Source organism: Oryza sativa, chromosome 8 (genome assembly GCF_034140825.1).
Source record: "Oryza sativa Japonica Group chromosome 8, ASM3414082v1".
In the NCBI taxonomy this organism is placed as follows: Eukaryota; Viridiplantae; Streptophyta; class Magnoliopsida; order Poales; family Poaceae; genus Oryza; species Oryza sativa.
In genome coordinates, this window is record NC_089042.1 from 5,953,198 (window position 1) to 6,066,482 (window position 113,285).

At 41.4% G+C, this 113,285-nt stretch overlaps 4 protein-coding genes, 2 long non-coding RNA genes and 2 pseudogenes across 7 annotated transcripts; 6 read left to right on the top strand and 2 right to left on the bottom strand.

Annotated features, from left to right (window-relative positions):
- Window positions 1-33,008: 33,008 nt before the first annotated feature.
- Window positions 33,009-33,371, top strand: LOC136351367 (uncharacterized). The gene is made up of 3 exons (XR_010734418.1): window positions 33,009-33,059; window positions 33,162-33,260; window positions 33,340-33,371. It is a non-coding gene; the product is annotated as an uncharacterized lncRNA (long non-coding RNA).
- Window positions 33,372-37,112: 3,741 nt separating this feature from the next.
- On the bottom strand, window positions 37,113-37,730 carry LOC4344908 (uncharacterized). The gene is made up of 2 exons (XR_001548117.3): window positions 37,472-37,730; window positions 37,113-37,392 (listed from the first exon to the last, which is right to left on the bottom strand). It is a non-coding gene; the product is annotated as an uncharacterized lncRNA (long non-coding RNA).
- A 2,686-nt stretch (window positions 37,731-40,416) lies between these two features.
- LOC4344909 (probable LRR receptor-like serine/threonine-protein kinase At1g56130) lies at window positions 40,417-57,934 on the top strand. Its single transcript, XM_015794224.3, has 24 exons — window positions 40,417-40,643; window positions 48,956-49,145; window positions 49,436-49,507; window positions 50,083-50,154; window positions 50,283-50,354; window positions 50,576-50,647; window positions 50,740-50,811; window positions 51,305-51,376; window positions 51,538-51,609; window positions 51,698-51,769; window positions 51,861-51,935; window positions 52,075-52,146; window positions 52,245-52,310; window positions 52,492-52,560; window positions 52,693-52,737; window positions 52,818-52,882; window positions 52,972-53,351; window positions 53,479-53,680; window positions 53,775-53,939; window positions 54,186-54,304; window positions 56,374-56,590; window positions 56,683-56,914; window positions 57,002-57,152; window positions 57,223-57,934. The coding sequence occupies exons 1-24, from the start codon at window positions 40,457-40,459 to the stop codon at window positions 57,613-57,615; spliced, it is 3,204 nt and encodes a 1,067-aa protein (XP_015649710.1). The 5' UTR covers window positions 40,417-40,456; the 3' UTR covers window positions 57,616-57,934.
- LOC136351310 (uncharacterized) lies at window positions 42,771-44,402 on the top strand (annotated as a pseudogene).
- LOC136351401 (uncharacterized) lies at window positions 44,343-45,518 on the top strand (annotated as a pseudogene).
- Window positions 57,935-61,046: 3,112 nt separating the features above from the next.
- Window positions 61,047-66,041, bottom strand: LOC4344910 (disease resistance protein RGA5-like). Its single transcript, XM_015794234.3, has 4 exons — window positions 65,744-66,041; window positions 64,841-65,659; window positions 62,385-64,387; window positions 61,047-62,208 (listed from the first exon to the last, which is right to left on the bottom strand). Exons 2-4 carry the CDS (start codon window positions 65,635-65,637, stop codon window positions 62,204-62,206), a joined length of 2,805 nt encoding a protein of 934 aa, XP_015649720.1. The 5' UTR covers window positions 65,638-65,659; window positions 65,744-66,041; the 3' UTR covers window positions 61,047-62,203.
- Window positions 66,042-78,628: 12,587 nt separating this feature from the next.
- On the top strand, window positions 78,629-86,722 carry LOC4344912 (probable LRR receptor-like serine/threonine-protein kinase At1g56140). 2 transcript variants are annotated; one of them, XM_015794233.3, is made up of 24 exons: window positions 78,629-78,879; window positions 80,316-80,505; window positions 80,793-80,864; window positions 81,087-81,158; window positions 81,260-81,331; window positions 81,616-81,687; window positions 81,822-81,893; window positions 81,976-82,047; window positions 82,824-82,895; window positions 82,989-83,060; window positions 83,151-83,225; window positions 83,330-83,401; window positions 83,495-83,560; window positions 83,663-83,728; window positions 83,823-83,867; window positions 83,955-84,019; window positions 84,109-84,488; window positions 84,572-84,770; window positions 84,847-85,005; window positions 85,089-85,207; window positions 85,324-85,534; window positions 85,658-85,889; window positions 85,976-86,126; window positions 86,223-86,722. In XM_015794233.3, exons 1-24 carry the CDS (start codon window positions 78,753-78,755, stop codon window positions 86,583-86,585), a joined length of 3,096 nt encoding a protein of 1,031 aa, XP_015649719.1. In that variant the 5' UTR covers window positions 78,629-78,752; the 3' UTR covers window positions 86,586-86,722. The 2 variants fall into 2 exon arrangements, with proteins under 2 accessions (XP_015649719.1, XP_066159474.1); XM_066303377.1 differs by having other exon boundaries at window positions 83,823-84,019.
- Window positions 86,723-95,883: 9,161 nt separating this feature from the next.
- On the top strand, window positions 95,884-103,159 carry LOC4344913 (probable LRR receptor-like serine/threonine-protein kinase At1g56140). Its single transcript, XM_015794474.3, has 24 exons — window positions 95,884-96,187; window positions 97,394-97,583; window positions 97,833-97,904; window positions 98,148-98,216; window positions 98,321-98,392; window positions 98,572-98,643; window positions 98,755-98,826; window positions 98,909-98,980; window positions 99,249-99,320; window positions 99,408-99,479; window positions 99,584-99,658; window positions 99,767-99,838; window positions 99,933-99,998; window positions 100,072-100,137; window positions 100,244-100,288; window positions 100,372-100,436; window positions 100,534-100,913; window positions 101,004-101,202; window positions 101,283-101,441; window positions 101,523-101,641; window positions 101,773-101,983; window positions 102,091-102,322; window positions 102,404-102,554; window positions 102,649-103,159. Exons 1-24 carry the CDS (start codon window positions 96,037-96,039, stop codon window positions 103,006-103,008), a joined length of 3,114 nt encoding a protein of 1,037 aa, XP_015649960.1. The 5' UTR covers window positions 95,884-96,036; the 3' UTR covers window positions 103,009-103,159.
- Window positions 103,160-113,285: the final 10,126 nt, after the last annotated feature.

Consider the following 113,285-nt stretch of genomic DNA (forward strand, 5'->3'; position numbering starts at 1 on the left):
ATTTGATTAGAATAGGGGGACGAGAATCAGCGGTTGCCTTTATCCGAGGAATTTCTTCTTCGTCGCCGGCTAGTGGTCCTGATGTATTCCCAGACATTAGACAAGCGAATCGGAGTTATTCAGATTGGCATTGCTTGAGAAGATGGGTTACCTGAAGAAGTTTCTGGATGAGCGCGAGGTGATCCTTGCCCTTTATCTGATGATCCAGGTGTCGGGTCGTTATCAGCGTCCGGTTCTTGGGAAACATTAGCCTGAGTTTCAACCTCAGGGATTTCCTGGTCTAGCCCCGCTTCCGACTGGTTTCCAGTCGGGGGCTCCTGGCTGGCTGCGGTTTCTACTTCCGCCAACTGGTTTCCAGTCGGGGGTTGGTCGCTTGGGTTTACATTGTCAGTTGATGCTTGAGCGCCAGTCGGGTGGTCTTCAGGAGTCGGCCCAGCTTCTTTGGAGGAACTTGCTTTTGTATTAGCTGGATCGGAGTCCTTCCCGGATGGATCTATGTCAGACGGTTTCCTGCAAGTTTTTTTAGTCTTCAATATTATTTTTATGAGAGAAGCATGTCAAAGTGAAATGGTACCGAATGGTTTATACCTGGAGGATTTTCTGAACATTGGCATGGGGCGGCTAGACGTTTTCTTCTTCGGAGCAGCGTGCTTCGGCAATTTTTTGGGTGATCCCATATCCCCAAGTTTAGTGTTGTCATCGCCTTCGTCGTCGCTCAGCACAAGCTTTCTTTTGTGAGAATCTGCTTGCCCAGTCGGATTGGGAGCTTTGGATTGGGAGTCTGACCTGATTTTTGGTCCCCCACTCCCTTGGATTGTCTGACGACGGGGAGATCGGCGTTGAGCAATTGGGGGGTCAGACTTCATTAAAGCAAATTCCTAAATAAAATGCTTTCCACGGTCAATTCATTCAACAAGAAGATAAAATCATATTTTGAGGAAAGTTGAAGAACTTTAGCACATACCGGTGGAGGGGGGTTGAATGCATTATATGGCACAACTGGCAGCAGATGTAAATAGCTGACGACGATAGCGTTTGAGAAGATCTTGTACATCCTCTCCTTCATGATCTTAAAGTCCAGGGAATCTAGATCTTCGCGATTTGGATCATGCTTTCCATCGAACTCAAAAGCTGTACGGGATCTTTCCTTGATTGGAGCTAGTCAGCTCTTGATGAAGTGCCGAGTGATTTGCACTCCCTGCAAACCTTGCTCCTTGAGCTTCAGCATGCGTTCCATTAGCTCTAGAGCTTGGGCGGCTTCATCTCCCATGGGCAGTGAGTTCCAAGTATCTTGGTATACTGGGGGAAGGCAGGAGTACTAAGGAAGAGCAGGCTCAGGATTTTGGACATAGAACCAGTTGGCATGCCATCCTTTGTTTGAGGTCTTGAAGGGCATAGAAAAATATTTTTGGCTCAAGGTCCCTCTCAGTTGAAATCCAGCCCCTCCAACGACGCATGGTTTGCTCTTGTTTGGTTGGGGCTTGAGGAAGAAAATTTGGCGGAACAGAGCAAAATGAGGCCTAATGCCCAAGAAAGCTTCACAGACATGGACGAAATTGGCAATGTGGACTATGGAGTTTGGATTCAAATGATGCAAATTGATTCCATAGAAGTTCAAGATCCCACGGAAAAACATCGAAGTTGGAAGAGCAAATCCGCCATAAAAGAAGTGAGAAAAAACCACGACCTCATGTGTATCGGGGGTTGGGAAAGCTTCACCAAATGCTGGCCGCCACCCGATGATCTCCTTTGCCGGGAGAACGCCGTGCGCCACCATCTCCTTCAAGTTCTCCTCCGTCACGTCGGACGGCGCCCATTGGCTTTCAAAGCTTTCCTTTTCTTCCGTCATCGATTTGATCCGAATGAGCTGATTTGGTTCAAGGGATGGCTGGGGAGAGATGCGGAATCGAAGCGGTGGGATGCGTGGAGGATTTTTGTGGACTTTTGGAAGTGGATTGGGGCAGAATGGTGAACCCTAGTTTCGCCGGTGCAGTTTTGTACTGTAGCAAGGAATGGGGGAAATGGCGAGAGTTCCGGCGGGGAAGACGAAGTGTTGCTTAGACTTCGGGATTTTTGTTAAGGGTTTCGGGGTGCTAATGGGCCTAGGCCTGAACAGTACTTCAGCCCAATATTATTAACAGCATGGCCCGTTGTGCTCCTTGGGGACTTAGGCATTTTTGCTTTGGCAATTTATGCTCGCAATGGTGTGGCCCAATGCTGATAAAATCCTTTTTAATGCAGTTATATAATTCTTTGGAATTATTGCAATGCAAATTAAAAGGTACCTGGCAGAAAAGTGTTATACTATTTTTGTAAGCTTTTTTAGGCTGCAAAAGCTGTCTGGGTTGATTTGAGATGACTTGTTTTTTATAATGGTCATTCTCATGGCGAATTATATGCCTATTTTAAATTATGGTGAGAGTCATAGCCTAAGCTATTAGACTTAGTAATTACCATAATTTTTATACCACTTGATGAATCATCTTAAGAGTTTTTACTCGGATGCTTGTCAAATATGTTCATTTGTGAACCTTTTTTTAGAGTGTTATTCCACTCGGGTTATTTTTATTATAGCTAAAAAGCAGTCGGCAGAATGTCTTATTGGACGCCGCATATGTTTTTGCCATATGATGCTTGGTTATGAAATCATTTTTAGTTCTTGACTACATGTTTAGTTTTTTAACTAATCATATAGTCGGGGGCTACACCTAATTAGGTGCATCTATTCGATGCACCATATTTTTTATTTTTTCGCCCTTTACAGTCTTCGTCTTCACTACTCGGCAGGCCTGCGTAGGAAAAATTGAAGCACTCGGATTATTATTCTTGAGAGAGCTATTCGACTGCAAAGGTCTCGGGGGCTACTGTGGAGATTATGGATACCCCATATGTACACGGCGGTTATATTTAGACTGGATATAGGATACCGAATATAGATAGAATATCTTTATTGTATCTTGGGTTTGTTTCTTAACTTGTACGTCAAGGAAATACCCGTAGATTTAGTCGGTTACGATTGTATTTTATCTGTATTTTCGTATTCCGTTAGGGATATGAGTTATACCTTGTAATACGGACTCCTTCCCCTATATAAGGAGGGGTCCGAGTCCTTCTTGGGACACACAATTCTCTTTGAGATCATACATTCAATAATACACTCGGCGGATTCATCCCCGGACAAGAGTAGGGTATTACTTCTTGAATAAGAAGGCCTGAACCTGTATAAATCCTTTGTCTCCAAACCCATCCACTTTTCGAGCTTGATAGCCACCCCTTTTAGTATTGCCGAAATCTTGTTTTGACAATGATGATGGTTAACTCCACGATGCCGTTGTTTTATGGTTTGAGGGAAGCTGGGCTTTGCAGTTAGCAAAATTGTGCCTTGATCTTATTATTTCTTATTCGATAGGGTTGGAGAATGCTTCCGGTGTATCCTGATGCATCCTCCAAACAATATTTTTGAAATGATCGTGAGAAGTTGTGAAATAATTACAGAATGCTGACAGAACATAGATGTATGACTAGTCAAATTATATGGTCTATTTGTTGTAGGGAGAGACACCTAATATAATGACCTCTGTGTGGTATGATGTATATTTACGCATCTCTCTTTGGTGAGAAAAATGTAGCTGTAACATAAAAATTATGATTTTGTATATGTATTAGGAGTATCAAAGTCTTTATCACTCTAGCTATTACTTATTTGTTCTAAAACATACTACCTCATCTCAGAATATAAAGAGTTTTAGGTTTGATAGTGCACATTAAAAGTAGGTAGAATTAAATGGGAAAATGTTGTGATTGGTTGAGAAAAAAAAGTTGATGGAGAATTTGAATGGTGAAATAGTGTTATTAAGAAGGGGATATAGGTAGAGAAGTTGTTACTCCCTTTGGGTTGATAACTGTAGGATCGAATCACAAGAACTAAGCCAACCAGAGGGGGGGTGAATGGTTGGTATACCCAAAAACCGAAAACTTTTAGCGCAAATAAAAGTTACCCTCGAAATCGATGGATCGCGGTCTGACCGAAGTAGTTGCGCCAGTCTGACCGCCTGATGAACGTCGGTCTGACCGATGTAGATCGATCGGTCGAACCGCCGAAAACGCCTGTCGCCGACTCCTGTAGCCGCCGGTCTGACCGCCGTGTGCCCGCCGGTCGGACCGCCGCGATGCCGCCGGTCTGACTGCCGGTGCGCCGCCGGTTAGACCGCCGAAACCTGGTGAAACACAAATCGAAGAACTCTTAAAGTGGATGACGACTTTATTACTTCTCTCTGTGTTTACAAAGTGCACCAACAGCACTCCTTACGAAAATTTCGACTAAACTCGAAACCTTAACTCAAAACTCAACTCAATTGCTCTCTAAAGCGATACCGGGAAGCCTCACGCTCCCCCTCTATTTATACATGAGGTAGGCAGCCTAAAGCCACGAACCAAACTCATACTAGGAGTCCTAAACACCTTAGGAAACCCACTAATACAAGAAAGAAACTCTACATAACCAAACGTACCAAATTTGGACTCCTTCCAAATTCGACTCCGCATCCCATACGCACACAATTCCTCCATCGTATGCCATATGGAATCTCCATCAACCACGTGCATCAACTCTAGCCTAAGTATCCCGCATGATCTCTGACCACCACGAACGTCGTCTTATCCCCAAGCCGACTCCCGGTCCATCACCGCAAATACTCTCCCGAGACATCGAGTCACCTACACATGGAACAAACAAAGAAACCATATTCCGAGACCAAGCTATCTCCAACTTGACTCATTAGCAGCAAACAATAGTATTACATACGTATAGTATCCATCTAGAAGTCATAATCATGGAATAAACTCGGATATCCAAATAAACAACCCGAAACCGAAACCGACACAGTGTCGGCCGGTCAGACCGCAGGCTGCGCCGGTCTGACCGCGCATTACACGCCGGTCTGACCGGCTACCAGAGCCCGGTCTGACCGGTCCACATAAAATCACAGCAGTATCCTGTAAATTCACCTGTAGATCCAATCATCTCCAAAACCACTTCATGAATAAATTCCAAATAACAAAACCAATAATCTCCAATGCCCAATTGTTCATCACAGAATGATAATCAAAAACATCTTTGATTTTACATTCTCCCCCTTGATGAACACATTGGCAAACTCATAAAAATGTTTTGATATTTGGTGGTAAAAAGCACACTTCGTACAAATGTACACATCGTGCTCAAAAATCCAAAAGAAAACTTCTCCCCCTTTTGAAAAGAAAGAAATTCCCAATTGAACCAAAAACATGCTCTTCTCAACAACTCTCCAAAAATTCACCTTCAAAAATCCACATTACTTCTCCCCCTTTTGATAATGATTTCATCAAGCATAGGAATTATGTTCATTAATGTTCAAGAGCTTAGCATACATATAGCATATCAAGTCATGTGTTGCAATAAAAAGAAGATAAACCCATATATAACAAAACAAGTATGCATTAAAGTATAACCATGAACCAACGATTTTACAATTAAGCTTGAATCAACAATCAAAATTCATGATTTCATACGATTTATAATGCAACATCTTAACAAGCACATAGGTTGAAGAATAAACACTAAACACATATACCTATTGCATTTATCACTCTTTCTCAAATAACCTTTAGCACAAAATAACCAAGAGAATTTTTTGAACTTTTTCTTTTCTTGAGCCTTTTTGCTCATATTTTTCTCTTTTATTCCGGGTATGTCCCTGTCGTCAAGACTGTTTCCAGGGATTCGGTATTCATTTTTTTATATGTTTTATTCTCTTTTTCACAATGAGCAATTAAAGGTATTTGAAGAATAACAAGTCAATAAAGCATATATATAGAGCACTTATAAATCAAACCATATGCTAGCATCAACATTGCATATTTTCTTAATTCAAGTATAGAATTTAAGTGTCATGCATCATCTCCCTTAAAAGCAAAATCTAAATCTCATGAAAAGACTATAATACATATAAGCTATGCTAGAGACAAATAAACCTTCAAAATATTGCTAGCATGCACAAAAAAATACCATATGCATAAACAAAGCTCTCTTTTCTTAATTTTTTTCATTGTCATATTATTGCTTGATAAAACCATGAGGTACAAACTCCCCCTCAAACCATGCCAAAAGGATGAATTATGCCCAATTCACCACGAAGAAAAGCAAAGCGATTAGAATCCAAAGGTTTAGTGAAAATATCAGCAATTTGCAACTTTGTGTCCAAAAACTGCAACTCAACATCTCCTTTCTCAACATGATCCCTCAAAAAGTGAAAACGAATATCAATGTGCTTTGTGCGTGAGTGTTGAACAGGATTCTTAGCAATATTGATAGCACTAGTATTATCACAAAAGAGAGGTACTTTCTCAAAAGTAAGACCATAATCTTTCAAAGTAGATAAAAGCCAAAGAATCTGTGAACAACAACTAGCAGCAGCAACATATTCAGATTGAGCAGTTGATTGAGTAACACTAGATTGTTTCCTAGAAGACCATGCAATCAATGATGTACCAAGAAAATGACATGTTCCACTAGTACTTTTCCTACCAATTCTACAACCTCCAAAATCAGCATCTGAATATCCACTTAAGCATATAGAATATGAAGTAGAATACCAAATTCCAAACTCAAGTGTATGATTCAAATACCTCATTATTCGCTTGACCGCTTGACGATGTGAAGCACGAGGAGACGCTTGAAAACGTGCACACAAACACACAGCAAACTGTATGTCTGGCCTAGAAGCAGTTAGATACAACAAAGATCCAATCATACTTCTATACTCCTTTTGATCAACGGCTTCACCATCTTCATCAGGATCCAACACAGCTGTAGAACCAATTGGTGTTGAAATTGGCTTGTAATTCTCCATCTTGAACCGTCGCAAAAGATCATTTGTATACTTCGTTTGATGCACAAAGGTACCTTGAGGTGTTTGCTTAATTTGCAATCCCAAAAAGTACGATAACTCACCCATCATGCTCATCTCAAATTCCCTGCGCATAGTCTCAGCAAAATCTACTACCAAAGCGTGAGTCGAACAACCAAAGATAATATCATCCACATAAATCTGAACGAAAAGTTGATTATCACCATGCTTAAGAACAAAAAGCGTTTTGTCAACCTTTCCCATTGTAAAACCTTTCGCAAGCAAAAAGTTCTTAAGCCTATCATACCATGCCCTAGAAGCTTGTTTCAAACCATACAAAGCTTTAGACAATTTAAAAACATGGTTGGGAAAATCAAGATTTTCAAAACCTGGTGGTTGTTTGACATAAACTTCCTCCTGTATAAAACCATTTAGAAAATTACTTTTCACATCCATTTGATACAATTTAAAACCTTTTGAAGCAGCAAAAGCCAACAAAAGTCTAATTGCCTCAATTCTAGCAACAGGAGCAAAAGTTTCATCAAAATCCAAACCCTCAACTTGAGTAAAACCTTGAGCAACAAGTTTAGTTTTATTTCTCACAATCAAACCATCCTCATTTTGTTTATTTTTGAAAACCCACTTGGTTCCAATAACATTATGTCCAGAAGGTGGTTCAACTAAAGTCCAAACTTTGTTTCTCTCAAAATTTTCAAGTTCTTCATGCATGGCGTTAATCCACGATTCATCAGTTAATGCATGTGACACATCTTTGGGTTCAAAAGAAGTAACAAATGCAGAATTTGCACAAACATCATGAGTCGTTACCTTAGACCTTGTAGTCCGCTCACCTATATTACCAATAATTTGTTCTGGCGGATGTCGTCGTTGAATGTGCAAAGGAGCAGCAACTTCTGAAGTTGATCCAAGTTCTGTTTCAGTACTGGTCGAAGTTGAATTCTCTGGAGGACCATCTCGATCAGCATCAACAGTACCCGAACCCGATGACCCTGGCCGGTCTGACCGCACGTCATGCGCCGGTCTGACCGGAGGTGTGCCGGCAGTCTGATCGGCCTAGCGCCCGGTCTGACCGGTCGAGCCGACCTCGTCGTCGTCGTCGTAGTCGCTCTCGTCTTCAAAAATACGACCATCCTCCCCCTGAACCTGTGACAGTGTACCTGCAATATCGGGTCTAGTACCAGGACTAGTCTCATCAAAAGAAACTTCGCAAGTCTCAACAATTTTGTTAGTCCCTAAAATAAGTACACGATAGCCACGAGTGTGTGCGGGGTAACCAAGAAACAATCCATCGGTAGAGCGTGCCTCAAACTTATCCAAATTTCCAGATTTCAAGACAAAGCACTTGCAACCAAAAACACGCAAATGTGAAACTTTGGGTTGATGACCAAATCGAAGTTCATAAGAAGTTTTTCCAAGTTTAGATCGCAAGAAAACTCGATTTGAAATATAGCAAGCAGTGTTAATCGCCTCAGCCCAAAATTTTCTAGGAGTTTTGTATTCATCCAACATCGTTCTAGCCATCTCAACCAAAACACGATTTTTCCTTTCAACAACACCGTTTTGTTGAGGAACGCGAGGAGAAGAAAATTCATGTTCAAGACCTCTTTCGTTGCAAAATTGTTCAAATGAAGCATTTTTAAACTCTCCACCATTATCACTTTGAATTCTTTTCAAAGAACCAGGAAATTCAAACTCCAATCGAAGAAACAAACCACGAAAGTGTTGAAAGGCTTCGTCCTTAGTTGCCATAAAGAAAACCCAAGAGTATCGAGAAAAATCGTCAACAATAACCAACACATACCACTTTCCTCCAACAGATTTCACTCTAACTGGACCAACAGTGTCCATATGTAATAGCTGTCCCGGTGCATCCGTCATCACAGAAACAATAGGAGCATGTGAAGTAGAAACCATCTTAGCATGACGACACGGTGTACAAACCAAATCAAGATCTTTCTTAAGTTTAGGCAAACCACGAACAAGATCCAAACCACTTAACCTAGTGAGATGATCAAAACCAACATGTCCAAGTCTACGATGCCAAAACATCACATCTTTATCAAACTTAGCAACCAAACATGTTATCACAGGTGAAACAGAATTTTCAAAACCAGCTTTAAACACTATTCCATAGCGAGAAATATTCAACACAGAATCACCACGAGAATAAAAAACTTTACTTCCAGTTTTCTTAAAGTGAACTTCAAACTCTTCATCAACAATTTGTGAAACCGAAAGCAAATTGTACTTTAAATCCTTAACCAAAGCTACATTCTTCAATTCAAATTTTTCATTTACCTTAACCAAACATGTAGCGACAACGGCACTAGTAGAAGCATCAGCAAAGACAATTGATTCAGTCTTGGATGCCTTTTTGAGGGAGGAGAACCAATTTTTATCACCGGTCATGTGCCGCGAACAACCGGAATCCACGATCCACACGTTCTCCTTCCTTGCCACCAAAGTCGACACACAAGCAGATGTCGAAGCCTCAGTACTGGGGTTAGATGATAATAAAAATTTAGGAATCCAGTACTGAGACACACGACCAAAAGATCCAATAGGCATATATCCACGTGCAAAATCAATTTTAGAATTTTCAGAAAAATTCTTCCGAGGCCGGTCTGACCGAGGTACAGTGGCCAGTCTGACCGGGGGCCGGTCTGACCGCCTCTGTACCGCCGGTCTGACCGAGGCTGTTCAGCCGGTCTGACCGGTCGCCGGTCTGACCGGTCGCCGGTTTGACCGCGGGACCCACTGCGGTCTGACTAGTTTCCTCGAGGGAAAACCAGATTTTTGCCACTTTGATTTTGCAAAAGCAATCTCTCTCTCCTTTTTCTGTTTATGAGCTAATCTGAAACAAAAATCAACAATATGTCCATCTTTGCCAAAAAAGAACAAGTATATTTCTCACGTTGTTTAGACACATTGTTAGAACTAGAAGTTTTAGCAACACAAGCAGAAACAAGAGGTTTTGCATGCACAACATTGGATTTTGAAGAAGATGCATTCATGGTAGACATGATACCAGCAGATTTAAACACAGTTTTATTAGTATTAGGTTTAACCAAAATCTCACCTCTTCTAGCACTAACATCTAACACAACAGGAGGATGTCTAGAATTATAAGCATAAGGATCAAAACCTAAACCACGGTTATTTGTGCTATCCTTTGATTGATCCAAAATCAAATTGAGGTTCTTTTTACCATCAGAAAATCTTAGCAAAGAATTTTTCAAATAAGAAACCTCTTTTTCCAAATTAGCACAATTTTCACAATCTACCATGACACCTTTGCTTTTACGACATTTGGGGCAAGAAAGCACTTCATTGTTTTTCACAACATCTTCCATGTACTCAACACGACCTAAAGCATCTTTTAGTTTCATCTTATTCAAATTACATATTGAGCAATCCAAAACACCATAAGGTTGTTTTAACTTTTTAGCAGAAATCATATTAAACATCAAACTAGCATGAAAAGCAATTTGATATTTTTGCAACAACTTTTTAGTTAAGAACTACTCATCCAAAGTGCGTGTGTGCAAAGCAAAACTACAAGCAAGAGAAGATCTATTTTTCAAATCATGTGCAGCATTAACATCTCTAATTTTTGAAATCTCATTCATTAAAACCTCACAATTTTCACAATCATCATCATTAGGAATAAGAGATTTTAACCTATCAATTTCAGATTTAAGAGATTCAATGATAAATTCCTGTTTTTTATACATCTTCTCACACTTTTTATTTTTTGCACTCAAAATATTAATAGCTTCCTCAAAAGCACTCACCTCATTATCTTCATACTCTGTGTCAGATTCACCACGCGCCATGAAGCAAACATCAGAGACTTTCTTTCCCTTATCATCATCTCCACTTTCACCATCTACATCACTAGTGGCTCGAAAGCGGCACGAACTTGTTGAAAAGCCTTCCTAAGATTCTCCATCTTCCTCCCTTGGTTAAAACCCTTCGACTTGTAGTTGTTGGGCTTGTTGTTGTTGGTCTTCTCACCATCTTTGTCTTCTCTTTTGCCTCTCCCAAGCTTAGGACAATGCGAACGAAGATGATCAATTGAACCACACTCAAAGCAACGATTTGGACCACCTCTTTTCCTGTTCCTGGCATTATTCATAGCTCGAGCAATTCGGTTAGCAACCAAAGCCAAATCCTCATCCTCGATTTGTTCGAGTTGATCATCAGATGTGGCATTAAAAGCAGCAAGAAAAGAGGGCATAGATGAAGAAGCATCAACAACCAAAGAGGAAGAAGAAGAAACCAAAGCACTCGATTTAGAATCAACTTTGCGAGAGAGAACATTCATCTCATGAGTTTTCAATTTAGTATAAAGTGAATCCAAAGTCAAAGTAGACATATTAACAGACTCCTGAATAGATGTAACTTTCATCTCCCAAATAGACATGTCGAGACCATTCAAAAAGTGACGAGAAATCTCAGATTGTGGATAATTAGCATCATAAGAAGAATCAACAGATCTAAGATCACTCAAAATTTTATTAAATCTAGAAAGATAGTCATCCAAAGCCTCTCCAGATTTCATCTCAAATTTAATGTACTCCTTTTTAAAAAGATCTCGACGAAGCTCTTTAATGTTATTTGTTCCTTGATGAAAATTCTTCAAAGCATTCCAAATCTCATGAGCAGTTTCAAGATGTGCAACATGATCATAATCAGAATGAGAAATACCACTCAAAAGAAAATTGCGAGCTTTGCAATTTTGTTCAAAAGCAGTTTTTTCAGCAGCAGTATTAATAACTTCAGGAATCACATAAGCATGAGAAACTTTTCTCCAAATATCATAATCTTCAGCCATAATGTAAGATTGCATCCTACTACACCAATGAGAAAAATCCGTTCCATCGAAAATATGAGCCTTAGTTGAAAACCTAGCAGGAGTAGCAATGGCAAAAACTTTAGATAGATAAAAATCCAGAGAAGAAAACGAGGCTCTGATACCACTTGTAGGATCGAATCACAAGAACTAAGCCAACCAGAGGGGGGGTGAATGGTTGGTATACCCAAAAACCGAAAACTTTTAGCGGAAATAAAAGTTACCCTCGAAATCGATGGATCGCGGTCTGACCGAAGTAGTTGCGCCGGTCTGACCGCCTAATGAACGTCGGTCTGACCGATGTAGATCGATCGGTCGAACCGCCGAAAACGCCTGTCGTCGACTCCTGTAGCCGCCGGTCTGACCGCCGTGTGCCCGCCGGTCGGACCGCCACGATGCCGCCGGTCTGACCGCCGGTGCGCCGCCGGTTAGACCGTCGAAACCCGGTGAAACACAAATCGAAGAACTCTTAAAGTGGATGACGACTCTATTACTTCTCTCTGTGTTTACAAAGTGCACCAACAGCACTCCTTACAAAAATTTCGACTAAACTCGAAACCCTAACTCAAAACTCAACTCAATTGCTCTCTAAAGCGATACCGAGAAGCCTCACGCTCCCCCTCTATTTATACATGAGGTAGGCAGCCTAAAGCCACGAACCAAACTCATACTAGGAGTCCTAAACACCTTAGGAAACCCACTAGTACAAGAAAGAAACTTTACATAACCAAACGTACCAAATTTGGACTCCTTCCAAATTCGACTCCGCATCCCATACGCACACAATTCCTCCATCGTATGCCATATGGAATCTCCATCAACCACGTGCATCAACTCTAGCCTAAGTATCCCGCATGATCTCTGACCACCACGGACGTCGTCTTATCCCCAAGCCGACTCCCGGTCCATCACCGCAAATACTCTCCCGAGACATCGAGTCACCTACACATGGAACAAACAAAGAAACCATATTCCGAAACCAAGCTATCTCCAACTTGACTCATTAGCAGCAAACAATAGTATTACATACGTATAGTATCCATCTAGAAGTCATAATCATGGAATAAACTCGGATATCCAAATAAACAACCCGAAACCGAAACCGACACAGTGTCGGCCGGTCAGACCGCGGGCTGCACCGGTCTGACCGCGCATTACACGCCGGTCTGACCGGCTACCAGAGCCCAGTCTGACCGGTCCACATAAAATCACAGCAGTATCCTGTAAATTTACCTGTAAATCCAATCATCTCCAAAACCACTTCGTGAATAAATTCCAAATAACAAAACCAATAATCTCCAATGCCCAATTGTTCATCACAGAATAATAGTAAAAAACACCTTTGATTTTACAATAACCCTTATCGTTCTGGATAAGCTTAATGTTAAACTTTGAAATCTTTCATTATAAATAATTTCTAAAATATTTATCTTAAAAATACAGAGCTCATATGTATAGATTAATCTAAAAAAAATACTTCAACAAAATCATATATTTATTGATATGTTTATATATCTTTATGTCTATTATAAAAATTAGAGTAAATTGCATATTGGACCACCTTTTATTACCAAGCTTTCACTTTGAACTACCCCTTTACCTATGTTTTCAGTTTGGGCTAGTTAATATTTCCTTTTTGTTGCAGTCTAGACCACCCTCTCTCTTCATCTCCTTCACCCTGTCCTCTCCCAAACTCCAATCACCAAACTCCTCCATCTGTGGCAGGCTTCATGTTGGCAATGGCACTTAGCAGCAGCAGGTCTTGGTGAGTGAGGCACACTCATCTACTCACCACTCAGTGGTCAATTAGAGGAAGCGAAGTAAGGCAAGGTAGTGGCTCTTGGTGATGATAAAGGCAGCAGAGAGCAAGGGGCCAATAAAATTATTCTTTTGTTGTCTCCCCCTTGATGTTACCTTCGCTTGATTCCTCTCCTATTTCCATTCGAATTATTTCCGCAAATTTTCCACCAGACCGAGATCAGGCGCGCTGAGACATGTGCCAAAATCAAGATCATTGGACGAGCTATCCGGCTTTACCTCCATCTTCACCAGCCCTTGCTCGTGCTAAGCTGGTCCAACATCCCCATCACGATATCGGCAGCAATGCAGATAGAGCTCAAGCGTGTACAGTGCCGGCAACGTGCTCAAGCATGACTTCTACTTCTGATGCCCATAGTTGCAGGGGTGGGGAGGTCGGGATTCTCATGTGATTACCGTTAGTAGAGAGAAGAGAAAGAGAGGGGGAGCTAGAGGAAGAAGAAGCCTAAATTGAAACATTTTGGGAAAAATACCTGGTCCAAGGTGAAAAGCTTAGTTTATCCCCAGTCCAAGATGCAAGACTGGTTAAAAAGGTGTCTCAAAGTGCAATTCTCTACTACAAAATAAGAGAAATAAGAGGTGCTTCCATCGTCCGTCAAAAAAACCAGGCGAAAAAAACCGAGTTAAAAAACCGGACGAAAAAAAGAGTCCGATCCAAAAAAAACCTGGAGAAAAAAAAACGTCTGATCCAAAAAAAAAGGAGCGAAAAAAAACTGGCGAAAAAAAACCAAGGGAAAAAACCGGACGAAAAAAGAGTCCGATCCAAAAATTAAAAAAAAAGTCCGACTCTACCAATTCCCTGTCCGTCAAAAAATATAGCGAAAAAAAATTTAAAAAAAAGTCCGACTCCTACCGATTTGCTATAAGAAAGGGAAAAAAAAGTCCGACTCTAGATCAAATCAACCTTAAAAACGAAAAATAAAATTGTTATGCCAGATTGAAGATCTGTTTGCAAAAACGAAACCTACCGGTCGAGAGCATTCTATTTTTATATGATTTTAATTTTTGGATCTATACTTTTGCATTTGAGTCCATGTAATTTTTATATTTACATTTCAATCCCTATAAGTTTGAAATAAGATATTAAGGTCGTTTTTTATTAAAAAATAATAAAAGGGGAAGAATAAAGGCAGAAAGGTGCATAAAAAGAAAAAGAAAAACCGCACAATAAAAGAAAATAAAGAAAAAGAAAGAAAAACAACAACAACAACAAAAGTCCGTTTCTCCTAAGTGGCAAAAAAAACCGTAGATCCGTTTCCTATAAAAGGCAAAAAAAAAAAGTGGTGAAAAAAATGCTAGATCTGATTCCTTTAAAAAGGAAAAAATGGTCTGATTGCTATAAAGATGAAAAAAAATCCCAAAAAACATCTAAAAAAGTTCGTCCAATTCTCTAAGAAGAAAAAATGGTTCGTAAAAAATAAAAAGCTGGTTCGTATAAAATAAATAATGCGCGCGAGAAAGAAATGAAAAGGGCGAACCAAATTCCGATTTCTAATCAGTATATATCTCTTCGCTATGTCTAATCTAATCTAACTATTTAAAAAGAGAAAATGCACGACAATAAAAACGGTTCAAAGAAACGTATGAGAAAAGTTAGAAAAAAGCGCAAAAAAACACGCTAAAAAGGTTTTCCATCTTCCATAAAAAAATAAAAAAACGCGAGGAAAAAACTGTCAGAAAAAACACGCCATTTCTAAAAAATGGTTTGAAAAAACCGTGCAAGAAAAAACATCGTCTATTAAAAAACAAATCGCTCTGAAAAATCTGTCAGAAAAAAACGCTAAATTGATGGACGCTTGAGCCGGATAGGATCCATCGATTTTTTTTAAAAGAAAAACCGCGCGAGGGAAAAACGCTCCATTTCTAAAAAAATGGTTTAAAAAAACCGTGCAAGAAAAAAACATCATCTATTGAAAAACAAATCGCTCTGAAAAATCCGTCGAATAAACGCTAAATTGATGGACGCTTGAGCCGGATAGGATCCATCGATTTTTTTGTCATCTATTACACGGTTTTTATTTCGTCGTATATTCTCATGTATTGGAAAAAAACAAAAAAGAACATTCGAAAAAAAGAAGCAAAAAACGCACGAGAAAATAATTGTCAGAAAAAACATGCAAAAAAACACATGTGAAAAGAAAAGCAAAAAAGGGAGAAAAACATGGTTTTCGTCGTCAGTAAAAAAACAAAAAGAACATGCTAGGAAAAAACTGTTAGAAAGAAATGCGCCATTTTTTAAAAATGGTTTGAGAAAATCGCGCAAGAAAAAAAATTGTTTATAGAAAAACAAGTCGCTCGTTAAAATACAAACATTATCATTGACATGATTATGCATGAAAAATGTATATTATCATTAGAATTTTTCATCCGTTGTCAGCTGTGTTCGATTTCAACCTATTATAAAAAGAAAAAAGTACGAATTACACCCCTGAACTATCGAGGTTGACCGAATTACACCCCCGAACTCAAAAACCAGACATTCTACACCCTCAACTATTGAAACCGGGGAAATTACCCCCCTGAGCACTGTTTTAGGTGGTTTTGGGATAGACTTGCTGACGTGGCAGTCTAGTGAGCATTTTATTTTTTAAAAATAGTGGGACCCACATGTCATACACTCTTTCTCTCTTCCTCCATCTCTCTTTCTCTCTCTTCATCGGCCAGCAGCAGGCAGCACCGTGCACGCCGGCACGCCATGGCGGAGAGGCGAGCGCCGGCGAGGGGATGCGATGGGCAGCGGCGCGCGGGGGCAGGCCAGCGCTCGGCGCGAACGGCGGCGCGCGGCGAGGTGGAGGGGATGGGGGAGAGGTGGGCACCGGCGTCCATCGTGGAGAGGCGGGCCGTCGTTGCGCCGGCCGGCAGCATCTTGAGGACGACAGCGTGAGGCCGCGGCGGCGGTGGTCCAAGCGGAGCACGAGTGGGGCGGGCAGAGAGGAAGGAGGTGAGGAGGCCAGGGAGCAGGCTGAGGAGGGAGGAGACCGGCGAGGGTGCGGGGAGGCCGGGAGAGTCGTCGGAGTCATCCCCCAGCCGCCGCCGTCGTCGTCGTTCGAGCCGCTCCCGCCGGAGTACGATGAGCCCAGCCATACTCGTTGCTGCGACGACCACCTCTGGCCCGACGACGACCGCCGTGCCCCGCTACCCTTCCCCGACACCTGCTCGCTCGAATTTTGCGCGGCGGCGGAGAGAAGCGCCGCCCGCCTCCTCCCTCTCGGCGCGCTCGCCGCATCCCCTCCGCGGGCGCTTGCCGGCATTGCAGCTCGTCTCGACAGCCTCCCCTCCGCTGTCCCCTCCTCCCGCCGCCTCGAGCTCCGGCGGGCGCGGTGGGGAGGGCGAGACGGGCGGCGGGCGCCGAGGACATTAAAGATGACAACGGCGAGCTCGGGCATGCGCGCCGACCTCCCGATGGCCCGAGAGAGAGGGGTGAGAGGGGGCCACTTCGTCGCCCTCGCCACTTCGCTGCCCTCCGCCGCGACAGGGGAGCACGGCGCCATCACGCCTGCCCCACCATGCCCGCCGCCTGCCCCGGCCCCACCACTCCCCGCTGCGCCCGCCGCCGCGCTCGCCGCCCGTCCGCGTGCCGCTGCCGCCGCCCACTGCCCGTTGACGCACGCTTGAGAGAGAGAAGTGGAGGGGAGGGAGAAGAGAGAGAGGGAGGGAGAAGAGAGAGATAGGGAGGGGTGGGGATCTGACAGTGGGTCCCACTAATTATTTTAAGAGAGGGTGGATGAGGTGGAGGCCGACATGTGGGGCCAGTGCCACGTGTGCGGCCACGTAGGACTGCCACGTCAGCAAGTCTATCCCAAAACCACCTAAAACAGTGCTAGGGGGTAATTTGCCCAGTTTTAATAGTTGAGGGTGTAGAATGTCTGGTTTTTGAGTTCGGGGGTATAATTCGGTCGACCTCGATAGTTCAGGGGTGTAATTCGTACTTTTTTCTTATAAAAATTAAAGATGATTCCGTACAATCAAAATTCTGTCCGTTGTCAGCTGTTACTGTGTTCGATTTCAATTCGTCTTGTCCATCCGCGTGAAGCGGGACGAGCAATGGACAATTAGGGATACATGATCGAGACGGACACCGTCCCAAAGCAGGATAGTAGCAATATATTTTTGCTCACATTGCAGCGGGTCCCACGTATTTAGATTTTAAACCAGCAAAAATTGAACCGGCTTTTGCTCGCCGACATTTTCATCAAAATACTATCCCACAATCTCGATAGGAAATGGGAACAAAATCAGTTTTTGGACAGACCATTGGCTCGATGGAAGAGCACCTCAACACATTGCACCCTCTATTTTGAAGCTTGCCAAAAGAAAGGGAAATAATCTCCGGATGGAATTGAAAGACAACTATTGGATTGCCATGCTTAACCTGATTACATCTATTTTAGAGATTGAGGAACTGGTTCAGCTAGGGAGCAAAATACAAGATGTCGTTCTAGATAAACAAAGAACAAACGACATCTCCTGGAAGGACTGCAAATGGAGAATACTCGGCAAATAGTGCATATCAAATGCAATTTCAAGGGGAAATAACATATGCAAATTTATCAACTCTTTGGACGGCGCATTCTGAACCAAAACACCGTCTTTTTCGGATGGCTGATCCTGCACCAAAGAACACTAACAGCTGAAAACCTTCTCAAGAGACATTGGCCATGTGATTGGATATGCAGCCCATGTAGAAGTGCTTTTGAACATTCAAATCACCTAGAAAAAGAGTGTCTTTTCACAAGCAGGGTTTGGCACCATGTCTCAAGCTAGATGGGTTATAGTTCCTTCTTTCCTCAACATATGACTCATGAAAGCACAGCAGATTAGTGGGATTCCCTAAGTTCTATAACACCAACTGCTATGAGAAAACAAATCCTAGGAGTCGTGCTAACTACTTGGTGGAATGTCTGGCTAGAGCGAAACCGCAAAAATTTCCAACATGTTTCACAAAATGAGTTGCAAGTGGCCTTTACTATAAAAGAAAATATAGGCCATCTTATTAGCTCTAGACTCTCTTGAGGTAGAGACCTGTTTAGGGGGGGCTCACAATCTCTGTAATTTCGTAATTTAGGCCCCTGCTACATTAGAGACTGTAATCTTTTGTAACCTCTACTTTATTTATTCTAATATATCTGGCAAGTCTTTTGCCATTATCCGTTTCAAAAGAAAAAAAACATTCATGTAAGAGAAAACATGTACTCCATCCGTTTCACAATATAAGTCATTCTAACATTTCCTATATTCATATTGATGTTAATGTCATCAATATGAATATGGGAAATGCTAGAATGACTTATATTGTATTAGCCAGTTGAATCACTTCTCATCTTCTCATATGTTACTCATCAATCATTTGTCTTATTAAAAATTATATAATTATCATTTATTTTGTTGTAACTTTTTTTATACAAATGGTAGAGCGGCAGCACCTTTGCTATGCACCACTCACTCTGCCCGCTCCCTCCTCCTCTTTGCACCGTCACAGCAGGGCAGCAGCCAACAAACAACAATACAGGTCTGCGCCTCCCTGTCTGTGCATCAATCTAGCCCCAACCTCCACCCACCGGATGCACCCGCTGATACCGATCCCCCTCACCAGTCACCAGCGCCATCCCTCCGAAATCTTGGGGTCGGAGACTTCCAATTTTTTGCTCCCCCACTCTCTTAACCAGGCCATCGAGAGTCAGTAGCAGCAAGCAAGGGGAAGGGAGAGAGAAGCTGATACCACCGTGCTCATTGCAGAAGATGCCGAGCACTGCATGAAAGACAGGGTGCCACTTTGGGATGCGCCATTGGGCGCAATCACATGCGAATTCAGAATACCGCTGAGCTTACCAATTGAGTTTGACATCTCCACTTCACTGCGGATCGGACTACGCATGTGTCATCGCCCATGGTACAACCCAAGATGACCCACATATTAGATGGCCGCGTCGTTGAGAATTGCGGCACAAGAGATTCGGGGAAGGCAGAGCGTGGTAACACTTGCTGCTTCTTGTGCTCTTGCTACAGGTGCAAGAAAAGCGAGGGTGCTCTCTTCCTGCAGCATTGGTAAAACAAGCACTAAATTCTAATGCTTAGCATATGATTTTTTTTTTCATTATTATGTTTGACGGTATTTTGTACATATTTATAAAATATAACTACATATATATTGCATGTTTTAATGGCCATTTTCAGGAACCGGTTTAGCTAGCGATGCCAATGTGCTAAGCCAGTTAATTAAACATTGATTCATGCATGAGCCATGCACGTACTGGTATATGTCCATCTATATGTCCTATATACGTATATGTGTGTGTTCAACCATATGTACATGCTTGGCTATATATATGTACGTATGCATGCATGAGAGCAAACTAGCAAAGAGGACAAGAGGCTGATTATTTCACACGCCTATATATATATATATATATATACATGCATGGACGTGGGTAGCTGGCCGGCGGCAAACCATCAGCAACTCAATCGGTCGCTACGTAATACACACACATGGGCTGATGGGCTATGGTTACATGGGCTGGCTGTATGTGTGACGTATACTCCGGCAAGCGGGCAGGGTGGACGCGTATATACGTATCGCTTTTGCTATATCTCACTCGAAAGATTTTTTCTTATCTCTCACTCGATTTTCTCACTCAAATTTACAGTGCATTTTCTTGTAAGTTACAGTGTAATTTATGAAACTTACACTGTAACTTTTGTAAGTTACACTGTAATTTTTGAATCTTCACCTGTAAATTTTAAATTTTGTATTGGATTTGGTCTTTTTCTTGAGGATATGGTAATTTAATGTTCATTATGGTGTTTCTTAATTGCTTTTTGCTTTTTATTATATCTATCGGATTTTAATACAAAGATTAAAAATCTGTGTTATACGATTATAAAAATCTTTCGAAAGATGTATAGGTACTCCCTTACGCAGGTTTATCCATCGCCAGATGATGCAACAAACGTTATCTGTTGATCCTTCGCCCGGAGGCATCGGAGTGAACCGACGTGAGATCGCGGCGGCGCCCCGCGCCTATATAAAGCCACCGAGAGGCAGCCAGAAGGGGGCATCGACAATCATTCAACTCACATCGATCCATCCATCGGCGGCGGCTGCGTAGAACACGGAGGCGAGCACGTACTCAGTCATCGCTATGGCACAAGCCTTGTTGACGTGACTTCGCCGGAGCAGAAGCGGTGCACGCCGCCCACGCTCGGCAGCAGCGTCTGGCAGGAGGACGTGCATCTGACCATCAGCCATCATGGGAAGAAAGCCGAGCTCGATGGTTGCCCGAGGTAAGAGCGCTAATTACATTGTTTCTTCTTATAGTATTTTGCAGCACATGCATGCACGGGCAGAGATGGAGAACCACAACGGAGAAGAAGCAGATCCATCTACACACATATGAAGAACACACACAAGAGAAAACAAGTACAGAGCCTCGGCGGAAGGGCACGCCAACGTGCGCGCCGCCGGCCGGCGGCAGCATGGCACACCAAAAGTGTGGCCCGCCGGGTGCCGTTCGATGCTGGAAGATCAATCGATCAACACACATCCATCTATCGACTCCCATCCGGCGCCGTCATGACCCCCCGGTTTTTTACTGGTGGAGAAGTGTTTTTTACTCCTGGTTCATAACCCCTCTTAGTCCCGGTTTTTTAACCGGGACTACGAATCCGGGACTAAAGATCGCTATCTTTAGTCCCATTTCAAATAACCGGGATTAAAGATGAATCTTTTGTCCCGATTGTCTTTAGTCCCGGTTGGTAACACCAACCAACCGGGAGTAAAGAGAGAATAGCGGCAGTCCCAGATGATCCCCTTTTCTTTTTTTTTTACTAGCAATAGTGCCCGTGCGTTGCAACGGGAAAAACACCATTTGATAGTGGCACCATGAAAACCTTAGATCGGTAAAAATCAAGTGATATATCAACAAATAGTTTGAACCGAGTCTATTTTGATGAATTAGCATAGGGTTTAGGATTTAGTTTTGGATTTATTTTTCGAGCCTACTTAGAAGTTTATTCGACGACTTTAATCTAAAATATAAAAATTGAAGATGTTTTTTCAGTACTTTGGTACGTTATCTGTATTTGAATCGGTTTTTAAGTAAGTTTGCTTTTGGAAATACATATCCGTATTTGAGTCAATTTTTAAGATCGTTCACTTTTAGTAATACAGAAGGAATTATCTAATAAACTTGTTTAAAAAAAACTCACATGCTAACTTGAGACAATCAGACTCCTAACTGCAGCGCATGATTTTATATATATATATATATATATTCAAGCGAATCCCCAATGAATTTCATCTTAACTAGAACCATATAACACTAATAAGATTAAAATAGACTTCACCCGTTGCAACGCGCGGGCATTTTTTCTATTAATTTAAAAAATCTGAGCCACATTGTTTGATCAAATTTGCTTTCGGCCCAGATCTTCCCAAGCCGACCCAAACTTGGGCTGGCTCATCTTCAGCGAGCTGAGTCAATTTGACGGCCCGCAAGCCGAGCAGCTGAGCGCGGCCCACATATATGAGGACGGTCCGATGCACTTCCGTGGCCCATTGGGCGCAGCGTAATTAGCAGCGGCAGCGGCCCAACGCTGGGCAAATCTGAGCCATCCGATCTAATGGATGGCTCCGATCGTCCCCGCGTCGGTTGAAGTGCCAACCGGAAGAGAGGGGCAAAACCCTAGCTCCCAAATCCCTCTCTCCTGATCCCATTTCTCTCCAGCGATGAGCGAGCGGAACGACGGTGAAGACGGCCCCGGTGAGCTAGTGCGCGCGTGCGGTGACGACCGCCGAGCGGCTCCTGCTTTGTTGGCTGAGGAGAGGGAGGCACCCAAGGGCGGCGAAAAGCCGTGCCACGGCATCGGCGGTCCGGCTAGGCGTGCCACGGTGACGAGCGCCAAGCGGCTTGGACCATTTAAGATAAGATAAGATTTTTACAGATGACGAAAGTAAATTGAATCAGACTTTTTTTTTGTTTTAATGTTATTTTCACCCTTTTTTTTTGTTATTACGGATGACGGAAACATTTTCAATTTTTAAGTAGTATATAGAGAAGAGAGAGAGATGGAGAAGATAGAGATATATAGTACCGTTTCACATATAATAGATTCGATTTTTTTACCACGTTTGAATTGGACATAATTCTTTTTTTAAAATTTTTTTGCCTTTTTTACCGCGTATAAGGAATCGGATTTGTTTTTTTTCCCGGTTTTCTTTTCACTTGATTTTTTTTGCATAGTTTTTTCCTGATTCTTTTTTTTAATCGGACAGATTGGTTTTTTATTTTTTTCGCCCTTTTCTTTACATCGGATTTGTTTTTTTGCCTGGTTTTCTTTTTACTTGATTTTTTTCGCCTGATTTTTTTCCCGTTTCCTTTTTTTTAATTGGACAGATTGGTTTTTTATTTTTTTTCGCCCTTTTCTTTACACAGAATCGGATTCTTTTTTCGTCCGGTTTTTTTCCCGACTTTTTTTTTGCCCTTTTTTTCGCTTTTTCTTGGGCGATTTTTTTCGCCTGATTTTTTTCACACGGACGAAGGAAACATCTCTTATTTTTTAAGTAGTAGAGATAGAGATATAAGCGTCCCATGTAATTCATTTTTCTTTGGAATCGGACAGATTTTTTTTATTTTTTTCGCCCTTCTTTACTGCGTTGACGCAGTCGGATTCGTTTTTTTCCTTTTTTTCGCCCCTTTTTTTTATCGGACAAATTTGGTTTTTCTTTTTTTCGCCCGGTTAGATTTTTTTTTTTATTTTTTTGCTCTTTTTTTACTGCATTGACGTAGTCGGATTCATTTTTCCTTTCCCTTTTTTCGCCTTTTTTTTTTTTTTGGATCGGACAGATTTGGTTCTTCTTTTTTTCACCCGGTTATTTTCGTCTGGTCTTTTTGGATCGGATTTTTTTTCCCGATTCCTTTTTTTAATAGGACAGATTGATTTTTTGTTTTTTTCGCCCTTTTCTTTACACAGAATCGGATTCTTTTTTCGCCCGGTTTTTTCCCAACTTTTTTTCTCCCGTTTTTTCGCTTTTTTGTTGGTGATTTTTTTCGCCTGATTTTTTCACACGGACGAAGGAAACATCTCTTATTTTTTAAAAGTAGTAGAGATATAGAGATATAAGCGTCCCATGTAATTCATTTTTCTTTGAATCGGACAGATTTTTTTTATTTTTTTCGCCCTTCTTTACTGCGTTGACGCAGTCGGATTCGTTTTTTTTCCTTTTTTTCGCCCCTTTTTTTTATCGGACAGATTTGGTTTTTCTTCTTTTCGCCTGGTTAGATTTTTTTTTATTTTTTCGCTCTTTTTTTACAGAATTGACGTAGTCGGATTCATTTTTCCTTTCCCTTTTTTCGCCTTTTTTTGATCGGACAGATTTGGTTTTTCTTTTTTTCACCCGGTTATTTTCGTCCGGTCTTTTTGGATCGGATTTTTTTTCCCGATTCCTTTTTTTAATAGGACAGATTGGTTTTTTTGTTTTTTTCGCCCTTTTCTTTACACAGAATCGGATTTTATTTTCGCCCGGTTTTTTCCCAACTTTTTTTCTCCCGTTTTTTTCGCTTTTTTTGGGTGATTTTTTTCGCCTGATTTTTTTCACACGAAAGAAGGAAACATCTCTTTTTTAAGTAGTAGAGATAGAGATATAAGCATCCCATATAATTTATTTTTCTTTGGAATCGGACATATTTTTTTATTTTTTTCGCCCTTTTTTACTGCGTTGACGTAGTCGGATTCGTTTTTTTTCCTTTTTTTCGCCCGTTTTTTGGATCGGACAGATTTGGTTTTTCTTTTTTTTTCGCCCGGTTAGATTTCTTTTTATTTTTTCGCTCTTTTTTTACTGCATTGACGTAGTCGTATTTGTTTTTCCTTTCCCTTTTTTCGCCTTTTTTTTTTTGGATCGGACAGATTTGGTTTTTCTTTTTTTCGCCCGGTTTTTTTCGTCCGGTCTTTTTGATCGAATTTGTTTTTTTTTTCTTTTTTCGCCCGGTTTTTTGATCGGACAGTTTGTTTTTCTTTTCACCCTTTTTTTATCGGACAGATTGGTTTTTTTTTCATCCGGTTTTTTTCGCCCGGTTTTTTTACGAACGATGGAAGCACCTCTTATTTTTTTAAGTAGTATTCTCCCAAAGAGTAAAAAGAGAATAGCGGCAGTCCCAGATGGTCCCCTTTTCTTTTTTTTTATTTTCTCCCAAATCGGAGTAAAGAGAGAATAGCGGCAGTCCTAGATGGTCCCCTTTTCTCTTTTTTTATTTTATTTTCTTTTTTTTAATTTTCTCCCAAATCGGAGTAAAGAGAGAATAGCGGCAGTCCTAGATGGTCCCCTTTTCTTTTTTTTATTTTCTCCCAAATCAAGTGGGATGCCGGATGCATATCCCCAAATCAAAATAACATCCCAAATCTACATCACAAATAAAGTAACATCCCAAATCCACATCACAAATCTTAAAGTTACATATACACACAAATCAAATACATCCTAAAAAATTATACACAAATCAAATTCATCACAGGTCATCTCAAATCCATCCAATAAATCACAAAATTATACATATGAATCATGAATTAAAAAAAAGAGAGAAAACAACGCCGTTGCCACCGCCCGCCACGGCCGCCGCATGTGGCCCCGCCGGCCACCGGCCCGCCGCCGAGCATGGCCCCGCCGGCTGCCGAATGGGAAGGGGAGGATGGGAGGAAAGGGGAGAGGAGGAGGTGGAGGAGAGGGGAGGGGATGAGGAAGGGGAGGAGGTGGAGGGGAAGGGAAGGATGGGCAGGAAGGGGAGAGGAGGAGGTGGAGGAGAGGGGAGGGGATCGGATGAGGAAGGGGAGGAGGTGGAGGGGATGGATCGGGATGAGGAAGGATCGAGGGGAGGAGGAAGGGAAAGAGGATTCGATCTGTGGAGAAGAGGATAAGGGATAGGGATTATGTACTACGCTTTGAATTTTAGTTCCAGTCCGGTTGGGAACACCAACCAGGACTAGAACACCAACCCACTTTAGTTCCGGTTGGTGTCACCAACCAGGACCTCCTCGGCCCCATGACATCAATCTGACAGGGGATAAACCGAGACTAAAGATGATTTTAAGTCCCGGTTGGTAACACCAACCGGGACTAAAGATCATAGAATGCCTATGGGGTTTTCAACCAGGACTAAAGATCATTTTTAGTCCCGGTTCTTTTTGGAACCGGGATTATTGTGGTTTTGGGTCGACCTAGCAAAGATTATTTCTCCACCAGTGTCAACACATCCATCCATCAATTCTCATCAGTGATCCATCCAGCGACGACACGCACCGGCGGCAGCGAGCGACTTCGGCCGGAGCTCCGGCGTCTGGTAGGAGAGGGCGCGCGCGGTGACCCGATCATCGGCAAGCACAGGAGGGAGTACTTCGATGAGGAAGAAGGAACTTGATGGCTACCAAGCTAGAAGCTAGCAAGATTGTTTCGTTTTTCTTTCATCTACAACATGCACACATCCATCTACACATATGGTCGCCGCCGGTGAAAGTCGCGCTGGCCGATTCATCTACACGCCACAGAAGCCTCATCGATGCCGGCGCCCGTCCGAGTTGACGAGACGTCCGGACCCGACGCCGCCAATTTAAGCCGCTGGTGGTGCATCTACTAGAAGCCGCGACGTCGCCAAGGTGCCAGACGTCCTCGCTTTGCTGCAAGTTTCACCGCGGCGGAGCGGACTGACCATGTCGGAGTCGTCGTGACGCTGCTCCGCTGGAGCGCGCCAGGATCGCCGGAGCCACCGTCGATTGCCAAGACTCCTGCTTCCACCACGCACAGCGTATCAAATCATGGCTGCAGCCCCTTCCCCCCGACGCGGCCGATGTTCGGCGCTGCTACTGTTCTCACGACGGCGATACTGTCTTCCTCACGATGGCGGCGGCGCTGCGTGCAGATGATGGTGGTTATCGATCTACATCAACAAATATCGCCGGATTATTATAATCCAGAATATTAGGAGTAAGATGAAAGAAACACAACTTATTAAAGTAGCTTATTATAATCTGGAGCCTAGCTTATTATAATCTGATAAGCTCATTTAGGTGAGCTTTTTCCATATTATTAGGTGAAAAATTACCCATCATGCCACTCAACTCCCTCTTTAGACTTGCAAACCCAATAATCTAGACTCTAATAATCTAGAAAAAAAATAACTAACTGTTTATTCTACTACAGATTATAATAATCTAGCTTATTATAATCTGACTCAATAATTTAGATTATAATAATCCCAAGCTAAAAGAAACGTGCCATCGTTAGGCTACAGATCAGACCGGCGATCGGCGGCCTCATGTACACACATCGCATGGCAGGAGCACAAGCCGAAGCAAAGCAGCAGCATGCCGAGCCAACTCCATTCAGCAAATACATGTTATGGCAACGTGGCCGACCAACCGAAGGGTGACACATCATCACCATGCCTCAGTGCCATGCACAAGAAGTTGTCAATGCGATGGCTAAACAAATCCTGTTGATTTCAAGCCTTTTCAATTAGATGCTGAGCTGTGATTAAATGGCCGGCTGCCGTCTACATCAAACCACCTCGTACCGCGTCGGGCATGCTAGTTTTTGGAGGTCATCATCATGCCGCGCGCCCCACCGGAGCAAGCTGTGGTTACTACTGAGCCGTGCCCGACAGAAGTCTCGTTCGAATTGCCGGAATGTCGCCGAGCCGCCCGCATCCAGGAACGCTGCCAAGACGCAGGACGTCCTCGCCGGCCCGGCTGCGGCTTCTATCTCATGATGCATCTACCTGTTGCTATGACGTCGGCGAGACGCTGCACGCCATCGCCTTGCCGGCCGCAACCTCTTCTTTAGACGCCGCCAAGATCTACTCATCCTCACCAGCGCAGCAGTCTTCCTCACGATGTCTCTACCCGGCGACGTGATGCTGTCGAGACGCGGGACGTCGTCGCTTTGCCGGTCGCAGTCTCTTCGCGACATCATCGATGCTCGCTTGCTTTCGCGGACTTGGCCATTTCCCTCACGCTCGTCGCCGAGCCGCTCGAGGAGATCGCTGGTCGGAGCCACTGGTGGAGAAACCATCTTTCGTCGGTCGGCCGATTTCCACAATAGTCCCGGATGCAATAAAAACCGGGGCTAAAGATGATCTTTAGTTCCGGTTCAAAAGGGTAACGGGCATATTTGATCTTTAGTCCCGCTTTAGTCCCGGTTCGAATGCTGTCAGGTCATGTCAGGCCCCCCCCGATTACCAACCGGGACTAAAGTCGTAACTACCAACCGGGACTAAAGATCCCGGTGATCTTTAGCCCCGGTTGGTGCTACCAACCGGGACTAAAGTCCCACCCCTATATATATGTCTTCTTCCTCCTCCAGCTGCCCGAGCAAGCTTCAAAATTTCTTCAAAAAAGAGGGGAGGTCATGCCAAAATTTCTATTGAATTTATTTTGGTGATTACATACAAATCAGAGGTGCCTAAAAGGTTTGCAACTTCATCCTCCAATGTTTTTTTGTCATACTACATTTGCACCTATGTTTTGCACACTTTTTTTTGTCTCCAAAATTTAGTTGTAAGTTGATGAGAGAGAAAATGTGTGTGGGGAAATTTAGTTCATTTGCTAAACAAGGTTTTATAAAATAGTTGAGAAGGAAAACTCTAGTGAAAGTTAATCTTAAATAATAGAAAACAAACTAAAATGAAAATTAAAAGAAGTAAAACACATTAAAATTAGTTTAAAACTTTACAAATAGTTTTTAAGAATTATTTGGTGTAATATTTTATGATTTTTGTATGAATAAAGATATCTTATAATTATTGTATGACTGTCATTATTGTAAGAATAATTATTTGTGTACGGTTTTTTTGACTCATGTAGATGGATCGGCAATGGATGTACGCTGACCGGCGGTCCAAAGAGTTTATTGACGGCGTGCACTATTTTTTGAGAGTGGCCGAAGCTAACAGGCAAAGGGGTTTTATTTGTTGTCCATGCAATAAATGTAAGAATCAGAAGGAGTATTCTGCATCCAGGACTATTCATTTCCACTTGTTTGAGTCGGGGTTCATGCCAAGCTATAATTGTTGGACATCCCACGGAGAGCAAGGTGTTGAAATGGAAGAAGATGAAGTGGAAGACGACAATATTCCGGACTTTGCTCAGTATGTTGGATTTGAAGGAAATCAAACGGGCGAGGAGGAAATAGCTGCTGATGGTAACGACGTTGCGGATGATCTTGGTCAGATGTTGCAGGACGCCAGGGAGGACTGTGAAAGTGAAAAGGAGGCCCATAAATTGGACAAGATGTTGGAGGACCACAGAACTTCGTTGTACCCAGGTTGCGAGCAGGGGCACAAAAAGTTGGATACCACTCTGGAGTTGTTGCAATGGAAGGCAAAAAATGGGGTTAGTGACAAGGCATTTGGTGATTTATTGAAACTCGTCAAGAACATTCTTCCGGGGGGAAACAAATTGCCCGAGACAACGTACGAGGCTAAGAAGATAGTCTGCCCGTTAGGACTGGAAGTTCATAAGATTCACGCATGTCCGAACGATTGTATCCTATATCACGGTGAGGAGTATGAGAACCTAGAAGTATGTTCGTAACCGTGCTCGTCCAGAGGCAAGCATCGCCAAGGGTTATGGAACAGAGGAGGTCATCGAATTTTGCGTAGAATTTATCGAAGACCTTCGCCCAATCGGGGTACCTGAATCACGCCATGAAGGGAGACTACGGGGAAAGGGAACTCTCGGAAGGAAAGCAATAATGACGGTAGACAACAATTTATTCCGTAAAGCCCATTTCACTGTTCTGCAACACTCTTCATTGGTAGCTCCTTACATCGAGGAGCACTTGGCTCTAGTTCGCGCCAGGAACGTCGGTAAGTCCGATGCATGGATTACACGGCATCACATTGATACTTTCCCCGCGTGGCTACGACAACATCTCATGGGTAACGAGTCAATCAACCAACAACTTGCCTTCCTGGCGAGGGGACCGTCTGGGTCAATCGCGACATTCTAGGGATATGAGATCAATGGGTACACATTCTACACGAGAGCCCAAGACATGAAGAGCACGAACCAAAACAGTGCTGTTCGTGTCGATGCCATGGGACATGATGGAACAACTGCCACGTATTACGGTGCCATCGAGGACATATGGGAACTTGACTATGGTCCTCTCAAGGTTCCTCTGTTTCCGGTGCCAATGGGTTAGGTTGACTGGTGGAGGCGTAATGATTGATGACAGTGGGATGACAACTGTTGACCTTAACAAGGTTGGATACTCGGACGAACCTTTTGTCCTTGCCAATGATGTAACGCAAGTCTTTTTCGTGAAGGACATGTCTAGCAAAGGAAAGAAGGGCAGAGGGCCTGATGAGCCTAAGCGTCAAGTGGTTCTCCCAGGCAAAAGAAAAATCGTCGGAGTTGAGGACAAGACTGACGAGGATTACGATCAGTTGGATGGGCAACCCCCTTTCACGGTGACGATTGACCCTAGCATCCTCCTATCAAATGAAGACATCCCTTACTCACGCAGCGATCACAAGGAGGGAACAATAGTGAGGAGAAAGTACGTGCGGTCAACCGTCACCGCCGATGTAATGCCGTAATTATTGTGTACACGATGTAAACTATTTTGGATGTATTGATTATCCATATAAATAAATTGATGTATGGCATATGTTAATTACGCACGATTATTAGAGGTTTCAACAAGTTTAAATCATGTATATGCTAGTTATATGTGATACTTACAATTTTTAAAAGTTTTAAATCACACAGGTGGCAATTTCATATGTATGTTAATTAGAGTTTTTAACATTTAATTTACTAGCATTCATATGCTAATTATAATTGACTAGAGGATTTTTAAAAGTTTTAAATCACGCAAGTGGCAATTTCATATGTTAATTAGAGTTTTTAACATTTAATTTACTATCATTCATATGCTAATTATAATTGACTGGAGAATTTTTAAAAGTATTAAATTTAATATATTTTTAAAACTATCATTCATATATTAGAGTTTTTCACAATTTAATTTACTATCTTTCATATGCTACTTATATATGACTATTCGAATTTTTAAAAGGTTTAAATCATGCATGTGGCATTTACATATGTTAATTAGAGTTTTTAGCATTTAATTTAATATAATTCCTACGCTAAGTATATATGATGATTACAATTTTTATTAATTTTAAATCATGCAGTATGTACATACATATCTTAATTAGAGTTTTTACCAATATAATAATATCATTCATATATATGCTAAGTATATATATATATATATTGGAATTTTTATTAATTATAAGTCATATATTTGCTTATTACGATTTATCCACTTAATTTATTACAGACAAAAATAATTTTTTGAAGTAATTGTCATTAATCTTTGTACTTTAAATAATGTTAATGCATTAACTTCTATTTTATAAACACATATGTAAGCGAAAATCATATGCAGTGCTATAATCTTTAGTCCCGGTTCTTAACCCTAACCGGGTTTAAAAAGAATTTCGAAATAGCGGGAAAAGATATTTACTCCCGGCAGGTAGGATCACAGAGCATGGACGCCATGCAAACACAGGACGAATCGACCTGTCCCGTTGATGACATCACTCAGCGGACACCATGTGAGCTGCATATTCCTTTCAAGAACTTATCAATAAAGGTAAGATTTAGCCATTCCGCTAGTTGCTGCTTATATATGTTGATTACTAATAAATAATCTCTCACAACATGAAGGTGGCGTCGGGCATGGCCATCCCAACGGACCCTTCAGGTACTTACCACTGCAGGCCGATTCCAGCAGGATACTCGAAGGTCGAAGTTGAGTTGGTCGAAGGCGCGTACGAGGACCTCGAGCTGGATTACCCTGGAGGAGACGGTGAGACGCATCTACGAGACACAAGCCATGCCATTATTCTATGGCGCAGGCGGTACATCATCCTCCCTGGGCGACAAGCGGCGTCTCGTGCACCATCTCCTCCGGCTCCGCCATCTCCTCCTCAGGATCCTACACCGTCTCCTCCTCATACTCCGCCAGCACCGTCTCCACCTCAGGCTCCAGCATCGACTCCTCCTCAGGATCCTGCATCGACTCCTCCTCGTGCTCCTACACCTACTCCTCCGCAAGCTCCTCTTCCGGCACCTTCAAAGTCAAGGGCCCCCCAGCTCCACCGCCTGCCCACACAGGGGCAACGAAGAAGGCGAAAGTTGACGCCGCCAAGAACAAGGACCCGGGGTACGATTGCACGCAAGAGGAGCTTGACGCTTACGTTGCATCAGAAGTCAAGAGACAATTCAAGCCTCGAAGTCCAGAAAAGAAGATTCCTATAGACCCCAGTGTCATGAACTTCTTCAGGGGTATGTCTGCACCTGTCAAGGAGGCCATCAAGCTATCGGACTATGAGCGAACGCTGAAGAAAGCATCTTCTGGAAAGTCCAAACCAGTCTCTCAGCTTGGAGAGCAACCAAACCAGGAGATCGAGCCGTTGGTGACCGGGAAAGACATGACGATAGAAGAATTTATTATTGACACCGGTCTAACTACGGATCAATTGCTAGGAGTTGAACCAATAGAAAAGGCGGAATTGAAATACATGTACGAACTCGGTAAACCGCTTGTCAAGCCCGAGCTGGTGCAGTCCCTACCCACACAAATGTACAAGTTCCATCAGCTGTACGTGGAGATGAGCGCCACCGGTAGAGAGATGATCGGAGCGAGGATCAGGGACCCGGACTTCTTGCAAGGAGATGATATTCTCTGGATCAATTTCAAGGAAATCTACAAAGTATACCAGCTGGACGCCTTCGACGTCTCTATTATGAGTTGCTGGACTTTGTAAGTATATCGTTCAATTATAATTCTTAATTACTACGTCTCCTTTAATTAATTAGGTCCTTGTATATAAGTAGACTATATAAAATAAAATACTCCCTTTTATCGTTATAGAATGGAGATTCAAAGGGCCCGACGGCGGAGGGTTTTCGATACTGGATTTATCGACCCTCGGAGAGTAAACGTTGCAATGCTCGACCAATATCCGCAGGAAACAGAGGACAATCTCATCCATCTCCTGACGGCGCAGCATTACAAGACGTTCATACTGTTACCGTACAACACAGAGTTAGTTTAATTTTACTGTCTTCCTACATACCAAATTTCATTCCCGTACGAACTTGCTAAGTGTTTCATATGTAATGCATCCCACGCACATTGCAGATTCCACTGGGTGCTTTTACTCTTCGACCTGTCGGCCTGCACCGTCAATGTATATGACTCAATGGATAAAAAAGAGTCTATGTTTGACAAGGTTTTCGAACTTATAGACAGGTACTGGCATAAGTTTCTCTGTTAATTAAGAAATTCTTGTTATGTTAATTATTTCTACTACGAATCATATCTTTAAACTCCATGTAGGGCTTGGTATCGGTTCCGTCATTTGGTCCGCGGCAACTGGAGAGAAAGATTTAGGCGGAGGTTCAAATTTCCTGTGAGTACACATGCTCTACATTTATATTTCTCCGATTCAAATTAATACATACAACTGTATATTAATTAGATCTCACGCCGTTAATTTGTCATTTATTTGTAGTGCGCAAAGCAAAAGCAGGGAACTAACTTGTGCGGCTACTACGTGTGTGAGTATTGCCACTGCCTTGCAGACCAAATCATCACCACAAGAGAGCTCGATGTACGTACAAATAAATTCAAAATTTCATTACGTAACGATTTCTTGTTTAATTACTAATCAATTTCATACATTCATATAGTTTATTCGCATGAGGGATAACCTGACCACACATAAGGAATTTATCGCAGCGGTTCAAGAACAACTCATGGGATTCATCAACGAAGAAATCCTTGATCCCATGGGTGAATTCTACTACGACGGAAACACAATTCACCGGTCCTTAGCTTCTGAGCTAGCAGCGACTACTACTACGTCGAAATCGTAGCTAGCTAGGACATATAATGGATTGTAATTAATACATGACTACATATGTTTCTATATGCATGTGTACACATTTTCTATAATGTAAATATATTTTGGTCATATATATATCTATATACATATGCATTTGCATAACATATATATGTATAAATACATATATATTATGCATGTATATACATATAATATAATATAATATATATATATATATATATACATATATATATGTATGCATATATATGTATTGAAACATATATATGCATGGTTTATATATATATATATATATATATATATATATATATATATATATATATATATATATATATATATATATATATATATATATATATATATATATATATATATATATATATATATATATATATATATATATATAAACCATGCAGCAACAGGGCCATGCAAAAAAAAAAAGGTCAGCTCGATCTTTAGTCCCGGTTATTTCACCCGGGACTAAAGATAGCGATCTTTAGTCCCGGATTGGTACTCCCGGTTTGGAAACCGGGACTAAAGGGGGGTTACGAACCGGGACTACAAAGGGTTTCTCCACCAGTGAGCGCCGCTACCCGGAGCCCGCACACTGTCGTCATGCCGTTCGGCTACTACACCTCTGCTTCATTGCGCCGGACTTGTGATGCCATTATCCGTCCGCGATGACTATTCTTCGCTGAGTCGCTGAGGCGCTGCCAAGCAGAGCTCATCTCCGTCAACTAACCATCACCTGCCACCTGCCGGAGAAGGCCGTTGTGACGCCACCCAGCCGGAGCGTGCCGAAGATCGCATCTACCTAGTGCTACGACGTCGACAAGACGTCGAGCGTCCTTACTTTGCTGGTCGCAACCTATGCATTGCGACATCATCAACATCTACTCAACCTATGCAACGTCGGAGCGCCACTACTGCTTGGTGCCCGTGCATCGTCGTCAAGCCGAGGTCGTCGTTTCGTGCATCCACGATGTCTTTCTCTCCGCCGCGCCAAGGCTACGAGATGCCATCCGGCCGCGATGCCCTTCACCTCGTCAGGTCGGAGTCGTCGTGTTGTCCATCCGTGATGCTTTCACTTTATTACGCCAAGGTGAGATGCCGCCCGTCCGTGATGCTCTCCCTCTTCGTGGAGATTAATGCTGTCGCTCATCTGCGTATTGGAGCGTCGCTCGTCTACGTCAACATGAAGAAAGAATGGTGTTATCTGTGATGCCAGGGAACCGTTCGTGCTGAATCTACTCCAACAAATGCCCTCAGCCGTTCCGCCGATGAGGCATTTACTTCTTCCAAGGTCGCTGTTGTTATCGGCACCCTCATAGAGCCCTTTTATGGGCTGATCCATCATCCGAAAGAGGTGCCAAAGCCACGTTCATCCGGCTGCTGTCTACACCGACTTCTTCATCAACATCTTCATTACAAGTCCCTGTTGTATAAGAGGCATGACGGGTTAGGAGGTGCCCAACCATGTTTAATCCGGCTGCCGTCTACACCAACTGTCTTCGTCAACTCTTCGTTCGTTTGATCCCATCTAGTCAGGAGATGCCCAGCCATGTTTATTCGGCTGTTGTGTACACCAACTGACTTCACCAACTCATCTTACCTTTAACACCATTCCGATGCTGTTGCTATGACGTCGAGCCGTCCAAGCTACGCAGTTCCATGCATGTCTTCTTCAAGCAATCTACACCGACACGTCGTTCAAGACCGATGAGGTTAGACGACGAGGGCGGGCGAAGCCGACCCTAAGGCTACATCACCAACATCGGCGCACGGACCGACAAGGCCGTGGATGCATTGCCGGCGCCCACATCTACATCACCATCATAACCATGCATGGAGAATGCGAAGCGAAGACGATGAGACGACCACAAGCAGCTTAATAGGAGGTGCTCCTGTAGGCCTAAATCTGCGGAGGTAATTAACGGGGAGTCTCTCGAGACCCCAGGAATCAGAAGACCACATCACTGATGTCGGATCTGTTCAACGACAGGCAATGGCGCGCATATTTTATATTATATATGGAAACTGTATCTTGTTAATTCAATTAATAAAGATCATGTGTTTCTGTGTCTCTTTTGTGTTTGTTTTACATTGTATATTTAGATACACTGGCACGCCCGCACTTAATTTCTTTCTAAACATAGAGGGATATATCCGTATTTTTCTATCCTAAACATATTGTTAGTAACACAAAATTGTTGATTCACTTCATAATCATGCTATTTCATATGTGCCAAGATTTCTAGGAGTAATTCATAGCTCATGTTATTAGTTTGATGAATTTTATCCATGTAGTTAGCACCAAGGGCCTTGGCAGTCTCTGCCAGAGGTTGGATTAGTTTGACTAGTAACTTATCTGTGCTAATGCTATGGTAGCATTTGGTAAATGTCAACCTTTAGAGGCAAATAAGAATTTTATCCCAAAACAATTGAATAAGTAAATTATTAAAACTACATTTTTATTCATAAATAAATGAGTTAGGTAAAAGGAAACTAAAAAAACTGCAGTAACAATCATCCATCAAGGTGACGGAAAGACCAACCGGTAAAGAAAAAAAATACATTCTCAAGCTCAAGGCCTCAAACCCACAAGACCATCAGAAACATAGATACAATCCAATGATGCATAGTCCGCTCGGGTACACGCTATCTATTTACCTCTTTACACCTCTTTCAGCAATGGATACATATATGATGCGGAAATGAGACAGTGGAGTTACAAATAGATTTCAACCGATTCCAACAGCATATCGAAATTACATATTCATCAGGGGAAAAAAAAGGATTCGAGGGCCAGCCTTGCTCACAATTTCCATCATAGGAGGCCCTTCTTCGGGCCACAGCATACACCATACCCTCTTCACTCCATGTTTGCCATCCTCACCGGGCTTTCTGTTCATCCACCACGACAAAACATACCTCCGATCTTTCACTTCTCAAACAAATATTGTTCATGAACACAAGAAATGCATAATTCACACTGCCTGATTAAAGTTGCCAAATTAGAACGGTCCTCGTACTCAGACATTACAAACAATTTGTAACTCTCACTGATATCATGTTAGGACTCCATTTTAGGTCAGAACAATTCTGCTACTCAAAGATTTTGTACAAAATTTAGCTCTAATCAGGAAGAGTTATTACTCCAATTTTTCCAAATCAAACTCTAAATAAAATGATACTTACCTAAAATGAAAGAAAGTATATCCATAAAAGAGGAGACATAATTCAAGGTCTAGTGGAGTACTAACTGTTCATGTACTTCAAGATGTCATTAATCAAGGACTGCACAAAATCATCAAATTGCATGTTATTGGTAATAGACAAATTTGTTGTACCGTCTGTATATCTACAATCATCATTCCTGTACATCTTACCAATGCTTCCCATATTATCAGTAATGAACAGTATAAAATAGGTTCTGAATATCTGAAAACTATAATACATAAAGCACAATAGAAAACTCCAGGAAAAGTTTATTTGAGTACTGTTACATATATTTTGAGCTATTAAGATGTGAGATTTGTGTCAAGTTTCATATATTTACAGCAAATATACTACAGGAGAAGTGATAAATGAATGTCAGTCCTGTTACTCTAGTGACACATAGATTAGATAATTCTGAACATGTGAACCCAAATGGTATGTAATTCTGAACATACATACATTAGCACAGCTTGAAAAGAAAAAAAATGAATCGATCCTTGGCTATCTCAGGCTAGATCAAGTCCTAATAATTTGTAGTCATGGATACTTAATGAATGAGTTGAAAACATTGATTTTATTTGCACACTTTGTACTACACTTTAACCATCGGAAAAACAAACACCTCGGAGAAACTTGACAACACTTCAATTTCATCATCTTCTACCTGTCACAGAAAAAAAGATGGACATTTATGTGTTTGCAGGTGTTCGAGCTTAGGTAATGACCATAGACGGCAACAAGACCTGGTCCGGCGAGCTCCCCGTAGCCGGCAGGTTCACTCACTCCACTATCCAATCCATGATTCAAGAGCTCCGCAGCAGCTGGTCGTCTTCGGGTCTGGGCAGAGGGTGATCTCCTTGGATTGAATGGATGTCGTTGAGGGCATAGTGATAGATGTGGACAACGGCAGGCGGTGGAAGCACATTGGAAGTGGATGGCGGCGGTGGCGACTGGTGGTTGAGCAGTGGCCGTGGACGACGATGGAGGCTCAAATATTCCTTGATGGAGACAGGTGGTTTGCTTGGATTAAGAGCAAGTTTAATATATAGCCAACTACTGGCTCCAAATTATTGTAGTCAATTTAATAGCCAATTTATATAATAGTACTAACATATAAACACATATAAATGTATACTACACTATTAGTACATGGTCCCACCTGTCATACATACATTTCATCTTGTAGCCCATGCTGCAGCTGACTACAAATCTGTAGCCCGCTGTTCATCTCTCTCTTCTTTCATCTCATCGATATGTGTTTATAGCTGACATAGCCTGCTATTGTACCTGCTCGAATGAGCGGAAGCGATGAGAGAGGATCGAAGGGAGATGAGATTAATGAGCGAAGCCGATAAGGGAGGATTCGACGGCGACGACGCACTACTACGAAAACCATTTTTTTTGCGGCCATTTTAGATTTTCACTGGCGGAATTTAGAGCCGCCACAAAACAAAGGCTAGTGAAGATCACGATTCCGCCAGCGATAATTCATTTTCGCTGATGGTCATCTTAAGCCAGCCACCAGCAAAAATGGATCTTTGCTAGCGGTCATCTTACATCAGCCGCTAGCAAAAATTCATTTTCGCTGGTGGCTGTGTTAAATCGGCCGTCAGCGAAAATCTAATTTGGGGCAAAAAAAACCATGTTGCTGCCAAGCCGCCAGCGAAGATTTGGAGAAAAGCCCATTGATTCATTTTCAAAATTCAAATCCACATCTAGAGATCTAGATTCAAATTCAATTCATATGCATATGGCTGCTCATTTCCAAATTCAAACACAAAATACAAAATCATCATTAGCACAGATCAAACATCACAACATGCACAAAACATCTGCATCATCTGGATCATATGGAACAACAGGCAGAAAAAAAAAACTAGTCGAGCTCGACAAATCCGTGCCGCCGCCAGCCTCTCGTCATCACCACCTCACCGCCGCCGGTGGGGAGGGAGGAGGCGCCGGATCCGCTCCCCATCGCCCCCTCCCCCACGCCGCTGCCGCCGAGAGCCGCTGCCGCCACCGCCCTCTTCCCCGCGCGGCTGCCGACGCCTCATGGTGGCGGATCTGGCCTCTTCCCAAGCTTGCCGCGCAGAGAATGCCACCAAGGAGAGGAGAAGACCCCGGTGCCTAGAGCGCCGCTGCTCACCGAGGAGGAGTAAGAGGAGAGGGAGAAGGGAGGAGGCGGAGTGTGAGAAGCAGAGAGGAAATGCGGTGTGCGTCTGTTAATATAGTGAAATAATTTTTTTGCAATCGGTCTTGGCTGCCGCTAGCGGTTATTTAAGAGGTCCGCTTGTAAAAAGACCTCTATTTTTGCAAGCAGACTTCTTTTAAGTAACTGTCAACGAAAATGGATTTTCGCAATCCCACTCAATTATTTTCACAAGCACATTTTTATTAAACCCGCCAGTGAAAATAAAAGTGTAACACTATTAAAAATGATTTTTCTAGTAGTGACGGTGGATCGAGGAGAAGACGAGGATTCAGGAGTAGGCGTGGAGACGACAGCCAAGGATGGCGCATTGATGGATCGGTGACAGCGACGGTTCTAGGGCGATTGGCATGAGGGTGGGGGGGGTATTTTCTGCTGAGAGAGAGAGAGGAGGGGCAGAGGCAACGTGATTTTCAGGTGGGCGGCGTGAGAGGGAAACGTGGGATGATCCAAGGCGTTGGTTTTGAAGAATTTAGGATGTCGGATTTTATGAATAAGGTCTCTATGACTGTAGTTTAGTGAATTATACGGTAGATAGAAGAGAAAAGATGCAGTTAGTATATTATAGGGTGAAATAAATGAAAATGAAGGATGATTTAGAAGATATTGGATTACCACGAGTATTAACAGGGGTAAAAACACAAGTATAATGTTTAAAAGTAGAGAATTTCTTTATCCTGATACATGGGTAAAGATCTAGTCTTCGGATATATAGTCTTTGAGCTTCTTTTGGTTTCTTTTCTTTAAGTGCGTGGGTGTGTATCGTGTGCACTTTTGTAGCGCGCAGAAGCCAGGAATATACTCAGGACTTTAGCAGAGATTAATAAAGCAAGCAACAGTCCTATGAAGTCGAAATTACGACCCAGATAAGGTCAACTTGACACCAGTTCAATCGTCATCTCAGTACACATCTTATACGTGGCGTTGATTAGTCTTCCAAATAATCAATGGCAGTACAATCACATGGTGATCGATTGATTGTCGAGGTCCACTTCCGCTGGAGCTGGTACCTGTCTGGCTGTCTGCAACTTGCTTTTTTTTTGAACGACTTGTCTGCAACTTGCTGGCTGCTGCTCAAGTTGCGCATCCATGGTGCCGACAGGTTGCTGCTTATCTGGAGTAAATGTAAGGGGGTGTTTTAGATCTATAAAGGTTTTGCTAGGTCGCATCAGATATTATATAGGACGTCGCATGAGATGTTTGGACACTAATAAAAAAAACTAATTACAGAATCCATCAGTAAAACGCGAAACGAATTTATCAAGTCTAATTAATATGTTATTAGCAAATATTTATTGTAGCACCACATTGTGAAATCATGGAGCAATTAGGCTTACAAGATTCGTTTCGTAAATTAGTCGCAATCTGTGCAACTAGTTATTTTTTTAGTCTATATTTAATACCCATGCAGGTGTTCAAACGTTTGATGTAACGGTGTGAAAAATTTTGGGGTTCGATCTAAATGCAATGTTTATCTAATATACATATAGCCATACCAAGATTCGATTTTTATAATTTTATGCAGAGGAAGAGGAGAGACGACGACGGAGAGCCTGCCAAGAGATCGATGGGAAGGCGTTGCGGCGGCGGCGGAGGCGGCCATGGTTGGCAGCTCGGCCTGTACTACTGCCTGGTGGTCGCGTGTTCATGTGTTGTAGCAACTCAGGCTCAGGCTCACCAGGCACCGAGAACTGATCCTGTCGAAGGTATATGCTATGTACTACCCCATCCCATAATGTTTTGATCTAACCAACATCATAAAAAAAGAAATGGAGAGATATGTACATACAAGTGCTGCAAACATGTCAGCTTCTCTCTTCTTTTTTTTTTTTGTTTCTTTGAGTCTTCAGAGAGATGGGAACAGATCAGAGACGTGTTTTGATGTTTGTTTTCTTGTTTTGTCTTTTCGCCGGAACGGAGACTGAACGCTTATCGATTCATTAAGATTAAAAAACAAATTAGCTGAGAATAAAGCGCCTGCTACCAGGCAGAAAAGCAGAGGCCGCCGCGTTTGATGTTTGTTTCTTGCGTCTAGCAGTTTGAAGACAGATTCTCCTAGACAAGTTTAAAGACAAATTAGCACCGCAGAGTTGATCCTGTTAGCTTGTTAATTATAATCTTCTTTTCGGTGATAGTAGAATTCTTTTCTTCTTGGCTGTTTCTTGTCCCTTCTTTCAATTATTTTTTTGGACCAAATTCCAGAAGATACCTCCTTTTTCTCATTGAAAAAATAAAGAATCATCTTTTTTCCCTCTTCAAGGAAAGGTCACTTAACCCTGCTTCTATTGAAAGCAGAGCTAGCCAGATCGATAGTTTCATGATTTTCTTCTACTCTATAACGTACTAATGCATTACACACAGTTCCGGAAGAAAATTTTGGACGACAAAGTTCCATTATTATATAAGGGTTTAAAATACCACCCCCCTCCCCCACACACACTATTATTTCGGTCAAAATTTTGGCCATATTGGTGCCCAAAACTATAGATTAAACTCTATTATGAAGGCGATGAACAACTTGTGTATTTTAGTACTAGTACACCTTTTCCACTGTAAGTGACTAAAACATGTCCTATTATTTCACTTATAGTTGATTATAAGCCGTAACATTAAAAAGAATATTTTGTGAATATTACTTTTGTATACTAGAAAAAATGTTCATGTGTCGTAAAGGAATAAAAATAATATTATGAAGATTATGCGTTACGTATTTAAAGAAAAAGCTTGTTGTGACCTGCCTCCTTGAACCGTGTTGGAACCATAACACAAGCCGGAAACACCGACTCTTGTTGCGTGCCTTACCTGCAGAACAAATGAACAGAAAATTAGAAAACATACCCAACACCAAATGCATTATCTCGTATAAGCATAAAACAAATTATGTATTCTAATTGATTCGATTGGCGTAATGGCATTCTCAACAGCTTGAACCCTTCGAAATCACTAAGAATAACCCCCCAATCGGTCAGGCACAACACGGTTGAATCCAAAAAAAAAAAAAGGGATAATCAACTTATGACAAAAAAGATCGTATCAGTTTATCAAATTGAGTCGCTCCAAGTCTCCAACATGTGTTCTTCAATTCCTTCTCAACGAGCTCTTCCTCTTCTTTTATCATTGCCGGTTTGCAATTAGCAAACTCGTCATGGTAACCTGCGCTCCCTCCTCACACTCCGCGCCTTGCCGCCGCCGCCGCGACGGTGCTGGCGGACGCGGCGGGTGGCGGCGCCTCTTCCCTCCCACATCCCATCAACACTAGTCCTTTCCCCTGATCCTTGAGCCACCTTCACCTTCCTCTTTCTTCCTTCATTTTTCCTCAAGATCCAGATCCAGTTCTTCTTTTTTCTTGCAATAACTGCCCCTTAGCTAGACCGCTAGTAGACTGGCCAGCAGTGCCCGCAAGCAGTGGGAGGAGCGACGCCCGGTGGCTAAACTGGCCTGCAACGTCTTATCTTCCGGGCTAGCAGGATGGTGGGTTGGTCTGCTAGCTTGCAAGCCTGGTTGTGAGTGGTGACACTATGAAAAGGTCTGTGGTTCCTGCTTGCCCCTGCTAGTTCGGCGGCATGGGAGTACGAAGCGGAGGCGATCAGTAGTTGCATCTAGCGGCATGGCTAGCAGCGACGACGGATGACGAACAGGACTGCCGGCGTTGGGCGGGAGAAATTTGAGATTATACTATCGCAAAAGAGTGGTTCTATAATACCATCACTTAAACTAGCTTCGATAAAATACCACTATGCTAGAATACCATTTTGGACTATTTTACCCTTGTCCTTCTTCTTCCTCCCTCCAACTCCTCATCTTCATATCACCGGAGACCATGGCCCATGGCAATGGCGAGGAGAGCCGAGGGAGCAACCTCGGTGGCCGGTAGCGGGAGCGCGTGGGTGGCGGTGGTCGTCGCGCACAACCGACGTGAGCGCACGGCCGAGCTGTGTCAGGTATGGGAGTAGCGGGAGTTGGCGCCGCCGTCACCATCCACCTTCACCACTGAGGGTGCCGTCGCGTCCACCGCTGCCATCGCGCCAGGCTGGCGTGGGAGTACCGGCTGACGTGGCCATCCATCGCCACCTCCGAGCACACCAGACAAGCCCCGCCGGGAGTAGCGGGCGTCGCTGTCTCCGTGTCACGGTGGCGACCTCACCTGACGACAATGCATGACAAGCAACAAAGGCTCAGTTGGGAAGTCGGTCCAAGCGCACAAGACGACCGAACACGCGATTCCCGGAGAGTGAGTGGACCCAGTAGTCATAGGCTGGGCCACTGTCAGAGAGAGAGAGGCTGAATAGTGAATTGCTATATAAGCCGACAGGGTAGCGAGTTGGGGAATTCGAAGATTGTATTACAAACAAACTCAAATCTAATTCCAACTCTCCCCTGTTCTTCATCTGTTCTTCATCTCTAGCTCTGTTCTTCCCCTTCTTCCTGCTTCCGATCCAATTTCTTCCTTCTTTCAAGTGTTTTCTGCTGCAGAGAAACTAGGATCGTGACATTTTGGTATCAGAGCCGCTTCGATCCTGGAGAAACCACGGTACACCTCCCGTCTGCAACTTCAAGTTGAAGATATGGAGAAGCAGAACGTGGACTTCGGCAAGCTTCTGATGGAGATTCAAGAGTCCCTGGTGTTGCTGAATCGAGCACAAGGTGAGACTCAAGCGGCCGTCGTCAAGCTGGATCAAGACACGAACAATTGGAGGCCACAAGTGGAGGCAGCCGTGCAGGAATCGCGGGAGGAAGTCGGCGAACTCCGTGTGCAACTGGATCTGGTCGGCAAGTCGAAGCAAGCTTCTCCAACGACGCTTTCCCCTCGAGTTCCGTTGACGGACTAGGAAAGGAAAGCACCGTTGCTGCCTACGCCGCCATCTTCTTCTCAAGTTGCTGCGGCGGAAGGCGGAAGCAAATGGGCGAATAGCCGTCTGCAATCTCATGAACACCGGGGAAGGGTACTAGGGATGGCAACAACCCTAGGCCCAACTCCGGTCAAGGGTACGTACGAATTTCCCTCCACATCGATGAAAAAATTTGATCAATCTGAGTTTGGAAATGGGGAATGTGATGGGGATCAATTTGGGCGTCAGTACAACCATAGAGTTCCAAAGCTAGATTTCCCTAAATTCGATGGTACAGATCCAGTGGATTGGAAGATGAGGTATGAGCATTACTTTGATGTGAATAATACTTTTCCTGGACTTTGGGTTAGGATAGCCACCATTTACTTTTCTGGGAGGGCCTCATCTTGGTTACGTTCCTCTAAGGCTCATGTTAGGTACCCGAATTGGGAGCACTTTTGTATTGCTGTGTCAAATAAGTTTGATAGAGATCTTCATGAGATGCTCATTAGACAAATGGATAACATTAAACAAGTAGGCCCGGTGTGATAATATTATGAAAAGTTTGATGAGTTAATGAATCAATTGCTAGCTTATGATCCAGATTTGAATATGAGATACCTAACACATCGTTTTACTAAGGGACTACGTCGAGAAATCAGAAATGCAGTACTTCTTCAACGGCCAAAGGATTTGGAGGCAGCATTGGCAATTGCTTCTTTACAGGAAGAAGTGATTCTAGAATCAGCTTCAAATCTGAAGAAGAGTGACAATGGGTTGCAGGTTCGGCCACATCCAGCTTTCAAGGGTGCTTTACCTCTACCTTTGCCACCAAACCGGGTGTTGAATAGTGGTAGTTTAACTCGAGCAGATGACCGCAAGGTAGTTGACAATTCCAAGATTGGAAACAGTACTGACAAAATTTCAGCTCTGAAGGCTCAGCGCAGGGCTCAAGGACTCTGTTATATTTGTGCCGAGAAGTGGTCTCCATCACACAAATGTGCCAGTACTGTTTAGTTAAATGCTGTCCAAGAATTGTTTACCACTTTGGGTTTTGATGAATTTTCTTATCAGGCTAGTATGGAGGAGTCTGATAATCAGGGTCTGATGGCAATCTCAGTTCAGGCAGTGCATGGATCTGAAGCTGTGGGTTATATGAGAATGTTAGGATTCATTCAAGGCAAAGAGTTTTGATTTTGGTGGATTCTAGCAGTACAGCTAGCTTCATTAGTTGTCAGATTGCTTAGAAGCTTTCTGGAGTTGTGCCATTATTGAACAAATCTCAGGTGAAGGTAGCCAATGGAACAGTTCTGTCATGTGTTGCATCAGTACCAAATTGTGAATGGATGACTCAAGGAAGGGTTTTCTGTACAGACTTTAAGATCTTGAATCTTGGAAGTTATGATATGATTTTAGGAATGGATTGGTTAATGCAGCATAGTCTAATGAGAGTGGATTGGATCAAGAAAACATTGACCATTACCTGGCAACAACAATCTGTGACTTTACAGGGAATTCAATCTAAAATGAGTCAGTGTGCAAGGATTTCTCCTCAACAGTTTCAGGAATTCAAAGATAGACAGGCTATCTCACATCTGATTCAGTTATGTTCCATTACAGATTCTTCTTCCAAAGAGACTGTACCTTCTGAAGTTCAGCAACTGTTGTCTCAATTTGCACAAGTTTTTGAGGAGCCTGATGGATTACCCCCTTCAGAGTATTTGATCACTCAATTCCTCTGATTCCTGGGGCAATGCCAGTAAATGTCAGACCTTATCGATATACTCCAGCTCAGAAGGATGAAATCGAGTCACAGGTTCAGGAGATGTTGAACAAAGGCATTATTCAGCCTAGTTCCAGTCCTTTCTCTTCTCCTGTTCTTTTGGTTAAGAAGAAGGATGGAACTTGGAGATTTTGTGTGGATTATCGACATCTCAATGCTATAACGGTGAAAAACAAGTACCCATTGCCAATTATTGATGAATTGCTTGATGAATTATCAGGAGCAAGGTGGTTCACTAAATTGGATTTAAGGGTTGGCTGTCATCAAATTCGGATGCAGGCTATGGATGAACATAAAACAGCATTTAAGACTCACCATGGGCATTTTGAGTTTAGAGTAATGCCTTTTGGCCTTACAAGTGCACCAGCAACTTTTCAAGGCTGCATGAATAGTATACTGTCGCCCTTATTAAGGAAGTTTGTGCTTGTTTTTGTCAATGATATATTGATCTACAACAGAACCTTATCTGACCACGTTCAGCATCTGCAATCTGTGTTTCAGATCTTAACAGAACATCACCTGAAGGTTAAGAGAAGTAAATGTTCATTTGCACAACAAAGGTTGGCCTATCTAGGTCATGTTATTAGTCCAAATGGGGTGTCAACAGATGAAGATAAGATATTGGTGGTCAAGAATTGGCCAACTCCCACCAATGTGAAGGAATTGCGTGGATTTTTGGGATTAACTGGTTATTACCGCAAATTTGTTCGATACTATGGTGTGTTGAGTAAACCTTTGACAAATCTGTTGAGGAAGGGACAATCTTACATTTGGACTGCAACTACTGAACAAGCTTTTCAGTCTCTTAAACAAGCTTTAATGACAACCCCAGTGCTGGCGATGCCAGATTTTACCGAACCATTTGTGGTGGAAACCGATGCTTCAGATAAGGGAATTGGTGCCATTTTAATGCAGAAACAACATCCCATTGCATTTTTGAGTCGAGCCCTAGGTCCTCGTCATCAAGGATTATCGACATATGAAAAGGAAAGTTTGGCTATTATTCTGGCAATTGATCATTGGCATCCTTACCTTCAACACTCTGAGTTTTTCATTCATACTGATCATCGGAGCTTATGTTTTCTGGATGACCAACGTTTGACTACTCCTTGGCAACACAAGGCTTTAACAAAACTGCTTGGACTTCGTTACAAGATTATTTATAAGAAGGGCAGTGAGAATGGTGCAACCGATGCTCTATCACGATTTCCTTCTGTTTCAGAGTTAACAGCGATATCTTCTATGGTTCCAGATTGGATTCAGGAAATCATTGCAGGATATGCCAATGATTCTGATGCTTTGAGTAAACTTCAAACCTTGTGCATTAGTGCAAATGTTGTGCCTGATTTTACTCTGAAGGAATGTGTTCTTTATTTTAAGGGCAGAATGTGGATTGGTACTAATTCTTTTGTTCAACAGAAAATTTTAGCAAATCTTCACTCTTCACCAGTTGGGGGGCATTCTGGCATTACTATAACCTATCAGCGCGTAAAATCCTTATTTGCTTCGCCCCATTTGCGCACAATAGTGGTTCAGTTTGCCAATGCCTGTTCAATCTGTCAGCGAGCTAAGTCTGAACATGTCAAATATCCAGGATTATTACAGACTTTGCCAGTTCCTGAGCATGCCTGGCAATTTGTATCATTGAATTTCATTGAAGGGTTGCCCAAATCTGCTACTTTCAATTGTATTTTGGTGGTTATCGATAAGTTCTCTAAATATAGTCATTTTGTGCCTCTTGCTCATCCCTTTACTGCCTTCGATGTGGCTGAAGCTTATATGCAGAACATCCATAAGCTACATGGATTGCCTCAATCCCTTATTTCCAACCGTGACAGAATCTTTACAAGCACTCTTTGGACTACCTTGTTTCGACTGGCTGGCACTCAATTGCGTATGAGTTCATCGTATCATCCGATGGGCAAACGGAAAGGGTAAATCAATGTTTGGAAACATTCCTTCGTTGCTTTGTGCATGCTTGCCCTTCTCATGGAGTAGATGGTTGGCTTTGGCTGAGTATTGGTACAACACATCCTTTCACTCAGCCTTGGGAACTACTCCTTTTGAAGTGCTATATGGTCGCAAACCCAAATATTTTGGTTTATCTGTTAATGCTCTCTGTCAGTCACCAGAGTTGTCGGATTGGCTACAGGAACGAGATAAGATGCAGAATTTGATTCGTGATCATTTGTTAAGGGCTCAAGCTCGCATGAAGGTCCCAGCTGATAAACACCGTTCTGAACGATCTTTTGTAGTTGGTGATTGGGTTTATCTCAAGTTGCAGCCATTCACACAGCAGTCGGTGGTTACTCGGGCTAATTGCAAATTGGCATTTCGCTTTTATGGACCCTATCAGATTCTGGATCGTATTGGAGCTGTGGCTTACAAATTGGCCTTACCTGCTACCAGTTTGATCCACCCAGTTATTTATGTATCTCAACTTAAGAAGGCCTTAGCACCTACTGAATTTGTTCAATCACAGTTGCCAATTTTGCAGTCTAAAGATGAGGGTCTGACAGCTGTTCCTTCTCAAGTGTTGGATCGCCGTTTTGTGCGGAAAGGATCCAAGATGGTGGAGCAGTTGCAAGTTCGATGGTCTGGTAATGATCCACAGGTCATCACTTGGGAAAATGGCCAGGAATTGCGTCGACGTTTTCCGCATTCTGAAGCTTGGGGACAAGCTTCGTCTCAAGGTGGGGGGAATGTCACGGTGGCGACCTCACCTGACGACAATGCAGGACAAGCAACAGAGGCTCAGTTGGGAAGTCGGTCCAGGTGCACAAGATGACCGAACACGCGATTCCCGGAGAGTGAGTGGACCCAGTAGTCATAGGCTGGGCCACTGTCAGAGAGAGAGAGAGGCTGAATAGTAAATTGCTATATAAGCCGACAGGGTAACAAGTTGGGGAATTCGAAGATTGTATTACAAACAAACTCAAATCTAATTCCAACTCTCCCCTGTTCTTCATCTGTTCTTCATCTCTAGCTCTGTTCTTCCCCTTCTTTCTGCTTCCGATCCAATTTCTTCCTTCTTTCAAGTGTTTTCTGCTGCAGAGAAACTAGGATCGTGACACTCCGTCCCCGTCCACCAGTACCACCAAGGATGCCGGGCAAGCGCGGGAGAAGCGGGCGCTGCCGTTGCCATCCACCGTGTCGACTGGCGCCGGAGTAGCTAACACGTACGTACGCGAAGCAGACGACGGTAACATGTACGAAAACATAGATTAGATCATTAGACGTGCTATTAATTTGCGACCTGTTAAAAAATAAAGTACGAAAAAACATCAAAATTAATCTAAAATTGAGATTTAAAATTAAAATTGAACATCAATTGATTACCGGGAGCGAGGTAATCATAATTGAGATTCAAAATTGGTGTTTGTGTGGACATGTGAACTCAACACAGTGGCGGCGCTGAACGCGATTCTGGGGAGGTGGGGCACGAAGCCGCCGACGACATGGAACATCACCGGCGACCCTTGCAGCGGCATCGCCATCGACGAAACGACCGACATCGATAACAGCGAAACCATCAACCCGGGCATCAAGTGCGACTGCTCCTACGACAACACGACCGTCTGCCACATCACCAAGCTGTACGTACACCTTTGACTGAACCTTTGCTTCGACCGCACGCCGGGTGTTCGACGGAATGCCTGAGAGGAAGATCTGGAGAGAGGCCATAGGGTCCTCCAAGATCTGTAGTCTGGTAATTGCAAGCATAGAATGCTCTCAGACTAATTCACATATCACAATGAATTGGATCTGAAAACTTACAAGAACACCACCCAAATCGTTTAGCAAAGAACACGCTGTTGCAGTATCTTTTCTTTTCCTTCTTGTTACTGTCATGCAAGGAAACTTTCTGACGTGTTTGTTTATGCAGGAGGGTGTACGCGTTGGATGTTGTCGGTCCGATACCTGCAGAACTGGAGAATCTCACCTATCTAGCTAACTTGTATGTGTTGATGATAAAGCACATTAATATGTATCACTATCAATCACTGTCAAACTTTTGAAAAATATTCTGCAGTAAATATTAATTTAATTAATCCCATCTAATTTTGAATAATAATTGTTAGTTACCAGGCAAACGATAAAATAATTACTAGTAGCATGTTTAAATGGATGATAAGTATAATTACTTATCCTTGGTCTGTGTGCCAAGATAAAATATGACTATCAAAAGTAGATGGAGGGAGTATTTTGGTTGAGATGTTGGTTTTCAGGAGGTTCAATTCCTCATCAGAATTTACTTCCCTTTTTTATGCCTTTTTTTAAGTACATATATATGTTGCCTTCAGTAGTTATAATAATATGTAGTCCAACTTCAACAAGGCCCCACTATTGGTACCGTTCACTTCAGTGCATTTGTGCCTCATATCATTTTGGTAACATTTAACATGCTACTTCCAATTGCTATTGCAATGAAAGGCTTATGTAATGGATGATGCTTCCTTCCTGCCAATAAGAGATTCTGCAGATACAAGTTCAAATATCTTATTTTTTGCTTTTTAATTGTTGTGCTTTCAGGAATTTACAGCAAAATTATTTGACAGGATCTTTACCGGCATTTATTGGAGAAATGACGGCATTGCAGTATCTGTAAGAATTACAGTTCTAAAGTTTCTAATAACGAAGCATTTCAACTTAAAACTTGCTATTACATGGTATCTTCCGACATATTCACTTGCCATGTTCTTTTTTTTTTTTTTTTTTTACAAAACTACAAGTTTGGTGGGAATCAATGCGTTAACTGGAATTTTACCAAGGGAGCTTGGCAATCTCAACAATCTCCTTGCGTTGTAAGTGATTATTTCTTCTGTATTGTGGAAAAAAGAAAATAAATAAACAGCATTGAAATTTTATAATCATATTGAACTTCTGAAAACCTCAATCTGTTTGTCGATCAGAGGCTCATTGCTTTTAAGAGTACTCTGCCAAGCAATAGAAAAGATTGCTCCAAAAAGGGGCACACCCACACACATATATTTTACTTGCTCACTGTTCTCTCTTTGTGTTTTAGGGGCATTAGCACAAATAAGTTTGTCGGTCCACTTCCTGAAGTACTAGAAAACATGACCAAGCTTGAGGAACTGTAAAATCTTTCTTCTTCTTGACCTAATTTTATTGTATTGCACATGTATTTGAAATAAATTGACCTTAATCATTTCTATCATCCAACTGCAGATATATCGATAGTTGTGGTCTAAGCGGGGAGCTACCATCAGCCTTGTCTAAACTTAGAAAACTGAAGATCTTGTAAATTATCTTGTGAACATAACTTCAGTTGCGAAAAATTATTTGGGAAAAGTTCATATACTCCACTAAACTTTAAATGGAAGATTTCTAACGGTCCAAACTTTGAAACTGAATATCCAACCCTACGAAATTTACAAACCGTTCATATAACCCCTAAAGTGGTTTTTTTGCATAATGGTTTTATTTAAATGGCATACATATTGGACATATACGTCGAATTCTTCCCTTTCTCTCCTGCTTATCCCCATTTCTCTTTCAACGATGACTAGTGCATGCCAACCTCTAAACTGCTTGTTTTAAACTTCAACAATGGCGAAACCACAATGTAAAACCACTTTAGGCAGATACATGAATGGAATTGCCAAGTTCAGGGATGCCTGGCTTTAAAGTTTGTGATGTTAGGTGGTCTTTAAATCAAAATGGAGGACAGTATATGGACTTTTTCCATTCATCTTGGTATGTTTAGTGTGCCAACTTTGTTTTACGGTTTCAGATGGGCATCCGACAATGATTTCACTGGGAGAATACCTGATTATATTGGGAGCTTATCAGATTTGACAGAGTTGTAAGTATATTTTTTTCTTGTAGGTGAATTCAAATGAACCTTTGCAATAAAATGATGTGTTTTATGTTCGTGATAATTAACCCCTGGCCTATCTACTTACCCTTCGAGAGAATGGTGTATTGTTTACTTCCATTGCTGACCGGATTATATATCAATCTTAGGAGGATTCAAGGAAACAATTTTGATGGTCCCATCCCTACAAGTTTTTCTAATCTCGTCAATTTGACATCTTTGTAAGTCCATCGTGCTTTAGTTTTGGTGATACATTTTGCTTGTGTGCAATGGTCAACAGTACATTAACTATTTATGTGGTGCATGCAGGCGAATAGGCGATTTAGTGAGTGGGAGTTCTTCATTGGCTTTTATGTCAAACATGACATCCTTGATTGTTCTGTATGGTGGCCTGATTGTGCACTTGGCTTTAATGGGTTAGCTATGCCTTGACAAATGTGGAAGACCTTAACTATGCATTATTTTCTTTCAGAACACTGAGGAATTGCAGGATATCTGACAACCTTGCTTCAGTGGACTTCTCAAAATTTGTAGGACTTTATTACTTGTAAGAACTTAATTAAACTATTGTTGATCTATTTTCGCCAATTGTTTGCATTCTGGTACTACTTGCTTCTTTTTAAAAGTGAAATGAGTGTTTACTTTTTGCTCTTCCCCCCCTTGTATATCTGGAATTAATGGCGCAGGGACTTGAGTTTTAACAACATCACTGGCAAAGTGCCTTCAGTCCTTTTGAATCTGAATTCACTCATTTACCTGTAAGGAAATATTTGAATAATTCAATGCCTTCATCAGTTTTCTTTCATGTAACGTCTTGATTTTTTTTTGTAATTCTCTAAAAAAATTGTGCACTCAGATTTCTTGGAAACAACAGCCTCTCTGGGAGCTTGCCAGACACAAAGGGTGCTAGCCTTAAAGTTCTGTAAGTCTTTTCCTACCTTTTTACGTTTTATCTATTTGTGAACTGTTGTTCGTAGCTTTGCACTGACAATATGTATACGCATCATCTAGTGCAACATCTAAATGATGATTTTACTTGTATATTTTAAATAAATGTTGGTGTTTCTTTTCCTAATAAAAATATGTTGGTCTTTTTTCTTCAGAGATTTCTCCTACAACGAGCTCTCTGGAAAGTTCCCTTCTTGGTATAGCACGGAAAGACATTTACAAGTGTAGGTTTTTGTAAGTTATAGTGTCCATTTGAAAGTAAACAAATCAATTCATGTGATCATGTCCACCTCTGTACGCGACTATAAAATTACAAAAGTAACTATTACTGTGTCTGCATTGTATTTCTCTTATAGGAATTTGGTGTGGAACAACTTCATGATAGATAGTTCAAACAGAAGGTTTCTTCCCTTACTTGATTAAATTTAGGTTTTTCTTCATTATTCTCAATGGAACTCTTCTAACTATTTTGTGCTTGTAGTATTTTGTCATCAGGTCTAAATTGCCTACAGCGAAATACTCCATGTTTACCTGCTTCTCCAGATGGTGAGCACTTATCTCTTCACCATTAGCTGTACCAGCTTAATCTCCGCAATAATAATATCTGCACTCTTATGTTTTCTGTTAAATTGCAGATTCCTCATTTGCAGTTGACTCCGGTGGTACTAGACCCATTATAGGCTCAGATAAATCTTATTACGAACCCGACGACACGAATTTAGGAGAGGCATCATACTATGTTTCGAACTCAACAAGATGGGGTATTAGCAACACGGGGAAATTCATGGAAGCCGCTAATTTTAGCTTCATAGTATACACTTCACGCCAGTTTACAAACACGCTTGATAGTGTACTATTCCAGACAGCCAGAACGTCATCCTCTTCATTGAGATACTATGGCATTGGACTAAAGAATGGATTTTACAACGTCGAGCTTCAATTTGCAGAGATCTTCTTTCCAGACAACACGACATGGACAAGCTTGGGAACAAGGATTTTCGACATATTTATTCAGGTGGATTTTTTATAAAGGTCCAATGAATGTTATTTTTGGAAAATAAGTATACCTTTTAATAGTGTGCAACAGTTATGTTGCACGTTTTCTTGTGCATTCACACCTTCTATTTTTCAATTTACTGCAGGGAGAACTCAGAGAAAAGGATTTCGATATAAAGAAACAAACAAATGGAAAATCTTATACTGTTGTTTTGAGGCAGTATGTTGTTAGAGTTACAGAAAATTTCATGGAGATTCACCTTTTCTGGGCTGGAAAAGGAACTTGTTGCATTCCTAGACAGGGATCCTACGGGCCATTAATCTCAGCATTAAGTGTATCTCCTTATGGTACTGTTCATTACCTAACTTGATCAAGAGCCATTGGTTCTATGTGATCATCTTATAATTAACATCTATTTTGTTTCATTTTATCCTACTGCAGGTGGCAACAATAAGGTTGATCCTGGTCCTATTAAAAACAGTGCTGGTAAAAGTAAAATAGCTTTGGTAGCTGGAGTTGTTGTCTGTACTATAGTTTTAGGCCTTTTATCCACAGGGACATTTCTTTGGAGACAGAAAAGGAAAAAAATGGAGGCGGAGATGGGAGGTAGTTAAAATTACATAACTGTTTACTCTTTGGAAAAAGTGGGACTTATTTATGGCCGTGTTTAGTTCCAAAGTTTTCTTCGAACTTTTAAATTTTCCATCACATCAAAACTTTTTCTAAACACACAAACTTCTAACTTTTCCATTACATCGTTCTAATTTCAACCAAACTTCCAATTTTAGCGTGAACTAAACATAGCCTTATATGATTCCCTTGTTTTGTCTGACAATGTGAAGGATTTTGCAGAGCTTCTCAGTGTAGTTGGAAGGCCAGATGTCTTCAGTTATGGTGAAATAAAATCAGCTACCAACAACTTTAGCCAGGATAACATCCTAGGAAGGGGGGGCTATGGCCTTGTTTACAAGGTCAGCTCTATTTTATATTAAAAAAATCCCTTTTTAGTTTACTTACTGACTAAACTAGAAAATGAGTTACAAAAGACCAAACAAATATAGTTTCACAAGAACATGATTCCCTTTTTACATGCAGTTATTATTAGTCCAATAGTCCTTCCTTCCATGTTTTATATATTGGGAACTTACACAGTGTAAGTAACCCATGCATGGTAGAGCTTTCCAATCGTTACAACATACTCCCTCTGTTTCTAAATATTTGACACCGTTGACTTTTTAGCACATATTTGACCGTTCGTCTTATTCAAAAACTTTTGTGAAATATGTAAAACTATATATACACATATAAGTATATTTAACAATGAATCAAATGATAGGAAAATAATTAATGATTACTTAAATTTTTTTAATAAGACGAATGGTCAAACATATTTAAAAAAGTCAACGGCGTCAAATATTTAAAAACGGAGGGAGTAGTACAATTTGATTCTATCTTATAATATTCCTCAATCTAATTATTGGTGTAAAGTAGCTCGTATGTTACTCTACATGATCAGTTACACCATAATTTGGCAAATTTTGCTACTAGAAACTTAAAATTTATGTAATTTGCAGGTAGACATTGCGAAAATGTGTCACGGCTTAAAGACACCTTAAGAAATAGGTAATTTGCTAGATGGAACATTCGGCTCGATTGAAGAGAGCAATGTTCGCCTAAACAGCCACCTAGCCCGTCTAGACGGTGATTAATCGCTGGTCAGCGACAATTTGTCCAGTTTACACCTTAGGCAGTGAATTAGTCGATTTACCGCCTAGATGGTCCTAGTCGGTCCTAGGCAGCCTGGACGGCCTGGACAGGACGGTGCCTGGGCGCAATTAGACAACGGGACAGTGCGTCTAGGTGGCGACTAGGTGATAGAAATCAAAATTTGGGCATGATAAAATTTAGAAGCACCACGTGGGACTGACTCGGTATAGAAGGGGATTTAGGTTGCCTTATTTGAGAGCCTGGAGAGAGAGCGCAATCCCTGCCTACCCCTTTTTCACACCGCCACGAGCGACGACTCCGTTGCCGCGCCCATCGATCTTCCACCGTGCCGCTACGTTCTTCCCTCTCCTCCTCTGCTGCTCCACGTTCTTCCCCCTCCTCTGCTGCTCCTGCTCTCCCTCCCATCCTTCATCCTTGCCATCAATGGAAGGTGGCAAACACACCGATTGAAGCAGTCAAGCACGAAACCACTCAAGCAGCCTACGCCAACCCTAAATCAGGCCATCAGGGGATCAGGCTCCCCTCCACCACCTCACCTCCTCTGTTCTTCCAGTTCCAGATAAATTTTTCTTCCTCTCTCCTAGCTCTAGCCCCTCAGATCTATAAAGTTATGATTTATGAATTATGATGTGCATGTACAGTGGCTATACTGATGTGTTCGCTATCCCTATAGATTTGTACTAAACCCAATGCTTCGTGTGCAGTGTCAGTGCGTTGTATGGACTTGATGATTTCTGAACTTAACTATGATTTATGCTATTTGCCTAAATGCCTATATTTACCAAGTACCGAATGTCTAGAATAAGTATTTTTGTGTGAAAGAAATAGAAAAAACGTCTAATTTGCCTAATCCGTCTAGTCGCCGCCTAATCAGCCTAGTCGCTAGTCAGTAGGTGGCCGTCCGACTAGCGTTTAGCGACTAGGTGAACACTGGAAGAGAGACATTCTTCAAAATGACGAGAATGCCCCTAGGGCCACATGCTTCAAATGTGGCATTGGAGTGAAAAATTGAAACTATACAACTCTAAATTTGCCATCACCCAAATACATCGCTAGCATATATCATATTCCATATTCACTCTAGCCTCAACTCGAATGCTTTTGGCCCTAAGGTAGTCTTGTCTTTATAATTTAAAGAATTTCTCTCATCATATTGAGCCGAAAGCGTCCTCCAGCAAATTACTGGTTTTTTAGGGTGTCTTTCAGCCGACGCGTCTTTACGTTGTCTACCAGCATTTTTTAGTGTCATGTAGCAAAATTTGCATAATTTCATTCATCATTTTGAATTGTTATCTATATCTTCCATGAATAGGGTAAGCTATATGATGGAAGAATGGTAGCTGTGAAGCAATTATCTCCAACATCTCATCAAGGGAAACGGGAGTTCATGACAGAAATTTCAACTATATCCACCGTTCAACACCGAAACCTCGTGAAGTTGTATGGTTGTTGCATTGAGAGCAAAGCACCACTTCTGGTCTATGAATTCCTAGAAAATGGGAGCCTTGATCAAACTATCTTTGCTACTGGTTTGCTTCTCTCGACTTCCTAAACTTCTGTAATAATAAAATATGCACCACCAGCAAATTCCAAGGTCCCTAAAATTTAAGTTCACTTGTAGGCAAGACAAATATGAACCTAGATTGGAGAACCCGCTTCGACATATGCGTAGGCATCGCAAGAGGCCTAGCATATCTCCATGAGGAGTCCAGCACAAGGATAGTTCACAGGGACATCAAAACCAGCAATGTCTTGCTTGATGGTGATCTCAATCCAAAAATCTCTGACTTTGGGCTAGCTAGGCATTATGAGGACAACATGACTCACCTTAGCACAGGAGTAGCTGGCACGCTGTAAGAAACTCTCCTGATGATATTATTTTAATTGACCTATAACAAAAAAAATGATCATTGATCATATATTTGGTTTCTTACCTTTAGTGGTTATCTAGCACCCGAGTATGCCATGATGGGCCACTTGACAGAGAAGGCTGATGTCTTCGCTTATGGTGTTGTGGCAATGGAGATTATTGCAGGAAGGCCAAACTTTGATGAGAGCCTCGAGGATGATAAGAAGTATCTGCTTGGATGGGTGAGTTGATTAAGAGAAGTACTTTTCCATGGTTAAACATCAAATCATCAAACTAAACTGATTTTAATAGGCTTGGCGGCTACATGAGCGAAGTCAGACTCTTGAAATGTTGGACCCTAAACTTGCAAGATTTGACGAGGAAGAGGTTGTGCGTGTCATCAACATCATTCTCCTTTGCACCGTGGGCCTGCCTGAGCAACGCCCACCGATGTCAAAAGTCGTCTCCATGCTTACTGAAGATACCGAGATGAGTGAGGTGGATATGAGTATGTGGCCTAGCTATGTGCCTCAGTGGCAGAGGAAGAGTGGAAGTGATAGTTTCTTCACGTCATCGATGCAGCAATCTTCAGGCACCGAATCTAGTGTGCCATCAAGCTCAGGAAACAACACAAAATCCCAAGGGGAAACCTTCCCACTTGTTTTGTCGGCTAATTCTATCAGTGAGTTTGCTGAGGGAAGGTGATAGATAAGTACCCAAGGGTGCTGTTTTTAAGTTTGAGTGAATCTTGGTCCCTTTTTCTCCTTCAAACATTGTGCCCTTCATTAACTTTCCATGAGAACTAGACATGTTGGGTTTCATATCTTAGGGTTATAATTCATATAATCATGTTTGCCTAATTTTTCTTACTTCAGAACAATTTGTGTATTTCTTTTCTTCCATGTATAGTAGATCAAACACTGGATGCACATGGTGTTGTAATATCTGGTCTGTAATTCCTGACCAATTACATTTGAAACATAAACAATCTATGGGTACAGCAAATTTTGTAGGAGTTTGCAAATGTATTTGTCACCAATTTTGTGTGCGTGCTTTTTTGAGTTTGGAATTAACAAAACATAGGTGGAATTTTTATTGGCCCTATGAGTTTTTTTTTCTCTTATGATGATCTTGGAATGGAGTGGCTGAAAAGAGGGAAATATTCCCTTCCTCCACTTTTTGAAGGATTTCAAGCATGAGCTTAATTTAAACCTTTTATTTTTTTAGAAAAAATTTAAACCTTTTATTAACATTCACTTGAGAAGTCTATAGCAAACCTTATTCTCTTATTCTCTCTAGTTAAGAAACATCTTAATTCCTTCAAAATTCCTCTAGCACGTTCAAACAGCTTTATCCATCGCACGACATTTGCAACTACAACATAAATATTTTCTCCCACAACAGCATCCTTGATTTGTATAGCGGAGGTTCTGTATAGTCAGTGAACAAATTCAGGTCACAACAGTTCTACATTGTTTGCAACAATTGCACCTCAGGTATGAAAAAATAGGACAATGAGTGAGGCGGTGTTTTTTTTTCCTCAAATTTTTCTACATGATATTATGGCTTCATGGTTTTAATGTTGGATACCGCACAAAGTGATTTTTGATGGAAGATAATCTCTAAACGTGGAAATTAGCTCATGGACACTGCACCCATTATAATATTTATTTTGATCGAATACCCTCGAGCCCATATTGTCAGGTCTATCATCTCTCTATCTCGCTCGCACATGAATAGTTAAATGGGGGAGGAGTAACACGGTGAAGCCACGCTCGCTGCAAGACTTGCACACCCACTTGGAGGAGGCCGCTGAGGTGGGTTTCCATGTCGATGGGCGCCATAGCACACACCTTTGTCACGAAGCAACAGGAATAGGTGTCATTTGCCGTAACGGCCATGGCACCGGTGGTGGTGTGGGAGTCGGAGTCACTGACGCACTCAACGGCTTGGACGGGTGTGGCATGGAGGATAATGTGGTTGAGGATGGCGTAGAGCCCCGTCGCAACAACCTCGTTGCTCCATGCAAACCCACCACACGCTTGGTTCTTGGGTTGTCGCTTGCTGGTACTACTCCTCTAGCTCGGTTGCATGGCGCCGAGTGGGCTCTAGCTCAACCTCCTCCTCCCGTCGCCACCGATGATGTCTTGTGCACTCGCACCTAGCGCTACTGCTTCCACGCAACTCTAACCTGCGTGCATCCACTTGCACTTCGTCCGCACCACCTTGTCGATCTCCATGCACTCCGCTCCTACTCGACGTCATCCACTGTGGCCTGCCTGGCACTGCCATGCTCCAGCGCATTCTCTCACCTCTTGCTCCTCTTTGCCATGACTTCCAGAGAGAGAGGGGCAAAGATAGGGGGACTTGACATGTGGATCTAGCCGCCAAGAGATATTTCATAGCATTCACGTGGTTTCTCTCTTCTATTCAATTAGAAATGAATATTTTAATATACATGGTGTCCATGAGCTAATTTCCATATTTACAAAGTGTACGTCTTCTTATAAAAGTTACTTCGTGTGGTAGCATATAGCTAAAACCGTAAAGTCACGATGTCCTATTTTATCTTTCTTCCCTTGTTTTTCTCAGGACATTTAACTTAATCCCACTCTTAGATTTAGCGTTTAATCATTTACTATCTATGTGTCACATGTAGATCTTATATGTGCATGACATGTGTGGATCTAGGTAATAAATGATTAATTGCTACATCTAACAGTAGTAAATAATTGATGGGATAATTGTATTTTTGCCCCTACTTTCAGAAGCAATTGTAATTTTACCCCTTGTTTCTAGAGTTTGTGATTTTGCTCTTACTTTTTTTAAATGAAGCTATTATTTACGCTCAGATCGTTTGGTGGACCTGGAATAAGAGTGTGAAAAGAATATATGAAACTGTAAAGAAAGTAGAAATGGACCATTATACCCATTCCGTGGCACCATTCACCCGCTCCCCCATTCTGAAACCAACGACATGGCGGCTGCGGCAGCGGCGCGGCGGCTGGGTGGGGCGAGGCGAGGAGCAGCAGATGCCTAGAGCCTGGGTTGCTCTAGGCGGGCCGACGCACCGAGCATCAGGCGACGGCCGCGGCTGCGCGAAGCATCCCAACGCGGCCAGGAGTGAGCAGGTGCCAGGCGGTGAAGGAGGCGCTCCGGCGGCGGCAGCGCGCGAGCAGGTGAGGGGCGCGGATGCGGACCATGCGGTGACCTCGGCAGCAGCACGCGTGTATGAGCAGCTCCAGCGGCAGTGCGCGAGCTCGCGGCGGCGGCGGCCTTGGCAGCTGCACGCCAGCACGCGACGATTTGGGCGGCGAGCGAGCATCTCGTCGACGAGGCATGTCGAGCGGCTCGTCCACGGGCAGCTTGCAACGTTTGTTCTTTCTCTTCTTTTTTTTTGTTTTCCCAATCACTACAAGCAGGGGCGAAGCCAGGATTATGTTAAGAGTAGGGCTTAATCATTAGAGTATGAACTTGTTGAACAAATTTTAATAGAAAAATTAGTAAATTCCTTGGTATTTTTTCTGCCAGGTGTGGGGCCCGGGCCCAAGTTGCTCCACACCTGGCTCCGCCCCTGACTACAAGGAATTTATTTGGTGATCTTTTTTATGGTGAATGTGATTAATACTTTTGGAAGATTTTTTTTTTTGCACCCGTTGCAAGTTTGTGAAAATCCTGTCAAAAATCTATCAGTGTTTCGTTAAATTTAATAAAATATACAAATCTTGTTAGAAAAGTATGGGCAAGTGTTAAAGCTTGTATATGTGTTTTTATAACCGAGTTGACACCGTCAAGGCTGTGTTCGGAAGGGCAATATTCCAACAAAGTACGTGGTTATAGTGAGATTAATTAATTATTAGCCTAAAAATTATAGTGAGATTAATTAACTATTAGCCTAAAAACTTGAAAATAGATTAATATAATTTTTTAAACCAACTTTCATATAGAAATCTTTTCAAAAATACACTGTTTAACAGTTTGAAAAGCGTGTGCGTAAATAACGAGGAAAGCGAGTTGGGAAAGAGGGGAAAAGAACACAGCTAAGTCATCTTCACAGAGTAGGGGTAAACCGGTGTTTAAAAAAAGTAAAATTACAAACTAAAAAAGAGAGATAAAATCACAATTACATACGAAAGTAGAGGTAAGAATATAATTGCCCCATTGTTAAATATCTCCCTTTCATTCCCGTGGAAAGCGAGATGATGGAGGTGTAAAGTGATCGGTCGTGATCGCCGCAGATCGGCCCTTACAGATGAAAGCGGTCGGTCCGATCCAATGGTCAGTCCAGGCTGCAATGCTATTTTGGGCCTCTAAACTTCTTCCCCCGAATTTGGGCCTTTTCTTTCTACATGGGCTGCCCATTTCACCAAGACAGGCCGATCCCCGGCAAGATTTCCAGCCCATCATTTAATTTGTTTCCATGCTTACTCGAATAGCCTCTCAACTCTCAATTGTGTCCCGTCCCGCGATTGATTTGCATTTGATTCGGCTTCGGTTCTTTTTTGCCCCTGATTCATATATATATGACTATGCATAAGCAGGTGCGGCGCCAGCCTCAATCCAATCTGTCCGTTTTTTGAAGAAAAAAAAATCAACTCGAGGTCACCACGGATCGTTGTCCAGTATGTTCTTTTGTTGTTAATACTAGTAAACAATCTATGTCCAGCATGTTGCCCATGTATGCAATGGCCAGCTTCTTATTGCAGTGAATTTCTATAACTAATTGTGCATCCAGGACTTTACTTAATTTGTTACCAGAGATGCACGAACAATTACGAGCAGTGACTCCCTCCAGTTCTATAATTCTTGACATTTTAAACAATATTATCCAAAATGTCAAGAGTTGTGAAATTGGAAGGAGTAGCTCACTACTAACAGAGAAAACCTTATTAGTGCCGGGTCATAACTGGCATGACATAAGTGCTCTGCACATTGATCTGTTCTAGTGACTCTGGCCGAAGCCCGAAGCTGTCTCCTGGAGCTGATGAAGGGCCCTGTTCACTTTGATGCCATTTTCAACCTTATCAAATTTTAGTAAAGTTATCAAAAAGTGGCTATATTTAGTTTGCTGTCAAATTTTAGTAATTATATAAAAAATCCTGCCATTGCCAAAATTTTGGACAATGATAAAATTTGGTAAGGTTTTTTTTTGGCATCAAAGTGAACAAGCCCAAAGAGATGTGAAGGGCACCTACCATTTAACAGAATGTTCTTCAAGGAAACATTGCTGCAGCTTGAACTAAAAACATGAATGCGTCCCCGCGCCATTTCAAGATAGAAGGTAGCCGATCAGTCATTCTGAAAGTGGAAGAGTTTCCAATACTCAGCAAGGTACGCGTACAACCAAAAAAGTAAACTTAGAACAGAAATGCACAATATAAATTTAGAAAAAAGAATGGCAAGAATGTGATTCAGGAGAAACAAAGCAGAAACTCTATGACAAGTAAAACTGTGCCGGATTAAAGAGTTTGCACCTATGAGGCTACCACTTCGGATCCGGGCGAAGCGCAGGTAAGGTTCAGCACCACCACGGCTTGTATGTGCTCTTATAGCTTCTGTGAATGCGAGGCTGATACGCTCGGCATCCACTGCTGTGTCAGTAACCGGATGTAATTGGATGTATCGGAGTTGTTTGTTCAGTAGGTGCTCAATGCCAACTGGTGCGGTGCCGCTCCATTCAATATCTATGTAAAACAGAATGATCTTTCTGAGATTGGGCATAACCCCTGCCTCAAAGCACAGGTGTGATATATCTCCACCGCAAAAGAATTCAAGACACTCCAATGCTGGGAACCCTGCACCGAATACGAGGGATGCGCTGCATGGAGCCAAACGCTTCACGCTCAGGCAGAGTTCACTGAGTGAAGGTAGCTCTCCAAGGAGCCGAACCTCATCAGTTGACATCTCTGTAACATCAAGAACGAGGAAGCAGAGGTTTTGGAGGTGACCATTGATCCATCTAGGAACTCGACGCAACCTCCATCCTCCCAGGTGGAGTCTCTCAATATTGAGAGGAGGATTGGACAATGAACCGAGCCGGTTATCCTCATCATACCAGATACATTCTGCAAACTTAGACATGCGCAGAGATATGAGCTTATGAAGTTTTCCAAGGGAAGTTACCAGCGCATCAATCTCTCTCTCTGACAGAGCCTGTTTACTGTACAGCTCAAGGTCCTTTAGATTGGTCAGCTCACCAAGGCCAATGGCGCTCTTGATATCTAATATCTCAATTTTTTGGAGAGTGCATAGGGACTTCATGCTGCCTATCTTCCCATCAGGTAACCCTATACCACTTGGAACAATCAGGTGGGACAAGCGGGACAAATGAACAATATCTGATGGCAAACTGTTCTCATTTGTGCAATCTATTTCCAATGTTGACAAATATTGAAGTCCTCGAATTTCAGTAGGAAGCTCTAGTACGAGCGCATGATGGAGGCTTACAATCTTCAAATACCTCAACTGGAATAATTGCCCAATTGCGGTCACATCAACTCTTTCATTGCCTCCTGTCCCGGTTTTTCCCAAGTGTAATATCAACACTCGGATATACTTAGACAGTGGCAACAAAGACAGGGATACAGATACTCCAAACAGCTGAAGTGATCTGAGTTGCAACAATCTAGGAGCAGGTGTTCCTGATATTTTGGTATCTCCTGAATCACCAACTCTAGAGTCGACCAATAATCGACGGACTTTGAATTCATGTTTTCCAGACAATTCTTCTAGATTGTATGCCACGCAGATAAAATTATCCTCTGCACACCTACTTAAGATCAAATCAAGCATCATATCATGTACTCTACAAGAAACTACCTCCCCATATTTGGTTTCTTCTGGTTGAATTAAGCTTCTATTGATCAGTTCATTGAAATAACTCTTAGCAACTTCCTCTGAACTCCCCCCATGGAAATGATGGACAAAGCCTTCAGCCAGCCATTGTCTAATCAAATCATCCTTCTTGATGGTGAAGTCCTCAGGATAAATACCAAGGTATAGGAAGCATGTCCTAAGATGACGAGGAAGATCCTTGTAGCTAAGGTGTAAAATTTGCCTCATCCCTTCCAACGTGGGATTTGTGCCAGACCCCCAGGTGCCAATAGAATTACGAATACTCTCCCAATATTCTTTCTTGTGTGGTGCAGGCTGATTAGCCAATAGGCTAGCAATGGTAATGATTGCAAGTGGTAAACCGCTACATTTTTTCAGAATCTGAGCGGAAATTTCTCTAAATTGGGAAGGGCAACCATCTTCCGAGCCAAATATCCTGTTAAAGAATAGCCATCTTGAGTTTTCATCACTGAGGGGCTCCATTCTGTAAATGAATCGTCGATGATTGCAGCATACCCATCTAGCAACATCTTCCGATCGTGTGGTCACAATTATTCTACAGCCCATGCCATTTTCTGGAAAAACAGACCGAATAATATTCCATGTAGGTGCATCCCACAAGTCATCAACAACAAAAAGGTACCTGTTAAATTAAATTATCAAGTGCCATACAATTCTTTGGTATGTGCGATGAATAATTGAAATATATCAACAAATTCAACAATTAATAAGCACATTTGGTTCAAGGAAATTCATGAGTTTTTTTTTCCTTGTACTAACCATGAATTATATTGCTAAATTAGGATATTCATTTAGAACTCAAACCTAAATCGCACCAACATCTGTGCGCTATGCTAATATAGACCTAGATATTTTTGCCCCTCAACTCTGGCACATGACCCATTTAAGAGAAGAGCTTTACTTTTCTAGAAGCCAAAAAGCTGGCAAAGGATGCCTGTCAGCTCCAAACAAGTAATTATGTAGAGCAAAACAGGCACTTTAGATAGAAAACTTCTTGAAACCATATGAACCCTTGAAAACATAGAACGGAAAAAGAATTAATGCCTACCACTATTATAAGTAAATGGATACTGACCTTCTATGTTGTAGATATGCTCTGATGTTGTCAATGATGTCTTTAACTTCACAATATTCAGAAGACAGCCTTATCGGAAGTTTTGATTGTATTCCTTTGAGAAATCTTGTTACATCAGGCCTTTGGGAAACTGAAACAAATTCCGTGGTGTTGAATTGCTGTCCAATTTTTTGATAAACCTCCTTGGCGAGCGTAGTTTTACCCAGACCTCCAAAGCCAACAATTGGTAGGACCATTATTTGTTGATCCGCATCTGTCAACCACTTTATAACCTGTTCCCTTGGGCCTTCAATACCCACAAGATTAGCGGCTTCACTGTACAGTGCTGGCAACCGAGGATCAATGGCCACAAAGCTAGAACTAGGAGTGTCATCTAGATCAAATTTGTACCTCTTGTGCCGTTCATTTATCTCTATTAGCTGAATCTTGAGATCCTTGATATGCTCGGCAGTCTCAAGACGGGCCCTCAAAGTTCTGAGAAAGTGAGAAACCTTATCGATGAAGCCAGCTTCCACATCACCACCTCCCACGTGGTGCACAAAGTCATCGATGCAATCTTCAATATCATATGCCATCTCCCTGACCTGGTTCCTCCAAGCCTTCACCACTGGATCAAGTTCATCTGCATCCTCTAGCTTCTCGAGTAGCGCGCTCATGGTTGGGAGCTCATCTTTAAGGAACACAATATTTTTTGACATGCCTACGAGATTGGTGCACTTGTCCTCCACCAGCTTAGTGAGCTTCTCAAAAAGGGCACCTATCACACCCTTAGATGCACTCACCGCGGTTTCTGCCATTGCCCCTCCCAAATATTTTCCTCTGCAAATACGGAAGCAGGTTAGCAAGCATATGACAATCGACTGGTTCTTTAACAAATTGCAACTGGTTTGGAGCTTAGCTCACCGGCTCTCCTTGAATTCGACTAGGAAGCACCAGATCAGGTTGAACCCAAGCAGCCAGCAGCAGAGCAAACCAGCATTTTCGAAGCAGAAACCTAATAATCAGACAACCAAGAAGAACTTAAATGGAAGAAATTGGGAGAATTCGCCGTGAAGGATGAACAAAATCACCATCCTCTGTGCTCTTCACTTCCCTTGAAACAGTCCCTGACTTGGCTGAATAAGTCTTCAGTGGAGAGTACACATGATGTAGACCCAAGCTGGGGGTTGGTGAGCATCACAACCACAAGTTTTCTGAATTTCTGTAAGCTTTATGATCTTTGACCAGTCCTGCCTGTCTTTTTTTCCTTGATCTACACTGAAACGGTTAAATTTGATGATTTGACACTCCATATTTGTTGCCGCTTCGATCATGTTAACACTCTTGACAATAACATGCGGGTCCATCTGAGTTGGTTACAGTGGGTCACGATGTCGAATAATCAAAGCCCAATTTGTGGTGTCAAAATATCAAATCTCTGAGGACAGATCATGTGGGTGATTCTTCCATGAAAGCTGATCTTAAGAGGATTCTCTGGCCAGCTGGCTAGGGATTGGTCCGCTCCATTCCAGAAACTCTAATCAGCGATCAATCGCCCTGGCTGTTGGCTAGCGATCACCCTATTCCCCCCTCCCTCCCTCCACCTGGTTTCCTTTTTTAGCACCGTATTACTTTCCTATTTTAGTAAATTTATGTATCTAAAGTTTATACACCTCAAGTTTACACATCTAAAGTTTAGAGACCAAAAGTTTATAAGTCAAAAGTTTATATATCCGATTCAAATTTGAATTTGAATTCAAATATTTTTTATATATATAATATTTATATACATCTAAAGTTTATACACCTAAAGTTTATAGATCTAAAGTTTATAGACCTAAAGTTTATAGACCTAAAGTTTATATACCCGTTTTAAATTTGAATTTGAATTATATCTGATTCAAATTTGAATTTGAATTCAAATATTTTCTATATATAGTAGTTCTATACATCTAAAGTTTATAGATACAAAGTTTATAAGTCAAAAATTTACATACCCGATTCAAATTCGAATTTGAATTTGAATTCGAATTTGAATTCGATTTCGAATTTGATTCAAATTTGAATTCAAATTTAAATTTGTATTCAAATTCAAATTTGAATTTGAATTCAAATTTTTTATATATAGTATTTCTATCCATAATTTTTTCTAACTTTTTGTTTTTTTAAAAAATATTTGTGGTGTACTGTAGTAGGAAGAGAAGATGGGAAGGAGAAAGGGGGAGAGAGGAATCGGCATAGGAGGAGGGGAGTGCGCCCAGCGATCACCCGCGCATTAGTAGGACCCGCTCCATTCATCTGTATATACACTATACTTCACAAACCAAACCAATCCAAATCCATTAATCAAAGGCAACACCCGAACCGGCCTGCCCCCGTTGGAATTAATGGATGGGCCTTAGCCCACTCGAAGATTAATTCTTTGGAAAATCACAAAAGCCCACCTCATGGGATGGCATGCATGTGGAGTTTAGTACCACCTTGCTTATTCTAGGAGAGGGGGACCTCCTTAAAAGGGAGGATGCCCTCCTAGCCACTTGAAGCATGTGTGGTGGAGAGAAGAGGGGGAACACACGCGCTCGCTCGCCTCGCCTGGCCTGGGCAAGGCGTAGATGCAGCCTCCTTTTGCAGTTTTGTTTTGCTGCAAATTCGGATTCATTTTTGTTTTGGAAACATTCCGAAAAATCCGGTGCGTGAAAACGGCGTGGAGTCCGGATAAGTTACGCGTGACTTATCCGGTTCGGTTATGCGCAGTGGAGATCGTGCGGGCGCCCTGATCAAGCGACCCTTCTCTATATAAACCGACCTGCCGTCTTCACGCAACGCACGCAAAATCAATCTAGGGTTTGCCTCCTACTCTATGCTGCACCGTCGCTCGTAGATTACTCCATCGCGCTCGTCGGCGTGCACTGGCGATCGGGAGAGCAGGTCTCTTGAACCTCTGCCTTCGATGTCCTGCACCGAGAGAAGGCGACAATAAGGTTTTTGGGAAGCGCTTAGCGCGACTGCTCCCTGTTCGTCCGCGACGGCTCGTCTTCCTCTTCGCTCGCGTGCTGCGCGCCTTCGTAGACGCCTGCAATTGCGAAATGTTCTTGCCGAGCAGCCGGTCTTTCTACCACCTCGGTACGTGTTCAATATGTTGCGCATATTTGATCTGTTCATGTTTTACTGCTTAGTTTACATGTGTAGATCTAATGATGCGTTAATGCTAGTATACATCTGCAATGCCATGATTTATTTATGGAATATATTAAATTATTATATGCCTATAATCTCAACAGCCCCAAGTGCAAAATTAAAGCTAATCCAATTATCCAAACAAGCTAAGAAATGGATTTAAACCCATTCTGAAACCGTCGTCAAACCAAAATCAAAATTGGATGCTGTTGCCTGCTTGCTGATGGCCACACTACCAAGTTCAACGGCCGCGGCCGACGCGTTGCCTGCCAAACAGATGCAGCACGACACGGCAAGGCGAAGGAGGGGGGCGAGAAACGAGGGCAAGGCAGCGCGCACCACCGCGTTCTACCCGGCCGCCGGCGCGGGGTACACGACAATGAGGTCGAGGTCGGAGAAGGCCGCGCGCGGCGAATGGGATGGACTTGGGGGCGGCCGCCGTACGTTCTCCTCGAAGCTGGCGTGGAGGCGGCCGGCCTCCTGCTCCGCTGTGGCTTGACGTCGCGGTGTGACACCCCGCGCGCGCGCGCGCGCGTGGCAGCGGTAGATGAGCCCGCGGAGACGAGCTGGAGGAAGGTCCGCCGCCGGGGCCGAGGAGTGGCGCGCCGTTCTTGGCGACGGCCGATGGCCATGCCCGACGCCGGAGTTCCGAATAGAGGAGAATGAGATGATTTGGGGGTTAAGGAATAAGTCTATTTTGCGTCCCCCTCCTCCTTTTCTTGTTTTCAGTGGTGGCACCCGCATGGTTGTCAAGTTGCATGCTTGTTGCATTGGGAGTAATAAAGCACCGCTTCTCGTCTAGGAATTCCTGAAAAATGGGAGCCTTCATCAAACTACCTTCGCTACTAGTTTGCTGCTTTTGGGACTTCTGCTATTAATATGCACCATTAGTAAATTCTATGGTGCCTAAAACATAAGTCCATGTGTAGGCAAGGCGAACCTAAACCGATCGAACAACCCGCTTCGATATATGCGTAGGCATCACAAGAGACCTAGTATGTTTCACAACGACGTGACCGCAAGATTGGGAGCGAGGCCTCGCCCTCATATGCCTAGAGCGAAAATCAAAGGGAAGAAAATTCCCAAAGATTTAGGGACAAGGTAGGGAGGCCGTTGGGCCGGATTTTTAGACTAAAATCATTAAAAATATAAATTGGAAGTGGATTAGAGGCACTATTGATGATGCTCTTATTGAGTTATTGGTAGCGTTTAAGCCCTTCTTAAGGGGCAATTGTGTTCCTGTCCTTACTTTCTAATTCAATTGTGATTTTACCCCTGTTTTTTAGGTTTGTGTTTTTACCCTTGCTTTTTCAAAATGAAGTAGCTGTTTGCCCTCGATTTTGACGGCTGTTAGTGGGGCTAGAATTTCCGAGTTAAACAAAGGGGGAAGAAAATAAAAAAATAATTTCGTAATTTGTCAATGACTGTTATACCCCTGGTGAGTAAATAAATCACTCAAGTAGCTGTGCGAATTGGGTTGGAAAGCTACGGATTCCCCTCCCCCATCCCAAAACCTAGGGCTAGAGGATTTGGCCGTGCCGGTGGCACGAGCAAGCGGCGGCGACACGAACAGGCGACGGGGAGGCACGGCGACGCGACGCAGGGGAGTAGCAGGCGGCGGCGCGAAGGGGAGGTGCGTGCGCCGCGGAATGTCGCCGGGACTACGGGTCGACATGAAGGGGAGGCGCGGCGGGGATAACAGGCCAACGCAGGGGAGGCGCACGCGCGGCCGACCGTCGTCGGGACTGCGGACCGGAGCCTGCTGGAGGCAAGCAGGCGCAAAGGCGGCAGGCTTCTGATTTCCCGCGCGGTATCGACACTTCGACAGCGACTGCGTCAGCCATGACATTTTGCCGCTGGGTGCATCGTCTCATGTGAATCCTGCGCCTCCTCCTTGTTGGATCCCAGCTTTGCTCAAAGTTACCGTTGCCACCGAGGAACTGGGAGGGTTTAATGGTTTGCTTTGTTGATTGAATCAACCGGCAAGCAACTGCGATGAATCATTGAGGCTCTGTTAGATGGATCTGGGGATTATTTTTTGCTTGGGCTCTCTGTTCTTTCTCCTTTTTGATGTGTGCAATCTCTTTGTTCATGAAAAAGCTAGGTAATAGATTTGTTTGGACAATTGGTTGCGTTCTCCTTTCTTTTTCCCTTCGTGATGATGAATATATGCAACTGACATGTTCCTGAAAATAACTGGCAATAAATTGATTTGTGTGGAGTTGCCATACAATCTCAAAGTTAATGTCCACATCATATATCGGGGCAAAAACAGTACATCCACACAAAGAAATGCAAAGGGCACACCAGTCTTTCTGCTACTAAATTAACACCGTTAATTCATCCTAACAGAGTAAGGGCAAACAGAAGCTTCAATTTGAAAAAACAAGGGCAAAATCACAAACCCTAAAAAGAAGAGGTAAAATCACAATTGAATCAGAAAGCAAGGGCAGGAACACAATTGCCCCAATCTTAACACAATTGAATCAGGAATGGGCAACGCTAATGGGTGGGTGATCACCCCCCCTCCATCCCCCTTCTCATCCCCTCTTCTCTTCCTACTACACCATAAATTTGAAAAAAAAATAAGAAAACAAAGTTAGAAAAATTTATGTACGGAAATACTATATATATATAAATATTTGAATTCAAATTCAAATTTGAATAGGGTATATAAACTTTTGACTTATAAACTTTGTGTCTATAAACTATATGTGTATAAACTTTAGATGTATAGAAATACTATATATAAAAAATATTTAAATTCAAATTCAAATTTAAATCGGATATATAAACTTTTGACTTATAAACTTTGGGTCTCTAAACTTTAGGTGTATAAACTTTAGATGTGTAAACTTGAGGTGTACAAACTTTAGGTGCATAAATTTACTAAAATATGAAAGTAATACGGTGAAAAAAAAAAACCACGTGGAGAGGAGAGGTTGATCGTGCCTCGCAAGCGATCGCGCGGTAGGAATTTCGGGAGAGGAATCCGTTATCGATTTTGCTATATCTCACTCGAAAGATTTTTTCTTATCTCTCACTCAATTTTTTCACTCAAAATTACAGTATATTTTTTTTAAGTCACAGTGTAATTTATGAAACTTACATTGTAACTTTTGTAAGCTACAATGTAATTTTTTAATCTTTGCATGTAAGTTTTGAAATTTATATTGGATTTTGTCTTTTTCTTGAAGATATGGTAATTTAGTGTTCATTATGGTGTTTTGAGTTGCTTTTTGCTTTTTACTGTGTCTATTGGATTTTAATCAAAAGATTAAAAATCGGTTTGATATACTCCCGTCGGTTAGCGCGTCCGCTGCCTGTAGACACACCTGACGTTGGCTCTCTATGTCAGGCCGGATTGGGCCGAAAGGTACACTAATTTGGGGTACACCGATTTGGGCCGAGGGTGCACACATGTAACGGAGGTGGGAAAAAGTCCACTTTACATCGTCACAATTGGTCGAGTTTTAACTGTGCTAATAAAGATAATAATAATAATAATAATAATAATAATAATAATAATAATAATAATAATAATAATAATAATAATATATTTTTATTATAGGTAGTATGACTCCATGAAATAGGAAAAGAGACTCCCTTCAGTTTTTAATATATGATAACATTAATTTTTAGACATACATTTGACCATTTATCTTATTCAAAATTTTTGGGTAAGTTATGGTTAAAGACTTAAAGTACATACTCTTTAATGTGCGGTTAAGAGGTAGTATGTTAGATAGCATAAAAATATATAAATTATGAGGTAGCTTGTTAGGTAGTATAAAAATATATAACATACTACCTCTTCAATGTGCGGTGAACTTATGAGATATTCCACTGGTTCTGTATTATAAGTTGTTTTAGCTTTTGTACTGATTAAGTTAAACTTCTTCAACTCTGATCAGGATTATAGAAAAATGCAGAAATATATACAATAATAAATAAATACATCATCAAGATATGTTTCGTGCACTACTACGGATTCAGTTTTTCCATGAAGCCAAAATCGATTTTTGCATGCGGATGGGGCGGCCCGCTTGCACCCAAAGGTCAGCGAAAATCGGATTTTTGCATGCGACCAACGCAACTACATGCGAAAACAAAAAATCGCGAAAAAAATAAAATTCCCCAAAAGGAAAAAAAAAACCCTAGCACTGCCACCCCGGCTCCATCTGAGGCCAAGCTTGTCACCGCCGCTGCAACTCCCGCCCGCCGTGCTCCCACCGGGCTGTGGAGGAGGAGCCGGGGAGCATCCCGCCGCTCCTGCCATTGTCGCCCGCCCGCGCTCCTACCCAGCGATGGAGGAGGAAGTGGGAGAGGAGGAGAGAAAAATGAGTGGGGGATTGAGTAAGGAGATTGAGAGGGTGTGGAAAAATGAGAGGTGAGAGAGAAGTTGAGGAGATAACGATGGGGACTTAAAATTTTAAAGATGCTGAGCGGGAAGAGACATTTTTGCATGCGCCCGCTTAAGAAATCCACATGCTAAAAAATGCTTGTGTTTTGCATGCGGGTGTGTTAAGAGGCTCCTATGTGAAAATATATATTTTTTTTGCATGTGGGTCTCTTAAGAGGACTTTTATGAAATTAATCTAATAGATCATGTTGATATATTTTTCTAAGAAGGTAATTAATTTTAGGACAAAAATAATATGAAACGAAGGCTGCATGTTCTGAACTTATGAGTAGTGGAGATTCTTCAAAAAAAAAAGAGAGAGAGATTGGTAAGGTTAATTTGATCAAATCAAAAGCTGCATGTTGTTAAATATTTAGATTAACCGTGTGAGAAGGTGGCATTTTTAATTGGCACCGTATCTGGTGCAAACCAGAGTTGCTGTGCAGCCTTGCAAACTTTCAATCAAGACCACATGATGCTCATCCGATGGCTAGGGACAGAGGTGGGTTACTTTTGCACTTAACCGCCCGCACTCATATCTGCTAATCTGTTTTTTTTATGCAAATCCCCCCTGCTTCGTGTGGCCGCCGTCCTCTGCCCTCTGCCTCGCCTCTCCCTCTGCCCTCCCGCCGTCGCCGCTCGCCGCCGCGGCCGCGTCCCCGCCCAGCCGACTCGATGCTGTCGCTGGCCTGCCGAGATGTGCCTCCTTCCGTCGCCGCTCGCCGCCGTGGCCGCGTCAGCCGGCTCAACGCGGTCGCTGGCCCGCCGAGCTGATATGCAATGGAATCGTGTTCTGAGATTGACACTGATGTACTGATTTTGTAATCTAAAACTCTGAAAGATTGTGACTGCAAATATGCAATGGAATTGTGTAATGTCATTTGATAATGAGATTGAGTCAAGTGGAACCATAAAATTTTTTTTCTTGCTTGTGGTGACAGTGGAACCTATGGGTGTGTAAGAGCAACTCCAATAGAGTGGCTAAATGACTGGCCAAGTTAAATTTTAGCAAGTATGGGAGAAAAATACCCTCCAACAGCCGGATGGCTAAATCGCATACTTCACTGGTCAAACTTGGAGAGTCTCCCTGCCTGGCTATTTGTGGGACCCACCACTCCCTCTCCCACCCATCTATCTCCCCCGGCTTGAGCACGCTCGTGAACGGCGACGGCATGAACCGCACTGCACGACAGCGACGGCCGACGGCACATAGGAGAGAGGCGCCGGAGCCAGCCGCGACCGACGCCGTCGTCCGCGCCGAAGCCCGCCGCGACCACCGTCGTCGTTCGCGCCGGAGCTAGCCGCGACCTCCCCTCTCTGCCTTCGATCTCCGGCCATGGCCGCGCGCCGCCCCGGATCTCCCGCTCCCAGATGGGCGCCCTAGCTCCTCCTCACCGCCACGGTGCTCCTTTCGGCCGCACCTCCATCGTCGTCCCCATCTCCGTCATCCCCTCCCTCTTCGTCGCCGTCCCGATCTCCACCATCGTCGTCTCGATCTCCGCCATCGTCGTCCCGCCCACCACCGGATCCCCTACCATCGCCAGCATCGCCGCCTTCGTCCACAGCCACATTTGTCGCCGCCTTTGCCCCCGGCCATCCAACGGCGCGAACTCGGGGAGGAGAGGGGAAGAAGAACGGCGCCGTCGCTATCCACTGCGCCTCCTCCGTCCACCGCGCCGTCGCCATCCACCGTGCCTCCGCTCTGACCACGCCGACACCGTCCACCGCCCCTCCGCCTCGTGGCCTCTGCCGTCTCCGCAATCGCATTCTACATCCGCCGTCGCTGTCCACCGCGCCTCTCAACCGCGCCGTCGCCGTCCACCGCGCCTCTGCTCCGACCACGCCGACACCGTCCACCGCCCCTCTGCCTCGTAGCCTCCGCCGTCTCCGCCATCGCATATGGGGAGAAAAGCGAGAGAGAGGGGGAGAAAGAGTAGAGACTGACTTGTGGGTCGTTGTCATAGACTCAGAGTAGAGAGCGTGGATAGAGATGTTGTTGGAGTAATCTATAAGTTTGACTCTCCAAATCAATTGGAGAGTTGGCTATATAGGTGTTTGGAGAGTCGGATTTGGGTAGTCTGTTGGAGATGCTCTTATGAATAATAGCCTGAATGAACTACCAGTTGTTTTCTGTGTCAATCTGTCAAACTGAATATATGCCCAGCTTCACGCATTCGGATAAAAGATGAACTGAAACCAACACGAATTTTGTAATCTGTCAAACTGTCAAACTACTTGTTGTGCATTTTCTGCACATGTGCTAGAGCACAACAGCTTGATAGGTTTGATACAGGTTCAGTTTCATGTATTGCAATATATTGATGGCAAATATGTCTCAGATAAGAAGCTCTTGTTGCAGTTCAGATTTTGGCAGCATGTACCCTTTTTTACTAAATTTTGGCAGCATCTACCCATAACAAGAGCATACAGGTTAAGATTAAAATGTTCACAATACGAAAATAAGCATGTCTCATTCAGGAATACATCAAGTATAGGGACTTCCAGCAAGTACACTTCCACGGTTCATAGTTCACAGCTTGTTTGGCCCTCGTCCACGATGATGACGGCATGATCCATGGCGGCGGCCTCAACGGAGATGGGATCAATGGCGACGACAGGATCAACGGCGCTCGCCCGCTGGTCCTGCACAGGGTCTGTCGCGTTGGAATTCGAAACGTCGCGCGTGCCGGACTCCAAGGCGGCAGCGGCACGTTCTACACCGTGACCTCACAACGGGAGGGTTTGCGACATGGCGGCGGTGGCGCGGCGAAGGGGCGCCGGCGAGTCGCTGGAAGGCGGCGGGGACTCAGGCAGGCGGCGGCGGCGAATCGTGTGTGCTATAGAAATGAAACGACGCGGGGAGGGCGGACGGACGGAGCTGTGATTAGGGGGGATTTGCATAAAAAACAAATTAGTAGAGATGAGTGAGGGCGGTTAAGTGCAAAAGTAACCCACCTCTGTCCCTAGAGCTGGGACTTGGGCCGTGCCGGGCTAGCACGGCACGGCCCAGCGTGCTTCGTGCCAAATTGGGCCGTTCCGGCCCAGCACGGCCCACTTGTCGTGCCGTGCCGTGTCAGCACGGCCTCTTCAGGACGCGGCCCAAGCACGGCCCAATGGCCCGACGGGCCTATTCGTGCCAGGCCGGCACAAGCACGACCCAAAAGACGGGAGCAGGCCGGCTGCGCTAAGAAGAAACTCTGGCGGCGACGCGGCAGCGGTGGCTTGCGGCTTCGTCGTCCCGTCGCGGTGACGCGGCAGTGACAGCCACGCCCATCCTGCTCCTCCTCGTCAGCTCGTCGCGGGGACGCAGCCCACCGGCGTGGCGGCGTGAGTCAGCCAACAATCTTGCCAAATGCTAGTGCTGGCCTGCTGGGCTGATGGCCTTGCTGGTTGCTGCTACGTGCTACCGATGAGCCGATGAAGAAAACGAGCTGCTACTTGCTGCTACCTGCTGGCTGCATAGGAAATTTGACCGTGGATGGGTGATGGCTGATGACCTCGTGCTGCAGCAGCCATTCGCGTGCCGTGCCGGCCCAAGCACGGCCCAGTGGTCGTGCCGTGCCGCCCGTTGTGCCCGTTGTCCAGGCCCAGGCACGGCCCACGTACGGGCCGTGCCGGCCCAGCCCATTTACGGTCCGTGTCGGACCGTGCTTTCTATCGTGCCGGACCTTCGTGCCTTGGGCCGGCCTGATAAAGCACGGCCCAAGTCCCAGCTCTATCTGTCCCTAGCCATCGGATGGGCATCCTGTGGTCTTGATTGAAAGTTTGTAAGGTTGCACAACAACCCTGATTTGCACCGGATACGGTGCCTTTTTTAATTTGCTCGTACAGTCGTACGCTAGCTACAACGAAACAAGCAACCGGCCGGAGAGATACTGTAGCTAGCTGATGATCTGGTCCGTTCATCAACAAAATAGATGGCTCCTATTGCCTGCAGTATCTTAACTTGTAGTCCATGTACAAACTGCATGTGATCCCAATTCGATACTGTGGGCTTTCAAACCGCGCGTCGTTAGCATTAGTTATGCGCGCTATATCCCAACGTGCGTAATTTATACATCGATCCAACAACTAGGTAGCTTAGACATCGCTCTCTTCGTACGTTAATGTATTTGAGTATACGAGAGTACGAGATACGCATGCATACAGAGTACTACATCTACAGTTGTCATCTTGTCAATCTGAGTCTTGTCAACTACAGAATTAACTCCCTCTCATTTATATTATTATGAGTTATTTTGATTTTTTTTTCGCGTTAAACTTTTTTTACGTTTGATTAAGTTTTATTAAAAAAAAGCAACATTTATAACATTTAGTTTCATTAAATATAACTTGAAATATGTTTTGATACTGTGTTTATGTTGTGTTAAAAATGTTACTCCCTCCATCTATTTTTTATAGTCATATTTCATCTTGGCAGATAGAATAAGGATAAGTAATTCTACTTATCATCCATTTAAACATGCTACTAGTTATTCCTTGTAACAAGCGATTCTTTAATATTTATATTTCTCGATATCCATGTAGCCAATCTTGTATGAAAGAATGTAGAGTCACGCCTTAAATCCAAGAAAGTCATTAAGAGTATAGATTGTTAGATTGAAATATGTCTATCAAAAATAAAATTTTTAGATTTGGAAATATGCCTATCAAAAGTAGATGGAGAGAGTATTATATTTTTCTATAAATTTGGTTAAACTTAGAAAATAACTAAATCTCTAATATTATAAAAATTGAAGATATTTTTGCCGGTATTTTTGGTATGTCATCCGTATATAAGTCGGTTATTAAGTTCATTCACTTTTAGAAACACAAATTCATATTTTAGTCGGTTTTTAAGTTAGTTCGTTTTTGGAAATATAGAAGGAATCATATAAAAAAATCTCTTTAAAAAACTCGCATTCTAACTTAAGATGATCAGACTTCTAATTGTAGCACATGATTTTCTAACAAAAATATATATATTCAAATGAATTTAATATAATGAATTTCACCTTAACTAAACCATATAATAATAATAAGATTAAAATAGTCTCTTCATCCGTTACAACGTACGGATATTTTTCTAATGATTTATAGTAGGAAACGGAGAGCGTAGTAAACAAGTCAAGCAGGTTGTTGCCCAGCTAGCCATGCATGCGTGTGGGACTAATCTTATTTTGTTTTCTCGAAGAACTTCTCTTACTTAATTGACCAGAGACGCATGCATGCACAATTAGTACTAGCAGCTAGGTAGTAGTGGAACTGGTCGATCCAAAACTTTATGTCGCATTCTGTAATGTAGACGCATGCATTCAACTCATGGATGGCGTTTACTGCTTCGCGCTTTCTTCCTCTATAATTCGGCGATGGATTATTCAGATTTGGGCACAAGTCATATTTGGCATCGATCCCTGACCGATGTATCGATCCTAGGATATTCCTGATACTTCCAAAACAATTGTCACTGTCGACGAGTCGTCAGTCGATGGGATATAGGAGTAGTAGGGCTGTGTGCATCTAAACTTCAGTCCTTTTTTATCCCATCAACCTGTCATACACATATAACTTTTCAGTCACATCATCTTCAATTTTAATCAAAATCCAAACTTTGGATCCAACTAAACTCAGGCTAGATGTTATGTGAAACTCAAAACTAATTAACCTGCTAGCAACTCCAATTACTGTGCAGTGAGAAAAACTATGCATATCTGTTGATGACCTGTACACTCTTGGAACTAATTCGTGTATTGTAAGATGTGTTGACTTTAGTCAAAGTCAAACTATTTTAAATTTAACTAAGTGTATAAGCAAATATAGTAATATTTATAATACCAAATTAGTTTTATTAAATTAATAATTGAATATATTTTTATAATAAATTTGTCTTGAGTTAAAAATATTATTATTTTTTCTATAAATTTAGTTAAATATGAAACAGTTTTGATCAAAGTTAAAACGTCTTGAAAGCTGACAACTGTGTAGTACTAATTAAGTACAGTACTATGGAAATCGTCGAAATTACTCTTATACTAGTAATTAACAAAACAAGGTCAACTCGACACCAGTTCGATCGTCATCACTGTACACGTCTACACGACTTTCTGGCGTTGATTAATCTTCCAACTAATGGCATTACAAACACATGGTGCCGTTCGATTGATTTTCTCGAGGTCCTCTTCACCTGGAGCCGCCGCTGCTGCTCCTACATATCTGTCGACAAGCAACTTGCTGCTCCAAGTTGCGCATCCATTTGTGCCGACGACAGATCGATGATTTTATCAGCTTATATATGTACATGCGTTGACAGACATAGCTACATAGATTTTTAAGGAGAGGAGAGAAGACGACGACGCAGCAGAGAGATTTTTCAGGATGATGAGGAGGCGCTGCAGCGGCAGCCATGGCAGGCAGCTGCTGCTCCTGTATTGGCTGGTGATCGCGTGTTCTTGGGTTGCAGCTGCTCAGGCTCAGCAAGCTCCAAGAACTGATCCAGTTGAAGGTATGTGTATCAGTTGAAACGTGCTTTTGGATTGGATATATACATGTTCATTGGTCTCCGATTTGCAAATATGCTAGCTTTCTCTCCATTTTTTTTCATTGAGTCTTCAGAGATAGGAAGACAGATTAGAGATATGTTTGATGTTGTTTTGATTTCTTTTTCTCTTTTCGCCGGATGAGAGATGGAACGTCTTCGATCGGTTCATTAAGATTTAGAAAGGGTTTATTACATGTGCATCAGCAAAAATGTTGCCGATCTTGAAGAGAAAATAGCACTGCAGAGTTGATCCTGGTGGCTTATTAATTCATTTCTTCTCTCTTTTTTTGGAAGAAGAATTATTTTCTTCTTGGCTGTTTCTTGTCCCTTTCCTTCAATTATTTTTTAGACCAATAGTCAGAAGCGACCTCTTTTTTCATCTAAAAATAAAAATAAAGAGACCTGTTTTATCTTCGACGAAAGGTCAGTTATCCCTGCTTCTGTTCAAAGCAGAGTTAGCCGGATCGTTTGTTCCACGATTTTCTTCAACTCTATAATGTACTCCCTCCGTTTTAAAATATTTGACACTGTTGACTTTTTAAGTACATGTTTGACCGTTCATCTTATTAAAAAAAATTTTGTGAAATATGTACAACTATATGTGTACATGAAAATATATTTAACAATAAATCAAATGATATGAAAAGAATAAATAATTACTTAAATTTTTTGAATAAGATGAATGGTCAAACACGTACTAAAAAGTGTGTCAAATATTTTGAAACGGAGGGAGTAATACTCTATCGATCATCACATAATTAAAAATTAGAAATTTCAAATTAAGATCACATTACACTGTACCTTCATTTAACATATAGCATTATTGTATAGCACAGTATTTGGGGTAGTTAAAGCGCACGTTTCTTGATTAATTTCTACCACATAATCACATTAAATGAAAATAAAAGGTTAAGTTGTCTTTGATCGTGATGAAAATAATCACAATCAAATAAAAATAATGGAGGGAATAATACATTACACGCAGTTCTCGAAAAAAAAATAGAGGAAGAGAAATCAATCATTAAGATGATGAACAACTTGTGTAATACTACCTCTATATTTTAATGTATGACACCGTTAATTTTTTTTCAAAGTTTGACCATTTGTTTTATTAAAAAAAATTATATAATTATTATTTATTTTAATGTGACTTAATTCATCATCAAATATTCTTTAAGTATGATATAAATATTTTTTATATTTGTAAAAAAATTGAATAAAACGAATGGTCGAATGTTGGTCGAGAAGTGAACTGCGTCGTACATTTTAAAAACTTTTTTTTTTGCACTATTCGCCGCTGCTTCTTCCTCTCTGTTTTTTCTTTTCTTTTCTTTTTCTATATTGGTTTAGACCTTGCATATAAAGAAATGGATTGGTGTTTGTGTGGAACGCCAATGCAGTGGCGGCGCTGAACGCGATCCTGGGGAGATGGGGAACGAATCCGCCCAAGACTTGGAACATCACCGGCGGCGACCCCTGCACCGGCACCGCCGTCGACGACACCAACATCGACGACAGCCCCGTCGTCAACCCCGGCATCAAGTGCGACTGCTCCTTCAACAACCGCACCGTCTGCCACATCACCAAGCTGTACGTGCACGCCTTTGACTGAACCTCTTGCTTCGACCGCAGGCCAGGTGTTCGACGGAATGCCTCAGAGGACAGAGGAAATTCTAGAGAGAGGCCATGGGGTCCTCCGATTTTTATTTTTATTTTTGGTCTGGTAGTTGCAAGAAGCATATAATTGCTCTTGGGATCAATTCACAAATCACGATGAATAGGATTTGGATACTTGCGAACACACAATCTTTTTAGTGCATTGTGTTTTTAGTTACTGTCGTCATGCAAGGGAGTTTTCTGACGTGATGTTTATGCAGGAGGGTGTACGCGTTGAATGTTGTCGGTACGATACCTGCGGAGCTGGAGAGTCTCAGATATCTGGCTAACTTGTATGGTTTCAAATTCTTATGCCTTAGAATTTTTTTTTATGATGATTGATGGAGCACTTTCTGTTGCACTGTCAAATAGTTGAACAGTATTTTTGCAGTAAATATTGATCCAATCCCATGTTTTGACTAATCAATTTTCAGTTAGCAGGAAAAAACTGGATTAATAGTAATCATACCTCGTGTGTTTGGCTAATTTGTTTGATGATTCTTGTGTTGTTTCAGGAACCTGCAGCAAAATTACTTGACTGGCCCTGTGCCATCATTCATTGGGAAGCTTACTTTCATGCAATACCTGTAAGAGTTTGATTTCAAGTTATATATTCTTCTACATCAGTCTGTTGGAGCTTTCTCTTAGACATCTTCTCTCCTTGTTATTTTTTCGTTTATGAAAAAAGGACCTTATCAATCAATTCGCTATCTGGGCCCCTTCCAAAGGAAATTGGGAATCTCACGGATCTTCGATCATTGTAAGAGATCTTCTTGCATGTCTTCTCATTCTCAACAATTGATTAGTGTCTGAAGTAAATTAATTGCATATATTCTCAAGGAGAAGTTCTAAAAAAACATTACTCATATGCAAGTCTTGTCGGTGCAATTTACCTTTTCCAAATGGTGTTCATAACCTTAATCCAAATGAAATCCTAAAAAGGTGAATATTATGGATCATCAGGAAAAGTTAATCCACTTTTCTGCTATTTTTAGTGCAGATAAACAAGTTATATCAATTCTAAACTATTTCCTTTTGTTTCAGAGGCATTGGCTCAAACAATTTTACTGGTGAACTTCCTGAAGAACTGGGCAACTTGACCAAACTCGAACAATTGTAAGATCCCCCGCCCACCCTCCCCCCCCCTCCCCCCCCCCTTAACCGCCAAATGCTACTCTAAATAACTAAAATTGTGACCAGTAATATCTGTATTGTTAAACATGATAATTACTATAATGTTTTGATAACAGGTACATTGATAGTTCTGGCTTCAGTGGTCCATTCCCTTCAACATTATCAAAACTTAAGAATCTGGAGAAGCTGTATGGTCAACAACAGAGCCATAGTAGTTATATTTGTTGTGCTTCATATGCTCAAATTGTATTTATGTTGTTGTTCTTGCAGGTGGGCATCAGATAATGATTTCACAGGGAAAATACCTGATTATTTAGGGACCTTGACAAAGTTGGTGGAACTGTAAGATTTATTGTTAACTTATCAGTTTAATTTATGTTATTTATCCTATACAGGATACAAATAGATCGATTGTGCAACATATCTGCTCTGCATATATTATTTTCATTTGAATTAGGAGAAATATTCATCAACACAGGCATCTGCATGGGCAATATGTTTTATTTTTGGTGGATCAGATATTTATTTATTTTTCTGTAGACTCTTTGTGTTTTTTGCATATTTGATCAGTATCTAACAAAAAATAGATTCTAACCATCCATGCCAAGCAGTTCATACATGTAGGCTTTCTTCAAATAGCTTTTGTGACTAACTCAAACTCCATCTCAATGTATGTGTGCATGGTGTTTTGAATATTTTCTTAGTTACTTATATTGGGGACTCAAGACACTTGTATAAATTTTAATAGAACTCAAACATATTTGTTAGGGTATCTGTGCAATACACCAATTAAGATATTGATCCTCTTCCTATCTAAAGGATATGCTGGTTAAATAGATTGGATTGTTAGGGTTTTTCTCCTTTTCTTGATTATTTTGCGAAATTTTGATTAATATAGGAATTTCTGCCCTTTTAGCTATCTACGAGTAACGTGGGGGTTTCTAAAAAAGGGTCCTGGAGTATAGTGTAAAGAAAGCCAAAGTTTCACTTTCCAGTTCTTGCTATCTTTTGCTTGAACTCTGAAATTTGTCATTCCAAGCTCTTTGAAATGCAGAGCATACTTCTTATGTTAATTTATTTAGCATATTCCTACCTTTTCTTAAAGTGTAAACTTGTAGGAGGTTCCAAGGAAATTCTTTTCAAGGCCCGATTCCAGCAAGTTTGTCTAATTTGTCCAACTTGACAAGCTTGTAAGTACTTCTTTCTTAGGTGACATTTTCCCCCTGATGGTTGGCAAGGCCAAGCTTGTCATGATAATTTGTGTTCTAAATACACATATGCAGACGAATTGGTGATATTGTAAACGGGAGCTCTTCGCTGGCCTTTATCAGTAACCTGACGTCTTTGAATATCCTGTATGTGACATGTTTTAAAGTTTTATTAAACATCTTACAGTTTTATACATTGAAAACTTGTTTCTAAGTTTGGATCTTTTGTTCTTTCAGAATATTGAGGAACTGCAAGATATCCGATAATCTCAGAACAGTAAATTTCTCTAAGCTTGGAAGATTAACCTTGTTGTAAGTTTTTCTTGACATAGTACCACGTTCTATTGCTATTGGTTATTATTTCTCGTAGTTTTATGTGTGTTTACTTAAGTAATATTGCTAAACGTATGCCATAGGGACTTGAGCTTTAATAATATCACAGGCGAAGTTCCTCAGTCCATCCTTAATCTGAACAACCTTGGATACTTGTAAGGAATTCTTTCTGAAGATTATTGCTGTTATAGAAACGCCTGTTAAGCTGACATCCATGTTTTGTCGTCTTGAATGGTGACTCAATTCAGGTTTCTCGGGAACAATAGCCTTACAGGAAGCCTGCCAGATGCGAAGAGCTCCTCCCTAACCAATTTGTATGGCTGCCAATTCAACATATATAGTATTATAGCCAAAATAGATTTCAGCATTGCAATGATATATTCATTTCATATGTTAGTAATCTTGGATTTTTGCAGAGATTTTTCATACAATCAACTCACGGGAAGCTTTCCTTCATGGGTTACCAATAACAATTTGCAATTGTAAGTTAAAATTTCTGATGAAAAATGGAAATAAAGACAGACTATGTTGTATGAAGTTTGTTGCCTGACAAGTTACACGCGTTGTTTGTACAAGGAATTTGGTGGCAAATAAATTTAATATTCGTGAGAACAACAATAGGTACTTGTGTCATTTATCTACAAGCCTATGTTTTTTACAAAACCTTTTTGACCATTATTTTTTAATGTTTTATTCCATTACACACAGTATTCTACCTTCAGGACTAAACTGTTTACAACAAGACACTCCATGTTTGCTAGGTTCTCCAGAATGTATGTTATTTAAAACTTAATCATTTGTAGCAGTTGAAAGGATTCGGGAATTTCAGTAATGGCCATAATTTTGTACATCTTAACTGCAGACTATTCTTTTGCGGTAGACTGTGGCAGTAATAAATCTATGAAAGGCTCAGATAATACTATATATGAAGTAGATGCTGCAAATCTCGGAGTCGCATCATACTATGTTACCAGAAATACAAGATGGGGTGTCAGCAATGTTGGAATATTCAATGATGCCTCAAGTCGAAACTATGTAATAAATAGTTCCCAACAGTTTCAAAACACATTGGATTCAGAATTATTCCAAACCGCGAGGATGTCACCATCATCCCTAAGATACTATGGTCTAGGACTTGAGAATGGAAATTATAGTGTCAAGCTTCAATTTGCAGAGTTTGCTTATCCAGATTCAAAGACTTGGGAGAGCACAGGAAGGCGAATTTTTGACATATATGTGCAGGTAGATACATATCACAATGCGCATTAATTTGTTTACCTGATTTTTTTTCTTTATATGAAAATGTTCACTTGACATTTGCATAGGGTGTTCTGAAAGAAAAGAATTTTGATATAAGGAAAGCAGTTGGTGGAAAATCTTTTACTGCAGTTAACAAAATATATAATACAATCGTGTCGAAAAACTTCCTTGAGATCCATCTCTTCTGGGCTGGCAAGGGCACTTGTTGTATTCCAACTCAAGGTTACTACGGACCAATGATATCTGCACTAAGTGTCACCCCAAGTAAGCCCAACAATTGAATAATTTAACCTGAATAATGGATTATAGTATATTCTAATTACTAAAACCCTTTTTCCAGATTTTACTCCTACCGTGAGAAATGGAGAGCCAAAAAAGAAAAGTAAGGCAGGTGTGATTGTCGGAATAGTGATCGGTGCATTAGTTTTAGGATCAGCAGCCTTAGTTGGAATCTTTATGTTGATAAGTAAGAGAAGAAAAGCGACCCAACAGCAAGAAGGTATCATCATTTATTAGTGCAGCTATTCAAAAATTGAAATTTTCAAATGGTTTATTCTTTCCCATGTGTACTGAAAATTGCAGAGCTGTACAACCTTGCTGGAAGGCCTAATGTCTTTAGTAATGCTGAACTAAAGTTAGCTACAGAGAATTTCAGTTCTCAAAATATGGTGGGAGAAGGTGGATATGGGCAAGTATATAAGGTTAGTGGCCCCCCAACTCAATCCGTGAAACTTATCTTACTAAGTTGAACTGCCTTTGCAATTTAATTGGTATATAATCAAAATATGTATGTAACCTAGAGATCTTCCTTTGGCAGGGTAAGCTACCTGATGGAAGAGTCATAGCTGTCAAACAACTTTCTCAATCATCCCATCAGGGAAAAAGCGAGTTCGTGACAGAGGTTGCAACAATTTCAGCTGTGCAACATCGGAACCTTGTGAAATTGCACGGCTGCTGCATTGATAGTAACACACCCTTGTTGGTTTATGAGTACCTCGAAAATGGAAGCCTAGACAGAGCACTCTTTGGTAAGTTCCATTTTGCTCATCACTAGCACCTGTTAAGCTCCTTGCTTCATGCACTCTCGAGAATTATCTTCTCTACATTAGACCATCATCTTAATTATCAAGACCTTATTTCTACATGTTCAGGAAGCAAAAGCTTTAATCTAGACTGGCCAACACGCTTTGAGATCGTTTTGGGCGTTGCTAGAGGCCTAACTTATCTTCACGAAGAGTCTAGCGTTCGCATCGTGCATAGAGACATCAAAGCCAGCAATGTCTTACTTGACACTGATCTCACCCCCAAGATCTCTGACTTTGGACTTGCAAAGCTCTATGATGAGAAGAAGACCCATATCAGCACAAAAATAGCCGGCACGCTGTATGAACATTTTATACCATGCTCTTATTCCGAGTTTATGTTCAAAACATAACCTAATATTTTTATCCTCACCTGACCTTTTCAAGTGGCTATCTGGCACCCGAGTATGCAATGAGAGGCCATCTGACTGAAAAGGCCGACGTTTTTGCATTTGGGGTAGTCGCCTTGGAGACTGTTGCTGGTCGACCAAACACCGACAACTCTCGTGAAGAAGATAAGATCTATCTCTTTGAATGGGTAAGCCTATATATTGATGATCTTTGAATCCAGGAGAACACATCAGCTGATGCTAGTCCCTAAAGTAATGTAAGCTGTGCATTTGCTAATTTATAGGCCTGGACACTATATGAGAGCGGGCAAGCACTCGGGATCGTAGACCCAAAACTCAAGGAATTCAATGAGAAGGAAGCCTTGAGAGTCATCTGTGCCGCACTCCTTTGCACTCAAGGGTCACCACACCAGCGGCCATCAATGTCCAGAGTCATGGCTATCCTAGCCGGAGATATTGAGGTGACTGAGGTGGTGACGAAGCCGAGCTACATCACTGAATGGCAGCTCAGAGGAGGAGGTGACACTAGCTATGCCACCAGCTCCTACTACTCTGGATCTACTACTGGTGAGTTCAGGGAGAAGAGGGAGACCGCCCCTCTCAACTCGTATCCAGGGATAGCTGGACGCATTGACGAAGGAAGGTGAATGCAGAGCTGCAAAGTGCAAACCATTGTTGTTCCTGGTTTCAAGTGACAATTTTGGATATTATTCCTGCCTATATAATTGTATGTTGATGTAAGTTGCAGAAAACAAATACGAAAGTACTTATTCTGATTTTTTTCCATGATGACAAAACCAGTACTCGTAATTTCTAAACCCGATCTTCCACAGCATCTCCCAACTCGGTGGTTATGTTGTTCATATTAGTCATGTCTATTGCTGAGGATGGCAACATGATCTTTTTTTTCTGACTAGTAATAATGTCTTTACGTTGTACTAACAGGCTAGGCTTATACAATTAGAGATATGCTAGGAGGGTGATTGAGAATAGAACATTGGAACCGATGGTTACTTTTCGCGTACGATACTCATTTTAAGGTAGTAGTGATAAATGGTTACATGGCAAATCCTCATTTGATCTCGCGCCATCTCTTTGTGAGCATGTGACAAGGAGAATTGCTACCTGAAGAACGCGTTATGAAGCGCTAACAAAAACATCAGGGTAGGTTTACCAACCCCAACCCTCTGATGGAATATCTTCAACTTTGGGAAATTTGAACCGGGATTAAGTTCACTCTTGGAGTGGAAGAGATCAACTCATATGGACACCACATCTTCTTCAGATCAGGTGTGCTTACAAATTACAAGTTACAACTAGATCAGCTAACGGTCATTTGTGTGTGTGTGTGGGGCAGGGGGTGGAATAATTTGAGCATTGGAAGCTAATTTGGACAACTTGGGGCTCCATTTCGCTGCAGAATTTCAGTGTGGTTAGCATCGCTGAATCGTTGTTGGACTGCTGACCGATTGGGTCGTCGCAGTCTTGATCACCATGAATAATTCACACTATATATGTGTGTGGTGGAGGAGAACATGCAGCACTTGCTGACTACTTGATGTGTGTGTTGACAAGTGTGTTTGCTTCTGATCTGTGCTGTTCTTGGTTGGACCTGCACCATCAAACAACAGGGCCAGATGACGTTGTTTTCAGCAAGTAGTGGCGTCAGGCTTTGCAACAAATCACTAAGCAACATTGGTTAGTACTATTGGTCGCTTGGTGGATATGAAACCATAGGAATTTCAGGGCTTCAACTATTAGAGATGAGACCAAGTTGTGGTGTATTGCATTGGCCAAAAGACCTTAGAAGCATTTTCATCTTTGCCTTAATGTTAAGGAAAAAGTACGAATTACACCCCCGAACTATCGCGGTCGTCCGAATTACCCCCCGAACCACAGAACCGGACATTCTTCACCCCCAACTATGAATACCGGACGAATTACCCCCCTCGACCCAATCCACGGTGGTTTTGGTCTACGTGGCGTACACGTGGCAGTCCAGTCAGCATTCTATTTATTTAAAAAATTGTGGGACCCACCGGTCATACACAATTCTCTCTTCTCTCTCTCACACTCTCTCACGACTCTATCTCTCCCTCTTCCTCTCTCTCTCTCCCTCTCTCTCACAGGGTCAGCAGCGGCGGGGGACACGGAGCGATGGCAGCCGCGGCGCGTGACGCGGCGGCGGTGGCGGCGGCGCGTGGCGTGGAGGCCGCGGCGGTGGTGGCTGCCGGGAGGCGGAGGCGGTAGCAGCCGGCGCGTGGAGGAGCGGCGGCGGACGGCGGCGTCGCAGCGACGACCGAGCAGAGGAGGAGGGCGGACGGCGGCGTCGCGGCGTCGGCCGAGCGGAGGAGGAGGGCGGACGGCGGCGTCGCGGCGACGGCCGAGCGGAGGCGGCGCACGGGGGCGGGCGGCGGACGGCGGCGTCGCGGCGACGGCCGAGTGGAGGAGGAGGGCGGCGGCTGCGGGCGCTGCGCACGGGGGCGGGCGGCGGACGGCGGCGCGGTGCAGTAGCAGGGGCGATGAGGGCGGCGTGCGGCGCGGCGGCAGGGAGGCGGGTGAGAGCGAGGTAGGAGGAGGCGAGGAGGAGGGCGGCGGCGGCGACGGGGAGGAGGCGCGGGCGCGGCGTGGTGGCGTGAGGGAGCATGGCGTCGCAGCCGCCCCCGTGCTCCGTGCCCGCCCCCGTGCGCCGCGCCCGCAGCCGCCGTGCGCCGCTCGCCCCCGTGAGCAGCGCCCGCAGCCGCTGCTCTCCTCCTCCGCTCGGCCGTCGCCGCGACGCCGCCGTCCACCGCCCCCGTGTGCCGCCTCCGCTCGGCCGACGCCGCCGTCCGCCCTCCTCCTCTGCTCGGCTGTCGCCGCGACGCCGCCGTCCACCGCCGCTCCTCCACGTGCCGGCTGCTACCGCCTCCGCCTCCCGGCAGCCACCACCGCCGCGGCCTCCGCGCCACGCGCCGCCGCCGCTGCCGCCGCCGCCGCGTCACGCGCCGCGGCTGCCGCCGCTGACCCCGTGAGAGAGAGAGGGAGAGAGAGAGGAAGAGGGAAAGACAGAGAAGTGAGAGAGAAGAGAGTTGTGAATGACAGGTGGGTCCCACAAAATTATAAATAGAATGCTGACTGAACTGCCATGTGTACGCCACGTAGACCAAAACCACCGCAGATTGGGTCGAGGGGGGTAATTCGTCCGGTATTCATAGTTGGGGGTGAAGAATGTCCGGTTTTGTGGTTCGGGGGATAATTCAGACGACCGCGATAGTTCGGGGGTGTAATTCGTACTTTTTCCTAATGTTAATGGGTGTATAGGAGTCTTTTAGACATTTTCTTAATATAGTGATACGTAGTTTTTCTGCTCGTTCGAGAAAAAAAATAACAAAGAATTAAATGGACAGCTTTACAAGGCTGTATGGATCATAATTATGCAATGGCTTGCTTGCAGTGAAGATCTAATCTACAGAGAAGAGGGGATTGCTACTTCTGACGAACTCAATGTTTGTAACAACCAAAATATTAATACCCATCAAAGCCCTATATAAAAAGAGATACGATCAGTGATACTATGTGTAAAACATGTACGATGACCTTAGTAGGTTGCTTAATATAACATTATTAAACAAGGTTGGCTATATCTTGGGGGACAGGGGGAGTATTAACTTCTAATTAAGCAGGTGTGTATTGCCAAAAACTTTATTAATATTTAGACAAGATTGTTGTTTAGAAAAATAATATTCAGACAAGATACTTGCTCAAATGCCATCCTCTGTCACTATCAATCTACATATATATTTGTTGGTGTTATGAAATACCTAACGCGCGTTCCATTGAATTTGTCAAAACATAACTAACGTTCAAGCACAATGTCCAGCAAATTATAATAATACTGACAATTAGTAACAATAAATTAAGGTACTGCAGTCCTTTTCGGTGTTTACTAGAGCCAAATCCATATCAAATCCAAATCAATCGCCATCTTTCAGAAGAGTATGTTGGCTCGAGTAAATAAATGTTTGAGATAGTACTATATTTTGAGTAAACTAGAGCCAAATTAAAATAATACCGACAACTATTAGCAAGGTACTTCCGTCCTTTTCAGGGTTAACTTCAATAGTACAACATCCAAATATATCCCATATAATCCAAATCAGTCGCCCTCTTTCAGTAGAGTACATTGTCTCGAGTAATTAATGTTTGAGAAAATAAATAAATAAATAAAATAATGTTTGAGAAACCTAGAGACTTTCAATTAAATCTTTTTTTTATTTTTTAAGGGCCGCTAGCTATCAAGATTTCTCAACACTTATCCGTTGATCTATGTGGTAGTTACATAGATGTTGTAGCCCAATTGGTACTAGAAAGTAGAAACCACAGCATTAGTTGTCCACTTGGAAAAAAAGTAATCTCAAATTTAATTATTTAGATTGGTTCACCAAAGTAGGTTGCTACATATTTATAGAGTAAAGTTGGAGTTGTACATATTTATAGATTGCGGACATATAATTTTCACATGGTTGCTACGGCATTTTTCTAAAATTCCTGCGTGCGAGTCATGTGAACCGAGTACATAAACAGTTAAAAACCCAAAGAAATTACCAATCCTACGAAAATCCATTCAAAAGCCCAATGGTCAAACTAGAACAAGAATGACCAATACACGTACTAATTATCTAATTATTGACTCATATAGTAATTAACATGGTACTCCATAATTTAGCTAGCATTCAATAATCTTCCTAGGGTCATGAGATTTCAGGAAACACAACATAGATATTTCACTGAAAAAAACCCTATGAACCTAATGAGCCTATAGTCAACTGTTGGTAGCACTGCTTGTTCCTTCAGCTAGAGATCTTTTTGTCGTTCATATAGGCACAAGTCATACAACGAGAGTTCACATTTAGATATGTATGGTCAAATATGAAAATCTTGAAATAAAAAAAGTTAAGATTCATTATATACAAACAATATTAATAGGTTTTTCACGAATAATAAGGACCCTATATATACTTTTACTAATCTTTATAAATATACGATTAAAAAGATATATAAAGTCTATAAGTGTAGTAAAAATTGTGCCAGTACTATTCTCGAATCGAGGCCGAGTCAAAAAGTGTAGAGGGAGAGTATACTTAACATTTCCATCATGCATCCAATGGGAATCGAGGCCGATCGAGTCAAAAAGTACTTGATATCATCAATTAATCCTGGGAAAATTGAAATGCTTAACATTTCCATCATGTGCATATCCAATGGGATAGATTGACAACGTCATGTCAACTAATAATTTAATTTCTACTAACGTCACTTAGTTCATATGAAACCTTCCTAGCTTAATTGCTACTATCATGTTAAAATTAATATTGCGTAGCTGAGGATAAACATATAGTTTGGGGTGTGGATCCCTGGAGTTGCCTTCAAATCCACCAGGTGGATTTACTTAATCCAAGCCATCCCTTTAATTCGATGGATTAGATTAAATCCAATCCCTTCTCTCCTGGTTACTACTAGCCTACTTTCTTTCTCCACTATTATAAAAATTGAAGATGTTTTTGCCGGTATTTTGGTACTTCATCCATGTATGAGTCGGTTTTTAAGTTCATTTGCTTTTGAAAATACATATTCGTATTTGATTCGGTTTTTAAGATCGTTCACTTTTGATAATACAGAAAGAATCATATAAGAAATCTGTTTTTTAAAAAAAACTCGCATGCTAACTTGAGACGATCGGACTCTCCTAACTGCAGCTCATGATTTTCTAAAAATATATATATCCAAGAGAACTCCTACAGTGAATTTCATCTTAACTAAACCATATAATAATAATAAGATTAAAATAAACTTCACCCGTTGCAACGCACGGGTATTTTTTCTAGTCAAAAGAAATATAGGTTGTGTTCTTAGGTGAGGGAAAACGGAGCAATGGATTAATGTGTAATTAATTAATTATATATTAGCTTAAAAACTTTAAAAATGGATTAATATGATTTTTGAAAGCAACTTTTCTATAGAAAACTTTTGCAAAACACGCACCGTTTAGCAGTTTGAAAAGTGAGCGCACAGTAAATGAGAGAGTGAGGTTGAGAACTTGGACTTAAGAACACAGCCATAATGTAGAGTCTATAAAAAACGTTATCTAGTATAGTAGAGAACATGTTACCTTCAAACTTTTCTGACAACAATTAGATAAGAACAAACAAAACAAAAACATTGCACCGATAGAAGCTTCTTGTTCTGTCGATTATTAGGATGAATGAGTTCGATAAAGGTCTCGATACCGTTAATTATTTTAACAACTCACTTAAAAAAGTTTAAAGATAATTATTTTTTACTCCATGATGCTCTTCCGAGACAATTGATCTGAATGGACGGACTAAAAAAAGTAGATAGAATTATTTCTGCTGTAAATGTGTAATTGAAAAGACGTGATATGGCTACATCTAGCCTCTAGAAACAAAGCAAGGGGTCAGATTGGTCCAAATTCACTGGTTGGAGGTGACATGGCTAGGTTTATTATGGTGGAAGCTGCACACTGGTTCCGATCCAGTCTAAGATTTTGCACTAGCACGAGTAAAAAAGGCACATGCACACTTGCCGCTGTTTGTGATGTGCACTTGCCTTTGTCATTACAAACACTATATAATGCTCCGCGCTTTGTTGCAGATATATGTATTAGATAATGGAGAAATGATAAAATGATTTGGATTGTAATATTATGAAAATGATTTGAGAATGATGATTTTGCATGTGCATGTTTAGTTTTAGAATGAAATAAATTATAAATATAATTACTATATGCTTGCATGTTTAATAGGTTGATGTGACATGCTTGCATGTAGATTTTAGGAGGGCAAACAAATACTATGCTTACATGCTGAGGTTTACGTGCTTAGTGGGCATTAGCTTCATAGAAAGAAGTGATTAGATATACCTCTCTAATGGCAAATTTCAAAGGAGAGCCTCTAAATTTGGGATTTTCATACAGAGATAGAGACATTTTTAAGGTATTCTACCTATGATATTGTTTATTCTAGGAGACAACTTTAACACATTATATATATATTTGCTAAATTGAGGCATTTTTATGCAATCATATGCAAAGGCATCGAGGTATATTTTAAATATATATATATAGAGAGGGATTTTTAGGAGGTTAATTTATACTAGATAGGGAGATATAAGCAACATGACACATAGATAAACAAGTCATGAGATTAGGTTGAGATGGTTAGTGCATTGCCGACAATTATAATCTTATAAGAATAAAAATGCATGTGGAAAAAAAATGCTGCGTAAAGACATTTTATAAAATATCTCATCATTAACTATGACAACTCATTATGAAGCATTGTTAGCTAGAATGCAATATTAAAATAATGTTTTTTACAATATTCATAAAACGTCTCCCCAGTATGTTTTTTTGTTGTAGTGCGTACGGATTCTCATTATTATCGGGATGCTATCTTTTTCATCGCGATTGTCACACGGTTGTTGTATGGTTTGCATCACGAAACTAGCCAGGCATTGGCCCTCGCCACCACCCTCCACTCAAGTGTCCCAGCAGGGCCGTCCCTAAGGGCGCGCGGCCGGAGCGACCGAATAGGGTTCCCATTTTCCAGGGGCCCCCCTATTGGATGTGGGTGTAGGGATGGTGCACGAATGTAGACAGATGTGAGATTTGTGACTGCTTCCAGCACTGCTTTGAAATATCTATGTATTGTATCTGGACTATGCTGAAACCAATCTTGAAGTGTTTCATTGGTTGCATTTTTTGCCACTGTATATAAGAATATAGCAATCTGCTCTTCTACTGAAACATATATTGTGTCAGTTAGGTACTCTTTCTCACGTAACTTATTGACTAGTGCATGAAAAATGTCGACCTCCATACGGAAGTTTCTTTTGCATAATCTTTCATGTCCTGTTAAAATCTCATGTACACGGCAACCCCCTGTAAGTTTTGACGTGTGCATTGGTCTCCTAATACAAGATGATTGTGATGAATCTCCTAAAGTAGGCAGAACAAAATGAATGAACTCATCATCACTTTCTGATATACGTCGGTAGCTTGGATTCATGGTGTGCAGATGCTACCAAACTGATGCTGTAAACTCACATAGAAGAGAGCTAAAAATCAAGACTTTTGCTGAGGAAAAAACAATTTTGGTGCACCAGATGAACAAGTAGTACCTTGTTGTTACACGAGCAAGTAACGTCTAGCTATGGTGGCTAGACGATGAGTAAAGCTTCTGGAAAAATTATGCAGATAGTGAAGAGAAGAACAAAGGATCAGCAAGCTTCTTCCACAGTTGATGAGCAAATAGAAAGAACAGGGGAGAATGGTGCACAAGGCTAACGAGGGCTATTTATGCACTTCAAAGCTAACAGCTAGTTGAGGGCCGATGTCAGTTGATGCAAACTTAAAAAAATATATTTCAAATGGCAGATTTCCTACACTTCTCCTGTGGTGTATCCGAATGCACATTTTTTTTTCAATTCCTGAGGTTTAGCTTCCCATAGGATTGAACTCCACAACCATCTCTATTCCTTCATTTTTCCTAATCCTATGAATGAAAAAATCCTTTAAAACGAATAAGCCCTAAAATTCAATACTCATCATGAGAGAGCGGTCAATCGCTGAAGCACAGGACGAATCAAGGAGCAGACCACAGTACACCACAGCAAAGGATGAGAGCAGCCGACAGAGGGGTAGACAAACAGATGGCAGCGGCAGCCGATAGGTACGGCAGAACGTACGGTAGACACTATGAACAGGGCTAGCTCGCCTACTACTTGTTGCTGCTCATCGCCGCCGCCCGCCGGCAACAACTTCTCTGAACCAAACAAGATTGCCATTGGGCAGACACTATGAACCCTTGTGTGTTACAGCTACGACCCCATCCGCAGCGACCCAAATGCTAAGGTGTATGCAAAGAAGCAGCATGGGGCATCAGATCTATGCATAACAACGGAAGAGGAGGCACCAAACCTGCAATCAACGCGTCCTTGCCGATCTCTGCCGTGGCTCTTCCCGTTGTTGCCGTTGCGTCCTGTCACCTAGGCGGCGAAGGTGCATCCGGTGCCGGCGATCGATGTGGGAGAGGAGGTCCAGTACCCAATCGTGGAGACAGGAGAGGAAGTGGTAGAGGAGATGGGATCAAAGGCGATGGCTTCTATGCGAGTCTGTTTGCCTCCTGTGATTTTTTTTATTTTCCTTTCAGCGGTACCTACCTTTTTTGTCGTGAGAGCGAAAAGATTACGCGCGCAGTGCGCTCGTGGCGCGCTCTTTTCGCGCCAGGAAAATTTTCAAGAGGTCATACTGGATGCAAAAATTCCTGTGTTTTACCGATACAGCTGGCACAAAAGGAAATTTCCCTTCAAATTTCCTATAGCTCAATCCTGTAAACCGAATGCTGTATACAGGATTCAAATCCTCTGTTTTGGAAATCCTTTGGTTTTTCTTAGAAACGAATAAGCCCTTAATGTGTACGTTATTTGGTTTATCCACTACTTCCCCCGTTTCATAATGTAAGACATTCTAGCATTTCCCACATTCATATCTATCTAGATTCATTAACATCAATATGAATGTGGGAAATACTAGAATGACTTACATTGTGAAACGGAGAGAGTATATGTACAGGGCCCCGGAATTTCACGGGACGGCCCTGTGTCCCAGCAAGGTTGAGTGGCTGAGCCTTAGGACCGAGATTGGCACCCACCCAGCCATGCACAAGTCCTTGAGAGAGATTGGACGATGACCTCGTCATTCTTCCGGGGTGTACATTTTAGAGTCCAGTGCAACAGTACTAGCCACAACGATGGGTTGCAAGTAGCCGATTGATATAACCACAGAAGGTCGCCTCTTGGAAAAAAAATATCGGACGACCCCGTCGTCGTCCTTCCCGATCGATATGTATATGATGATGGTGGATGTGATCGATCACTAAATTAAACCCAGAAACACACGCTGATAAAAGTACATTAATTTGTACATATATACCTGTCACAAGAATCGATTTTTAGGCAGCAGAGAGACAGACAGACAGACAGGCAGACAGAGTGATCAGAGCGAGATAACGTGACACAGAGACACAGAGAGGCAAAGAGATGATGAGGATACGCTGCAGCAGCAGCAGCAGCGGCGGCCATGGTGGTCATCAGCTCATCCTGTGCTGGCTGGTGATCGCGTGCTCATGGGTTGCAGTAGCTCGAGCTCAGGCTCAGAAGCCGGCAGGAGCAACAACTGATCCAGTCGAAGGTATGTATATATGTATTTATCAGTTAATTACATGCATTCACAGATTACAGAGACACCGCTGTTCTTTTCTGCTGGAGAGATGTTCTTGGAGAAAAGACATAGATTTTCATGGTTGCACACAAGCATGTTCCTCTCTTCTTTCCATTTTCTTTGAGACTTCGGAGTTCAGAGAGACATGGCTTATGAGTTATGACTACTACATGCTTGATGATGCTTCCTTGTTTGTAGTAGCATCTACCATGGGTACAGTTGATGCAACTTGCAACAGATTACAGTTGAAACTGTAATATTTAGGGGTCTCTAATTCTTGGAGGTTCAGAGATGGGCCTGGATCTTCTTTCCTTTTCCTTGCGACTTTAGAGAGACATGAAACTTACTACATGTTTGATGAGTTGATGTGTAGCATTTAGCATGGATATAATTGACGCAACTTGCAAATTGCAACAGCTTAGAGACAAATTAGCAGTTAGCAGTGAGAGTTAATCCTCGGATTCCTCGGATATTATTAATTCGTTCCTTTCTTGGCCGTTTACTGTTTTTTTTTTTTAAATTGAAGAGAAGACCAAAGGTCAGAACACCCACGTTTTTGTGATGAACAGTAAAAGAAAAAGTTCAGAGCAAGAATTTCATCATTACGGCGATGAACAGCATCAGACATCTTCTGTTTTCCAAGTTCAGTGATCAAGTTCAAGTTTGATACACCATCCAAATCTTTGCTTCTTCCTGCTGTTTCTGTTTTGTTGACTAATGGAGGAGAGGAGTTCTGTTTGGTGTGGTTGGTGACCGTTAAAAAGTCAATTTTTTCTCTCTTTCTGACGTTGTTTTCTCGCCTCTGTTTTTTTGCTAGTTTTCTCTTCACACATACTTCCTTCCTTTCAAATTAAAGTCTTTTTACTTTTTTTCTACACAAACTTGTTTGGTCAAATTTACAGAAAAAAATAGAAACATTAAAAATTGACCTTTTTCGTAGATAAACTTGTTTGATCAAATTTACAGAAAAAATAGAAACATTAAAAATAATAAATTAGTTTCATTAAATCTAAGATCGAATATATTTCGATAATAAGTTTTTTTTTTAAAAAAACTAATATGTTTTTTTTATAAATTTAGTTAAAGTTGTAAAAAAATCAAAACGACTTATAATATAAAACGGAGAGAATAAAAGGTAAAAAAATTGATTGGATTCGTGTGCAAATGTCAACGCAGTGGCGGCGCTGAACACGATTCTGGGGCGATGGGGAACGAAGCCGCCCAAAACGTGGAACATCACCGGCGGCGACCCCTGCACCGGCACCGCCGTCGACGACACCGACATCGACAACAACCCCATCGTCAACCCCGGCATCAAGTGCGACTGCACATTCAACAACAACACCGTCTGCCGCATCGTCAAGCTGTACGTATCCTCCCCTGAACTCAAACCTCTTGTCTCAGCTGCAGGCAAGGTGTTCGACGCATTGCCTGACTGAAAGAGAGAGGCCATGCGATCCTCCAAAATTAGGATGCTGGTGGTTGCAGGAATGCTCTGGGATCAAGTGACGATGAATTGAATTTGGATAACTATCACCTAATTCATTTAGCAAAGCATATATAGTTTTTTTTTTTACTTGTCATCAGAGGAATTTTACTGATGATGTTTATGCAGGAGGGTGTACGCGCTGAATGTTGTCGGTCAGATACCTGCAGAGCTGGAGAAACTCACCCATCTAGCTAACTTGTATGGTGCCTAACTCTTTATGCCTCTGTCTTGATGACGGAACACATGTCTGTCTTAACATTTGATGATCGAACACAATCTGTTGAACGATGTTTCTGCAGTAAATACTAATTCAGTCCCATTCTTTGAACATTCAATTGTCACTTGCCAGACAAAACACGGATAAATAGATATCAGAAATCAGGTATACAATTCCTTTTTGTACTCTGTCTAACTTGCTTGGCGATTCTTATGTTGTTTCAGAAACCTGATGCAAAATTACTTGACTGGTCCTGTGCCATCATTCTTTGGCAAATTTCCCATGCAGTACTTGTAAGAGTTAAATTCCAAGTTATATATTTTTGTACCATCCAATATCTGCTGGTGCTTTCTCTTAATCATCTTTCTTTCTTTCTTTCTTGTTTTATTTTAAAAAGGAGCTTAGCAATCAATCCATTATCTGGACCACTTCCAAAGGAACTTGGGAACCTCACAAATCTCATCTCATTGTAAGATATCCCTTCCACGATTTCTCATGTTACTTAATCATTTCAATTTCATTTTCCTTTCCTAGTGTGTTTAATATACTGAAACCCAAACAACGAAGTCTCAAAAGTGGTGGATATTATGGATCAACACTGTTGCAGACAAATAAGTTATGTTACTCAACTATTTCCTTTTGTTTCAGAGGTATCAGCCTGAACAATTTTACTGGAAACCTTCCTGAAGAATTGGGCAACTTGACCAAACTCGAGCAAATGTAAATCTCCCCCCTCCCCCCTTTAATTAACCAGTAGAACACTACTTCAGAAAGAACTGACAAGCAAGATCTATATTGTTGAACATGCTAATTACTATGTTTCAATAACAGGTATATTGATAGTTCTGGCTTCTCTGGTCCATTCCCTTCGACAATTTCAAAACTTAAGAAGCTGAAGATCCTGTACATTCAAGAACTGAGCCACAGTTATTATGTTTATTGTGTCTTCATACACTCAATGCTATATATGTTGTTGTGCTTGCAGGTGGATATCAGATAATGATTTCACAGGGAAAATACCTGATTTTATTGGGAGCTTGACTAACTTGGAGGATTTGTAAGATTTTTGTCAACCTCTTAACATAATCATTTATTATATCCTATCAAGGAGATGAATAGAAATCTTGCAACATAACTTTTCTGTATGTATTCTTTTCATTTGAATTAAGAGAACAACGTTATTCATTTTTTAGTCCTCAACTTCGACATAAATGCTACGTTATGAATAAATTTACATTTTCTTTATCTATTCATGCAAGATGTTAAAATGTATATCTTAAGGTGGACTTTACATCTTCCTAATTTCTTAAAGCATGAACTTGTAGGAGGTTGCAAGGAAATTCTTTTCAAGGTCCGATCCCAGCAAGTTTTTCTAAGTTAACCAAGTTGACAAGCTTGTAAGTATTCTGTTCTTTGGCCACATTTGTCCCTTGACTGTTGGGAAGGCCAAACTTGTCTTAATAGTGCCAAATACACATATGCAGACGGATTGGTGATATTGTAAATGGGAGCTCTTCATTGGCCTTTATTAGCAACCTGACGTCCTTAAATGTCCTGTATGTGTCCTGCTTTTAAGTTCTAACGATAGATATTATTGTTTTTTTTATTGCAAAGTACTATTGGAGTAGTATTTTCTGAGACAACATATTCTTTGTTTCAGAATATTGAGGAACTGCAAGATATCCGATAATCTTGGAGCAGTAAATTTTACTAAGCTTTCTCGATTAAACTTGCTGTAGGTTTTGTCTTTATGGCATACTGACTATTTATGTTATTAGTTATTGTTTCTCATAGTTTCATGTGAAGTGTTTACTCAAGTAATATTGCTAAACATATGGCACAGGGACTTGAGTTTTAACAATATCACGGGCGAAGTTCCTCAGTCCATCCTTAATCTGAACAGCCTTCGATATTTGTAAGGAATTCTTTTATGGCGATTATTTCTGTTATAGAAATACATCTTAAGCTAATGTCCATGCCTCATCGTCTTGAATGGAAACTCAATTCAGGTTTCTTGGGAACAATAGCCTTACAGGAAGCCTGCCAGATGTGAAGAGCTCCTCACTAAATAATTTGTATGCTAAAATGATTTTCAGCATTGCAATGATATATTCATTTCATACGTTCGTAATCCTAGGCTTTTTGCAGAGATTTTTCGTACAACCAACTCATGGGAAACTTTCCTTCATGGGCTACCAATAATAATTTACAACTGTAAGTTGAAAGTTCTGAAATTTCAGACAAATATATATTGATTTAGACACTCTCTACATTATGTGAAATTATTGCCTGACAAGTTAGACGTATTTTTTTGTACAAGGAATTTGGTGGCAAACAAATTTAATATTCGAAGCAACAACGATAGGTACCTATAACATATTTGCAAATATTTATTTTTGACGTCACCTTCCTCATAATTTTTATTTCTTGTTTCTGTTATGCGCACAGTATTCTACCTTCAGGACTAAACTGCCTACAGCAAGACACTCCTTGTTTCCTCGGTTCTCCGGAATGTATATTTTTGCACTCTTCATCGATTTTAGCATTTAAGAAAATATCTCAGGATTTTCAATAAAAGGTTATAATTTTGTTCATCTTAACTGCATGCAGACTATTCCTTTGCAGTAGACTCTGGTAGTAATAGATCTGTGAGAGGTTTGGATAATACTGTGTACGAAGCTGATGCTACAAGTCTCGGAGCTGCATCATACTATGTTACGGGGCAAACACGATGGGGTATCAGCAATGTAGGAAAATTCAATGAGGCCCCAAATGGAAGTTACCTAATGTACAGCTCGCAACAATTTCAAAATGCGTTGGATTCAGAATTGTTCCAGACTGCCAGAATGTCACCATCGTCCCTGAGATACTATGGCCTAGGGCTTGAGAATGGAAATTACACTGTTCTTCTTCAATTTGCAGAGTTTGCTTATCCAGACACAAAGACTTGGCAAAGCATCGGAAGGAGAGTTTTTGACATATATGTCCAGGTACATATTGAGCGCATAGTACAATAATTCAATTACCTATTTTGTACCCTTTATTAACATATTTGTTTGTCCAACTTGGCATCTGCATAGGGTGATCTGAAAGAAAAGAACTTCGATGTAAGGAAAACAGCTGGCGGAAAATCTTTTATTGCAGTTAACAAAAGATACAACGCAACTGTGTCAAAAAACTTCCTTGAGATACATCTGTTCTGGGCTGGCAAAGGCACTTGTTGCATTCCTACTCAAGGTTACTATGGACCCATGATCTCTGCACTAAGTATCACTCCAAGTAAGCTCAGTACCCGAATTAGTTAACTTGAAGAATGTATGATAGTTTTTTTTTTCTGATTACTGAAACACGTTGTCCAGATTTTACTCCTACTGTGAGAAATGGAGTTCCAAAAAAGAAAAGTAAAGCTGGTGTAATTGCTGGGATAGTGATTGGTGCGTCAGTTATAGGATCAGCAGCCTTACTTGGGATCTTTGTTTTGGTAAAGAAGAGAAGAAAAGCGGCAAGGCAGCAAGAAGGTATCATTTAAGTGCAGCTCTTTAGGTGCCAAAATTTTCAAATGAGTTATTCTTTCTCATGTGTTGTGAAAAAAAATGCAGAACTATACAACCTGGTTGGAAGGCCTAATATCTTCAGTAGCGCAGAACTGAAATTAGCTACAGACAATTTCAGTTCTCAAAACGTGATTGGAGAAGGCGGATATGGGCCAGTATATAAGGTTAGTGGTTCCCACAAGTCGTCAATCAATCTATGAGGATTTACCTTATTGTGTACTAACTAAAATTGTTTTGCAACTCAACTGGTGTAAAATCAAAATATGTATGTAACTCAGGGATCTTTCTTTGACAGGGTAAGCTACCTGATGGAAGAATTATAGCTGTCAAACAACTTTCTCAATCATCTCATCAGGGGAAAAGTGAATTCGTGACAGAAGTTGCAACAATTTCAGCCGTGCAGCACAAGAACCTTGTGAAATTGTATGGCTGTTGCATTGACAGCAGCACACCCTTGTTGGTTTATGAGTACCTCGAAAACGGAAGCCTAGACCAAGCACTCTTTGGTAAGTTCAGTTGTGCGACCTTCTTCCTTTCATGTACTGTCAAGAACTTTTCTTCTCTGCATTATACCATCATCTCAATTCTCAAGGCCTTATTTCTCCATGTTCAGGACATGGTAGCTTGAACCTAGATTGGCCAACACGCTTCGAGATCATTTTAGGTATTGCAAGAGGCATAACTTATCTTCATGAGGAGTCCAGCATTCGGATTGTGCATAGGGATATCAAAGCTAGCAACGTCTTGCTTGACACTGATCTGAGCCCCCAAATCTCCGATTTTGGACTTGCCAAGCTCTATGATGAAAAGGAGACCCATATCAGCACGAAAATCGCTGGCACATTGTATGCACATTTCACCCTTTCTTTTCTTATGAGTTTACCTTTGAAGTCTAAGCTAATTTTATCTCGTCTGACCTTTTGAAGCGGCTATCTGGCACCCGAGTATGCAATGAGAGGCCATCTGACTGAAAAGGCTGATGTTTTCGCATTTGGAGTTGTTGCTCTAGAAACAGTTGCTGGCCGATCAAACACCGACAATTCCCTTGATAATGACAAGATCTATCTCTTTGAATGGGTAAGTTGATCAATGGTCTTTGCATCCAAGAAAATACATTGGCTGATTCTATTTCTCACAATCAACACGTTGTCCGTATGATAATTTATACTAGGCTTGGGGGCTATATGAAAGAGAGCAAGGAATCAAAATCGTAGACCCAAAACTCGATGAGTTTGACAGTGAGGAAGCCTTCAGAGTCATCTATGCCGCACTTTTGTGCACTCAAGGGTCACCACACCAGCGACCACCAATGTCTAGGGTCCTGGCAATTCTTACTGGAGACATTGAGATGACTGAGATGGTGACGAAGCCGAGCTACATCACTGAGTGGCAACTCAGAGGAGGGAACACCAGCTATATAAGCAGCAACTATAGCTCTGGATCTACTACTGGTGAATTTAGAGAGCAGAGGGAGACTTCCCCACTCACCCCTTCTCCAACGATAACCGGAGTCACATATGATGGAAGGTGAATGCAAATATGTTCAAATCGCTTCTGGTTTTAGCTTCAAGTGATATTTTTGGACATTGTGGAGTTGCAACAAATATATGGATTTATTTTGTTCTGAATATTTTCCATACTCATAACCAAGTCATCCTGGTAATTTGTATATGCCAGTTGTATTTGCATGGGTGCTTTAAAATTCATTTAGTTAAATTAGTTTTGATTTTTTTTTTGAGAAATGACTGACGAATTTGTTGGCTAGAGCACACTTCCGTAATCACAGATGCTTGGCATTGCATAAATTAATTAAAATGAATGGCAAATGAATCAAGTGACAGTTATAAGGTTGTATGGACCTCAGTCCTACGAGGGGCAATGGCTTTCTTGCAGCAAAGATCTTCAGTCTATGGCAAAAGAGGGATCACTGCTTCTGAAGAAAGTTGTGTAGTACTTCAAAATTCAAGATGTGGAGTATCTATACTCCATACTCTTTTAAAATATTCCAATGGTGATGGTGGTGAATCTGCCACCACCCACCACCACTAGTCCACTACCATGTGGGTCCCTCAAACAGTCTCACAACCCTAAGCCATCAAACAATGAAAATTTATTTTACGATGCAAATATTTTTTTTTTAATTTTTTAGGCTTTACAATGTACAGTTGGTTCCCTTTTTAATTCCCGTTGCAATGCACGGGCATTAAGCTAGTTGATATAAATATTAATTAGTTAACCCTTTATCGATCTTTCCAAATAGTGTGTGAGAAATCCAATTTTGCCGGAGTAAACATATGTGGTAAAAGTTACATGTTCCAGAATAGTTTCCAAAGAATGTTGATAAATCCTAACGGATGGCAGAATCAAATTTTTACAAGCTATGTATAACTATATTTCCAATATATATATTTTTTACAAACATATTATTAGAACAAATCGATACTACATATATGTGCATTGACACTGAAAAAAAGCACAAACGGAGTAACTGATCAACACGCCCGGATGCATGTGTATCCATGGTGAAACATAGCTAATATATATAAGAATTTTCCAAGGTGCAATAATTAATTCCAGTTACGCGGCGGCCAAACAAAGTCATATGTTACCACCATCATGTAACGGTGGTTGCTAATTTGATAGCACGACACATGGGGGATTGCTACAAATCGGACATTTGATATTTTGTAAAACATCGGTGTTGCATTGTATTGTTGAAAAATGTTTATTCATTGAAAATGTTTTAGATGTTTTATCAATCGGGAAAAATGTTTTATTGCTTGAATGAAAATGTTTCAGCTCTCAAACAAAACATATATATTTTAATAAATTAAAATGGTGAAACACAATCGGATCACATCGTGGAACATTTTAGTGTAGCATTTGAAACATCAAGTTTCAATTATTGAAACATCCACAGATCTCACCCATAAAAGGAAAAGAATATGAAACAACACAAAAACTCACTGCAACATTTTGATCCAATACAAAGGAACACTTAAAACATATTGGCTTAAATATTGAAAAAATGGGAAAAAAATAGTCTCAACTACTTCCTCCTCTGCGGTGACCGGGCATCGCTAGACTTGGCACTAGTTCACTGCAGTTGTGTTGTGCTCTGCGTGGGCCATTAAAGAAGCCAAGGCCAAGCTCGTCCCGTTGCCATTGAGGACGGGTGGCTACTGATGTTGTGCCGCATCGCCGTTGAGGAAGCCGAGGCCGACCGAGCCACCTTTGAGTAAGCTGAGGAGGCTGTCGTCGAGGACGAGCGTGAGAGGCCGCCATCGAGGATGAGAGTAAGAGGCCACCGTTGTCGAGGACGAGAGCCTCATCACTGCTCGTGATGAGATAGTGGAGAGAGATAAGGGGGAGAGAGAGAGAGAGAGAGGGAGAGATGAGATAAGATTGGAGCTGTTGTGGAGAAATGAATGGGTTGGTGGTGTCTAGTGAGCAAGTAAAGATGAGAGAGAAGGGTTCGGTGGGACCTTCCTAGGTGAAGCGTTGGGGATATAGGGCTCACGTTAGATGGGTGATATGAAGCATTTTGTGAGACATGCAATTATAGGAAATATACTAAGAAAATGTTGGCCAAAAGTCATTAAAGGAGATACTATAAGGATTTAAAATTATGTTTCAAAGTTTGGACTTCCTACTGAATATCTTCAAAAACATATAGATACGAGAGACCGTTATGAATATTTTGGCATCAACGATCTCAAATAAAAGAAATTTTAACTACAAAGTTATAGACCCATCGAGCTCTATAATTTTGATACAAAGCATGTCTCCATCCGAGGTCGTTCAAAAACTCAAAATTTTGTTTTTCTAAAACAAAAGATTTGAGAGCTTGTATTGAATATTTAGGTCCATTTGTCATATCTAATTTCATGAAAAATTTACGATTTCTCTTAAGTAGTATTACTCCCGTTTCCTAGGGGTTCCTTGAGAGAATTGTCCTTAAGATTTTTTAGACAACCCCGGTAAAAATTACATAATATATATATATATATATATAGACACACACACACACATATATATATATATATGATATAGAAAACTCAACTCACAAATTATGATATAAAAAACAAATTCCCATATAAATAGTAGTGGTACTATTCATTGGTATTTGTCTTTTTTTTTGTCAAATGCGTAGGTTGAATTTGAAATTGATTTTGTTGGAATTAATACTAGATATCGCTATACTCTACATTGTCAGGTTACATGAGACAATAGGGGTGTAGACAAGTGTGGGGGCAGCTAGGATTTAATTAAGCCCTACTCTTAGACCCAACATCCCTGTTGTCCAAATTTTGGTGTTAACACCTATTAAAATCTATCAAAATGTTAACTCTTAAGAGATAAAATAATTTGTTAAGAATACATCATCAAGCCCTAAGCTGAAAGTGATAATATATCTTGGCTCCATCATTGCAAGGGAACATATCCCATCGAAAGAGTAGAATCCATTTCCCCTAATTTCTCATTAAATACTTCCTCCATGTTCGTCGGCTTGAAGAAGTTTCCTTTGAAATATATGCATATCTGCTCAACTGACTAACGGCCTCATCTTTTCACTTATGCTTATACTTATCAGTCAAAATTTAAATTTTCAATCTTAAATTTAGAGTTGATTTTGAGATTTTTTTTCATCGTAGTTTATTTTTTAGCCTTTGCTTTTAGATCGTTAAGAACACATATATAAAAGTTTTATTCATAAATTATTTTTCATCTGTAAATATGCTATTTCGCATTTTCCTCATATCAGCCAATGGGGCTGTAAACTAATTAATCCATCCTTTCAGTACTTATTGCTGCGATTACAGCTCTTCTCAAAGTATGACAGTAAATGCATGCATCTGGCCGGCCTGGGGTCAAGTCGTCGATCGGCTTAATTCAACTAGTAGCTCATGTCGTCGTCGTCATTGATTGACCAAGCGTTTGCTCACTGCTCACGATGCTTACATGAAGCCTAGCAACCCTTCCATTTCAACAAAGAGTGTCGCTAGCTGCAGTACGCGTGCACATGGCCAACTTGTTTGTGTCTCATGGTAGTACGAGGTAGCTATGTTGTGGATGCAGCTTCTGCATGCTAGCTAGGTCGAGCTTAACAATCGGCCGGCTATATACGTGCTAGTATTATAATTCAGTGGTCATGGCTAGCTAGTGGCATATTGGCGTCAATGCTGTCTGTCGACGAGGGATACTCGTAGACCGGAAAGTATGGGTATTAGAGTACGTTGATACGAGGATCTATACGTACACGATGCGACATCAAGCAAACAAAGAGACAAATCTATATAGGTTTGACAAATTAAATCTATGTTAAGCTATATTAGCAAAAGTTTTGAATCGAATGTTTTGATTACTTATAAAAATATAAATCTATAGTTAGATTTGAATTTTGCTGCTAAGAACCGGTAGTAAGTTACTGACAAGCGAAGAAAGAAGGGATAGAGTAATCCATCAAGCCCAGATGTGGAGCAATTTTACGGTCCTCTCAGATATATCATCCCTAGGCAAAATACAGAGAGCCTCCTTCCAACGGCCAGTCCGATTACGCGGCCAAACATATATAGCCGTATACCTAATAAACAATAATATGATACTACTTTTGCCTCAGAATATAAGGATTTTTAGTGTGTGATACGTTTATTAAGAAAATAGATAGAATTAAATAGAGAAAAAATATATGATTGGATAAGAAGTGAAAGTAGGTGAGAAAATCAAATAATGGAGAGTTGTGATTCATTAGGAAGAAAATGTTGACAAAAAAGTTGTTATATTTTGAGATATAATTTTAAAGGCTAAAAGTTGTTATATTTTAAAACGAAGAGAGCACTACTTTGTTACACGTGTGCATTCTACAACTATGGGTCAAGTCGTCCATCTGATTCAACTAGGTCAAGTCATCGTCCCAGTGTACAGGGCCCGCCCGCCCGGTCATGCTTACATGCACTATCTCAATTTCAAAATGCACACCCACTATTTTAAAATATATGACGCGGTTAACTCTTCACGTAATGTTTGATTATTATATAAATATTATTTTTGTCACTAAAACATCAAATAAAATATAATTTTAACTTATACTTTTACATATTTATATTAAATTTTTAATAAGACGAATGATCAAATGTTATTAGGAAAATCAACCGTGTTATACATTTTGAAAAGGAGTTAGTACATTGTTATTGACTTTTACATTCGAGCATTTGTTTTATTTAAAAACTATTTGCGTAGTATTTATTTTGTTTGGATTTGTTTTATTATTAAAGATATTTTAACCTTGACTAATATTTTTAATAGCTGTACTAAAATGTAAATAAAACACCAATATCTAAAAGTACAATGCATCATGCATTATTTATAAACAGAGAGAGTACTAGCTAGCAGCCTAGCAAAACCATTCCATTTCAACAGAGTGGCCGCAGTACACGTACGTATATATTACATTCTACATCGATCGCTGGGGAGCTATTGGTTTCTGCTACATATGTTACTCTCTCAGTCCCATATTAATTATCGTTCTGGGTTATTTGGCATAGGCTAAGGTTTTAGAAAAAAGATTATAGTACCTTTTATTATGTGATGTATAGTTCAATGTGGAATGATGGCTGAGTGTACACAGAGAAGTGAAATTTTGAATTATAAGTGATTGATGGGACAAGTAATACTTCTTTATGATCAATTATTTCAACATAAAGTTTGAATTAACGTAAATAAACAATTAATTTGGAATAGAGATAGTACTCAAGCTTAATTAACAACTGGCCTGCCACTTGGTGGTACTAATTAATTTCAAAATGGATCGTTGTGTACGTGATCATGAACTGCCAACTGAAAGGAGATCTGAAAACTATATGAAAATCAATTGGTTTTAATACATGAAAGCTATATGAAAGAGCTGGAGACTGGTTTACGAAAACCGAGTGGTTTATCTGGTTTTTATACAGGATGATTAAAAGTACATTTTGCCTTATTATCTAAAAAGAAAGTACATTTTTCCTTGCACAGTAATTTCGAGTACCAAATACGACCTTTACACGTAATTTCTGATAAACTTTTAATGCTGTGTATAAATTCTGATAAAATTTTAATATATATATGAACCAACGACCAATATGTATAAATAATATTCATACATACTCATTGCGTCGACAAATAGATACAATCTTTAGAGTAGATGAGTACGATCAAGAAATAAAAAAAATCCTAAATCAGACATAAATTAAAAGATAAATTAAGATTTGATACGTTAAAATAATATCAGTACATTTTTTATGAAAATGCACTCATATAATTAATATTTCCAATACATTTTTACAAATATATAATAAGAAATATATTTGTGCAAAATATTAGTAGCTATCGATAAAAATATGTGCATTTTGACAGGTGAAAAAGCACGGGCAGAGTAATATCTATATATTTACTACGTGACACCCCGTGGTAATTTGCTGCGAAATTTATGGATGAATATATGTTAAATATTATAGAAATGATAAAATTTGAAACATTGTGAAAATGATGTGAGAAAAATGATTTGACATACTTATATATTAAGCTCTACGTATATTGCATAAGATTTAAAATGCTCTAAAATAGTACGGACTAATTATTAATGAATGATGATATGTAAAGCTGATCGATTTACATGTTAGCCATTAGCTTCTAATATTTGTTAGTGTTTATCAATCATAAAGAAAGTATAGTTATGCTATGCAAAACACAGCCAGAGAGAGCCTCTCCCCTGCAACTAACCACTCCCGTTACGCGGCCAAACATAGCCGTACGCCGTATGTAGTGTCGCTTTGTTAATTAATTTGATAGCATGACACATGCATGCACACCTCGCGTCAACCCTCAGGTCGTCGATGGGAGTACTAGCTAGCTCAAGTGTCGTAGTACCAGCGTGCAGTGCCCCCATGATGGTAACATGCTAATTACCTTTATGTTTAACATACTCCATTCATCTTAAAAAAATAACCTAAAATTAAGATCAATTTTACGGACCTTGAGGAGATACCATGAGGTACCATTTTTTCTATTGTAAATTTGGTACCTCGTGGTACCTAGGTACTATGAGGTGGTACCAAATTTTACACTAAAATTTTGGTACCTCATGGTACCTACTCAAGGACCGTAGAATTGCTCTAAAATTAATGTGACTGACATATCCTATTACCATGAATCTGGATAGCTAAGAATCTATCCATATTTATTATATTAGTCACGTCTAATCATAAGTTTGTTTATTTGGATGGAGGGAGTAGTTGGGAAAATGACGGGCGTAGACGAGCTCCTCCCGGCCCCTGACCTAGCTAGATAGATTACCGGCCTGGACACATGGATGTCCCGAGTAGAGATGAAATTATGCAAGGTTTGCAATGCTGATCGAAAACTATATGAAATTTTATTGGTTTTCATGAAAACGTTGGACACCGGTTTCTGAATCCGAGCAGTTTTACCTGGCTTTTATACAGAACTGATCAAAAATCATATATCAACTTTTTGCTAGTTTTTGGAAAACCTACAGGGACCGGTTTATACTTCAAAATTTAAAATGGTATTGTAAAAATCTGAATTTAAGTGGCCACACGAAACAGCTTTGCGCCCTCTGTAACGCCATCTTCGAGGACTGCAACAACCTGCAGTTCACCAATGTGCCTACACCAATATAGGGTTTGGTCTTTGCTTCGGGACTGGATTAGGGTGGACTTCCGTCTCCGGGCCATGGCGACTGGCTGCTCGCAGATTGGTGGCAGCAGGAGCGTCGCCATTTTCGGACAAGCTACAAGATGGCGTTCGATTCACTCTTCTTGATGGTGTGTTGGCTCCTCTGAAAAGAGCGAAACAGAAGAGTGTTTGAACACAGGTTCAAAAGGCCGGAGCAGCTGGTCAGTGATGCGAACGAAGAAATCTCTATTTGGAAGTCCGTCGAAATTTTTCAATCCTGAGAGGAGTACCTTTACCTTTGTTTTTCTTGTCTTTCGTTTACATGTTTTGAGAGTGTTGAGCCACTCTCAACTCGGCAGATTAATGTTATAGGACCATACTCATGTAAAAAGCTTCTATAAATCTTAATGAAATTTGGTCCATCTTTTTCCTTCTGCTGACCCGGGAAAAAAAATCATGCGGGATCAGTAATTGAGGACAGAGAAAACCCCTGTCTTTCATGCAGACATGCCGTATACATATTATGTTTGATTAGCCCTAGGTTTTACTTTAATGTTTACCCAATTAAATATCATCGGTTGTACTACAGAAGTATTGGTAAATATTTTACTAGTATATATGGACACAATGCATGGATCGGATGCGAGGGAGGGTATACCTTCGTGACAACAGGGAACTGATTAGTTAACAGTAGTTTAACTCCTCTGATCAGTTGCAGGAATGCAGTAGCTAAGCTATAGTATGATAGCAGTGCCAGTAGGTGCGGTGGCAGTCATGCCAATTGGGCAATTTGGTACTAAATGGATTCCATTAATTTCTTCAAAAATAAATGTAGTCTTTTCACAAAGTAATTGGTGTCAACGTATTTTAATGACAAGTGCTTATTCATATTTCCGGCACATGCATGTGGCACCATCGTACTAGTATATATTTTCAATTGATTCTTTGGATCAGGTCATGTCCAAAGGTCACGTTGCCTCTTTTTTGATTTTCCGACACTATTGGAGAACTAATCTTTCGTCGTGGTACACAAAACCACCAATATCTTAGTTAGATTAGTACTAGTTCTAAAAGTGTCTTTGGAAATATTTTTAGTCTCGGTTGGTGTTACCAACCGGTACTAAGAGTACATCTTTAGTATCGGTTGGTAACACCAGCCGATACTAATGCTTGATGATCTTTAGCTCTGGTTAGTAAGACTAATCCAAACTAAAATTTAATTTTTAGTACTGGTTGGTAACAGTAATCTAGACTAAAGATATTTAAAAGTATCTCAAAAGGAGTTGATTTCTAATGTGTCGAGATGATTTCTAGTCTCTTGCCTACCATTTTTTCACAAAACGAAGAGTTTCAAAGGACTCTTATCCCTTTAATACACCTTGCCTATATACCCACCTAGCAATACTACTATAGTGTTAACGAGAAACTCATTGCTCTTTACTTCTTATTACTAAATTTTGGATGGCTAGAAATCAAGTCCTTTTGACAGAGAGTATGAATTATTGTTCTTTCGTTTATAAGGGACTTGATCGCTGTCCACCCACCCCACGTCAACTGTCATGCATGGGAAAAAAAAAGAAATAAAGAAAACACTAAGACAGATTATTTCTTCGTAGTCATTTAAAGTAGTGCCCCCATTCGAAACTAAATACTACCTTCCTTCCATAATAAGCTCATTTTTCACACATCCACACATACCAATAATAAAGCAAAATAACATCCTCCAACTTACCGAATCCTAATGTAATTGTTCCCACTTTATCTATTACAATGTATTTGTCCACTTCTTTTACAAAGTCCAATGCAATGATAGCTCAAAATGAACTTACTTAGGACAAACAAGAAAAGCAAAGATAAATTTATTTTCAGACCAAAGAAATAGTTCATTAAAAAAAACTATTTGTTCCCCGTGAACAACTTATAGGATAGCATTCACCACTACAAAACATCACATAGAGACCTGTCTTATCGGTTTGCCTAAAACCATATCACCTATGAAGCTTTTTCCATCTTTTACCTATAACCACTCATTTATACCAGTTTGTAATAAAAACCGACACCAATATTCCCCCAAGTTATAGGTGCGAGTTCTTATAATAAATTAGCATCTATAAGTGCAATGTTATAGGTATAGGTTTTTATTTATCATAAACCGACATATATATAGGCATCACACATGTGCCAATTCTTAATTAAAAAAAGGGCACTTATAAGCCCATAGGTGCTAGTTTACGTTTAAAACTGGCACGATGACACAACTCGTATATGTGTGTTTTTTATCTAACTTTTTCATATAAAATCGGATGAACATAAATTTTATATCAAATTTGTAGATCTCAACAAGACTTATCTATGGTGTTAATTATAGATTATAAGCGTTTGTAGGTTAGATGATAAGGAGGCTTAGAAGGAGAGAGGTGGGTTGAGTTCAAATATTGCTTGAAGCATGCCCATGAATATGGGTTGAAAAAGTCATGTGACTCGTGAGAAGTTAAATATGACCATATAGGTCCCTAATAAAAATATTATTTTTTTCGGGTTTTTAGCACTAATATAAGGGGTGCACCCCTAGCACCTATATTGTCACATATGTCCAATGATCCAAGTTATTGGTGTTGAATAATAGCTGTTGGCACCGAAACAGATACCTATGGATTATAACAACGTGACTATATAGTAGTGACTATTGGTAGTTTGCTAGAGATGCTCCATGGCTAATTTTTATAGGCCTGTTCATATTTTCTACCGTTGATTTTCTTTTAGTTATAGGATAATAAACACTGTTATAAAATATAATGATAAGAAAGTTTCATTTTTTTTCACAAATCATATTCAATTTCACACTATAAATATAAACCGTAAGCAGGCTTTTGCGCATATTTGTGACCTTGTAGTTTACAATGTTTTGATGCTTAGATACTCACATTGTTATAGTCAAATATTTTCATCTGCTTAATAAAATTCTTATTAAGAAGTGATGACAAATACTATATCCATTCTAAAATATAGCAAACCTAATAGCTAATTAGACAATTTGAGTACTACGAATCCGAAAGAGCGTCAAATATAGACATTTTTCCTAGTAATAAGGTAGTGATGATAAGAACTATTTGGATTATCTCATCTACTCAC

Coding starts and splice junctions, on each gene's coding strand:
- LOC4344910 (XM_015794234.3), bottom strand. CDS start 65,637: ATGGCAGAAACCGCGGTGAGTGCATCTAAGGGTGTGATAGGTGCCCTT. Junction 64,388..64,840: donor GCATATCTACAACATAGAAG/GTCAGTATCCAT, acceptor TTAATTTAACAG/GTACCTTTTTGTTGTTGATG.
- LOC4344912 (XM_066303377.1), top strand. CDS start 78,753: ATGATGAGGAGGCGCTGCAGCGGCAGCCATGGCAGGCAGCTGCTGCTC. Junction 80,506..80,792: donor GTCTGCCACATCACCAAGCT/GTACGTGCACGC, acceptor ATGTTTATGCAG/GAGGGTGTACGCGTTGAATG. Junction 81,159..81,259: donor CTTACTTTCATGCAATACCT/GTAAGAGTTTGA, acceptor TTATGAAAAAAG/GACCTTATCAATCAATTCGC.
- LOC4344909 (XM_015794224.3), top strand. CDS start 40,457: ATGCAGAGGAAGAGGAGAGACGACGACGGAGAGCCTGCCAAGAGATCG. Junction 50,648..50,739: donor ATGACCAAGCTTGAGGAACT/GTAAAATCTTTC, acceptor ATCCAACTGCAG/ATATATCGATAGTTGTGGTC. Junction 54,305..56,373: donor GCTATGGCCTTGTTTACAAG/GTCAGCTCTATT, acceptor TTCCATGAATAG/GGTAAGCTATATGATGGAAG.
- LOC4344913 (XM_015794474.3), top strand. CDS start 96,037: ATGATGAGGATACGCTGCAGCAGCAGCAGCAGCGGCGGCCATGGTGGT. Junction 97,584..97,832: donor GTCTGCCGCATCGTCAAGCT/GTACGTATCCTC, acceptor ATGTTTATGCAG/GAGGGTGTACGCGCTGAATG. Junction 97,905..98,147: donor CTCACCCATCTAGCTAACTT/GTATGGTGCCTA, acceptor ATGTTGTTTCAG/AAACCTGATGCAAAATTACT.